This window comes from Harpegnathos saltator, unplaced genomic scaffold (genome assembly GCF_003227715.2).
Source record: "Harpegnathos saltator strain DR-91 unplaced genomic scaffold, Hsal_v8.6 scaffold432, whole genome shotgun sequence".
Taxonomy (NCBI): domain Eukaryota; kingdom Metazoa; phylum Arthropoda; class Insecta; order Hymenoptera; family Formicidae; genus Harpegnathos; species Harpegnathos saltator.
The window spans coordinates 173,718-317,896 of record NW_020230242.1 but is presented as its reverse complement, the minus strand read 5'-3'; the positions used below and the strand labels follow the sequence as shown (position 1 = coordinate 317,896).

At 38.8% G+C, this 144,179-nt stretch overlaps 7 protein-coding genes across 17 annotated transcripts; 5 read left to right on the top strand and 2 right to left on the bottom strand.

Moving 5' to 3' along the window:
- The first annotated feature begins 3,734 nt into the window (after positions 1-3,734).
- LOC105187112 (uncharacterized) lies at positions 3,735-4,091 on the top strand. The gene has a single exon (XM_011147715.1). It carries the CDS (start codon positions 3,735-3,737, stop codon positions 4,089-4,091), a length of 357 nt encoding a protein of 118 aa, XP_011146017.1.
- Positions 4,092-5,744: 1,653 nt separating this feature from the next.
- On the top strand, positions 5,745-6,200 carry LOC105187113 (uncharacterized). Its single transcript, XM_011147716.1, has one exon. The coding sequence runs from the start codon at positions 5,745-5,747 to the stop codon at positions 6,198-6,200; it is 456 nt and encodes a 151-aa protein (XP_011146018.1).
- Positions 6,201-6,204: 4 nt separating this feature from the next.
- On the top strand, positions 6,205-6,855 carry LOC105187114 (uncharacterized). Its single transcript, XM_011147717.2, has one exon. It carries the CDS (start codon positions 6,205-6,207, stop codon positions 6,853-6,855), a length of 651 nt encoding a protein of 216 aa, XP_011146019.2.
- Positions 6,856-13,056: 6,201 nt separating this feature from the next.
- LOC112589214 (uncharacterized) lies at positions 13,057-13,590 on the bottom strand. Its single transcript, XM_025301575.1, has one exon. It carries the CDS (start codon positions 13,588-13,590, stop codon positions 13,057-13,059), a length of 534 nt encoding a protein of 177 aa, XP_025157360.1.
- A 14,880-nt stretch (positions 13,591-28,470) lies between these two features.
- Positions 28,471-136,308, top strand: LOC105187110 (uncharacterized). 7 transcript variants are annotated; one of them, XM_025301577.1, is made up of 12 exons: positions 28,471-28,624; positions 29,319-29,360; positions 35,349-36,782; positions 36,956-37,129; positions 51,951-52,085; positions 52,175-52,299; positions 52,612-53,335; positions 53,399-53,470; positions 82,629-83,192; positions 83,359-83,490; positions 135,621-135,743; positions 135,963-136,308. In XM_025301577.1, the coding sequence occupies exons 1-11, from the start codon at positions 28,558-28,560 to the stop codon at positions 135,701-135,703; spliced, it is 3,552 nt and encodes a 1,183-aa protein (XP_025157362.1). In that variant the 5' UTR covers positions 28,471-28,557; the 3' UTR covers positions 135,704-135,743; positions 135,963-136,308. The 7 variants fall into 7 exon arrangements, 6 of the variants coding, with proteins under 6 accessions (XP_025157362.1, XP_025157361.1, XP_025157363.1 ...); XM_025301576.1 differs by having other exon boundaries at positions 52,175-53,335; XR_002162914.2 differs by lacking the exons at positions 82,629-83,192; positions 83,359-83,490; positions 135,621-135,743; positions 135,963-136,308 and adding exons at positions 53,534-53,818; positions 54,393-54,555 and having other exon boundaries at positions 52,175-53,335.
- On the top strand, positions 103,702-104,572 carry LOC112589215 (uncharacterized). Its single transcript, XM_025301582.1, has 2 exons — positions 103,702-103,851; positions 103,921-104,572. The coding sequence occupies exon 2, from the start codon at positions 103,922-103,924 to the stop codon at positions 104,345-104,347; it is 426 nt and encodes a 141-aa protein (XP_025157367.1). The 5' UTR covers positions 103,702-103,851; position 103,921; the 3' UTR covers positions 104,348-104,572.
- A 101-nt stretch (positions 136,309-136,409) lies between the features above and the next one.
- LOC105188902 (zinc finger protein OZF) lies at positions 136,410-141,344 on the bottom strand. Of its 5 annotated transcripts, XM_025301580.1 has the most exons (5): positions 141,019-141,344; positions 140,664-140,741; positions 140,435-140,578; positions 138,583-139,915; positions 136,410-136,753 (listed from the first exon to the last, which is right to left on the bottom strand). In XM_025301580.1, exons 2-5 carry the CDS (start codon positions 140,724-140,726, stop codon positions 136,725-136,727), a joined length of 1,569 nt encoding a protein of 522 aa, XP_025157365.1. In that variant the 5' UTR covers positions 140,727-140,741; positions 141,019-141,344; the 3' UTR covers positions 136,410-136,724. The 5 variants fall into 5 exon arrangements, with proteins under 5 accessions (XP_025157365.1, XP_011148904.1, XP_011148905.1 ...); XM_011150602.3 differs by lacking the exon at positions 136,410-136,753 and having other exon boundaries at positions 138,234-139,915; positions 141,019-141,343; XM_011150603.3 differs by lacking the exons at positions 136,410-136,753; positions 140,664-140,741 and having other exon boundaries at positions 138,234-139,915; positions 141,019-141,342.
- Positions 141,345-144,179: the final 2,835 nt, after the last annotated feature.

Here is a 144,179-nt window from a genome sequence, read left to right as displayed (position 1 = left end):
CACACCCCATCAAAGAAAAGAAGAGAAGAGAGGGAACTGGTCAGAGAATAAAAGAAGACATCCTGTTAGCGACTGAGGTCAGATTGGAAAAAAGTGACCTGCCAGGGCATATGAAAGAGGAATCCATGGAAAGGAAAGAGTCCGTGGAAGAGAGGGTGACTTCCATTGTGTTCAAAGCGATAGAACAATGGGCTTCGTCTAAGAATACGGGAGGCCAAGGAGAAAGGGAAGCAACAAAAAAGAGCAAACCACTTGCTCAGAAGGACAAAAACAAAGGGAAAAAGAAGAAAGGGGGAAAGGCAAAGGCAGGTAACCAACCTGTGGCAGAGAAACAGGAGCCACAGAGCCAGCCTCGTGCCTCACTCCCCACGAAGGAGGATAACTCACCTCAACCAGACAGACCGCAGGTCAGACTTGAACCTCAGGAGACCTGGTCGAGGGTGGTTGGACGAAAAGAGAGGAGAAGAGAAAAGGAAGAGGAAAGGAAAAAACAACCCCCGAAAAGTCCCGTCAGGGCAAAAGGCAACGAAAAGGACGTGGAAAAGAGGACGAGAAGAAGAATCTCCAATACTGCGGCGATCTCCATCATCGCAGAAGAAGGAAGGTATAGAGAATTATTAGCGGAGGCCAAGAGGAGAATCAATATTAATAACCAGGGGATCTCCAAGATTAAAACAAGACAGGGTGCAACAGGAGCTCTGATCCTGGAGATCCCTGGGGAAGACAGAAGGGTGCAAGCGGACCTTTTGGCCGAAAAGCTAAGGGAAGTTTTAGCAGATAGGGCTAAAATAAATCGCCCCCAGGAAATGGGGGAAATTAGAATCGGAGGATTAGAAATTTCCATCACGGAAAGAGAGGTGGCGGAATGCGTGGCTGAACACGGAGGCTGCGAACTAAATGAGGTACAGACAGGGAAAATAAGAGCTGCGCCTATTGGATCAAGATTCATACGGTTAAGGTGTCCCCTAACAGCAGCGAAGAAAATCGCTGAGAAGGGGACACTGGCCGTAGGTTGGACACAGGCTAGGGCAGAATTGCTGGACGTTAGACCCCTACAATGCTACAGATGTCTTGAAAGGGGTCACGTCTAGCAAAACTGCAAGAGTGGAATCGATAGAAGCCGCAATTGCTATAGATGCGATGAAACTGGACATCGGGCCAGTGAATGCTTCGCAAGGGCTAAATGCCAAATTTGTATGGAGGCCGGACAGCCGGCTGGGCATAGGATGGGTGGGCCAGCTTACCATCCATCCAAAAGGAAGAAGATGGGGAGAGGGAGGGAGAATGGGGAGGCACTCGCACCGATGCCACCAGCGTCTTCCGCTTCCTCTCCCCTGGAGAAAAGGGAAAAAGAAGGAAGGGCAGAGGTATCCTCACCCCCTCCCCCTCTGGGAACGGAAACTCCCGCTTCTGACACCCTGAAGGAGGGGAATGAAGAGATGGAGATTGAGAGGAGGGGGGAGAAGCGTCCCCGGGCAAGAGAAGAGAATGGGAGTGAGGGAGAGCAGTAACCGGCGGATAAATTAGTGATTCAATCCGAATAATGAACACCCGGCTACTCCAATACAACCTGCACCGCACTCGACAAGCTCTGTCGCTTTTTGAACATACTATAACCGAGCGCGGTGCGGGTTTAGGAATCATTGCGGAGCCATATCGAATTCCTGAAAACCACAATAGGTGGTTCGGGGATGAGATAGGCTCCGTGGCCATCACATGGAAGACAGGTGGAAACTCGCCTCCTGCTGCCAAAGTAGGCAGCGGGAGAAATTTTGTTGTGGCCAGGTGGGGGGCCATTACCGTGGTCAGGGTATACCCCCCCTTAAGTAAGAGCCTAGATTTGATAAGCTTCAAGTCCAGGCTCCGGGATATAGGGAGGGCCGTGACACGGTACCTCCCTGGGCCTGTCATCGTCGCCGGGGACTTCAATGCGAAATCGGAGATATGGGGTTCCCGGCAGGGTGACAGGCGGGGAGAGGAATTGGAAGATTGGGCCGCAGGACTAGGTCTGCACCTGCTAAACGAGGGAAGGAAGTCTACTTTCGTGGGGTCGCAGGGGGAGTCAATAATTGACCTTACCTGGGCAACCCCTGCGGTCCTAAGGCGAGTGCGGACATGGCGGGTAGCGGAAGAATTGGAAACTCTATCCGATCACCTCATTATTGAGATGGAGCTGTCCGTCACCCCTAATGGCCTGCGGCACAGATAAAGAAAAGTGCCCCGACCAGGGCGTTGGGCCCTGAATCAAATAGACAGGGAGGCGTTGGAAACCTCCCTGGAAGTAACCACCTGGCCACAACAGGCGGAGGGACAGGACCTGAACTCTGCGGTACAGGAAATCATAGGTATAATCGCAGAGGCGTGCGAGAAATCCATGCCCAAAGTCCGGCCCTGCCCAAGAAGGTCCGCTTGGTGGACCGACGACATCGCAGACCTCAGGCGAAAGTCGATTCACCTCAGGCTGACCTTTAGAAGGATTAGAAATAATCCGGATTCGAACCCCGAGGCCGTTCTGGCCGCCCGCAGAGATTTCTGCAGAGCGGCGACGGTGCTGAGAGACACCATTGGGATGGCCAGAGGTAAAGGGTTGGACACCCTCCTCCTATCACTAGATGCGGACCCATGGGTGCGCCCTTATAAAATGGTAATGCAAAACCTGAAATCATGGGCGCGCCCGTTGACGGAAACGCTTGACCCCTGGTTTCTCGGGCGGGTCATGGGGACCCTTTTCCCGGTTAGGGAGGGAAACCCCATTGACCCGTACAGAGCCCCCACTTTTGAACAACAGAGGGGGGTACCGGGGGTCACAGAGGAGGAGGTGGCCGGGGCCATCAAGAAGGTCAAGAGCCGTAAAGCGCTCGGACCTGATGGTATCCCCGGCCGAGTTCTCACCCTGGCCTCGGGGTTCATCACGGGAAGCCTTGCGAAGATCTTTTCGCAAGCCTTCAGGGAAGGCAAGTTCCCCCCAGTCTGGGGGAGGGCCAATGTGGTCCTCCTCCGAAAAGAGGGCAAACCGGAGGACTCCCCCTCTGCATACAGGCCCATATGCCTCCTTGACGAGACGGGCAAAGTGTTTGAGCGAGTGATCGCGGCCCGTCTCGTGGAGCATATGTCCCGGGAAGGACCAGATCTCGATAACGGCCAATACGGCTTCCGAGAGGGAAGATCAACGGTGGACGCCATTGAACACCTAAGATCCCTCTCGGAGGCCATAGTGCAGGAGGGCAGGGTGGCCGTGGCGGTGTCGTTAAATATCGCCAACGCTGCCCTGGGGTAGGGTGGTGGAGGCCATGAGGGAATATTTTGGCTTCCCACCCTACCTCACGGTCGTTATCGAGGATTACTTCCGGGGTCGGCGTCTAAGCTGGATGGATGCCGATGGCAACGTATGCGAGAGGGGAATGAGAGGGGAATGAGTTGCGGGGTTCCACAGGGGTCGATCTTAGGCCCCTTACTGTGGAACCTCGGATACAACTCAGTCCTCCGAACCGCCCTCCCCCCCGGCTGCAATATAATTTGCTATGCAGATGACACACTCATCTTGGCCGGGGGGAAAGACTGGGGGGAGGCCGTGAGAACGGCCAACTTTGCGTGCGTTGTACGCTCTATCCGTGGTCTGGGTCTGGAGGTGGCAGAAAGGAAGACGGAAGCTATCTTCCTGTATAAAAAGAGGATGAAGCCCACCCCAGGCCCAGATCCGTGTGAGAAGAGTCAGGGTCCCGATAGAGGCCCAGATGAGGTATCTGAGCCTCATCTTGGACGGCACCTGGTGCTTCAAGGAACATGTGAACCGTCTGGTCCCCCGGCTGAGAGTAATCTCAGCCAACTTGAGCAGATTAATGCCCCATGTCGGGGGACCGGACTGGAAGGCCCGTCGCCTCCACGCTGGGGTATTAAACTCGGTGTCTCTATACGGAGCACCGATTTGGGCAGAGGCTCTGGCCGCCAGCCACCCGTTACAAGCGCTTCTGCGTAGAGTGCACAGGTCACTGGCGGTCAGGGTCGCCCGGTGTTACCGTACGGTATCCCACGTGGCGGTGACGGCCCTGGCGGGCATGCCCCCAGGGCATGCCTCGAGCTCCTGGTCCTAATGTACAGGAACATGTACTATAGGGAGCGGGAGCTCATAAGGGAAGGGGGGAAGATGTAGCACTCACCGGGGCGCTACGAAGGATAAAGCACCAGGCTTGACAGCTCCTCCTCCAGATATGGCAGGAGTTTCTGGCTAACGCCAGATATGGGAAGAGGACTGTCGAGGCCGTCCAGCCTCATGCCGTGTGCCCGGCCTACAAGAATGGGGACTCTGACTTTCAGAATGGCATAGATACTCACTGGACATGGGTGTTTTGAGTACCTGTGCAGAATTGGAAAAGAGCGTACAACACATTGCTACCACTGTGAGAACGATCACGACTCCGCACAACATACCCTGCAAGACTGCCCGGCCTGGGCGGCAGAGCGCGGAGCCGTGGTCAGGGAAGTGAGACACGACCTCTCGTTCCCTACAGTTCTGTGGAACATAGTGGGGAACGAGAGGAAATGGAATGCATTAGCCTTCTTCTGTGAGGCGGTTGTCTCATAGAAGGAGGATGCGAAGGAAACCCGCCGACAGGCGGAGGGACGCGGAATGCAGCAGAGGAGGAGGGAGCGTCATAAACGCTGGAGGGCGCGGAGGAGTAGGAGCAGGGAGGGAGATATTGACTCCTCCGAGGAAGAGAATTTAAGGAGGATAGTGAACCCACCATCCCCATCACCTCAACCTGCTCCTCCCCCTCCAAGGGTGCTAACACCACCAAGGGGAAGAGTTCCAGGGGCGCCCCGAGTAGCCTATCAAAGGCAACATGGGGCGCCGGAGCAAGGAGGCCATCCAGGAGAGGAGCGGGGGCGCCTACAAAGGGCCCAACACCACCACCAACTGCCCCACTCATGGCAGCAGGAGGCACGCGGAGGGGAGGGAGAGCTATGTGTCCGCCTTCCCGCCAGCTTCCACCTACCCCTCGTGATGGGGTAGGATGACAATAAGGGGGGAGAGAGTGGGATGGTGGTGTTGATACCACCATCAAAGCACCTCTCTTCCCCCCTTAGGCCCATCACATACATGGACGCGCAGGGAGGGATCACTAAACACCTCCCTATCTCTCCCTTATAGGAAAAATGGGAGTGTCCGGCGGCTAGGGGACTATGTTGTTCCTCGTAACCGCCGGGCAAGAGGGTGGGGCACTGGGCCGGAACTCCCAGTATCCCAACCAGCCCTCCACACGCAGGGTGATTAGTCGAGGTGGTGGCCCGGCTAGTCACACAATAACACTTTGGCGGCGTCCTGCCTGGCTGGGAACGGTGGTTGAGCGAGCCGTTGGCTGGCTCCCCCTTCCCGGCCTCAGAGGCAGGGGTGAGGAGTGAAGGGGAGCGGCGGTTGAGGAGAAGCCCTGGCTTTGCCTCCCCCTCCCTCCACCCCTCGAGGGAACGACAATGAACGTCATCTGGATTCGGGGCCCCGATTGCAGTTACGTAGGCACCGGGGCCTCGACCCAAATCCCTTCGCAGAGCCATCCGAGGAGGTTTTAGCCAGTAGGAGTCCGGCATAACCCCGACCCTTCCCCGAAGGTCGGGGTATCCATGATGGATTTTCTCCTCGTCAAAAAAAAAGAAAGGTAGCGTTCAGTATGTACGGTTTCGCCAGGTTTTAGCAGCTCTTAATAGATCACATCCTTCTGATCCCACCAAACACAGAGCATTGTCTTCCGATGGCGGAGAGGAAAGCGGAGGCCATTTTCCTCCATGGTAAGAGAGCCAAGCCACCACAAGCCCAGATCAGAGTAGGAACGCTCAGGGTTCCGATAGAGGCCCAGATGAAATATCTGGGCCTCATCCTGGACAGCACTTGGTGCTTCAAGGAACATATAGGTCGCCTGGTCCCCCGACTCAAGTCAATCTCGGCGAGATTGGGCAGACTTATGCCCAACATCGGGGGACCGGGGCAGAAGGCCCGTCGCCTCCATGTGGGAGTGTTAAACTCGGTCGCGCTTTATGGAGCGCCAGTATGGGCCGAGGCCCTGGCCGTCAACCGACAAATGCGCGCACAGTTGCGCAAAGCGCATAGAGTGGCGGTCAGGGTCATCAGAGGGTATAAAACTATATCCCACGTGGCGGCGACAGCTCTGGCGAGCATGCCCCCTGGAGCTCCAGGCATTAATGTATAAGAGAATGTTTGGGAAGAGGGAGCTCCAAGGGAGGGTAAGGGAAGACGAGGCGCTCGCCAGAGCTATAAGGGATATGAAGCACCAAACTCGGCAGGTCCTCCTCCATAGATGGCAAAGGATGCTGACGCACGCCAGGTACGGGAGGAGGGTCGTCGAGGTTCTCCAGCCCTACCTACACAAGTGGGTGGGCAAGGATTTCGGGACTCTGACGTTCAGGCTGACACAGGTGTTCACCGGGTACAGATGCTTCGGTGAGTACCTGTGTCGAATAGGGAAAGAGCCCACGGCGAGATGTCACCACTGTGACTACGACCACGACTCCGCGCAACACACAGTCCAAGACTGCCTGGCATGGGCAGTGGAGCGCGGAGTCATGGTCGGGGAACTGGGCCAGGACCTCTCACTCCCAATGGTGGTGAGGGCCATGTTGGAGGGTGAGAGGAAATGGCGATTACTCGCCTCCTTTTGTGAGACAGTAATGCTCCAAAAGGAGGCAGCGGAGGAAATCCGCCGGCAGGCGGAAGGAAGAGGGAAGAGCCAGAGGAGAAGGCAACGCCACAGGGAGTGGCGAGGAAGTAGGAGCAGAAGCAGGGATGGGATGGACTCGTCAGAGGAGGAGGCTATGCTGAGGGCTATGCTGAGGCAGCAACCTTAGCCGCCTCCCCCTCCCCAACCTGCTCCTCTCCCTGCATGAGACAGGGGAAGGGCCCCCAAGAAGCGCGATGCCCCTCACAGGGCGAACGTTGTGGGGGCAAAGAGGTGACGACTCGTGGGAGGGGGGGCGGTGGTGATCGGAGGGTCTCCCCGTCCACTGGCGTGTTATCGGTGGCTGGAGGGGCGAGGAGGGGAGCGGGGCATCCGTCCCTAACCCCCAGTCCTCCGACCCCGGCTCCCAGTTTGGGGGCCGGATAACAGTAAGGGGGGAAGAGAGTGTCGGTGGCGTCGTCACCGGTTAAACACCTCTTCCCCTCTCAGCAGGGCCCTCCACAATGGTGGGCCTGCAGGAAGAGTTCTATAAGACCTCTCCCATTTCTCCTTTGGAGGTGGGAGTGCCCGGCGGCTAGGGGATCATTTCCCCCTGTAACCGTCGGGCAGGAGAGTGAGGCATCGAGCGGGGATTCCCGAAGTCCCAGCTATCCCTCCACACGTAGGGCGGCCGGCTGAGGAGGTGGATCAGCCGGTCGCACAACATGCATTGGCGGTGCCTCGTCTGGTCAGGAACGGTGGTTGAAGCGAACTTCGGCTGGCTTCCCCCTTCTTGACTGAAGAGACGAGGCGTGAGGGGTGGGAGAGGGGAGCGGTGGTCGAAGTGAGCCCTCGGGCTGGCTTCCCCCCTCCCCTACTCCACCCCTCAGGGACAGAAGGTGTTACATCTGGACTCAGGGCCTCGATAAGCAGTTACGCGGCTCCGGGGCCCCGATGCCAGTCCCTTCGCAGCGCCACCCGAGGAGGTTTTAGTCGGTAAGAGTCCGGCATAACCGTGGCCCTTCCCCGAGGGTCAGGGTATCCATGATGGATTTCCTCCTCGTAAAAAAAAAAAAAAGAGCATTGTCTTCCGTCCATAGCGATTTGGCCTTACAGTCGATGTCGATGGTTCGCCTGGAGTTACCCATGATCTTTTACGCTTAGGATTCTTAAAATATATCCACTTTCCATCGCCAGTCACAAATCGATGGAGAAATGACTTTCTTTTGTACCTGGCGAGCAGCATTTCGCAAATGGTTTTTCGGTTTTCCTGCTGTCTTTCATTCAGTTCATGTGGAACCCATTTTCCCATCTTCTGGATCTTTCCTATGGCTTTCAAATGTATGAAGACGGCTTCTCGTGTCACATTTAATTGATCCGCGAGTTGTTGTTGCGTTTAAGCGCCATCCTCAACAACGCTTGCAATTCGCTGTCTTCAAACTTTTTCGGTGGTCTTCCACATTCTTCGTTTCTCACGTCAAAATCGCCATGTTTGAATTTTTTAAACCACTCAAAGCACTGTGATTTATCAAGAACATGCTCGCCGTAAGCTTCGACAAGCATTCGATACGATTCTGCAGCAGTTTTCTTCAAATGGTAACAGAAAATCAATACTGTCCGCAAATCGTAGCTTCCAGGCACAAAATTCGACACGTTCAACGCTATTACAAACTATGCTGTTGTATGAAACTTGTATTGCTGTGAGTTGAAAATCTTTGTCAGATGTCAACAAATAGAAATGGCGCCAATGACGCGGTTTGACGGTAACTATATTGACAGCTATGGGTAAATTCCGGTTTCATATTTACAGACCTGATATATACGTACATACAGGGTTCTCAAAAAGTCTTCGAACGATAAAATATCTCGAAAACAATCAGTTTTTGGAAAAAATGTTTCAGGCAAAAGTTGTAAGATTTAAAATGATCTATTTACTGATTTTATCAATTTGACATTGGCTAGCGTCAACAAGATCAGAGCAAAATCATCTTGAACTTTTTAAATGGAATGCCCTACTTTTCTGGCATATTCTTATAACGTATTTCAAGAGCTTTCCAAAACACTACAACAAAGTATTTTCTTGTTAAGTACATCCTGAGTTATGAAGCTTCAAAGTTACAGTACCGTCGGCATTAGCATTACCCAAGGTGTACCGCGTGGAGGTTGCACGATCGGATTTACACCTCTTGTGTGTGCGTGTGTGCGCGTGTGTGTGTGTGTGTGTGTGCGTGTGCGTATGTGTACGTGTGTATGTGCGTGTGTGTGTGTGTACGTCTGCGTATTATATAACAGAAACAAGGACCCCACGGTTCGTCACTCCCGTAGATATTTTATCGTTCGAAGACTTTTTGAGAACCCTGTATATGTTTGAATAATATTAATAAAAAATATATTCGTCTTATTAAGAAATAATATGTTATCCCTGAAATATTTTATTTATGCATTTATACTCCAATGCAATGTATAACGTTTAAAGGAGCAAGTAATCGATTAAATGACGTCTCAATGATGTTTCTAACGTTTATAAGACGTAATAAAGACGTCATTTAATATCATCTTGCTATTTGGGATGAGATACATAGCAATACAATATTACTATAATAATTTAATGTTATATATGGAGCATTCTCTATCAAATCTGACACTCCTTTTGTCTAAAAATTGAAGCAACAAAAGAAACTGTACCAGGGCTCATTTTGAAGCTATGGATGTATACTTTCATTCAAACCGTGGCCTTTTCAGAAAACCAATATGACGGTTTTAATGTGGCGGCTTGAAGTCGCAAAATTAATAGGAAATTTATTATTACCTCATTATATCTTTCATATCGAGTAAAATTCATGAAGTAAAATGGTTTCTGAGAATTTTCGAGGATGCTCTTTCCAAATCAATGATTGGATTTTTCATTTAACCTCTTATAAGGGTTAAAAATAAGGATTGGGTGCTAATTTTCCAAGTTTTCGTGCGCTCAATGCCATTCATTGGTGAGAAAAAAATATCTCAGAGCGATCTGAGTATATTCTTACATAAACCGATCATGCATCAGCATTTCATCCCCTTGAAGGGTTAGAAATAAGGATTGAGGTGAATTTTCAAGGATTTCGTACACGTAATGCCATTTGTTGGTAGTGTTACGTCCTAGAAGAGGAGCGCAACCTTTTCGTTCGCGAGTAAGGCGAGCCTCGTTCGTAACCGCGTGTCAGTGAACGGGTCAGGGACCAGACGGGTCCCTTTACTCGGGCACCGACGTACGACGAGCGGTCCGTTTTTCGGTCAGGGACGCGAATCCCTTTACCGGGGATAGGACCATGAGTTGACTGTTGGAAGGGTGGGGTGATTTTGAAATTAATTGATGGAAATAAATTAATATCAAATTTATTAAAATAAGAGTCACAACAGAAAGTTATGCGGCGCGATTTATTACAATTTACTTGAATGATGTTGTGTGTATGTGTGTGTGTGTATGTGGGATAGAAGAAGAAGGAAAGGAAAAGGGGAAGAATATGAATAGAAAGTTAGTCGGGTGAGAGGGAACGAGAGCGGTCAGGAGAATTTAAGGGGGTGGATAATTCGGAAAAAGAGACGGGAGAATACGATATTGAAGGGGTAGAAGGAATAGAAGCGCGTGTAGGAGAAGAAGGAAGACTAAAGGGTAAGCGTCGGAGTAGGAAAGGGGGTAGGAGTGTCGGGTCTGGGTAATAATCAATTTCAAATGAGATATTTATAATAGATCGGAGATATTGTAGTTGGTGTTCAAATTCATAAGAATCTCTAATCCCGTACACTGTCTCGAAAAAATCAAGGACTCGTTGAATGGATACCACGGAATGATAATAATGGCCCACTAAAAATATATTTCAATAAACGGGTGGAATCAATAAATAAGGGTATATAAAAAAACAGAACTTACTGCTGACTCCTGTTATCCGGGAGGTAAGCAAAAAATAAAATTGTCGTTTGGTAGCTCCTGCTCGGTAGGTTAGGTTGTGCTCGTCCATTCCCTTCCGGTTGTTCAATTATAACACAAACACTAATACCTTTTGCTGATTTCTTTGAATGTTTGCACAAACTCGGATATATGAATCGTAGAAATATTATCTGAATATCTGACTTGAAATCTAAATTCTGAATGCTCAAAACAGAATATCCGAGTGAGAGTGTGACTGCCTTTTTCAGAGTAGAAGTAGTGTCGCGGAGGCGGATTACCGCGGTTTTTATAGTGATAATCGGAGGCAGAAGCTATCAGGGTGGATAGAGAGATGGCCTTTGAGGAAGGGGTGAATTGGTCTTAGTGGGAAAAAGTCTCAGCCATTAGCGAAGTTAAAAGACATCGTGGGAGGAGACAGTTAGTTTTTGGAGATATGAATATGGAAGGGCTAAAGGGTGGAGCGTGGATGTCTCATATTTTAGGTGGATATGATATGATTGGCTGAATGAATTAGGCGTGACAAGCGTGGAGGTGGTGGATTCTTGAGATAGAGAAATGTATACAAGTGGCCGGCTGGAAAAATCAAAATGCCGTAAATCAAAGGCTGAGATCAGATTTTACGACTATCAATGAAGTAGGCTTTGTTGGTTGACTGATAGGGCACATATGGTTTTGGATTGGGAAGATGTAAGTTTCAAGTTTTAGAGCAGGAATGCTCTGAGTTACTTTGTTTCACTGAAAGTTTGTTAGCGCGGAGTTTCAAATTTTTATAGCTGGGACGACGGACACACTTGGCGAACACTATCCAGATATAAACTTTAGATTTTTACAACAGGGCACTGTTTCCTGTTATGGAATTTTCCCGAATCGCCTTTCATTTGGCGCGACGGCTGTTCGCCAGATGGGTCTGTTCCCTAATTTATATTTATATATGTATATATTCCTATTATAGTTATATTAGGAGAATATAAATCCACGAGAGGAAAAGACAATTTTGTTAGTTAAATCTGCAGGACGTAACAGTAGGGAGAAAATATTTCAAAGCTATTAAAATGTATTCTTCGAGAAACCGATGTTCCTTCAGCAAGTTGCTTTCTAAGAGGGTTAAAAATAAGAGTTAAAAATAAGAGTTGGCGAGGATTTGTACAGATTTTTGTGCTCTTAATGTGATCTTCCTCGACGTGGTGCCACCTTGGCGTGGTGAGGAGGCACAGGCGATCCGTAGATCCATCGGGGTAGTACTTCCTGTCCAACCGGAGGGAGGGCTGGATGGGAAGGATCGCTTGCTAAGAGCACCTCGGGTTCAGGGAAAGGTGGGTTTCCGGTGGAGGGGATCGGGGTGGATAGGGGGGTGGGCATCAGGGGTCAGGTTGTTTTGGCATCCGGGTATGGGGGATCCAGGTGACCCCGGCGTACCTGAGCCTATTACACCATAAGCCCTAGGTTATGTCTCTGGGGCCCGGGGCTCTTGCCTTAACCAGCAACCGGGCCTCTATAAAATACCATGTGATCTTACGGTGGGAGTCCACCGCTTGTGGGCTTGTGGGGTGAATGGCAAGTGCGTGACTTGTCGCGAGAGGACTCTAACCCGTCGGCACCTGGCGAACCCATGGGGACATATTAGCCGAATCCCGGGTAATACGGAGACTCTGCCCGGGATCGTCGCCCACTTCCCGCCGTACTCGCGGGACCAACCATGAAGAAATTTAAAACCACACAGTCATTAAGTGAGGGTGTCTACAGATACCCTTTTTTTTTCTTTGATAACGCAGGAGAAACCCATCATGGGTACCCCCCGCCCCCTGGGAGGGGCAGAGGGTTATGTGAGACTCTTACTCACTAAAACCCCTGCGGGATGTCTACCAGTCGGACCGAGATGGGGGGAGTCAGGGGAACTGCGCCAAAATTCCCCGACACCCCGGCCCCAGGGCTCGTTGTCGAGCCCCACGCCCAAGTGCCGCGCCCCTTTCTTCCAGAAGAAAGAGGTACAGGGCGCGGCGCCCCAGTCAGTTAAGCCGACCGGGTTGGCCTTCCGGTAACTATTACGGGAGGGGAGGCACCCCCCCACTCCCCGCCCTCCCCGTTAGAGTTTCCACTCCAAGGGGGCGGGGGAGCGCTCGTGGGGATCTCATCCCTCTCCCGGCCTCCCTCCCCCGCGCGTCCGAATTCGGCCCCGAGGCGGCCGAGGGGGCGGCGGTCTCCGGATAACCGGTCGTCGCCGCCTCACCTCGGCCGGCGCCACCTCGGGGCCGCTGTCACCTCCCGGGGAGCGCCGCCTTCCATCCCGCCACCTCCCGCGGTTGGGGTCTGGCCTGCGCTCCCACTCGGCGGCCTCCTTCTGGGACATAACATCCCTACAGAAGGAGGCCGCCGCCCCCATACTTCCTCGCTCCCGCACATGGCCCGAACCATGCGCAGGAGCAAGATGTCCTCCGCGTTACACCCCATCGCCCGGGCCAGGACTCAGCGCTCCTGACTCCACGCCTCACATTCCACGAGGGTGTGCCGCGCCGAGTCCTCCGGCTCGGAGCAATGATGGCACTCGGTGGTGTTCTCCTTCCCGATTTGGTGCAGGTACCTCCCGAAGCATCCATGCCCGGTCAGCACCTGCACCATGTGGAAGGAGAGTCCGCGTCTCCTCCTGTCTACCATTTCCGGTAGACAGGGGCGGACAGCCTCGGCCGTTTGGCGACCGAATCCTCGCGGGTCGACCAGCTCGGCCGACCACTTGTCGAGGATCCGGTCACCGGCCTGGGTCTTAAGAGCCCTCAAGTCCCTGGCCGATGGCCCTTCCCCCCTTTCGCGGAGCTTCTTTATATGCCAGTATAGGAGATACCTCTCCTCGGCTAGGAGCTCCACTGGGGGGAGCCGGCCACGGAGGCCGCCACTATGTGGGAGACATACGTCGCGTACGCCCGGATGGCCCTCAGCACCGGCCGCGTGGCCTGACGGAGCAGGTTCTGGTTGCGGACGGTGGCCAGGAGTCGGGGCGCCCATATAGGCGCCCCGTATAGGGCGACCGAGAGTACGAACCCCACATAAAGTCGGCGTGCCCGCCATCCAGGCCCCCCTTGGGTCCGCATGAGGCCGGCCAGTGCCGTGCCCACTTTGCGGACCCGCGAAGCTAGGCGCCTGAAATGGGGCCCACAATCCCACCGGCTGTCCAGCGTCAAGCCCAGGTATTTCATCGTGGACTCGACGTGGACGCGGACACCAGGACCCGGGCTCTTCGCGGACTCCCCTGACCCCGGCCATGAAAGAGCATAGCCTGGGTCTTCTGGGGGGCCACTTTGAGCCCGAGGTCACTGATGGTCCCCACCACCGAGTGCAGAGCGGCTTCCACCCGGAGATGAGCCACACCCCAATCCTCCCCCTCGGCTAGCACCAGCGTGTCATCTGCATAACAGACCACGTGGCAGCCGGGGGGGGGAGGGGAGTTCGCAGCACCCGTCGAACGCGATGTTCCACAAGAGGGGGCCCAACACGGACCCCTGCGAAACACCGCGAAACTCCATTTGCCGCCGGCCTTCGACCCCCTTCCCGTGTAGGCGAGGTCTCTGTCTCTGAAATAGGCCGCTAGGATGCGCCGGAGATAGGCGAGAACACCGTGGTATTCCAGCGCCCGTCCTATCTCCGGCCAGGGCAGGGTGTTGAAGGCGTTGGTGATATCGAGCGATACCGCCAGCAACACTCAGCCCCCCTCCTCCACGACGGTACAGGTCAGGACCCAGACATGCTGGAGAGCGTCCAGCGTCGACCGTCCGGGCCTGAACCCGTACTGGTTGTCGTGGAGGTCCGGCCCTTCCAGGGACAGGTGTCGGACGAGGCGGTCCGCAATAATGCGTTCCAGCATTTTGCCCGCCTCGTCCAGCAGGCAAATCGGCCTGTAGGCCGGCGGCCCACCAGGTACTTTACTCTCCTTGGGGAGGAGGACCAACTTGGCCCTCCTCCTTTCTTGGGGGAAGACTCCCTCTTTGAGGCACCTTTCTAATGCCTCCCGCATGGCGGCGGATAGGTTTCCGTTGCCAAAGGCGAGAACCCAGGCGCGGCCAGGAATCCCGTTGGGGCCGGGGGCTTCGCCCTTGGCCTCGAGCCTCTTCCTGGCCCTGGTGAACTCCTCCGGCGAGACCCCCAGGTCCTCGTTCCAGTCCCCGTCCTGAAGATCAGGAACGGGGATCCTGGGGGGGGGCCTCCGCCCTCGGAAAGAGGGTGTCGAGGAGCCACATGAGGTCCCGGGGATTTATGGATTCCGTTGGTGGGGGCGCCCACGGACGTATCTTGCCGACCGTCCGCTTGTACGGGCACCCCCACCGGTCCTCGTCCAGAGAGTCCACCAGATGCTCCCAGGCTCTCTCCTTGGCCTCGACAATGGCGGCCTTGAGGGCTTTCCTCGCACGGATATAGTCCTCGCGTGCCCCCGCGGCGTCCCCGCCGCTGCGCCGAGCCCGGGTAAACTCCCGTCTGGCCTGGACGCAGGAGTCGTGGAGTTCCGCGAGCTCCCGCGTCCACCAGTACGCAGCCCGACGCCGGCGGGGATGGGACCGGGGCATCGCAGCGTCGCAAGCCGACGCCACGATGCCCACTGCGTCCTTGGCCCCCTCCAGGGGGGCAGGGGTCCCGTATACCTGGCTCCTGGTTTATATGCTAGATTGTCGCGAGGATGGCCGCCTGAAATCTATCCGCGTCAAGTTGACCGAGGGCCCATCTCTTGGGGAGGGGAAGGTCCCCCTCCCCTGGGCGGCGGTCCAGCCTCCGGTAGGGGGTGAGGAGTCGGAGGGTCCAGGCTACATATCTGTGATCAGACAGTGACTCCCTCTCCTTCTCCACCACCCATCCCCGGAATAACCGCGCGGCAAGGGGGAGGCCCACGTCAGGTCAATGACCGACTCGCCTCCTCCATCTGGCCGCACGTATGTGCTGATGGACCCCGTGTTAATCAACACGAGGTCCAGCCTCGCCGCCCAATCAGCCACAGCCTCGCCCCGAGAGTCCCTTTGCCAGGTACCGCAACCCTATTCCTCCGAGTGGGCGTTGAAGTCCCCGGCGACAATTGTGGGTCGGGGGTGGCGCTGCCGTACCACCTCCCCGACCCTGTCCAGGACCCTCGTTATGCGGGTGGATTCACCTAGGCCTTCTTTATTGTAGCGACGGTGCAAGTACACCCCACTACCGTGATGGGTCCAGAGTCAACAGTCACAAACGAGCACCCCTTCCTCCTGATTTTACAGGGGGGTGCGCACGCTGCGGGTCTGTCCACCACGGCCACAAAGCCGCACTCGCTGTCCAGCCAGTTATGATTACCGACTGGAACTTGGTGCGGCTCTGTGGCTAATCCTAGGCCGGTGCCCATCTCCGCAAGTCTATGCATCCACAGATCTTGGGCACGGGCGCCGTTGCCTAGGTTGGCCTGAAAGACCCGGAGGAGCGTGAAAGCTAAGCATTCACGCCTCCTCCGGGCGCTCCTCTTCCGTTCCCCCTAATGAAGCCTCGGGCGGCGAGTGCGTCGCCCCTGTCTCCTCTGGAAGAACTGTGGCCGTGGTGGTGGCTTCCACTTCGGGTGCCTCCATGGTGGCTTTCCGCTCTTTCTCTTCGGGTGTAACTCCAGAGATCCCTAATTGGGGGGTCCCTACCTTGGCTTCCCCCTCCTCTCGGGAATACGAGAGGGGGATGCCAACAAGGGAAGCCGGGGATGGCGCGTCCTCCGACTCCCCTACTACGGTCGTTGGGGGTGAGATCTCGCCGACCTCCACCTTCCTCACCTTTTCCATCCTTTCCGGGGGCGTAATCACCTTGTCTTCCCTCTCCGTCGCCAGCTCTACCGGTAACGCCGCAAGGGGGGCCGCTTCCAGGCCGGCCTGGTCTCCTCCATTTCCTTAGCTCCAGCGGTCCGAGAGGGGTCGGTCGGGCCCCCCTGTCGTTCGTTGGAGTAGGGGGAACGTTCGCCGCCCCCTCCTTCGTGTTGGGTCCGGGCTGCCTCTTCCCATAGGCTTCCCTCTTCCTCTTTTGCCTGCCAGTTAACGGCCTGCATGCCGGACCGCCGGCCTTGTGGCCGGCTGGTTTCCCTACTTCCGCGCACACGGGGCAGTGTGCCGTGGTCGCCCTGCATTGTTTGGCGCGGTGGCCGGGGGTACAGCAGCGATAGCAGTTATCGCTGCGGTCGACGGCGCTTTTGCACTGCTCGCACACATGGCCCTGTTCCATGCATCTGAAACAGAGCGCCGCGCGAGCAGGCAGCGCCGTCACCCCGGCTGGGGTATCCCACCAGGACCCGCCCCGCGGCGGCGACCTTTGAGGCCGCCGCCAACGGGCACCGCACCATGACCGTGGCTGTTCCTCGCTGGGTGAACTGCATCTTACCCCCGGACACGTCCGTGGATGGGCAGCCCCCAGCAAGGGCCACAGCGGCCGTCACATCCTGGGCCTCGATCGTCGTGTCTAGGCCGGTGAGCCGCAATGCTGCGGTCTTCACCGGCCTTTGGACGCTATAGCCGGGGCCCTTCTCCGCCGCCAGCTTGCCGAGTTCCTCGGCGAGCCGGTCGGTGGAGGGCCCAGCGTTGAGGCCAGGCACCTCAATGAGTAAGGTCCCAGTACAGGCCGTCCTGATTTTGAGGGCACCCGGTATGCCGACGTCTTCCGGTTTGATCCGGCGCCTGGCCTCAACCATGAATTCTTTATATGAATCCTTTGGGCAAGTGATAGTGTCGGCCGCGGATCTGGGTGTCATCGGCACCACTGCCTCCTTCCTCGGGATCTTGGCAGGCTGAGGAAGAGGGGGTTTGGGAGTTTCCCCCTTTTCTCCTCACTCCTCTGTTTTCTTTTCTCCTTTGGTCCCCTTACCAAGGTCCATCCCTCGTCCTTGGTTGGAGCTGCTGCGGATGTGGTCCGAGGTTGGCTAGCAGGTTGGACGGCGGTCTCTGCCTTCTGATGTTCGCTTTTTCCCCGGTCCTCCTTCTCCGTAACCTTCAGCGCTTGGGCGTACGTCTTCCTAGCGCGTGCAGGGGGGGAGCTAGCCCTGGTTGCACCGGTTCCTGCTCCCTCCCTTCTTCCTTCCTACCGGTAGCTTCCATTCTCCTTCTCCTTCTCCTCTCTCTCTCCATCTTTCTTTTCCTCCTCCTCTGGGCTGACGTCCCTCTGACCTTCGGCCCCCGGCCCTCAACCCCCCTCCCCCCCACGCCCGGATTGGCTCTCGCCTCTCCGGCCGAGGGGGAAGTGGGATTCGGAGTGGAGGCCCGCGCCGTCGGTCCCAGAGACGTCTTCCCAGGTCCCATTTCCATTACTACCGCTCTCTCCGTCGTCAGTCTCCTGATCGATGCGGTCACAGCCCGGTAACCTTCCCCCTTCGGGTCCAGGCCTGCCCTCGCATCCACCAGCTGTTCCAGCTCCTGCGACATTTTCTCATATGTCTTCCTGACCCCCGGGTCCATGTTACGTAGCGCCAGGGACTCGTCCAGGTCTCTTTGTACCCCCATGAGTGAGGGTCCCTTGACAGCTACCGGAGCAGTGGCCTCCTCCCGCCTGTGAAGATCCAGGTTGTCGTCATAGACGGCAGCCTTCGTAATCTCCATACTTGCCTCCACGGAGGAATTGGAGGAGGACTCCAGAATTGGTGCTCTGGTCACCCTCCTCTTTTTCTTCTCCCTCGTCTTCCGCTTCGTTGCCTCCCTAACATCCACGTCCGACGCAGAGGAGCTGCCACTTGCAGCCTCCGCGTACGTCTTCCGTCGTTGTTGTTGACTGGGCTGAGAATGGTCCGGTGCGACGACTATAGATACGATATTGCGAAAAAATATTTAAAGCTTGTACCGAAAGCATTATCAGAAACTAGATGGGAATGTCGAGTTGAAAGTGTAAAAGTTATACAGTTCCAAATTAAAGAACTTATAAAAACATTTGAAGAAATTTTTAGCGAGTCTAAAGACGCAAAAGCGAAGCATATTCTTTGTTACAAGAAATTAAATCTTATCAGTTTATATTATCAACTGTGATATGGTACAAATTATTTGTAGAAATAAACAAAGTGAGTAAATTTATGCAGCAAAGAAACATGCAAATGGATGTTGCAATATCGTTTCTAGATACTTTACTCAACTTTTTGTCAACTTTTCGAACTACCGATTATGACGAAAATATGCGAATTGCCAACGATATCGCAGCAGAAAATGATATAGAACCTTATTTTCCTAAAAAAAGGGTTGCTGTTACAAAGCGTAAATTTAACTATGAATGCGCTGATGAAGTAATAACTAACGAGGAAGAAAAATTTCGTATTGAATATTTTCTTTTAATCGTTGATTAGGCTATACAATCATTTAATGAACGATTTAAATTATATCAAAATTTTAAAAACAAATTTGGATTTTTATATAGTTTTCGTGACATAAAAAATTTATCGGATCTAGAGCTGATAAAGAGTTGCAATAAATTAGAACTTATATTACAAGATAAAAATGATTTTGATATAAGTGGGTTAGAACTATTTGAAGAATTAAAATCGTTTATCCATATAATTCCTGAAAACGAACAAAATTGCCTGCTTGATGTATTAAAATATTTAGTTAAAACTGAACTCAATTTAGCTTACCCTATACATATATAGCTCTTCGTATATTGCTAACTCTACCAATAACGATTGCTTCTTCAGAAAGGAGTTTCTCGAAATTAAAAATAATTAAAAATTATCTTCGTTCATCCATGTCGCAAGAAAGATTATCAGGTATAACATTGATGTCGATAGAAAGTGATATATCTCATGAGATTGATTTTAATAATACGATTGATTCATTTGCTGCAATAAAGGCAAGAAAAGTATCTTTTTAAGTTTATTCATTTAAATGCTAAAGAGAATACCGTTTAAATACCAAAGATAAAGTTTCTGTTTCTATTCATATTTTATATCGTATAGTATATTAATATTTTATAAAAATAAAGTCTACGTTTTTAATTTTCATAAAAAATATATATATATACAAAATAATATGTACATATATATATATAATAAATTTAATGATATGAAGTATCGCTGTTTAATTTGCATTCAGCCCCGCTTTTTAATTAGCACGCGGCCCCGCTTAAACTAGAGCCGACTCTGCCTGGCCCCGACGGCATTCCTGTCCGCGCCTGGGCTCTCGTCCTCGGCGAGGGCAACCTGCCCGCGGCCACGCGGAAGGTCATGAACATGTGCCTCAAGGAGGGAGTATTCCCTCCAGAGTGGAGGAGGGCCAAACTGCTCTTCCTCCCAAAGGAGAGCAAAGCACCCGGAAGTGCGTCGGCCTATAGGCCGATATGCCTGCTGGACGAGGCGGGCAAAATGCTTGAACGCATCATTGCCGACCACCTCGTCCAGCATTTATTCTCAGAGGGGCCGAACCTCCACGACAACCAGTACGGGTTCAGACCCGGACGTTCGACGCTGGATGCGATCCATCATGTCCGGGACCTGACCCGTACGGTCATTGAGGAGGGAGGTGGGGTGTTTTTAGCGGAATCATTAGATATCACGAACGCCTTTAACACCCTGCCCTGGCCGGAGATTGGACGGGCCCTTGAACACCACGGAGTGCCAGTCTATCTCCGGTGCATTCTATCGGCCTACTTCGGGGGCAAGGACCTTGCCTACTCGGAGAGAGGCGGAATTCAAGGCTGGCGCACTATGGAGCGCGGTGTCCCCCAAAGGTCGGTCCTCGGCCCCCTGCTGTGGGATATCGCATTCGACAGGGTGTTTCGCTCTCCCCTCCCCCCGGGCTGCCACATCATCTGCTATGCGGATGACACGTTAGTGATGGCCGGGGGAGGACTAGGGGGAAGCCCGCCTCTGTGCAGAGGCAGCACTAGCATCGGTGGTGGACACCATCGGGGACCTGGGACTGAAGGTGGCGCTCCAAAAAACGGAAGCCGTCTATTTTTACGACGGCAGCCATGGATGGAGCCACCGGAGTCCCGGGTCCTGGTGGGTGGAGTCCACGTCCGCGTCGGGCCCACAATGAAATATTTGGACCTGACGTTGGACGGCCGTTAGGATTTCGGGCCACACTTTAGGCAGCTGGACTCCCGGGTCCACAAAGTGCGACTGGCTCTCGCTAGACTGATGCGGACCCGGGGAGATCCTGGATGACGGGCTCGCCACTTGTACATCGGTGTGGTGCTTTCGATAGCCCTATACGGGGTGCCCATATGGGCGCCCCAATTCATGGCCACCGGCCGCAGCAAACTCTCATGCGCCAAGTGCTGCGGTCAGTGGTCGTGAGGGCGATTAGAGGGTACCGCACTGTGTCGTACATGGCGGCGACCACCCTGGCCGGTGGCTTCTCGCAGAGGAGCGATGCACGCTCTATTGGAGGGTGCGGGAGCCCCGCGGGGTAGGGGGCTAACGGCCAGGAGTCTAGTTGCCCTGAGGTCCCAGGCCAGAGCTCGTGCGGTGGTCGGCCATGTTAGCCGACCCCTGTGGACCCGGGCTCCGAACGGCCGAGGCTGTCCGCCCCTGTCTGTCGGAATTGGCAGACCGGGAGGGGGGACGTGGACTCAGTTTCCATCTGGTGCAGGTGCTGACCGGACACGGATGTTTCGGTCGGTACCTGCATCGGATCAGGAAGGAGCCTACCACCTGGTGCTCGAGGTGCATCACACGTTGGCCACATGCGAGGCATGGAGTCAGCAGCGCCGTGTCCTGGCCCGGGTGGTGAGGTGACGAGCGGGGGAACTCTCGCTCCCGCGCATGGTCAGGGCCATGTGCGGGAACGAGGAAACATGGGGGGCGGCGGCCTCCTTCTGCAAGGACGTAATGTCCAAGAAGGAGGCTGCCGAATGGGAGCGCCGCCCCGGAACCCGTCGCAAGGAGTGACGGGGAAGGAGGCGGCGATTCCCGGGCACAGGGAGCGGGCCCCAGGTGGCGTCAGCCGAGGAATGCCCCCCGATTCGTCGGGGGCTCCCTTGGCCGCCTTGAGCCCGCCTCGCCCGCGCGGAGGGCGTAAGGCCTGCCCCCCCCCCCGAGCGACGGTGGTAATAGATAGGAGAGGTGGAAGCCCGTTTGGGAACGGGCCCCACTCCCCCGCCCCCTTGCGGTGAAGAAGGTGCTTGGAGAGAGGATGGGTGTCTCCTCTCTCCAGTAATAACACTAGAAGGCCAACCCGGCCAACCCGGCCGGGCGACCAGCCGGGGCGCCGCGCCCCAACCTCCCTTTGTGGGAGGGGGCGCGGCACTTGGGCGTGGGGCTCTATAAAGCCCCGGGGCCGGGGTGTCGGGGAGGGAATGCAGGCGTAGTTCTCCTGACTACTCACATTTCCGACTCGATTGGTAGACACCCTGGTAGGGTTTTAGTCTGTAGGAGTTCGATATAACCCTCCCCCCAAGGAACGGGGGTATCTATGATGGATATTCCCACCGTTAACAAAGAACAATGCTTTTAATGCGATTCGTTGGAATGAACAGAACGTTTCTGGGCTTTATGAAAACATTTCGAAAGGAGCCGATGCTTCTCCAGCATTTTACCCTCTGAGAAGAAGGAAATTAGGGATTGGGGATGACTACTGGTTGGTTTTATGCACTCGATGCCAATCGTTGGAGAAAACAAAATATTAGGTGTACAAATGAATAATCTAATTTTTTCAGCTACATTCAAGGTTTATTTTAAAATAAAGTAAATTGAATTGTTCAATCAAAGTATTCGCCGTTAATTTCTATAACTTTAAGCCATCTCTCAGGTAGCTGATGAATTCCATCTCGGAAAAATGTTACGTCTTTGGACACGATAAAGTCGTCAAGCTATTTTCGGATCTCATCCACTGATTGGAAGTACATATTGGACAAGGCGTGTTGCATCGACCGGAACAAGTGAAATCGGATGGAATGTCTAGTGAATACGCCGGGTGTTGCAAGACGTCCCAGCCAATACTCATTATGGTGTCTTTTATACTGGAAGCAATGTGTGGCCTGGCGTTGTCATGCAACAATTTCACTGGACGTTCTCCTTTGCCAGTATACGGGCGTTTTCGTTCCAATTCTTGACTCAAGCAGATTAATTGACATTGGTAGCAGTCCGCAGTAACTGTTTCACCCGGTTCCAACAACTCATAATAAAGCACGCCCTTGATATCCCACCAAATGCAGAGAACCTTCTTTCCGAAGCTTTCCGAAGATTGGGTTTTGCGACCGATTTTGACGATTCGCCGCGATTTACCCATGACTTTCTGCGTTTCGGATTGTCATAGAGTATCCATTTCTCATCGCTCGTTTTTCCAAAAGAACGATTTTCTACAAGAAAGACTTTCGACGCTGCTTATTGAGAAGATAAAGACACGCTGCCACTCGTTGATTTTTGTTGGTTTCAGTGAGTTGGTTCATGCGGAACCCATTTTCCTTCTTTCTGGATCTTTCCCATCTCATGTAGGCGTTTGGAAATCGTTTGCTGTGTCACTCCCAACTTTTCTGCAAGCTCTTTTTGTGTTTGTGCCAAATTCTCAGCGAGCAGTTGTTCCAAATCATCATTATCGCACTTCGGAGGGCTTCCAGAGCGTTGTTTGTCGATTAGACTGAAATTATCTCTTTTAAACCGCTTAAACCAAAATGCGCACACATCGTACGATACTATACCTTCGCCGAGAAAGGAACAAATCGATTCGCACGCTCTTGCAGCATTGTTTCCTTGTTGGAATTCGTAAAGAATACAGTGTCGGATATGCACCTTATCTGTTGCCATTATCGACTGTACTGAACTGAATACTTTTGAAGGTTATGTTGGGCTTCTCGCCAAACTATATGTTCTTTTTAATAGCTATACGTCAACATCGCATAATCACAAAAGAGCGGGAAAATCTATACAATTTAAAATTGATTTCATCACTGCTTAAAATAATTTGGATTATTCATTTGTACACCTAATATTACTGGACCTTGGTCGGGCAATTTCCCTTGAAGCTGATGTTCCTTCAGATTGTACCCTTCTAAAAAATGTGAACTCAGAGATTAGGATAGTTTGTTTCGGTTTTCGTGAATCGTAAACTTTAACTGAAGGGACGTTATGCTTGAAATAATAAAATTTGAGACTTGGAGCGTAAGAATAGAGAATAGACCTATTGAAAATCCATTTTCAATATAAGAATGGGATTTACACTTTCTTTCTCTTCAAGAGAGGGTACAGTTTTTTTTGTTGCTGCAATTTTTGGACAAAGGGAATGTTAGATTTGACAGAGAATACCCCATATACAGGTTGCGTGAAAGTTCGCGGAGCGGCATCTATAAGTAAACGGTAGAATTATAAATTGTAGTCGGTTATATAGAATTACTCTTCACATAAACCTAGATTAGGTTTCATTTCCATCTGTCAATTCTTTCTGTGTTTACAAACCAATTGAAGTTGATGTGTCAGTATATTTGTTTGCAATGGAAAATTTGAAACAGCGTGCAGTGATTGAGTTCTTTGTTAAAAAAGGTTTAAAGACAATGGAAATTCATTCCGAGATGGTAAATGTGTTAGAGGAATCTGCTCCTTCAAAAACAATGGTTTATAAATGGGCACTTGAGTTTCAACGTGGTTGTACAAGCATTGAAGATGATCCACGCAGTGGACGTCCAAAAAGCGCATCAACACCAGAAATCATTGAGCAAATACATGTTATTGTGTCTGAAGATCCAAGTGTGACTACGCATGAAATTACTCATACCATAGGCATTTCAAATGAACGGATACGGCATATTTTACATAAAAAATTACAAATGAAAAAGGTGTTTGGAAAAGTGGTGCCGCATACGTTAACAATTCAACAAAATCTCAATTGAAAGCAAATTTCTCAGCGTTATTTGGATCGTTTTAAGAAGAATAAAACCGATTTTGTGCGTCGTTTTATAACTATGGATGAGACTTGGATCTATCACCATGATCCTAAATTGAAACAGGAACGTTTACAGTAGACTGAAGCTGGATGTTCAGCTCGAAAGCAAACAAAGCATGAAAGATCGGAAAAGAAGGTTTTGGCATCAGTTATATATACAGGGTTCTCAAAAAGTCTTCGAACGATAAAATATCTCGAAAACAATCAGTTTTTAGAAAAAATGTTTCAGGCAAAAGTTGTAAGGTTTAAAATGATCTCTTTACTGATCTTATCAGTTTAACCTTGGCTAGCGTCAACAAGGCCAGGGCAAAGTCACCTTGAACTTTTCAAATGGAATGCCCAACTTTTTTTGGCAATTCTTATAACGTATTTCAAGAACTTTCCAAAACACTACAACAAAATATATTTTTGTTAAGTACATCCCGAGTTATGAAGCTTCAAAGTTACAGTACCGTCGGCATTAGCATTACCCAAGGTGTACCGCGTGTAGGTTGCACGATCGAATTTATACCTCTTGTATGTGTGTGTGTGTATGTGTGCGCGTGCGCGCGTGTGTGTGTGTGTGTGTGCGTGCGTGCGTGCGTACGTGATCTACACACATATTTTCATTCCGAAAATTTTCATTAAATAATCGCGTTACTGTTTTATACCCTCTTTGTTGATCTCCCCATCCTCGCATCATTAACAGTGTTATTCGATCTCTTTCAGAAAACTCCGCCATTCTTAATTAGAGCAAAGAAGAATTAATGAGGTAAGTGATAGGAAATTGATCTAAATAATTAAGTAGAGAAAAATACTAATTATTAAGTGTTGGTCCAACTTTCGATTTGTTTATTTCAACCAGCACTAGCAAAAAGCTTGTTGAGCAACTGAAAATCTAATAGATCAATTAATAATATTTACGAAAAAATTCTGGGCTATTGGAAACAAAATGAAGATGTTTGGGACAATCAATTGAAGCGCAATGGCTTCTTTTGTTACAGAAACAATTTTAGGGCTGTTCGTTTTCGTCTACGAGGTGACTACTGCTCGTTAAGAAGAAGACAGCACTGCATCAAAGATTCAAATCAGTGATCCGCATTGTTTGCTCAAAAGCTTGTATTACTATTGGTGCATGCGAGAGTGAGACAATAAAGATCGGCCCTGCCAACGCTTTCGGGCAGATTCTCACTAACGCTTTCGGACATCACGAATTCGAGCAGCTTCTCGCGATCACCTTCAGGCAGTTTTTCGCCATAGCCTACTAGCATAACCGCTTAAAGCCGTACAACTTTGCTATTGGACATTTTTCCAAAATGCATTCTAACTGAAGATATTAGGGGGGTCCGATACTTTTCGATGACCCTATATATATATATATATATAATAACATAGTATTTAGTTTTATATATATATATATATATATAATAACATAACATTTTTTATAGTTTCCTCATAAAAATTTCTAAAGAAGCCATTCATTTCCAACTTTATAACCTGGCGTATTTCTTTAACACGGATGTAGCATGCAGTAATGAGAAAATTCATTCCTTTGTCTTGATAACATCTTAGTAGATACCTATCAATTAGTTAGTATACTTGTAGGCGTATATTTTTGCACTCTGTGTTTTTCCTATTGGCGATGGTCTTTTACATTCAGGATATTGGTATTTAGAGGACAAGAAAGACAATACGTAAGTACATTCTAAAAATATGCATACGATCATGGGCATTATCACACAATGAATCGTGGTTTCACCTTGTTCTCTAATACATATGCATGATTATATGGTTCTACGACATTCATATCACTAAAGTTCATACAATGGACACACATAATGCTAAAAGAATTTCGACATATTTTAATGTAAATGATTTGCCGAAAAACCGATCATATTCAAGTTGTTAAAACACTACAGTTTGTGCTGTTTTGATCGCGAAATCAGAAACTTAATATATTTCGACAAGTAAAAGAATATTCACATAAAATGTAATATACTCATGGATTTGTAATGATCGATAACAATTTTTCAGATCTTTCGATTTGATAATAACTAGATTCCTTATTGGTGTTGATGCTACATTGATGTTACAACAAATTCACGTGATATTTCATTGATATGGTGTTAATATGTAGTCAATATTCCGATTTGTTATTTAGAAAATATCATATAGGTATCTATCGATTATTAATAATCTAATCGGTATGCAATTGGTATTATATTCAAATTAAATATATAAATATCTGGATTCAATTTGAGCATGATATAAACTAAATAACGACTACATCGCCAATATCTACATAATATATTCTAGATATCATAATAAAATTTTATAAATATTATATTGACTATTGATTGTAAACAAATTTCTATAATTATATAATTCTATAATTTTTACCGAGGCATTAAAGATAAAAATAACTTAATAAATCGATCGTAATTGACATTCGTAAAATAAAAATGAAGCTGTATTTAATAAAATTAATTTAATAATCATTATCTAGTCAGAAGAATGCTATTGGTGTGTGTTAACAAATTTGGAAACAAATTGGGAATTAATTTAAAAAATTTAATATGCACATATTTAAAAAATATCATCTGTACAAAATTTACAACTACAATTTAAACATAAATGAATATGTATGTATGTTTGATATTATATATTGTGTGATATTATTGGGTGTACAAATTAGTTCGATCCGTTTTCAAAAGATGGCTCCGGCTGTTATGAATGGTTCATAGTGACTACCGATTTTGGCGGTTTCAGAGAGGTTAGACATCTGCCAATAATATTCAGTTTATATCACTTTGAGTTTCATATAGAAACCTTGCCTTTTACAGTGTTGAAAATGTCGAATTTTGTGTTAACCAAGCAGCATTTCCGGGAGGTTTTAATTTTCTGCTTTAATTGGAAGAAAAGTGCAGCTGAAGTCCATCAAATGCTTGTTGAAGTTTATGGTGACGCTGCTCCAACTGATAAATCATGTAGGGAATGGTTTCGACGTTTCAAGGATGGAGATTTCAGCGTTGAAGACAAGCCTCGCTCTGGACAGCCAAAAAAATTCGAGGACAAAGAATTAGAGGCATTATTCGAAGAAGATCAGAGTCAAACGCAAGAGGAGCTTGCAGAATCATTAGGAGTGACTCAACAAGCCGTTTCCGTATGATTGAGACATGGGAATTATTCAAAAACAAGGAAATTGGGTGCCTTATGAACTGAAACCGAGAGGTTGAAAGGTGTTCTTCATGACAACGCTCGGCCTCATGTTGCAAAAATCGTAAAAAAGTATTTGGAAACGCTCAAATGGGATGTTTTACCGCACCCGCCCTATTCTCCGAACATTGTTCCTTCTGATTACTAGTTGCTCCGAAGGATGCAGTACGATTTGGCAGGTCACCGGTTCACTTCTTTCGCAGATATCGAAAATTGGCTCCAAACTTGGATCGCCTCAAAAAACGAGTCATTTTTTCGAGATGGAATTCGAAAATTGCCTGAGAAATGGGAGAAAGTAGTAGCCAGCGATGGAAAATACTTTAATTGATCTGTTCATTCAATTGTTTTGAAATAAACACATCTTTTAACACAAAAACCGAACTAATTTGTACTCCCAATATAATTGATAACAATTATGGCATTATGATTTTCACACATAAATCATCATTTTCGATAATACATGAAAGAAAATTGAAAGGAACGATATCGAGTTCTAGGTTCTTAAAAATGTGCAAAGAATATAAATTTATCAGCGTTCGCTCACGACATATCATTCAGGATGCTTAAACGTGACGAGTATTTATGTCTTTCGTGAGGAAACTCCTAAGAAACGATGACGTATTATCTTGTCTGTAGCGAACTGTTTCATAAACCAGTTATGCTGTCTCTATTATATCACACTGCAGTGCGTTTATGTGCTACTAGCAATAGCTCGAAACAATGATTACTCATTGCCATTCGACAATGTATACCTAGCTTACAGCCGAGAATTCTACCTTCACAGATTGCTCGCGGCATGTTTGGAATCCTTTCACTGCTGGGGGTATCCTTATATATATAAGTTTCCAATCAGGATCTTCTTTGCAACGGATTGTTAATTCGCAGTGTATCAGGGACAACCGGTGAAGCAACATCTACGTATAAATATCTGTCAAGAATAATCGAAATGTTGAGTGACATCATGAAGTGCTTCTTAGCGATTCTTTTCTCGTGCGCGTTCTATACCAATTCAGGTAGTTTCACATTATAAATCTAATTTTAGTCTTATGCAAATAATTACGTTCGCAAGAAACCAAATGAATCGCACATTCTGAAAAAACTAATATATAGTTTTATATGTAAACATATACATGTAACATATATGGCATGCAATACATGTATGTAACATATATTTTTATATATAAATATGTATTAAGACATGAAGGAATTGTTTCCTCGGATGCATATTTGTTATACAGTAAAATATCTTATAATTTTATTGAAAGAATTATGTACGAGAAACGAAAATCTAAATTATATATTGAGAATGAAATATATTTATATATATGAATACATACGTGTGCATGCGCACGCGCGCGCGTGTATGTGTGTGTGTGTGGAAGAGAATGAGACTTACATCTACTCTTAAAAAATCCAGATTTTCAAGATATATATTATTCTTGAAATGTTAAAAATATTTTTATTAACAATTTTATCTGCCTATCTCCATGTTCGTGTATAAGTAAATATAAATACATGAAAATATGACTTCCAAAAGCACTAAACGTGCTTTTGGAAGTCACTCGTAATTCGAGCTATATATAGAAATAAGTATTTTGTTGAAAAGAAGCACTTTGTAGAAAATTAGTTTAATTTGTGTTTAATTTATATTTTGTACATATATTTAACATTTGTAATAATTTATCTTTACATCTTTTTAATTCGTAGATGCACATGCAATCAACAATGCAGGCAACAATGGAGCTTTTAGTATGTATAATAATTATTTTATGTGCATGTTAACGAAATTATCTTTAAATGTTTATGGTAGAGTCCTTCTCTACATGTGTCATGATTATACGAAGTGTTTTAGACTGCTCGGTCACTTGATTTTTTCGTAAACGTGACATTTTAAAGAAAAAATGTTTCAGACAAAAGTTTGAAGTGACGCATCAGATAGTGGTATTAGTATGACTTTGAATAGCATTTTCAAGGTCACGTGGAGATCACCTTTAATTTTTTAAACAGAACTCCCCATTTTTCATTGCATTTTTGTAGCTTATCTCAAAAGCTTTGCAAAACACTATAATAAAGTATTTTTCCATTAGATACTTTTCGAGTTATAAGGTCTGAAAGTTAGAGTACTGCCGGCATTAACATTACCCAAGGTGTACCGCGTGGAGGTTCTATGGTCGGATTTACACCTCTGTTGTGTGCGTGCGTGCGTGCGTGTGTGTGTATGTGTATGTCACAGCAGAGATAAGGACCACACGGTTCGTCACTCTCGTAATATTTATCGACTTCAAACCCTCTCTGCTGTGTATGTGTGTATATAGTTGATGTGTGTATGTAGTTGATTCGTAGAATATGCGACTCTATTCGTTCTCTACATGCTGATGAAATTCTTCGTGCAACAAATAATTTTGAGATAAAAGTACTTGTTTGCATTAAAGCAAACAGTGAACATTTTGAACATAAGGCCTAATCACATCAGCTACACACACATACACGCACACAACAGGAAAGGCTTGGAGTCGATAAATACTACGGGAGTGACGAACCGTACAGTCCTTATCTCGGCTGTGACACACACACACATGCATGCACGCACATACACACGCACACATACAACAGAGGTATAAGTCCGCCGGGTAATCTCCACGCGGTACACCTTGCATAATATTAATGCTGGCGGTATTCTAACTTTCAGGCCTCATAATTCGAAACTTAATGGAAAAATAATTTATGTGTTTTGCAAAGTTCTCGAGATAAACTACAAGAATATGCAATGAAAAATGGGAGGTTCCGTTTAAAAAATTAGAGGTGACCACTACGTGACCTTGAAAATGCTATTCAAGGTCATACTAATACCACTATCTGATGCGTCACTTAAAACCCTACAACTTTTGTCTGAAACATTTTTCTCTAAAATGTCGCGTTTACGAAAAAATCAAATGACCCTGTGGTCTGAAACGCCCCGTATATAAAGTAATCTACCTGCGAAGAAGCACAATTCTTTTACTCACATGTTGTAAAATATGTTGTAAGAAATATCTTTGCTAGAAATAAGTTATTATAAATTTATGATTTTTGTAGAAAAATCAAAATTTAAAATTTTAGGAAAATTCCAAATTTTTATCAACCAATACCAGTGTTCTTCAACCATTTTTATCTCATAGCATACTTGAATCTATAGTCAAATTTCCGTGACACACTAAATAATGATGATCAAAAAAAGAATATAAAAAAGAATATACTTTTTTCGATTTATTTATTAACATAAACAAAATGCACCATTACGTCCAAAAAATAAAACAAAATAATTTTTTATTAGGAGTAAAAATAAGTTTCCGCCGTTTTCTATCAAAAATTAGGAATTTATTGTGAAAAAACGGTACATTACGTTTTATTCAAAGTATTGTCCATCACTAGTCATTACTTTTTCCCATCTTTCTGGCAGCATTCGGATACCACGTCGGAAGAACTCTTCATCTTTTGAGGTTATCCACGAATCGACCCAATTTTTAGTATCTTCATATGATGTAAAGCGCTGCTTAGACAGGCCATGTGCCATCGACCGGAACAAGTGATAATCGGAAGGGGCAATGTCTGGTGAATACGGCAGGTGGGGTAGGACTTCCCAATTAAGTGTTTCCAAATAGGTTTTGACCGGTTTTGCAACATGTGGCCGAGCATTGTCATGTAGGAGAATAATTTTGTCGTGTCTGGAGTAGTAATGGGCGCGTTTTTCCTTGAGTGCTCGCCTCAAACTCATTATTTGTGTTCGGTAGAGAGCTCCAGTAATGGTTTCGCTCGGTTTGAGCAACTCATAATACGACACCAAGCTGATCCCACCAAATACACAGCATGAGTTTTTTTCCATGAATATCGATTCGATTTGGCTGTCGATGTTGAAGCATGGCCAGGTGGTCCCCATGATTTTCTCTTCTTTGGGTTGTCGTAGTGGATCCATTTTTTATCACTAGTGACTATATGATGCAAAAAACCCTTTCTTTTATGCCTGGCAAGCAGCATTTCACACGTGCAAAATCGGCGTTCAACGTCTCTCGGCTTCAGTTCATATGGAACACAATTTCCTTGTTTTTTAATCATCCCCAACGATTTTAAACGATGTGAAATTGCTTGTTAAGTCACTTCTAATGTAAGTGCAAGTTCTTCTTGCGTTTGTCATGAATCTTCCTCCAATAATGCTTCCAATTCCGTGTCTTCGTACACTTTCGGCCTTCCACTACGTTCTTTGTCTTCCACGTTAAACTCACCGTTTTTAAACTTTTGAAACCACTCACGACAACTTCTCTCACTTAAAGCAGTCTCACCATATGCTTCTACAAACAATCGATGCGCCTCAGCTGCAGATTTCTTCAAATTAAAGAAGTAAATCAAGAGTTCCCGCAAATGACGCTTATTCGGCACAAAACTTGACATTTTCGCACGAAAAAAATTATGTGATGCTGATACGGAGTCACTAATACTTCAACGTTATGTTGTTACCAGATGTCCAAACTTACGATATTACGTTTTACATCTGACAATTTCAATATAACCTTTTGGTGGGGTCATCTTTTGTCAAACGGCGGAAACTTATTATTTGTACTCCTAATATAATTTGTAATAAAGGCTACACCTCATCCATTTTAGAAATAAGCCGGTATTTATTTATTATAACATTTTTAACATTATAACATTATTATTTATTATAACAATGATATATTCGTATAATCAATTTAAATAGGTTTTAATTTTGATGTATATACTTACTGTGCTTCAAACTGCTTCCGAAAATAATTTAACTAATGACCTTTGAAAATTTTCGCGGTACACTTTAAATCCTCTCACGACATACTAGTGTGCTGGGACACATCTTAAATTCTTTCACGACACACCAGTGTACCTTGGCACACCGGTTGAAAAATGCTGGCCTATACCATTGAGAAATCTTATTCAAATTTATTTGTTTTTTTATTATAATAGAAGTCAAAAAATATGTATAATACTGCATTAAGGAATATATATTTTTAAAGTATACACTGTAAAAAATGATGTGTTAAATTTAACATACCACTGTGATAAAAAAATAAGGTGAATTTGTTTATAAAATGAAAAATCTTTATTTATTCTTCCAAATCAATTTCATCGCCTTCAAAGTACTCCTCGTCCGACACAATGCACTTATGCCAACGTTTTTTCCAATCCTCGAAACAGTCAGAGAAGTCTTTCTCCGGGATGGCCTTCAATACTTTCTTTGATTCGGCTTTTATCTCCTCAATCGAGTCGAAACGGTGTCCCCGGAGCGGTCTTTTGAGTTTGTTGAACAGCCAGAAGTCGCACGGTGCTAAATCAGGCGAATACGGTGGTTGTGGAACGATATGGGTCGAATTTTTGGCGAAATGTTCTCGAAGAACCAATGCAGTGTGGGACGGTGCATTATCGTGGTGCAAAAACCAAGAATTGTCTGCCCATAATTCTTCGCCTCTTGAGGCGAATAGCTTCACGCAAACGACGCATAATACTCAAATAATATTCCTTGTTAACAGTTTGGCCTGGCGGAAGAAATTCATAATGTACAACACCGCGATAATCGAAGAAAACTGTCAACATGACCTTGATTTTTTAACGACTTTGGCGCGGTTTTTTCGGTCTTGGTTCACCTTTTGCACGATATTCGCTCAATTGGTCGGTTGTTTCCGGGTCGTATGCATAGATCTAAGTCTCATCTCCCGTAATGATGCGTTTCATGACGTCCTGGTAGTCAGAAATCATTGTTTCACAGATGTCGACGCGATGCTTTTTTTCCAAAAAATTGAGTGTTTTTGGAACCAATCGAGATTTGACGCGTTTGAGGCACAATACATCTTTTAAAATGGTTTGGGTTGATCCAAATGAAATGCCCGTAGCATCAGCAAGGTCTCTAATTGTCAATCGACGATTTTCGAACAGTAAATCTTTGATTTCTTTGACGTGGCTTTCATCGGTAAATGTTAATGGTCGTCCGGAGCGTTGTTAGTCTTGAACTCGTTCTCGGCCTTCTTTGAAGTCTTTGTACCACTTGTAAACATTTTTTCGCGACGTAGCCTTATCACCAAAGGTCTTCTGCAACATTCTCAACGTTTCCGCGGCAGAATATTCATTCCGCAAACAAAATTTAATGCAAGTTCTTTGCACAACAAAATCAGACATAGTAAAGATCGAAAAACTCACTTTTGTATGTTTACAAAAACACGTATAGCTCTGCAGCAATTGAATATATTGACATGAAACTCTGCATAGATGTCAAAGACGGTGCTACCAACCCACCAAAAAATAATTTCATGATTTTATACCCGCGAAGTTTAAATAAAAAATTCACCTTATTTTTTTATCACAGTAGTATTTCATGTGTCTCAAATCATCCACTCTCATCTTTGTGTTAATTTAACATACAGCAAATATATTAAAAAATAACACATAATATGTAAAAAATTAACACAAAAATTTAACATTTGAATGCCGTCAAGAATCACAGTTTGTATTAAATTGACATACAATGAATATTACTTCAACATTTTCGAAAAGTAATGATATATGATTTAATAAAATGAAAATGTTAGATTAACATAATCTATGTATTAACAATTCAATCTTCACATAGAAATCACATCAGAAATGTTAACATTATACATTTAACACAAGATAACTGTTATAATGAGGAAAGTAACACATTTTAGATGTTGACTTCAACATATAAAATATGCCATAGCAAGAATTCATGCATTTACATATAAATTGTATTATTTTAATACTTGGAAATGTCATTTTAACACTAGAAAATAGATAATCTTAATTTAACACAAGAAAGTCTAGGTAACATAACAGCGATATGTTAAATTAACACACGACTGTGTAAAAAATTTAACACAAAACTTTCTACACACAAATAATTTTAACAAAAGTACGATATGTTTTTAACTGTGTATGTTTCAAGTTTCTTCTTATGTTTATACAAGGTATCAAACATAAGCCGTATCAACATTCATATGCTTATAGAATTAACCTAGGTAATAGAACCATTACCATTATGCAAATAACCACATAAAATTTTAAATTATTAACGAAAGAAAATCAATGAAGCCATATACATGATGTAGTAGAATGAACTCTGTTAGAGTAATTGCGTAAAAAATAACTGACCGCACCTATCAGTTGTCTTAGCAGCGATCAATATCGAATAACAGTGAAAGGTAGAAAAAAGATGCGGGCGGCGCAATAGACAATTGTTTATTGTAAAAATCCGATTTTAAATATTGCTTAGAGATAATCGTGCAATGAACTACTTTCCATATGAATTGATAGAATTCTTCCTATCGCGTGCGTTAATTTGTTAAGTTTTTTTCGTTAATAACTCAAAATTTTACATAATCGTTCTCATAATAGTGGCGGTTTTATTACTCAGTCATGTGTTTTATATGCACATAAGCATTATAATATAATTTCTGTGAGACATTTTGTATATTCCACAAAAAATATTAGACATATCTCTTTATGTAATAGCATAAATATTATCGTGTATGTAACGTCTTTCTGAATTTTTATTATAAATTCCATAATTAATAAATGAATTTTTATTTATTTTCTACAACCTAATTACATTTTATTTATTGTTACATATATAAAAATAAATCTTAATAATATAATGTAACTTGCAATAACACTACATTAAGATATAAGACTAATCAAAAGGTATATCTTTATGTTCTTTAGATAGTGCATCAGCTAGTACATATACTGGAGCCATCGCATCAGCTAATGCTGGTACATCCATGTTAAGTGGTGCCAATCCGTTTATAGGTACATTTGCAGGAACAGGAAATTTTCCTAGAACCCATGAGGGACATAAGGAAATTCATAGTTATGACAATACTAATTTTCCTTACGATAGCAACGCTAATCGTGACATAAAATCTGTTGGTCATCACCGTGGAACAAAAAATGGAGCTCATGATTATAATAAAAACAGTGATAGCTGTTCTAGATGTAAATGGGAGAATAACGACTATTGGGAACAAGATGAACCAGAAAAAGAAGGAGATGAGAACGATGGAGATGAATGTGATGACGGTGATGATGGTCAATATAGGCCTGATAAAACGTATTATCATGGAAGTGGATCTAGAAAACATACATCTGGATCACACCCACCAGGAGTACATAAAACAGGACCCACAGGCGTATACGGCGATAATGTTAAAGAAGAAGTTAAAGAAAACAAACCTGATAGTCCTTTCGGAACTATCAATTTTCCGACAAACACCGGATATGTAGGGTTAACTAATGGTCATAGATCGATATCGAAACCTGGATCTAATTGGAACATACCATTTACTAGTACGTCAAAGCCAGGATACAGCGGCTTAAATACAGGTACTTTCACGACAACGCCAAGTAATGAACCAACAACAAATTGGAACAGAAGAACAACATTGGCTGGTTTTGGCTCTACGCCGAAGCCTACTTGGAATAACGTGCATGGCGATACGTTTTCTGGAAGTTTTGGAACGACATCAAATCCAACATGGAACATTAAATTCAGCAGTGCTCCAACGACAGAATTCCCCTTACAGAAATCAAATTGGAATGCTGGTTATGATAATACATTTGCTGAAAGCTACGGAACCACGTTAAAATCTGGGATAAGCAGTAATGTTGGAACAGATGCCATAGTTGATGAATCATCTATTTCACAGCAACCTGGAGCAGCTTGGAATGATAAATATAATAATAAGCCTATAGAAAACTATAGAACGACACTAAAACCTGAACAAGGATGGAATACCGGATTTGCTAGTACTCCAATAGCGGGATTTCTTTTTTCGCAAAAACCTGTACAAAATTGGGGTACTGATCATGGTAATACACCCATTGGAAGTTTCGGAACAGTACCGAAATCTGGATCTAGTTGGAATACTGGATCTAGTGGTCCAACGGCAGAATTCCCTTCCTCGCAGAAACCCGTAGTACTTTGGAACATTAGACATGACAATATGCCTGTTCGGAGCTTCGAAACAGCAATGAAATCTGAACAAGATCGGAACACTGGATTTGACAGCACTCTTGGATCAAGCTGGAATCCGAATCAGAAAACTACGTTTGTTGGTACATCTGGTTGTACCCGACCTGATTCAAATTATAGTCAAGGCTCGTATGACATTTTTACAGAGAAATGGAATGATATATTTGATTATCTCTCTCTTTTTTTAATTGTATCATTATTTATATTATTACTTATATAATCATTTATGCAATCATTATAGAAAAATAATATAATTCATATGAAAACTTTGAATTAATTTATATTAATATCGTATTAGGAAAGCAAGGTCCTATAAAAGTAAATACAACACTATTCAATAGTGGTTTAACGAAAAATGATGGATTTCCGAGCGACACTTCTCAAAGGACGTCACACAGAGGAAGCGATACGTTGCATTCAAGTAGTTCAAGTGAAAATCAAATCGGGCCTTACAGACAATATGGAGTAACAGGTGCGTATATAAATTAAAAAGCAACCAATAAACATAGAATATATAGTTGCTATATATAAAGCAACCAGTAAACATAGAAATAATTGCTATACACAGAAATAACACATGATACGAAGGTAGTCCCAGAAGTACCTGACCTGACGTATAGATAGCGGTTATTTGAAAATATACCGACTTATATACCGACCTTATAAAGCTTAAGTTTGAAGTTTGACGACGCTACGTTGTTTAGTAGTTTGGCAGCCATCAATAGTGAACGCTCTCAGTGAATTTGTAAACATAGAAAAAATTAGTTATTGTTATGTGATACAATACTTTCATTTGAAAGGCCTCAGTCCAACCAATATCAAAGCGGAGCTAGATTCTACTCTGGGGGAGTCTGCTCCTTCGTTTACAACAGTAAAATATTGGGTGGCAGAGTTTAAACGAGGCCGTACGAGCTACCAAGACGAACATCGCAGTGGTCGTTCTGGCGTGGTCACCAAATGAGGTGACCACGCCAGAAATGGTGAAGAAAATCCACAAAATGGTATTGGATCGACTGAAAGTGCGCGAGTTAGCAGACATGGTAGGCATTTCAAAAAGTACTATACATTGCATATTGACTGAAAATTTGGATATGAGAAAGCTGTGCGCAAGATGAGTGCCGCGATTGGAACAAAAACAGCGTCGTGAGGATGTTTCAATCGAGTGTTTGGCGAAGTTCGCAGCAATAAAGCCGAGTTTTTGCGTCGATTTATAACCATGGATGAAACATGGGTCCATCATTTCATACCTGAGACAAAGGAACAGTCAAAACAATAGACCAAGGTGGCTTGATGGTTATTTTGAGGAGTTCGACGTTTTCCCACTATAAACAGGATATCGAAGCTATTGAACATCGCTGGGAAAAGTGTATTGAGCTAAAAGGAGACTATGTAGAGAAATAAAGATATTTTTTCACAAATTTTTTGTGTTTTCTTTGTTAGGTCAAGTACTTCTGGGACTACCCTCGTATGTCGTTATATAGCAATTATGTTGTTAGCGACTGTTATATTTTATTTATATTAAGATAACATATTCAATATTATATACATGATATAATTGTTTTTTGATATAATAAAATAGGTTTTCAAACCGTTTTATTATTCTGTTATTAGTAAGTTATGATAGAGTAATAACAATATAACTTAAATATAACATCATATAGCGAGTATAATATTTTGTATTATTCATATGATATAGTTGACGAATTCATTAGATAACTTCCATTTTTTGTACGCAAAATATGATTCATGTATTAATGTATAATATGTAAGTACATGTAAGACTGGTGATCACAGTATAGCAGAATTTATATCGTAGAGTTCACTATTATGATGAAATGGCATATTTTTTAATTATTAGTAATTATTATCATCAATAATAATCCTCCCCACTGAAATATTATACAGTGTGTCCTCTAAGCCCAGCAACGGTTAAATATTTCAGAAATAAATTACTGTTGCTAAAAGGCAGTCGCTTCTCAACTATTTTCGATGAAGTCTTGTCTAAAGAGCGCATCCCACACGCGCTAATCTTCTTTTTATGAATAACTTAAAATTTCATATGGTTGTTTGTAAAATGACAGGGGTCTTCGTGTGCTTAGAATAACATGTTAACCCGAGCATAAGGATCCCTGTTATTTTGTAAATAAAATCACATGAAATTTCGAATTATTCATAAATGAAGATTAGCAAAAGAAAATTAGCATTAGCGCGTTTTGTACACACAATAGACGCGAACTTACCAAAAATGATTGTATCCAGCGTATTGAGAAACAATTGCTCACGTGTCGTTCGTATCATTATTTTACCCTTAGCTGCTAGCGGATAGCTACTGTCACTAAAAGACAGTCACTTCTCAATCATTTTCTGTAAGTTTATGTCTTCAAAGCGCGTCCTATAGTGTTATACGCACTGATTCACTAATCATTTTTTATATTGCAAAAAATTCGAAATTTCACGTGGTTATATACAAAATATCAGGGGTCTTGCTCAGATTGACGTACTCTACCTTCGGTTAATACTTCTTGTGTCAAGTACCTATAGCATTTGTATAGTATACTTCAATTCATATACAGAATGTTTGGTAACTTATGTGGCCATAAGCAATGGAGGCATAAAACTGATTGAATAAAGAGAAAAGTCAAATTTACAATTTTACAAAAATCCAAGTTACGACGGATAAATCAGCGTGCACTATAATAGTAATAAGAGGTGTGCTCAGCCGCTCGAGCTTATAGCATCCCATTTCGTCTAATAATAGCTGCCAGCATGCAGCGAGGAGAAAAAGCGGTCTTTCTTGTTAATGAGATCAACGCGTTGTTTCCATCTATTCTTTTTGTTCGTAAAAAGTCAATTTCGGCTAATAGTTATTGTTGTGTTTAAATGAGGTTGAACACAGAGTTATGCTTTGTATACATACAGGGTATTAGAAAACTTTGGAAACGGTCAAATATCTCGAAAACGAAACGTTTCTGATAAAAATGTTTTCAACTGAAGTTGTAGGGTTTTATATAAAAGTTCTATTGAATGATCATATCCGTTTGACCTTGAGTAGAGAGGTCAAGGCGAGGTCAAAGTCAACATGATTTTTTTAAATAGAACACCCCACTTTTTATTACACAGTGTTAAAGATGACAGCGAGATGTTTTCAAAACATTACTTGATGATCTATTTTTGTTGAGAATTGTCTGAGCTTTAGAATTTACAGTGCCACCAGTATTAGTATTATCCAGTATGTACCGCGTGGAGGTTGCATGGTCGGACTTTACACCCCTGTTTGAGTGTGCGTGTGTGCACGTGTGCGCGCGCGCGTGTGTATGAAGACGGATTTTTACTGAATTAAATGTTCAAATTGTCTTCCGTCTGCTGCTTGACAATGACCTAATCATAGATGAAATTCATTTAAAACGTTTTGTCTCATTTCTGATGAAATAAGATTTACTTGGTGCAGTATGCGTCTGCCCTAAGGTCTGCCCCAAGTTAGCAGGTTTCGTTGCGTACACATTATAATAAATTATTTGTAAATTGTCATTAGACTTACAAATCATTTGTAGGAGCTTATCTTTATTCTTCGATAAGGAAGGTAGCACAGACGTGATCTCCACATGTAGTATCCCCAAAAAATATGTCGACGGGTTTTTAGTTATCGGACTCGTCTTTATCGAAGAAAATTTATTAGATGCTAGATACTAGATGCAAATCATTTGTCATACAAGTAACAAATTACTTGTTCGTATATTAAGTCAAAGTAATTTCTTTTGCAAAGTAAGAAATTACCTTCGGTAGTCGCCAAAATGGTATTGACTGAAAGAGATAGAATTACAATATTGATGATGCGAGGATATGGTCACTGCGTTAGGTCTTTCGAACAAGTAGCGATTTTGTTTAACGATACTTATGCAGATCGTGAACCAATTTCAAAGTCTACAGTTCACAAAACTGTCAGATGATTCGAAGAAACGGGATCTGTTAAGGACCGCCCACGAAGTGGTAGACCAAAATCAGCGACACATTTCGATAAAAGTTTGGATGTGATGCAATCATTTGTAGAAAATCCTAATTCTTCGATAAGGAAGGTAGTACAGACTGAAGTTAGTACATTTTCTATTCATAAAATTATAATGAAAGAAAAATGACATCCTTTCAAAATAAAATTTACTCAGGAGCTAGCGGAATGTGATTTCGATAGAAGAAATAAGTTTTGCAATGAAATGATGCGTCGATTCGATAATGATAACACTTTTCTTGATAATATCATATTTTCCGATGAAGCTTCTTTCGAATTAAATGGAACGGTAAATCGTCAGAATTGCCGTTATTGGAGTGATGAGAACTCTCACTGCATGCATGATCTCCACACACAGTGTGGAGATCACCCTAGAAACTAAACGTGTGGGCGGTTTGTTACGAACGTGGTATTATCGGGCCCTTCTTTATTGAAGAAAATTTAAATGCGAACATTTATCTAGATTTATTGCGAAATCAAATAGTTCCTGCTATTTGTTTGACGGAAATATACAAAATATTTGGTTTCAACAAGAAACATAGTGTGCACCGCCACACTATGCAGTAGTAGTGCGTCAATTTTTAACTGATACTTTCCCAAACCGATGGATAAGAAGACGTGGAGAAATAGAGTGGCCCTCTAGATCATCAGATCTTTCTTCATTGGATTACTTTTTATGGGGGTGTGTTAAAAACATTGTGTACGCAACGAAACCTGCTAACTTAGCAGATCTTAGGAAACGCATATTACACCAAGTAAATCTTATCTCATCAGAAATGAGACGAAACGTTTTAAATGAATTTCTACGATTAGGTCATTGTCAGACAATTTGAACATTTAATTCAATAAAAACCTGTCTATATACATACACACGCGTGCGCGCGCGCGCCCACACACACACACACACACACACATGCACACAACACACACACACACGCACACACACAACACACACACAACACACACACACAACACACACACACACGCACACAACACACACACACACAGCAAAGAGGGTTTGGAGTCATTAAATACTGCGGAAGTGACGAACCGCGGGGTCCTTCTGCTGACACACACACGCACAAACAGGGGTGTAAAGTCCGACCATATAACCTCCACGCGGTACATCCTGGATAATACTAATGCTGGCGGCACTGTAAATTCTAAAGCTCATAACTCAGGCAATTCTCAACAAAAATAGATCATCAAGTAATGTTTTGAAAACATCTCGCTGTCATCTTTAACACTGTGTAATAAAAAGTGGGGTGTTCTATTTAAAAAAATCATGTTGACTTTGACCTCGCCTTGACCTCTCTACTCAAGGTCAAACGGATATGATCATTCAATAGAACTTTTATATAAAACCCTACAACTTCAATTGAAAACATTTTTCTCAGAAACGTTTCGTTTTCGAGATATTTGACCGTTTCCAGAGTTTTCTAACACCCTGTATATTTGAGTAAGCGTACAACAATATATAATCTCTTGAAGTCATAAATAAAACACAAACAAAACGTAGTACTTTCCGTTATAGCAATTAAAGTTAACAAACAAAGAAAGAAAAGAAACTTAGAGCAGATACGTGGCAGTACGTGAGACAAGACAATGCTTAAAGAGAACTAAAACGCAAGAGAATGGCAACTTAAAACCGCTAACGGTGCCTAGTTGTCACCATTTAGAGTTATCCATTGTCCGATAAGAAAGATACTAGATTATATACACAAAGAAATTATTGCTCAAGCCTATCGTTATATACAACAGTTATTTTGTGCGTTTTGGAATCTATCCGTTGGATAATTCCGTTTATATTATTCATATCCTATAAAAGGAGCCTTTTTATTTTGATATTCCATCTCTTCCCTTTTTGGTAAAAAAAACTTAATTTTTCTTAATTTGTTTAAAACAATTTGTTTAAAAAAATTTTTTTCAACCAATTTGAAACACCAATAATTATTGCTAGAACCCATGCCAGAAACCCAATAATTACTTTTTTTATATCTCTACTGGTCTAAGGATGGGTCTTAGTAGGTTAATGTATAGAATAATTGGCAATAAAATTATAAGCATTTTCTTTCAAATAATTTAACGAGGAATTCGATTTGCATTTTTATACAAGATTTTATACTAGTTGTTAAAAAATATACATAGCAAATCTTTTAATATGATGCTACTCCATCATACTTCAACAAAAAAGTTATTAAACCAAAAAAATAAAGTTATTAAAGTTTTTGTAAACAATTGCAATATTATGATTTAAAAAAAGAGAATTTTTTAATTTGTTAATTAAAAAATTGATGGACATGTCGCTCTTGTTGGATGATACAATTTCAAGAGTCTATACAAATATTGTTTATATACATATAAATGTTTAAAAGTATTTTTAAACAGAACATTAAAGAATCTTATTAAATGAACAACATAAATGTTAGATTGGTTGTAGTAGAATAGCAACATGGCCACCAAGATCATCAGATATTATCCCATGTGATTTATAATGTCACTTTAAATGAATAATTTATCGTAATTTAGTTTAAAAAATCTAAATCGCACATTCCTTTCATATTAATAAACAATATTGTAATTCCAGATAGCCAAATTTACACGAGCAAATTCCGAGCAAAGTTTGCTATCAGTTTTTGATGGCAGATAGTAACAAATTTGATGCAGGATCTGTTATCAAATTCTATTATCAAATTGCCGCTAAATATGCAACAAAGCTTGTTATAAGTTACCCGGCAGCAGGCCGTGACGCCAAACATAAGCTGAATATAGACACAAATAGCTATAGTTTTGGTATAAATTTTTGATCGAATTTGCTACAAATTTGCGTTCAGTTTGCTTACTAGAATATGTCTTCAATTTCCTAAAATTTGTTAAGATTTGTTAACTTCTTATTAGGAAAATATTATTGCGACTCCTTTAAAACATTTTATATTCAGATTTAAGACATCTTCCAAACATTTATTTTAAGATTCGTCCCAAAGATGTTCTGTTTAATAATACTTTTAAACATTTTTATGTATATAAACAATACTTTTGTATAGACTCTTGAAATTGTATCATCCAACAAGAGCGACATGTCCATCAATTTTTTAATTAACAAAGTAAATAATTTCCCTTTTTTTTAATCATAATATTGCAATTGTTTGCAAATACGAACAGAAAGAGCGTTGTAACGTTCAACTGAGTGATATTATTTATCATGATCATATGTACCCAATGAAATTTCAAATTAAATTATTTCGAAAATGAAATTTCGTGCGAAAAAATTCATTTTACATTTTCTATTTATTTTTGCCTGAGAAATTACTTCATTTTATATTATGATTTCTTAAATATCTTATAGCGGAAAAAGGGGGAACGCTGATATTATACCGATTCCTAAATTGTCTATCTTTATATTTCATAAAATTCAAAGATTCTGTCATTTGCATATTTTGCAAGATTCATCTATCACTATAAAATTAATCCATTAAGTCCTGAACGGACACTTTTTAGTGGCTTTTTTCAGGAGTTTTCTTTTCTACGAAACCGATCCTGCAAAAATTCAAGAACAATCATTTCTAACATAAAATTTTCTGAACTTTCATAATCTGTCAACAGAATTTTTAAAAAATGCAATCCGAAAAAGTTATATTTATTTATTTATTTAAAAAGAAAACGGACTTCTTTTACTCAAATATTTCTTCTATTGATATTTCCGCATCGAAATCGGACGAGGATATCTCTGGGGAGTAAAAATCTTGCGTCCATGGACCCCAAACTTTAAAATGTATGAATGAAGGAAGAGAAGGAAGGAGAGTCCATGAAAGAAGGAAGGCGTACTAGGTGGCGACGAGACGCCGTGCGTTCGGGGCCTGCATCTTATTTTCGTTCCGAAGAGAGGAAAATATCGAGAGCGCGGTAGTCGCTCGACCGGGAATCGAACCCGGGTCTTTCGCTTGCCGGGCAACTGCTTTAAACTACTGAGCTACCTGACGCTCCACGCTCACGACATTCTCCTCTCCCCTAGATAACGTTAAGAGATGTCGTTCGAAAGCAGAAAAATTTTGAGAATTTTTGTCCGCTATGTTGGGACGCTATCTTGGATTCGGGAAATCTGATAACAGATTTGTAATCAGCGATCCAAAAAACTTCAATAGACCAATTTTCATGGGAAATTCATCGAAAGAAATTGTTGCACTCGGAAGAATCGAAAATAGCATAAAATTTTCGGCTTTTAGCCACCATATAGAATGTCGCCATCTTGTATTTTAAAATACTCACCTATACATTTTGAAGTTTAGGATCCATGGACGCAAGATTTTTACTCCCCAGAGATATCCTCGTCCGATTTCGATGCGGAAATATCAATAGAAGAAATATTTAAGTGAAAAAAGTCCGTTTTCTTTTTAAATAAATAAATATAACATTTTCGGATTGCATTTTTGAAAAATTCTGTTGACAGATTATGAAAGTTCAGATAATTTTATGTCAGAAATAATTGTTCTGGAATTTTTGCAGAACTGGTTTCGTAGAAAAGAAAACTCCTGAAAAAAGCCACGAAAAGCGTTCGTCCAGAACTTAATAGGTTAATACAGGGAAATAAATGTTTATGCACAAAAGTGTCTTTAAATTATTAAAAATTATTAAAAAAAATAAATAAAGATCTTTTTTAATTTAAAAATAAGTTTTACTGATTTTTACATAAAGCACTTTTACATAAGGCATTTACATAAGGCATTAGAAAGTTTTAAAAGGTATATTATCTTAGCTGCTCGTCATTTTTATACTACAATAAAATTTATATATCTGTATATAAAGCATAGTTTGGACATAACTTTATTCTGCGTATACTTTATTGCCATAATGTGAAAAACAATCCTTGTGGAAAAAATACTGAAATATCGAGTGTTAACATTCAATTATTCAAATTTACTCTCAAATGTAGATATATGCACTCAAATATCAATAATATATGTCCACATTTAAGAGTAAATGAAATTCGAACAATTGAATATGAACACTTAATATTTAAGCCCTTTTTCTCTAAAGAAAGATTAGTTTCTTAAATAGTATCATCTATTGATTACCTATATTGTACGAGTACAATTTAGAAATTTCCAAAGACAACTACATCCATGATTATTGTTCTCAAAGTCTGTGAAAAGCAGTATATGTTTTTCTTCCACCCATATTTTCTTACCTATATTTACTTTTCGCTTTAATTGGAAAACAAATTTTTGTTTAATAATTGTTTATTTCTTAATTAAGTTTTTAAAAACAAAAATGTTTTATTTGTATAATTTTAATTTCGAGGATATAATAGACAAATTCTGCAATTTTTTGTTACATAGTCAAAGAAAAGTTTCATGAATATAAAATTAACTTTTATATAAAATAAATCTCATATAAAAATAAATACAGTGGCGTGCAAAAGTTTCGAGCCATAGTGTCTTTTTAAGGTACATGACAATATATTGATTTGCTTTAAAAATTAATTATATAAAATAGTTGACATAACATTCTTACAAATAATAGTACAGTTACAAAATTTTGAAATTCCATAGTTTCTGTTTATTTAGTCATATAATATTTACATGTGTTCAAAAGTATTGAGCTGTATTCTTGTTGTGACTTTATGAGCCCGGTTTACGTTTTTTATGAAACTCCTTCGTAAATATTTGCTTTAACTAAGGTTCAGTCTATTGTCTACCGCAATGCCGAAACATACAAGCCTTCAGTTACGCGAAGTCATGATTAATCTTTCTCAACAAGGAAAGATTTCTCGCGAAATTGCTAATTGCTTATTAATTAATAAAAGTACTGTAAATAGAATTATTGCTAAATATAAGTTGACGAACTTTCTAGCTGATAAACCACGAAACGGTAGACTCGCAAAATTATAAGGTGCATCGATAAAATGATTAAAAGAAAGTCAATAGCAGATGTTAGAAAAACTGTCATGGATATTTCTCGAGAACTACGAGAAGAAAATCTTGCTGATGTTATCTATCTCTCACTCTCCTTCTCTTTCTCTCTCACACTCTCTTTTCTCACACACACTCTCTTTCTCACTCTCTCCCTCTCCCTCTCTTCCACTCTGTCCTTCTCTCTCTTCCTTTCTCTCACTCTCTCTCTCTCTCTCTCTCTCTCTCTCTCTCTCTCTCTCTCTCTCTCTCTCTCTCTCTCTCACACACACACACACACACACACACACACACACACACACACTCTCACTCCCTCACTCTCTCTCTCTCTCTCTCTCTCTCTCTCTCTCTCTCTCTCTCTCTCTCTCTCTCTCTCTCTCTCTCTCTCTCTCTCTCTCTCTCTCTCTCTCTCTCTCTCTCTCTCTCTCTCTCCTCTCTCTCTCTCTCCTCTCTCTCTCTCTCTCTCTCTCTCTCTCTCTCTCTCCCCCTCACATTCTCCTCTCTCATACTCATACTCATATTCATACTCTCTACTCATACGAAGTACAATATTTCGACGTCTAAAGGAAGTAGGACTTTTAGGACGCTGGTGTAAAAAAAAACTATTAATTAGTACAAAAAATAAGAAAGCTCGATTAGATTTTGCAAGGAAATTTGAACATTGGACTGAAGTTGATTGGCGAAAAGTACTTTTCTCTGACGAGTCAAAGTTTCAGTTTTTCGGAAGTAACGGTAGAAGGTACTACATGGGCTGAAAAGTCTTTGGCTTAACAATGAAAACACGATTTTTTTAATGAAAAATGTGTTTTATTCCTCGACATAATCTCCATTTAGAGTAATGCACTTAGTGTAACGGTCCGCTAACATTTCGATGCCGGTCTTATAGTGCTCGGTGTCAAGTCCCTTCAAATAGGCATTTGTTTCCAACTTGACCTCCTCATTCGAGTAAAATCTTTTACCAGCGAGCCACTGCTTCAGTCGGAGAAAAAGGAAATAGTCGCTGGGGGCTAGGTCTGGAGAATACGGGGGATGCGGGACCAAATCATAGCGCAATTTCTTTAATTTATCGGTCGTATCGCGAGCCGAGTGAGCTGGAGCATTGTCTTGGTGAAACAAAATTTTTTTCTTTGCCAAATGTGGCCGTTTGACCTTGACCTCGTCGTCCAATCGATCCAGTAATGTACAGTAATATTCTTTATTGATAGTTTTACCATGTTCAAGATAATCAATGAATATTATGTTATGCGCATCCCAAAAAATACTGGCCAAAACCTTACCGGCTGATTGTTGTGTCTTCGGGCGCTTCGGACGGCTTTCACCAGGCAATAACCACTCCGCTGACTACCGATTGGACTCCGGTGTGTAGTGATGGATCCATGTTTCATCCATTGTGACAAATCGACGCAAAAACTCCTTCTTATTGCGGTTAAACAGGGCCATTTTGCTTTGAAAGTCGAACACGTTCCGCTTTTTGCTCAATTGTCAAAAAACGCGGCACCCAACGCGCGCAAAGCTTTTTCATGTGTAAATATTCATGAATGATATGACCAACGCGTTCCTTTGAGATGCCTATGATGTTAGCTAGCTCTCTCAATTTCATTTTGCGGTCATTCAACACGATTTCACTGATTTTCTGGATGTTTTCTGGAGTAACTGCCTCATTTGGCCTTCCTGAACGTGGTGCATCATTTGTGCTCGTACGGTTACGATGAAACTCAGCAAACCAATATTTGATGGTTGAATTCGGTGGGGCAGATGTGCCGTAACATTTATCAAACCATGCCTTTGCTTCAACAGTGTTTTTTCCCATCAGGAAGCAATGTTTAATCAAAACACGAAATTCACTTTTTTCCATAGTAAAAATAAATTCAGAGGTAACGTCACTCAAAGCTATAAGCTTTGTACACGAGTCAACGAAATATCATGAAATTTTTACAGCATCTAAGTTAAGGTTGGTACTCTATAGGAAATATAAGGATTTTTAGTTTGTGGCGCCATCTATATGTCAGGCCAAAGACTTTTCAGCCCATGTAGTATATACGACTAACAGGCAGATATAACTCAAGATACCAAATTTCTACTGTAAAACATGGTGGAAGTAACGTGATGGTTTGGAGATCATTTTCTTATAATGGAGTTGGTCCATTGATGATCATGGATACTATGGACGCTATAATGTATCGAGATATATTGATACAGCATATGCTGCCATATGCAATTCGAAACATGCCACGTGGTTGGATTTTCCAACAAGATAACGATCCTAAACGTTCATCAAAACTAATAAAAGAATTTTTCATCATGAAAAAAATGCGAGTTCTTGACTGGCCCTCGCAATCGCCGGATTGAATCCTATTGAGCATTTGTGGTAAGAACTCAAACTACGTACAGGAAATAAGAAATCCTCCAATAAAGCTGAATTATGGCAAGATTTGCAAACTCAATGGCAAAATTTACCTTAAGATCGCATTTCTAATTTAATAGCATCAATGCCTCGCCGTTGTGCTGCAGTGATTGCTTCTAAAGGCATGGCAACAAAGTATTAAGTTTAAAAAAACGTTGACAACATTTTCTGTTATTTTTCAATAATATATTTTTCTTATGCATAAGAAAACCTTATGCACAATACTTTTGCACTGTTTGTAATAAAACATTGTATAAAAATAAAGTTTAGAATTATTAAGAGTTTGTAAAGTTTATATAATTGTAGGACAAATAAATACATTTTGTTTATACGTATATATGTGTAAAGTTTTTAGCGCTTATTATGAAATGAATATATAATAGTAATTGTGTGGCTCAAAAGTTTTGCACGCCACTCATTCAATATTTTTTATATATTATATAAAATAGTATATTTTTTAATAATTATTTTAATAAATAATTTTAATGTCTATTTTAATTAAAAAATATTTTTTTATTTTTCATACAAGCCGTGACTTTAATTAATTTTTTAGTTAAGGTTTTAAAAATAAAAATTTTATTTTTATAATTTTGATGTTTAATTTTTTAATTAAAATTTGTTTTTAGTCTTTTATATAAACTATAATTTCAATTAAATATATATATAATATAAAAATATATATATAATTATATATTTAATTAAATTGCTTATGTTTAATTTTATTATTTATTTACAGCTTTTAAGTTAATCACATTGGTACGATAAAGAAAATATAATTTAGGAATAATTTAGGAAACTCCGTGATTTAGATAACTAGTTTCCAAAATTTACCTTACAGAGGTTTTAATAAAGACATGTCGGCAGATGTACAAAAGATCGCAAAAAATTATAGAATGTCGTGAACAGATCAAGAATAACTTCCAATTAGTCTTTATCACATTTTTATTAAATATTTGCAAATAATTTTAAAAAATTAAAAATTGGTACAATGTAAGCAATCTTCCTTTATTTATCTATGTATATTGAAGCAGTTAAAATTAAACTTGTGATAGCATATAGAGCTTTATGCAGGATGTTTGGGAACTCACATATAGCCATAGATAATAAAAGTATACAGCTGATTAAGTTAAATATAAAAATCTCATACAGTTTTGCAATATTTGTAATAATTATCGAGTTGTTGATTATGGAAATCTGACGAGTGAGCACGTGTTGAGATGAATGATTGGAGACGCATTGTAACCACTCGGGCAAGAGAACGGCTCTGTCGATCTAACAATTATTGCTGACATACAGAAGGCAAACAGGACAATACGCTATTATTCATGTCTTATCTCGCTACTGCTATGTCTCGCGCATTAGTAATAGTTGCTAGATAATTATTACGAATATCGCAAAACGGTATGGGATTTTATATTTATTTTAGTCAGTCCTACTATTGGCTGTAGCTATATAAATTAAACCAAACATTCGATATACATGGTGTCTGACGCAAAATATATCAACTCGCGCGGTAAAGCACGTCAACCTGAATATAAGGATCACTGTCATTTTGTAAACAACCATATGAAATTTCGAGTTATTCATAAAAGAAGATTAGCAATTACTGATTTTGAATGTACTGACGTTCGACAATGTGAGACGCATTCTGTAGGAACGAGCTTATAAAAAATGGTTGAGAAATTATTGTCTCTTAACGACAATCTAGCTACGAGCTCGTATTAGCAGCTAAAACTGGAGCAACGATGCGAATAATACACGGACAATTGTTTTTTGATATGCAGGCTATATATACAGGGTGTTTGAGAGCTTATCATGCAGACGAAAGTTGAAGATAGATTGAGTATAGCCGAGAAGAAAAGTCATGTACCATAATGTCAAATTGGCAATAGTTATCGAGTTATTAATTAAAACATGTGAGTCAACGAGCGCGTAGAGAGCGACCGCAGTAAGCACGTAGACATTTGATACAGGCAAAGTCAGCGAGTGACGATAGGCGAGCGCGCGCGGCGAGGGGCAACGTAAGCGACAAGAGGCGAGCGTGCGTGACGAGGAGCGAGCGAGCGCAAGCGACAAGAGGCGAGCGAGCGCGAATGACGAGGAGCGAACGAGCTTTTTCTTTATAGCTTTTTCCTTATAGCTCTCTACGCGCTCGTTGGCTCACATGTTTTAATTAATAACTCGGTAACTATTGCCAATTTGACATTATGGTACATGACTTTTCTTCTCGGCTACACCCAATTTATCTCCAACTTTCGTCTGCATGATAAGCTTTCAAACACCCTGTATATATAGCCATTTTCGGTTCGCATCTATAGAACGCATCCCACAGCGTCACGTACATTGATTCATTAATCTTCTTTTATGAATAACTCGAAATTTCATGTGGTTGTTTACACAATGACAGAGGTCCTCGTATTCAAATTAACATGCTCTATCTTCACATGCAGATTGATACGACTTGTGTCAGACACTCTATGTAAATAAAGATGACTTGATAATTAGTTCATAGACATAAAGAGAAAGGTTTTAATAGCATAGATATGCAAACTAAGTCCTTGGCAATATATACATTGCACATGCACGCGCACCGACACACTAATAGCGAATTCGGGACGCTTGCATTAGAGCACATTGAGTGCGACTAAGGCCTGTCCACAGTCCGTCCTTATATGTAAAAATCGTCTTAAATATATCTTCAAATATTTTTAGCTAATCAAATTATCTATATAGCATCTGTACAGACAATTTGACTAGTAAAAGGTATTTGAAGATATATTTAAGACGATTTTTAAATATAATAACAGACTATAAACAGGCTTTGATAGCACTCGGTACGCACTAGTGCAAGCGTCCCGAATTCGCTACTAATAACCAGCAAGTACCCTAATGTGATAACACCATGTGATAACAGACTTTACGATTAATTAAGTCAAATATATTCCAACACTGATAGTGATACTTATTTATGGTCTAGGAAATGCACCTGATTATAGTCAACCTGAAAATAAACTTCATATTATGTCATCTTCGAGCGTAGCAAGTACCTTTGGGCTTAATAAAAATCCACAAGGAGGATTTGGTTCATTCGGAATTGTTTCTGGAACTCATGGTAATAAACTTACAATTAGTCCTAGAAAATTATCAGAATATCTAACTAAAAGTATATATAATATTTATGAAATATTTATGAACATCTAGAGGGCCCTAATCCAAATGATGGGACTAGAACTATCGCTACCAATTCTTGGTCAAATACTGGTCACACTGAAAGCAAAAGTAATACCTGGCCCTTTTTGCATACAACACCTCACACTGGATTTCATGTAATAAATACTATGTTTGGAACAACTAGAACTCCATTTGACTATGTAAACACGTCAGGTTCATCCGATGGTCTTTACAGACCGAAAGGACCAAAACCAATCGGTTTCGATGTTGCAAGTAGTAATATAACTACAAATGCTAATACAAATGCGTTTGATACATCTTTTGGAAGATATAATATTCCTGGTATAACACAGACATTTATCCATAGTACACCATCGGTTAATACGAAAAGTTCAAGTTATTCCGCGGTTAAAAGCTCTACTGAAATCACTAGACCTACTTATGGACTTGGTTCTCATAATACACAGTCTAATAGCGGAACTGGAATATGGTCTAATAAACAACCTGGAGACGAAAGGGGAACATGGCTTGGAAAACAACCTGAAAACGGTGTTGAAATTAAGTCTGACACACAACTTAGTAATGGAAGCGCACTATGGCCTGGTAAACAACCATTTACATTTGAGGGGTATTCTAGAAGCGGAGTCGAAACTTGGCCTTACAGACAATCTGAAGATGGAAGTGCAATTATGCCTAGCAGATATCCTGAAAGTAATAGTGGAACTTGGTCTGGAATAAAACCCGGAAGTGGAATTACATTGGGTGATCATTCCGCGATCGGAACCTCACCAGGAAGGCATCCTACAGACGTAAATAGTAATTGGTTTACTCAAAAACCTAGGATTGGAACTTGGCAAGATGGACAAATTGAACACGAAAGTAGATCTCGATGCATGAGTGGAAATTGTGCACCTACTGGTGCATTTAGCGGAAGTAGCAATTGTGGAAGAATTTATGATTGCAGCAACGGTTGCAAAGGAAATAACAATGTCTCGATGAAACATGGATCATGTAATGAAGTAATAAATGGTCCCAGCGGTGTTAATAAAACATATTATCCTGCTGGAATAAACAATCATGTTCCAAATATTGCAAATATATACGGACCAAGTTCATCTTCTACTATCAGTAACGGGATTCCTACTGAAGTTAATACTGGATGCAAAAGTGAAGACAATTCGTGTAATCAAGGTAACGAAATATACGTTCATAATAATTAATTTCTGTTAATACTAAAAAACAATTAAATTTTAGGCAACACAGGTGTAACACCAAGAGGTCTTATTCAATGGAATTCCGCAAATCCATTTTTATATGGATCTGTAGGTACGTTAATTATACATAGGTATATATTTTATATGGATCTGTAGGTACGTTAATTATACATAGGGTGTCCCAAAATTATAATACATCAACTCCATAGAGGTGTAAAACAGTGATGCCAGAAACGCAATCCGGTAGCCCAACATAGCGCGTGAGGGGTAGCGCACACAACGAGCGACTTCGTGTCCATGAGTTTTCGGTGCTTCGGCCGGCGTCGGACTTTGGACGAGAGCAGACGACGTCTGTTGTCTCTGTCTTCGCCGAGCGATACATATAGCTAATTCCGCCGGCCGCGGGAATCCCGCGCTATAGACTTCTTTTGTTATTTCGCCGCTCGTAGACCTCCTTCACGTAATTAGAAACATTATAAAATAATTCTTATGTCGTTCAGAGTATGCATTATTAAAGTTGTAGACATTATAGGAATATTGTATGAATAGTAGATAAATTAATTTTGCCTGAAAGCGCCGAATTTTCGTGTATTTGAAAGATATTTGCTATATTTCTGAGTACTACATTCAAAGATGTGAAAAATGCCGGGCATTATTAATGTTATATAATTATACAATGCGTCACACACGATAATAATAATGCCTAGCACTCTGCAGAATATCCGTAAACGTACTCAGAAATACACCAAAAGCGTTTTGGAATAACGAATATTTTCAGATTTCGGCCAGCATCTGTTACTTTTCTATTGAAACACACAGTGCTCGGGAATATTAATTTGTTTAACAACCGCGATACAAGAACGGTTGTGCCCCTTAGCATAGTCTAGTGATTATATTGCTTGATTATATGGCTACATTTCTATATCCTGTTTTTCATACTGTCTCTTATTACATAAATCAAACGTAAAATGCAATTTAAAGTAAATGCAATATAATTGCAATATAAATGCAATATAAATATTTATTCGTTACAGAAACGATATAAAGGAAATAAAGTATGAAGGATAGAAGGAACAGAAATAAGAAATAAAGAAATCCACTCTTGGTCAACATATGTCATTTTCGTAAAAACAATTTTGGTAGCTATTGAAACACTTACGTATTGTTTATTCAAACAGAATTAAATAAAAAATGAAATGAAATGATATTTGCTATGTAAAAAATATTTCTTCTATTAATATATGTATTATTTTGCGTGTAACAACTACATGTAGTAAAAATTAATAAAAAATGTAGTTTCGCAATAATTCTACACATATATTAATAGTCTATGTACATAATGTTGCTCAACGGAAACCACGAGAAGGTAGTCTTTTCCGTCAGAAGGAAATGTAAAACATTAGTTTCTCTTAATATTGCATTAATTGTTATATGCATATAATCTTCTTATAATATAACATGTAGAAATAAAATATGTTATAATATAAAAAATATGTTGCGATATAAGAAGGAATACAATATTAGAAAAAAAAATGTTTTGCATTTCCGAAAGTTGGGATGAAGAATAGGAGAGAATAGAGAAAGGATAGGAAGACAGAAATAGAGAAAGGATAAGAAGACAGACTAGATAGAAATATAGAAAAAAAGGATAGAAAAAGAGTAAAAGGAACTACAAAAATAAAACATAGATAGAAGCGATAGACAGAAAAATCCCAGGCAACACGGACTTTGAAGAGATATACTAAAGAAAGCCTAAGATGTCCAGAGGACGTTCAACGTCCTGAGGACATCTTTAGAGCATTTCCAAGATGTCTCTTGGAAGTTATGTTGTCTCGGATATAAAGAATAGAACATAGAAAGACACGCAATGCATAGAGAGTTATATTAAGGTCACTTTACACGATGTATACTTTAAGACAGAATTCGGAAAATATTGGATTTAGAAAACAATAACATACTTGGAATAATTATACGATTGGCACGATACGATTGGAATAATTATGATAAAAATAATAAAAATATACACATTTAATAATAATACACATAAATAATAAATATATAAATATATATAATAAATATGTACACATTTAAAAATCATGTATTGTTAGCTACAATATACAATATATTACATGAGTAGATATATAACCCAAATTTATCGCGAACAATATACAGGGTGCACGATTTATCTGAAGACATTGAAATATCTCGAGAGCTATGCATTGGATAAAAAAAAGTGGTAAATGAAAGTTGTTAGTCTTGAAGGGGGACATCCAATGATACCAAACTCGACCTCCCACCGCACCTCCTGGGGGTGGGGGTTGGGGGCAACTTTGAAATCTTAAATGGAAACCCCCATTTTTTATTGCAGATGCGGATTCTACGCCACAAAATACGTAAATTTTGTCCGAAACTTTTTTTTTGATTCGTGATAGATGGCGCTGTAATCGCAAAAAATTATATTTTCCGCAATTCTCCAGAAATGATCATTGGATTGAGAAATAAAAAATACCTGTTCAATATTTTTAAAGAACATAATAAAAGTTATTCCCCCCCCATCCTCTCGGGGTAGAGTGGGTGGTAACGTTCAAATCTCAAATGGGAACCCGAATCGAAGAGGGAACTGCTCGACGCGCCACTGTGGGTGTATGGCGAACTACGGCTTATTATAAAAGGCTTATTATCCCGCAGATATACTTCTATCCTGTGTACAGTCATTTGAAAAAAGGATCGATAAATGTATTGAAGTTGAAGGTAAAAATTTCGAACACTTGCTCTAATTAATTGAACAGTGAGAGGCAAGGAGACTCACATTAAAAAAGCACCCTGATCTGTGAGAGGCAAGGGGACTCACATTAAAAAAGCACCCCGATCTGTGAGAGGCAAGGGGACTCATATTAAAAAAGCACCCGAAGGGAATATAAAACTACTATGTCCTCGTCGTTGTTCCTGTGTAACGCTAAAAGTAGTTTCTCGGAAAAATTCAACGCTATCTATCACAAATGAAAAAAATTGTTTCAATAAAAATTTCACGTACAATCTAATTCTACAATGATAAATATGGGTCCCCATTTGAGATTTGAACGTTATCATCCACCCTACCCCGAGAGGATGGGGGGGGAATAACTTTTATTATGTTCTTTAAAAATATTGAACAGGTATTTTTTATTTCTCAATCCAATGATCATTTCTGGAGAATTGCGGAAAATATAATTTTTTGCGATTACAGCGCCATCTATCACGAATCAAAAAAAAAGTTTCGGACAAAATTTACGTATTTTGTGGCGTAGAATCCGCCAATAAAAAATGGGGGTTTCCATTTAAGATTTCAAAGTTGCCCCCAACCCCCACCCCCAGGAGGTGCGGTGGGAGGTCGAGTTTGGTATCATTGGATGTCCCCCTTCAAGACTAACAACTTTCATTTACCACTTTTTTTATCCAATGCATAGCTCTCGAGATATTTCAATGTCTTCAGATAAATCGTGCACCCTGTATATTGTTCGCGATAAATTTGGGTTATATATCTACTCATGTAATATATTGTATATTGTAGCTAACAATACATGATTTTTAAATGTGTACATATTTATTATATATATTTATATATTTATTATTTATGTGTATTATTATTAAATGTGTATATTTTTATTATTTTTATCATAATTATTCCAATCGTATCGTGCCAATCGTATAATTATTCCAAGTATGTTATTGTTTTCTAAATCCAATATTTTCCGAATTCTGTCTTAAAGTATACATCGTGTAAAGTGACCTTAATATAACTCTCTATGCATTGCGTGTCTTTCTATGTTCTATTCTTTATATCCGAGACAACATAACTTCCAAGAGACATCTTGGAAATGCTCTAAAGATGTCCTCAGGACGTTGAACGTCCTCTGGACATCTTAGGCTTTCTTTAGTATATCTCTTCAAAGTCCGTGTTGCCTGGGATTTTTCTGTCTATCGCTTCTATCTATGTTTTATTTTTGTAGTTCCTTTTACTCTTTTTCTATCCTTTTTTTCTATATTTCTATCTAGTCTGTCTTCTTATCCTTTCTCTATTTCTGTCTTCCTATCCTTTCTCTATTCTCTCCTATTCTTCATCCCAACTTTCGGAAATGCAAAACATTTTTTTTTCTAATATTGTATTCCTTCTTATATCGCAACATATTTTTTATATTATAACATATTTTATTTCTACATGTTATATTATAAGAAGATTATATGCATATAACAATTAATGCAATATTAAGAGAAACTAATGTTTTACATTTCCTTCTGACGGAAAAGACTACCTTCTCGTGGTTTCCGTTGAGCAACATTATGTACATAGACTATTAATATATGTGTAGAATTATTGCGAAACTACATTTTTTATTAATTTTTACTACATGTAGTTGTTACACGCAAAATAATACATATATTAATAGAAGAAATATTTTTTACATAGCAAATATCATTTCATTTCATTTTTTATTTAATTCTGTTTGAATAAACAATACGTAAGTGTTTCAATAGCTACCAAAATTGTTTTTACGAAAATGACATATGTTGACCAAGAGTGGATTTCTTTATTTCTTATTTCTGTTCCTTCTATCCTTCATACTTTATTTCCTTTATATCGTTTCTGTAACGAATAAATATTTATATTGCATTTATATTGCAATTATATTGCATTTACTTTAAATTGCATTTTACGTTTGATTTATGTAATAAGAGACAGTATGAAAAACAGGATATAGAAATGTAGCCATATAATCAAGCAATATAATCACTAGACTATGCTAAGGGGCACAACCGTTCTTGTATCGCGGTTGTTAAACAAATTAATATTCCCGAGCACTGTGTGTTTCAATAGAAAAGTAACAGATGCTGGCCGAAATCTGAAAATATTCGTTATTCCAAAACGCTTTTGGTGTATTTCTGAGTACGTTTACGGATATTCTGCAGAGTGCTGCTCTCGTCCAAAGCCCGACGCCGGCCGAAGCACCGAAAACTCACGGATACGAAGTCGCTCGTTGTGTGCGCTACCCCTCACGCGCTATGCTGTGCTACCGGATTGCATTTCTGACATCACTGGTGTAGAGTTAAACGAGAGGAATGAAAAATCTTCTTCTATTTAGCGACATCTAGCATAGTTTTTAGTAATAATCTCATAAAGTTTGATGTTTGTCACACCTATCGTGGCCTATAGACACTCCGCGAGCTGTGTGCGTCGATGCTGAGCGGTAACGCGTCTCGCGTTGACCGTCGCAATTGTGTCTTGGCGTTTTGACGCCGCACGACGGTCAGCGCTAGCCGCGTTGCCGCTCAGCTTCGACGCACACAGCCTCGTCGCGGAGCGTCTATAGACTGCGATGGGCGTAACAAATACCAAACTTTATGCGCTTTATTATTAAAAAATTTATGCAAGATATCGCTAAATAAAAAAGGACTTTTTCGTCCCTCTCACTTAGCTCTACGTCCCTATGGAGTTGGTGTGTTATAATTTTGGGACACCCTGTATATTGGCTAAGAAATATTGATATCACTTCTTTTTATATTTATTTATTTCATGCTAAAATATACATACATACACACTACATGCACAGTGTTTATAATCTTACATAAGAAAAAATATTAGAAAATTTTGCGGTAATAAATATCTTTTCGAGAGGTAAAAAAATATAAAATATCATACAAATATAAATAATGTTAGATATGTATATATTAAACTTTGAATTCTGAATCTTGAACCTATCGCTGGGCACAATAACCATCATATACAGGGTGTTCCATTTTAATCCGGCCGGCTGAATAAAATTCGAGGATGATATTTTCCAGAAAAAAATATCAGACAAATGTTGTTCAGTTCTAAGGGGGACATTCGATGCCATCAACAATTTTGACCTCGGGTGATGGGTTCAAGGTCATTCAAGGTCAACTTTTTTTTCTTAAATGGGAACCCCTATTTTTCACATCGGCAATCGATTCTACGTAAAAAAAAATGAAACTTTTGTCTGAAGCATTTTTTTTATAACGCAAACTAATTTCACTTATTCAGCCTCCAAAATTGAAATTTTCAAACTTTCTGAATTTTTTACTCGAGAATGGTGGGGTTTGAGGGGAAATTGCAGAAGACAAAAAGTTCTTGGAATGCTGCAAGAAATTCACTCGAATTTTCGCATAGTTGATCGTGCACTTTTTTCCGCCAATGTTTGGAAAAAATCTTTTATCTCATCATGTCCAGTACCCTCGGCATTAGCATCACCCGATGTGTACCACGTGGAGGTCGCCGATGGGATATTGCACATCATTGGCCCTGAAAAGGGCTGATTGATTGATTATTGAACTCGATCTATGACATCAAGTGCTCAATCTGGTGCCCATTCTAGGCACCAGATTGAGCACTTGACAAATTTGCTTGTTTACTAAATGTCAGTTTAACTAAATTAACAAAAATAATTTTTTTTCATTTATGTGCTCTAGTACTTTGTAGGGAAACATTTGTTTTTCAAAACAGCTCGACATCTTCTGTCCATAGAGCCTATTAAATGTCTACACTCTTCTTTAGAAATTGAGTACCAAGCTTTTCTGATTTCCTCCCACAATTTGTCAAGATTTGTAGCTTTCGAACGATCGATTCTTTTGTCAATTGTATCCCATAAGTTTTCTATTGGATCTAAGTCTGGACGCTGCGGTGGCCATTCCAAATGGGAATTTTTTCCTCCTCAATAAATTTTTTTATAACCTTAGCGGTATGTTTTGGATCGTTATCGTGCGTAAATTTCCATATCAAGGTATCTCACTTCTGACATACGGTAACATAATATCTTTCAGAATGCATTTGTACATTTCTACATTCATAATGCCGTTGATTCGAAATAATGGGCCAACGCCATACCAAGAGAAACATCCCTAGACAATAACATTGCCGCCACCGTGTTTTACAGTTTTCAAAGTGTACCTGGGATCGTTTTCTTGATTCGGTGGCCGTCGCACATATACTTTTTCATCCGAAGAGAACCTATTAAACTTTGATTCGTCGGACAACACATTACGCCACCATTCATCGTATTTTCCTCTATGGCTTTTAGCGAAAGTTAATCTTTTTATAATATTTCGTTTAGATACATGTGGCTTTTTCTTAGCAATGCGACCATTAGGTTTTGCATTACACAGTCTTCTTTTTATAGTCGATGTCGATAGTTTAATATCATATTGACTGGATATCATCTCTTTCAAGCGTGGCTTACTCAAGAAAGGTTCCTTTTTAACTATTAATGCAATTTTTCAGTCCAAGTGCGCAGAAGTTTTTCTAGGTCTTCCTCGGTTCTCAGGTGTTGGCTTTGTTTGTTTCGCTTTCTTAATTCTGAACGCGTTTCCGAGAAATATTTAATTGTTTTGCAATCTTATTCATCGTTGAACCATTTTTTCACATTTGAAATATTTGTTTGCGTTCATCACTACTTGTATGCTTTGTTCTTCCCATCTAAAAGTATGGATGATAAAAAGATCATTAGTAAACAAAAATAGATTGTGATATATTTATAAACAGTAGTAAAAATATCTGATGACATTAGAAAAATGTATTAGGTGTATGAATTAATTCGGTCCGTTTTTTCTTCCAAAAAAAAGCTTTAACGACTCGTTCTTCGAAGTGATCCATTTATTGAGCCATTTCTCTATTTCTTCATAATTGTTGAAGTGCTGGTCCGAGAGCCCGTGTGCCATCGATCTGAACAAGTGATAATCGGATGGAGCAATGTCTGATGAATACGGCAGGTGAGGTAAAACGTCCCAACCAAATGCTTCCAAGGTGACCTTCACAATCTTTCCAACATGTGGCCAAGTATTATCGTGCTGGAAGATCACTTTGTCGTGTCTCTTTGCATATTCTGGCCGCTTATTCTTCAATGTGTTGTGTAAACGGATCAATTGTTGTTAGTAAAGTTCGGCAGTGATGGTTTGGCTCTGTTTTAATAGTTCATGATACACTATACCCTTCTGGTCCCACCATATACAGAGCATTACTTTGTTGTGAATATTCTTCTATACTTTCTGTGAATATTCCACTTTGGTATCGATGTGGATGGTTTTCCTGGATCGCTAATGGGTTTCCTTTGTTTGGGATTATCGAAATATATTCACTTTTCGTCTCCAATCACAATACGATGCAAAAAACCTTTTCTTTGTTGTCTGGCAAGTAAAATTTCAGAGATGGCTTTTCGCCTCTCGATGTCTCTTTCTTTCAGTTCGTATGGTACCCATCTTCCTTCTTCGTAAATCTTTCCCATGGCTGTCAAACGCACAGAAATTGTTGATCGATTAACATTCAACAATTGCGCGAGCTCATGTTGCGATTGACACGGATTTTCATCGTTTAGCGCCTGCAATTCCTCGTCCTCGAACTTCTTCGGCTGACCTGAACAAGGTTTGTCATCGACACTGAAATCATCACTTTTGAAACGTCGAAACCATTTTCTGCATGATTTATCGGTGGGAGCACTTTCACCATAAGCTTGTACGGGCACTCGATGAGCTTCAGCAGCTGTTTTCTTCAAATGAAAACAGAAAATGAGAACTTCTCAGAAATGATGCTTTTTTGGCTCGAATTTCGACATTTTCGAATCAGATAAACATGTTATACAATAAAGATGTTATTGTTACAAACCTAAACGTTTATCAACTGAATATTATTGTCAGATATCAAAACTAAAAGATAAAGCCTTTTGCAGACATTAAAAGTTAGAAAATTACATAGTACAGCAATTGACCGCCAGATGGACCGAATTAATTCACACACCTAGTACTTTAAGTAAATGCGAAATAAGATGGTTCTATTATTTTAACCCAATTAATACTGACCTTTAACTTATTTGCAACTCTTTCACATTTCACAACACTATTCTACGACAGCAAACTAGCATCAATTTTCTCTACACTCGTCTGATGGCAACTAATTGCTGCGCTTCGAGTGTAATTAAGGTTAACTAATAACAGTGTGGTTCGTTTTGTCTTCGCTAGAGGTAGCTCTATTTTTTTGAGCGCCACTGTAATTGTAGGTTAGGTCATTCTAACCAAAAAAGTCCTTTACCATTTTATAAATAAGTACGCAAATAAGTACACAAAGGAGAATGTTAAAAAATGTCGATTTTAGCACCCAAGGGAAAAGTGAATGGATTTTGAAAAATCATTATTTGAGTCCCCAGATGACAGGAAATAACAATCATTTATCCGGCCAATAGTGGGAACATTGTAGGAATGGCCTGAATATAGTAAAAAATGTCACTAGCCGAAACCTGCAATTACTGCTTATTCTAGGCAAATCACACCTCCATATGATTCCTTATACGAGGGCGGTCCGATAACTACTTAGCCTCACCGCCCGATGGCGCCACTATCGCAAGAGAAATTTACTATCGTGTAGTACATTCTCGTAAACGGCTACTGTCGAAATTTCAGCCGAATCGGACTCGTAGTTTTGTTTTGACCGCGTGTGGAAGCGGGCGTGTCCGCGGATTTCAGAAAAATGGAAAAAGAGTAATATCGGTCGGTGATTCGATTCTTGTTTTTGGAAGGAAAATCGCGCAGCGAAATCAAAGAGCGCTTGGATGCTGTATACGGTGACTCTTCTCCTTCGATGGCGACTGTCAAAAATTGGTTTAACGAGTTTCAACGTGGTCACACATCGATTTTTGATGAGCCACGCCCAGGTGCCCCGACAACGGCTACCACGGAGGATAACATGACAAAAATCCACGATCTCGTATTGGCAGACCGCCGATTGAAGGTGCGCGAGATAGCTGAGACAGTAGGTATCTCAAAAGACCACGTGGGTCATATCCTGCATAAAATTTTGGGCATGAGAAAGCTGTCGGCGCGATGGGTGCCGCGTTTGCTCACTCCGGACAACAAGCGCAACCGTGAGACCACTTCAGAGCAGTGTTTGACGCTATTTAAGCGCAATCCGAAGGAGTTTCTGCGTCGTTTCGTGACCGTCGACGAAACATGGATCCACTGGTACACACCAGAGACCAAGGAACAGTCGAAACAGTGGACTTCACCCGGCGAACGTGCTCCGAAGAAGGCGAAGACTGTCCTATCGGCCGGAAAGGTGATGGCCACCGTTTTCTGGGATTCACAAGGTGTGATCTACATCGACTACCTGGAGAAGGGCAGAACGGTCACAGGGCTGTACTATGCCGAATTATTGGGCCGATTCGACGCCGAATTGCAGAAAAAACGGCCCCATTTGGCGAAGAAAAAAGTGCTCTTCCACCATGACAACGCACCGGCTCACACCTCCGCCCTCGCCAAGTCAAATTGGTCGAATTGGGCTACGAACTGCTGCCCCATCCACCGTATTCTCCAGATTTGGCCCTTCGTTGGCCTGTGCGACTTCGTTTTGTTTCCAAACTTGAAAAAGTCACTCGCCGGGCAGAAATTTGAGTCGAATGAGGAGGTCATCGCCGCCACGGAGGCCTACTTTGCAGACCTCGAGAAAACGTATTTTTCAGACGGGTTAAAGAAGTTGGAGCATCGCTGGGTCAAGTGTATCGAGCTAAAAGGAGACTATGTTGAGAAATAAATCGCCACTTTTCCAAAATTTTCGTTTTTCTTTTGTAGGCTAAGTACTTATCGGACCACCCTCGTATAGTGTTACTATACGGAAGAGCAAACGGCCCGCCATACGCCGACGACCGGAGACGCAGCATCAGCCGTAGCGCACTCTCGTTGAGCGTGCTTCTATACGACTACTTACGTCATATGCATCAATGACTTTATTTTTATTATTTAAAGTTGATTTTTCTATACACCGTTATAGGAATGACCTATAAGGAACCATACAAAGGTATCACTCGCCTCATATCAGTAAATTGAATAATCAGAATAATCAGTAATTGCAAGTTTTCGGTTAGCAGCATTTTTACTTTTCAGGCCATTCTTGCTGTTCTCACCACTGGTCAGATAAATGATTGTTATTTCCTATCATCTGAGAACCCAAATAATGATTTTTCAAGATCGATTCACTTTTCCCTTGGGAGCCAAAATCGATACTTTATTAACCTCCTCTTTTTCAATTAAAAGATCAATTATCAACTAAAAGATCAATTAAATGATTAGATGTGATCTCTAGATGTGATCATTTTCAAACATTAATAACTTAATAATTATTGCGCTTTTTGCAAAATATGGGAGAATATACGACTTTTCTATTCAGTTTAATCTAATTAACCTACACCATTTTTTGTTTCTAAAAGATCCCAGATACTCCATGTATGTATGTATGTATATACAGAGCGTATAAAAAGTGCCGGGACGGCGAAATATCTCGAAAACTAAGCATTTTAGAAAAAGTGTTTCGGACAAAAGTTGTTAAAATTAATTGCTAGAAAAAGATATAATAAAAAATTGAGGTTTCCATTTAAGAAAAGTAATGACCAGTGAATATCTCGAAAATGGCGCCATCTGTGAACAAAATGATATAGTTGTTTTCCCCTTAAAACTATATAACTTGTGTCTGAAACATTTTTTTCAAAATACTTAATTTTCGAGATATTTCGCTGTCCCGATACTTTTGATATTTTTTATATATCCTGTAATATAATAATAACAATAATAATATGATAATATAATAATAATAATATAATAACAATAACGAAAACAATAATAATAATACTAATTATTTCATACGCAATAGTAGTCATATATGTATACCCATATTTTGTCTTTAGGAATATACAGGGTGGCTTAAGTAAAGTATTACAAGTCCATAACTTTAAAAATATTCATCAAATCAAAAAATTGTTCATAAGGAAGTTTTAAGTATTCGAGAGGCCTCTCTAACTATATAAACGTAAAGTCGCCCCTGCTTCTCCTTTAACCACTTAACTGTCAGTGACATACAGGCAAATGAAACTCGTGACACTTTTGCTTTATGACACATACTAGGTGCGCAACTAAGTTTCCGGGTTCTTTTTGATCAATGAAAAATGGAAAATTTCAAGAGAAATACATAAAATGGTTTATTCAAAGTATCGTCCCTCGCTTGCTACACATTTTTGCCATCTCTCTGGCAATACATGAATACCGCGACGATAAAACGATGCGTCTTTAGACCTAACCATTCATCCAACCAATCTTGCACTTCTTCGAATTGGCCAAGTGTTGCCCAGCCAAGCCATGCGCCATCGACCGGAACAAGTGATAATCGGAAGGGACCAGGTCTGGCAAATACGGCGGGTGCGGTAGCAGATCCTATTTCAGCGTTTTGATGGTATCCTGGACGATGGAAGTGCGATGGCACGGAGCGTTGTCGTGCTGCAATATCACTCGTTCGCGTTTCGTGTCCCATTCTGGCCGTTTTTCGAGCAATGCATGGTTCAAATTGATCAGTTGTTGTCGGTAGCGATGCCCATTGACAGTTTCGCCCGGTTTCAGCAGCTCTTAATACACGATTCCTTTCTGGTCCCACCAAACGCAGAGCATTGTCTTCTTTCCGAAGCGATTTGGCCGTGCCGTCGATGTTGATGCTTCGCCAGGTGAAAGCCACGATTTTTTGCGTTTGGGATTCTCGAAATATATCCACTTCTCATCGCCAGTAACAATTTGATGCAGAAAACTCTTTCTTTCATGCCGCAAAAACAAAATTTCGGAAGTGGCTCTTCGATTTTCCATCTATCACTCAGTCAACTCATGCGATACCCATTTTCCTTCCTTTTGAATTTTTCCCATGGCATGTAAACGTTTGGAAATACCTTGACGAGTCATGTTTAATGCCTCCGTAAGTTGATCTTGTGTTTGCGTATCATCTTCATCCAATAACGCTTGCAAATCGCTTGCAAAAGTCCTCAATTGTTCTTGGTCTTCCGGAGCGCTCCTTGTCCTCAGTGTCGAAATCGCCACTTCTGAAGTGTTTAAACCAATCTTCACAGGTAGTTTTCGATGGTGCATGTTTGCCGTAGGCCTCCTCAAGCAATCGACGTGCTTCAGCTGCACTTTTTTCAAGTTAAAGCAGAAAAGCAAAGCTTCCCGCAAATGCTGTTTATTTGGCACATAACTCGACATCTTCATTGTTAGAAAAAATATTTTTGCGTTGCGATATGTACTGGTATTACGACTGGTTATTGTTAAAAGATGTCCAAGCTATAAAAAAAACATAACTTCAGACATGTATGTCGACTTCATGTGTCGTTAACCAACTATGTGTGAAACCTGGAAACTTAGTTGCGCACCTAGTATATGAGCATCTTGAAAAAAACATATTTATACTATTGCGATTTGATTGTACTTTGGTATTTATATGTTTTTGGGGTTGCTGAATCCGAATCTGATGTCAGATTTCCAATATTCAAAATGGCGGACCCAATATGGCAGTCGAAAATTTGAAATCTTAAAATAAAACATATTTATACTATTACGATTTGATAGTGCTTTGGTATTTATATGTTTTTGGGGTCGTTGAATGCGAATCTGAAATCAGATTTTATAAATTCAAAATGGCGGTTCCAATATGGTGGACCAAAACAAATAAAGTTTTTATTTTAATGATAACCGATATTTTTGGGTTTTTGAGATCGCCGAATCCGAATCTGATGTCAAATTTTTAAAATTCAAAATGGCGGATTCAATATGACAATTGAAAATTCGAAAAATACTTGGATATCTATAAAAATTGGTATCTTGTGGTTTATTGAAGTCGCTGAAGATAAATCTAATATGATATTCTAAAATTTCAAAATGGCGCATTCAGTATAGTAAAACAAAATTCTAAAAAATAGTTGAAATACATAAAAAATAAGAGTTTGTTCAACTGCTCTTAAATCCCGCTCTCTGCCGTATCCACAATCACGAAAGGAGGACGTGGAGGTTTTCCACTCAGTTTTTCTCATATTTTTTGTATTTTTAATATTTTTTTTTCTATTTTTAGTGTTTTTTATTTTTCTGTATGTTTAATTTTTTTAAGCTTTCTGTATTTTTAATCTTTTGTATTTTTAATGTTTTTTTGTACATTAACTTTCTTTGTACTTTATGTATGTTAATTTTCTTCATTTAAAAATTGTTTACCCTATTTTTGCTTCGAGATTTCTTTTCTTAGTTTTATGTTTTATGTGCCATAATGGATGCGCCATTTTGAATTTTCGGAATATCGTTTTAGATTTATATTCAGTGACTTCAATAAACCACAAGATACCAATTTTTATAGAAATCCTAGGATTTTTCGAATTTTCATCGGCCATTTTCGATTCGCCGTTTTGAATTTTAAAAATCTGATAATATTCAAATTCAGTGATTTGACAAACCCCGAATATCGGGTATCATTAAAATAAAATAAGTTTTTGCGTTTTAGTCCGCCATATTGGATCCGCCATTTTGAATTTTGGAAATCTGAAATCAGATTTGAGTTCGGCAACTTCAAAAACCCCCGAGTATCGGGTATCATTCAAATAAAATAACTTTTTGTTTTGGCCCGCCATATTGGATTTGCCATTTTAAATTTCAGAAATCTAATTTCATATTCAAATTCAACAACCCCAAAAACCGTTATAATGAAATTTGGGTGTAGTTTCGAAAAAAAATATCCAACATACTTCTGGCATTAAAAGTTATTTTTCACCTGACTGTTAAGCGGTTAAGGAGGGATGGAGGTAGCTTTATAATTCTAACTGAAACTCCCTATAAAATGTTGCATATTTGGATTCTACGGGAAAAACAAGTAAATTTTATCTGAAACATTTGTTTGGAAAATGTTTCTATCGAAAGTTATAAGCATTCAAACCTTTAGCGATTTCATTCATGATTGAATTCCATTGACACAAAGTTGCGTTCGCAATATAACAAAAACAAAAAAGACCTCAAAGTACATACTTGATTCTAACCAAAGAAACATAAATAAATACATTTATCAGGAAACGAGTTTGTGATCTGTATTTACGTTTCCCGATAAATGTGTTTATTTATGTTTCTTTTAGTTAATATCAAGTCAATGTACTTTAAGGTCTTTTTTGTTTTTGTTGTATCGCGAACGCAACTTTGTGTCAATGGAGTTCAATCATGAATGAAAGCGCTAAAGGTTTAAATGCTTATAATTTTTAATAGAAGCATTTTCCAAACAAATGTTTCAGATAAAATTTACTTGTTTTTCCCATAGAATCCAAATATACAACATTTTATAGGGAGTTCCATTTAAAATTATAAAGCTACTCCCGTCCCTCCTTAACCGCTTAACAGTCGGGCGAAAAATAACTTTTAGTGCCAAAAGTGTGTTGGATTTTTTTCTCAAAACTACACCCAAATTTTATTATAACGGTTTTTGAGGTTGCAGAATCCGAATATGAAATCAGATTTCCGAAATTCAAAATGGCTGATCCAATATGGCGGACCAAAACAAAAAGTTATTTTATTTGAATGATACCCGATACTCGGGGGTTTTTGAAGTTGCCGAACCCAAATTTGATTTCAGATTTCCAAAATTCAAAATGGCGGATCCAATATGGCGGACTAAAACGCAAAAGCTTATTTTATTTTAATGATACCTCATATTCGGAGTTTGTCAAATCACTGAATCCAAAACTTATCAAATTTTTAAAATTCAAAATGGCGAATCGAAAATGGCCGACGAAAATTCGAAAAACCTAGGATTTCTATAAAAATTGGTATCTTATGGTTTATTGAAGTCACTGAATATAAATCTAAAACCATAGTTCGAAAATTCAAATGGCGCATCCATTATGGCACATAAAACATAAAACTAAAAAAAGAAATCTCGAAGCAAAAATAGGGTAAAAAATTTTTAAATGAAGAAAATTGAAATACATAAAATACAAAGAAATATACAAAAAACATTAAAAATACGAAAAATTAAAAGTATAGGAAACTTAAAGAATTAAAAATACAGAAAAATAAAAAACATTAAAAATACAAAAGAAAAAAGAATATTAAATATACAAAAAATATGAGAAAAACTGAGTCGAAAACCGCCATATTCTCGTTTCGTGACTCTGGGTGCGGCAGAGAGCGGGATTTAGGAGCAGTTGAAAGAAACTCTTATTTTTTATGTATTTCAACTATTTTTTAGAATTTCATTTTGCTATAGTGAATGTGTCATTTTGGAATTTTAGAATATCATATTAGATTTATCTTCAGCGACTTCAATAAACCACAAGATACCAATTTTTATAGATATCCAAGTATTTTTCGAATTTTCAATCGTCATATTGAATCCGCCATTTTGAATTTTAAAAATTTGACATCAGATTCGGATTCGGCGATCTCAAAAACCCCAAAATATCGGTTATCATTAAAAAAATAACTTTATGCGTTTTGTTTCACCATATTGGAACCGCCATTTTGAATTTCTAAAATCTGATTGCAGATTCGGATTCAGCGACCCCAAAAACATATAAATACTAAAGCACAATCAAATCGTAATAGTATAAATATGTTTTATTTTAAGATTTCAAATTTTCGACCGCCATATTAGGTCCGCCATTTTGAGTGTTGGAAATCTGACATTAGATTCGGATTCAGCGTCCCCAAAAACATATAAATACCAAAGTACAATCAAATCGCAATAGTATAAATATGTTTTTTTCAAGATGCTCATATATGTGTCATAAAGCAAAAGTGGCACGAGTTTCATTTGCCAATATATGTGTCACTGACAGCTAAATGGTTAAAGGAGGAGCGGGGGCGACTTTATGTTTATGTAGTTAGAGAGGCCTCTCGAATACATGAAACTTCCTTTTGAACAATTTTTTGATTTGATAAATATTTTTAAAGTTATGGACTTGTAACACTTTACGTAAACCACCTGTATATGCTCTCTAAAAATGAAATCTTATATGGAAAAAGTTTCCATATCTATTTTTATAGTGTGTGATATAACTACGATAGAATATAAGGTGGCGAATGATTTGTAAAAGTGGTCATGTTTATTAATATGTTATAAAAATAGTTGCATACGGAAAAATATTCAGCAACAAACATGCAGTAACACTATCAGACATTATTATCCTTCAACAGTTTATTCACATATATAAGACATTGTTTAACAAAGTATATATTATGGAATATAAAGTGTTTGATAATATTGCAGTATACAATTTCGATAAATATTATTATTACATTTATTTATTTATTATTATATTATTTATTTATATATATATTATATATAAATAAATAATATATATGTGTACAATGTATATGTGAATAAATAATATAATAATAAAAAAATAAAAAATAATAACGTTCATTGAAATTATATTCTATTATTATATATTTTGTATTCCATAATATATACTTTGTTAAATAATGTTTGCGAAGATATTAAACAATGTCGGTTTACATACGAATATTAAATTGTGGGGAGATAATAATCTAATAGTATTACTGCATGTTTGTTGCTGAATTCTTTTCCGGACGCAACTATTTTTATAACATTTTTTATGTGTGATATGATTATAAAAAATTATAACTATTTTTATAATATATTAATAAACATGACCACTCTTGCAAATCTGTCGCCACCTTATATTCCGTCGTAGTTACGTCACACACTATAAAAATAGATACAGAAACTTTTTCTATATAAAATTTCATTTTTAGAGAGCATATATATTCCTTTTCATAAATATGACTATTGTGATTATTTGTTGCGTATAAAATAATTAGTATTATTATTATTGTTATCATTATATATTGAAATATTTTATGATTACATATTCTGCATATTAACATTAACCTTCGGAGAACACACAGGGTCAATTTGACCCTTACCTCGAGTTTGATCGTAAATATCTTGAAAGCATTTTGAAGATTGGTGGGCCTGAGGCCCTCTAGCTGTTTGGGGTAGTTTGGGGTAATAACTATATGTTAAGATGCTCTCTTTGTACAGCGCAACACGCAGTACGCGTTGAGCATTATTCGAAGTCGGTGCAGGGTCATTCTGACCCTGTTGTGTACTAAGCGTCGGTTTACTCCAGATAAACATTTTTAATTTCCATCTTCGTCACCTAACAAAAGAAATACCTTTTTTGAAAAGTACACTAAAGGACTATTTTTTTTAATACAAGTATATCTTGGAAATATGAAGATAAATTTTCAGCCAAAAATATTGCGAATTGAAAAAGATATATTTTGTTACTAAATTTTGAATTTTGCAGAAAACAATTTTTCGTTGTTAATTTTTTTAAATATATAAATGATTCGAAAGTCACTTTTTTTCTACATCAATTGATTCTAAAATGTTTGAAGTGCATCTGAGAATTTTTTCAAGCTGATCGGCTGCGTGTATGTGAAATGGTAGACAATCAAAACGTACGCAGGATCAAATTGACCCAAAGTGTTCTTCTTGATCGAAAAAAAAGGTGTGTACTTCGAGAGTTAATCGTCTCTTACTGTGAGGAAATTCGAAGAGAACATGTTGCGTATACAATGCATTGAGTCAAGAAATAGGCAGATACGTACAACGTTACGGATATATAGAGGTGTTCCTATTTATTTTTCGAAAAGTTCAGACAGTAGCAATAATATATCAGGTGTAGTAAAAAAAAATCCATTATTTTTGCATGAAATTGAAGGCTTTAATTACCATAGTTAGAATGATCCGATTTAGGTCAAATATGCGCCGTTTTGTTCAATAACTTGTTGCCATTTTGAAGGTAATTTCATTATGCCTCTCTCATAGAAGCCCTCGTCCCTATTGGCAAAAAATTGAGACAGTCGATTTTCACAAGCCTCTCTTGAAGCGAATTTTTCACCAGCAAAATTGTTCGCCATGGACAGGAACAGATGGTAATCACTTGGTGCCAGGTCCGGACTATAAAGTGGATGCATAAGAACCTCCCAACCAAGCTCCCGGAGCTTCTGGCGAGTCATTATCGATGTGTGTGGTCTGGCGTTGTCCTGATGGAACACAATTCCTCTCCTATTGGCCAAAGCTGGCCGCTTCTGGGCGATTGCTTCCTTCAGACGGTCCAATTGTTGACAGTACAGTTCCGAGTTAAGAGTTTTGCCGTAGGGGAGCAGCTCATAGTAGATAATTCCCTGCCAATCCCACCAAACACACAGCAAAACCTTCCTGGCCGTCAATCCTGGCTTGGCCACCGTTTCCGCCGGCTCACCGCGATTCGACCACGACCGTTTTCGCTTGACGTTGTCGTAAGTGATCCACTTTTCATCACCAGTGACCAACCGCTTCAGAAATGGGTCGATTTTGTTGCGATTCAGCAGCGATTCGCAGATGGAAATTCGGTCCATGAGGTTTTTTTGCGTTAACTCGTGTGGCACTCATACATCGAGCTTCTTTTTGTATCCAGCCTTATTCAAATGGTTCCAAACTGATATCAGGTGTAGTAAAAAGAAATCCATTATTTTTCCAATAGATTGCTTTAGTTATCTGTATCTCGCGTTGTATAAGTCCGATCGGGTTCCACTAGATGGCGTTAGAAAGATGAGATTTCGTACTAAAAATACTTTTGTGACAGTTTTGTGATTAGTTGACTCAGATTTGTTTGAGCGCGCGTCAAAGATGGACACTAGCAAAGAGAAAATACGCTATATTTTACAGTTTTTCTTCGATAAAGGCGAAAACGCAAGCCAGGCGGCTGAAAATGTGAATAGTGTTTATGGTCCTGATACTGTAACAGCCAATCACGCGCAATTTTGGTTTCGTCGATTCCGTTCCGGTGATTTCGATGTCAAAGATGCACCACGCACTGGAAGGCCAATTGTCGAAAATATCGATAAAATCATGGACATTGTCGAGTCCGACCGTCATGTAAGCACTGTTTCGATTGCCCAAGAGTTAAAGATTGCACAAAAAACCGTTTGGAACCATTTGAATAAGGCTGGATACAAAAAGAAGCTCGATGTATGGGTGCCACACGAGTTAACGCAAAAAAACCTCATGGACCGAATTTCCATCTGCGAATCGCTGCTGAATCGCAACAAAATCGACCCATTTCTGAAGCGGTTGGTCACTGGTGATGAAAAGTGGATCACTTACGACAACGTCAAGCGAAAACGGTCGTGGTCGAATCGCGGTGAGCCGGCGGAAACGGTGGCTAAGCCAGGATTGACGGCCAGGAAGGTTTTGCTGTGTGTTTGGTGGGATTGGTAGGGAATTATCTACTATGAGCTGCTCCCCTACGGCAAAACTCTTAACTCGGAACTGTACTGTCAACAATTGGACCGTCTGAAGGAAGCAATCGCCCAGAAGCGGCCAGCTTTGGCCAATAGGAGAGGAATTGTGTTCCATCAGGACAACGCCAGACCACACACATCGATAATGACTCGCCAGAAGCTCCGGGAGCTTGGTTGGGAGGTTCTTATGCATCCACTTTATAGTCCGGACCTGGCACCAAGTGATTACCATCTGTTCCTGTCCATGGCGAACAATTTTGCTGGTGAAAAATTCGCTTCAAGAGAGGCTTGTGAAAATCGACTGTCTCAATTTTTTGCCAATAGGGACGAGGGCTTCTATGAGAGAGGCATAATGAAATTACCTTCAAAATGGCAACAAGTTATCGGACAAAACGGCGCATATTTGACCTAAATCGGATCATTCTAATTATGGTAATTAAAGCCTTCAATTTCATACAAAAATAATGGATTTCTTTTTACTACACCTAATATATGGTTGGATTCGATATAAAATACCCTTTCATTTCGTAGAAACAAAATTTTTTTATTATAAAAAAATTAATAAGTGGTTGGAACATGTTACAAATTTTAACGTTAAAAAATGAAAATACCGTTATGAAGTACTTTTCAAGCCATTAAATTTTTATTGGAAAAATTATTTTCTTTCTCTTACTTTTGATGGTACATGCCGAAAGGAAGATATTGTTTTTTTTTAAAAGACTATCTCATCCCTTAAAATGCCGATTGGAGGCCTGTATAAAAAAATCGTATCCCTTATTTTGGTCTAGATTACAAGATATTTCAAGCTCATCAAAATCGGAGGAAGACACTTCCATGTGTTTCCTTCCCAGATAGACAGACATGTGGGCAATAGTATGTACGCATTCAATGTATATTTTATGATATCATTGAAGCGGTATAACATGTTTATAATACACTTGATGTAAGAAATACGTTCTTGAAATCTTACCTCAAATTTTTATTGATCTGTTATTTCAGGGCTATATAACAAGCCTTCAGCTTTTTCATACATCTCATTTTGGTCGATTAATTGCTGTTTTCGAGCCAATCGAGTATCTTTAGTGTTGCTTAGGCTCCGACGTCCTTGTTGTTTCGTGCGGCCGGTGTCGATACTATCAGCGAACGTTTTGCACGTCGGCCCAATTTTGACATCAAATTTGATATCAGAGTTTCCATAATCTTCAAAACTGCATAGTAGCGTTCATTGAAAATGCTTGCAGTAAAAGAAGCTGCGATTTCAACTATTTAACTATTTTTATAGTTATTCTTCTGAACAGGTATAAGATTACTTACCCAAACTTTTCAGAAATATCTGCTGTTTATTGTTATTAAATCCGCTAAGTAAAGGATATCGGCACAAAAGACTTTAGTGCGGCCGCACTGGGCGTTCCGTTGCGCGCAGTGCTGCGCGCCCATATAGGTTGCGTGAAAAGTTCGCGGAGCGAAACTGAAATAAAGAATACCAAATTCTAAAAATAATTTTATTCTTCAATATAGTCTCCAACTTCAATACACTTGGCCCAATGGCTCTCCAATTATTTTATCCCATCGCGGAAGTGTATTTCTGGAAGGTCTGCGAAATATGCCTCTATGGCTGCTATAGCTTCTCCATTCGATAAAAAATGCTTTCCACGGAGAAATTGTTTCAGGTTACGGAACAGATAGAAGTCGCTGGGTGCCAAATCTAGCGAATACGGTGGATGATCAAGCAATTTGTACTTCAATTCATTGAATTTACACATTGACAAAACACTTGTGTGAGCAGGTGCGTTGTCTTGGTAAAAAATAATTTATTTGTGCTGCAAACCAGGTCTTTTCTCACGAATTTTTACGTCCAATTGATCCAAAAAGTTATAATAATATTCAGAGTTAATTGTTTTACCTTTTTACCAGATAGTCAATTAACAAAATCCCTTTAGCATCCCAAAAAATTGATGCCAAAACCTTTTTTGCTGATCTTTCATGCTTTGTTTACTTTGGAGCTGAACGTCCAGCTTCAGTCCACTGTAAACGTTCTTATTTCAATTTAAGATTATGGTGATAGGTCCAAGTCTCATCCATAGTTATAAAACGACGCACAAATCGGTTTTATTCTTCTTAAAACGATCCAAATGACGCTGAGAAATTTGCTTTCGAGCGAGTTTTTGTTGAATTGTTAACGTATGCGGCATCACTTTTCCAAACACCTTTTTTATTTGTAATTCTTTATGCAAAATATGCCGTACCCGTTCATTTGAAATGCCTATGGTATGAGCAATTTCACACGTAGTCATACTTGGATCTTCAGAAACAATAACATGTATTTGCTCAATGATTTCTGGTGTTGATGCGCTTTTTGGACGTCCACTGCGCGGATCATCTTCAATGCTTGTACAACCACGTTGAAATTCAAGTGCTTATTTACAAACCATTGTTTTTGAAGGAGCAGATTCCCCTAACACATTTACCATCTCGGAATGAATTTCCATTGCCTTTAAACCTTTTTTAACAAAGAACTCAATCACTGCACGCTGTTTCAAATTTTCCATTGCAAACAAATATACTGACACGTCAACTTCAATTGGCTTGTAAACACAGAAAGAATTGACAGATGGAAATGAAACCTAACTTAGGTTCATGTGAAGAGTGATTCTATATAACCGACTACAATTTATAATTGTACCGTTTACTTATAGATGCCGCTCCGCGAATTTTTCACGCAACCTGTATTGTACATTACTCACAAGGGACATGTCACAACTGCCCGGAACCGATTTGATTCTCCTTCAAATATGTTGTTAAATACACAAATCTAAAAGACACGTATTTTTTTATATGTACGAATATTGAGTTTTAAAGGTGAAACACCCCTTTAAAGAAAAACGATATTTTTCTTTAGAATCGAATATCTGCTAAACTATAAGCGATAGAAAAAAAAACATGTAATAAAAATTTAATCGCTTGAAGAATGCTTTGAAGTTATATGAACAAAAATTTTTTATTTTTTTTTTGAGAACTCCCACTACTTAATTTTCTTTTGCAAAATAAAAAAAATTCTTTTTACCTAATTTAAAGCTTATTTTTTTCCAAATTCAACCATATATAATAAAGTTATGTTACGAGATATCATTCTCGAAAATTAATTATAAACGCTTCCATATATGTATACGCTTATCTGTACTATGTGTGTAAGTCATTATCGCCGAAACAATAAGATATATGAAAAATGTTTATGTAAAATTTTTATTTATGTTTTCTATGTATTTATAACTGCATATTGTGTATATTTAGAATTGTAAAAAAAATTTTTAATAATTTTAAAAAATTTAAATTAATAAGAATTTTTTAAATATATCCCCAGCTCTCTTATTATTTCTTTAACATTTAATTTCTTTTATAAAAATTAAAAACAATTTTATTCTAAAATTACCTACTTATTGGGTGAGTGCAAAAGTTCGTGCGGAGTTTGTGAGTAAAAGTCACACAGTGATTAGGCAAACAAAAATCTTTATTCAATCAATGATATATTCTCCATCGTTTTCTATAATCTTTTCCCAACGTTCTGGCAGCATATGGATGCCTCGATCATAAAAACTGCGCGGTTTAGATTCGAAGAACGAAGAGACGCCGTTTTTTAAGGCCTCCAAAGAGTCAAAGTTTTTTCCATTTAAATAATTTTGCAATGACCGGAACAATATAATAAAATTATTTTACAATTGAATCTTGAAAATATACATGTCGCAATAGTTGGCATAAACAATTTATATCTTACGTTAAAAAATTAAGATAAGATTATGTGTACGTGTTCCAGATATGTTAACAGTATAAATTTTTTCATGTAGCAATCTAATACTCACAGTCAGCACACACTGTCTTTTCGTTATATAATCAAATCCGTTATTCATCTTTACACATTATATTTTTGAATAACGTTTTATAATTTTTTCTCTTACAATTATTTTTGTTCTTACATCTTACATTTTGTTTATTTGTTATTTACACAATGAATTTATTTACATTTTATATTATTTACTCATTATACACATTACAATATTGATATTCGACAAAAAAATGTTTTAAGCATAATGATTTCTTGCACCAAGAACATCTTACTACAGCTATATTATTGCAACCTTCAATATCACATTTTGTTGATGTTTCGTCAAAACTAAATTTTACTGGATTTTCAAATTCTTCTGGTCTTTCATTCGTATAACCACTTTTAAACCACGAATATTTAAATAAGTTTTGATATCGTGGGGATGATAATTGATTATGTATCAAAGATTGCAATTTTATTATATTATTTCGTTCATGTAAATTTATATTACTTTCCGACAATAAAACCGTATCTGAAAATCTTTTAGCAAAATTTTTCCAAATTCTGAATCCATAAACATCTAATGGTTGTATTTTCCCTGTAGTTCCTTTCGGTATTATCATAGTAGTAATATGTGTTCCTGGAGGGGTTAAATCCGAAATAGTATTGGGGCAATGTCCAGTTCATGAATCGATAAGAAGAACGCTATTAGGACCAATGTTTGCAAAATAAGTTTCTTCTAACCATATTTTAAAATGATCTGTAAAAAATATAAATGATATAATAATTTTTATAACTCTTATTAAATTATAAAATGAAATAAGTTTATTAAAGAAAATAGAAAAGAAAATACCTGATGTCATTTTACCAGATTTCGATGCTTTTACAATGACATTTTCTGGTTTAAATAAATTTTCTTCTACTCTTGGTCCAAATTTACCACTAGCTTCTTTTAATACAATAAATAAAGGTGACAACAAATTGCCATTACAGGATATTATTGGTTGTATCATATATGAATGGGTTGTTGATGATATAGATTGCACGACACGTTCTACTTTCTTTTCTCCCTGGTTAGACAATGATCTTCCAGAATGAATTTCCAATTGGAAACCACTTTGATCTGAATTGTAAATATTTTCAAATCCAAATTGTTCAATAAGAGGTTTTACTGTTTCCAGAAAATCATCAGCTGATTTTTGCAAATCAATAGAATCTTCTAATGTTCTTCTAGTGATAAACTTCGTAACTTTTCTTGAAATAATTCGGTGAGACTTCTTGAATCTTGCTATCCAACTGTGAGATGCTTTAAATGTAGGATTTAAATTTCCTATTTCTTCTTGAGCTTGTAAAGCCCATCTTTTTAGATCAATATCATGAACCATGAATCCTGATTCAATAGCTATAGTAAATTTATCGTGTGTAAATTTAGAGATGTAAGATAATTTTTTATACGACTTCCACCTGAATTTATTTGTTCTTCCTATCGCCTTAACTGACGTTCAGATGAAACTCTTCTAAATTTACTTTGCACTACTTTTAAAGGACGATTCCTTTTTTTGTCATTACTATTTTTATCAATATCTCGATGTCGCCAAAACTCAACAGCTCGTCTTTTATAAAAACTGTCAAAATTTGTATCATCATTTGAACAATGAGGATGAGAATTTAAATTATCTTCATTCCATGCTTCTTCGTCATCTTCAATTATTTCAGAACTATGTAATTTATAAGGTTCTTCATAATCGAGATATATTTCTTTTGTTACTTCCAACCTATTATAATGAAAAACACCATCCAGCAATAATTTTTGTATGTTTTCCTTTAATTCCTTTTCTGCTTCAGTTACTGGCGTTTCTATTAGATATATTGAATTTATTGACATCAATAAAAGTCTAACAACGTTAAACGGATTGATAATCATTTCCAAAGATGTTAAATTTTGCTTTCTATTGCAATATAAAAACAGTTTACACAGATATGATTACAATGAAAAGACTACACTGACTGTGAGAATTATGCTACTACATGAAACAATATATATTATCAACTTATCTAGAACACATACACATAATCTTATCTTTTAAAGTAAGATAAAAATTGTTTACGCCAAATATTGCGATATGTATTTCTTCGCAAAGATTTAATTGTAAAATAATTTAATTAGAACTTATCTGGAACACGTACACATAATCTTATCTTAATTTTTTAACGTAAGATATAAATTGTTTATGCCAACTATTGCGACATGTATATTTTCCAAATTCAATTATAAAATAATTTTATTATAAGTAGGTAATTTTAGAATAAAATTGTTTTTAATTTTTATAGAAGAAATTAAATGTTAAAGAAATAATAAGAGAGCTGGGAATATATTAAAAAAATTCTTATTAATTTAAATTTTTTAAAATTAGTTAAAACTCTTTTTACAATTCTAAATATACACAATATGCAGTTATAAATACATAGAAAACATAAATAAAAATTTTACATAAACATTTTTCATATATCTTATTGTTTCGGCGATAATGACTTACACACATAGTACGGATAAGCGTATACATATATGGAAGCGTTTATAATTAATTTTCGAGAATGATATCTCGTAACATAACTTTATCATATATGGTTGAATTTGGAAAAAAATAAACTTTAAATTAAGTAAATTGAATTTTTTTTATTTTGCAAAAAAAAATTAAGTAGTGGGGATTCTCAAAAAAAATAAAAATAAAAAAATTTTGTCCATATAACTTTAAAGTATTCTTCAAGCGATTAAATTTTCATTACATGTTTTTTTTTTCTATCGCTTATAGTTTAGCAAATATTCGATTCTAAAGAAAAATACCGTTTTTCTTTGAAGGGGTGTTTCACCCTTTAAAACTCAATATTCGCATATAAAAAAATATGTGTCTTTTAGATTTGTGTATTTAACAACATATTTGAAGAAGAATCAAATCGGTTCCGGACAGTTGTGACATGTCCCTTGTCAGTAAGCATCTGCCTTCATTATTCCACCATGATTAGCTGTGACCACCTGTGACCTTGAGAGAAATTGAATTTTATGAAGAACATATTTATATTTAAAACCTGCCGAATATCTTGAAAACTAAGCAGACTAAAATGTTTTAAACAAAAGTTTTATAGCTTCGAGGGGGAAAGATGACGTTATTAGTTTAATTGATATGCAAAATCCGACCGTGCAACCTCTTCGTTGTGCATATTGGTTGATATAAATGCTGGCAGTAGAAGACAACTTAACCCATTGAAACATTTTTTATTTTATTAATAAATAGAGTGGTCGAGAAAAAATTGTCTAGCACATGAATTCCATGTAGTTTTTCCCGTAGAATCGAATGGCGCTATCAGTTTTCTTATATCTCCTATTTTTCAACGAATTGTTTAAACAATTGGAGAATTAATTTCTTGTTTATGAGTAATCGACTTTTGACCAAATATTTTCATCCCAATATTCAGCTTTCCGCTAATTGCTATATTTTGCTTGCAAAGTACGATGTCCGCACGTCCGTATGTTTCGTTCCACTGTGCGGCGACTGCCGGAACCACAGTAACGGAATAGAGGCCCTGAACGTAACTATTGTAGTATGTTGATCGTGGTGTGCATTTTCTAATAAATAATCGGCGGCAGCGACATATGAGGTGTCGTAGAAACCGAAAAAGGACCGAAAACCAAAAACATTTTTATCAGTCTGGTATCGGTTTCGGCCTATCTGATACTATAAAATTTCAATACGGTTACGGTTACAGTTTGAACATAAAAATCGGTTCCAAAACGGTTATCGGTTCCGATACCGGTCCGGATTCTGCCTGTAATAGGCAAACTGTTACTTTTATAATTGATAAACTGAGAAGCTAAGCTAAGGATTTGCAAAAGAAAAAGTCGTCTTAATTCATTTAAAAACATGTCTTTTCAAGAACAGCAAGTTGTTTCGGGTAACTTTATATATTAAAAACGGATACTGAAAATAGTCCATACGTGTGTTTATATCTTTTCTCCGTCTTTCACTGTCATCCGAGAGATTGTTGCTAAGTAATAATCGTGAGGTTAATAATTTTCCGTGCGACCGCTGATAGAATTCATTCCATTGCATCGAACATGCTAGTTCACTAATCTTCTTTCGTTAATATTGGGAGTACAAATTAGTTCGGTCCGTTTTTTTGTGTTAAAAGATGTATTTATTTCAAAACAAAATGAATGAACAGATCAATTAAAGTATTTTCCATCGCTGGCTACTACTTTCTCCCATTTCTCAGGCAATTTTCGAATTCCATCTCGAAAAAATGACTCGTCTTTTGAGGCGATCCAAGTTTGGAGCCAATTTTCGATATCTGCGAAAGAAGTGAACCGGTGACCTACCAAATCGTGCTACATCCTTCGGAACAACCAGTAATCAGAAGGAGCAATGTCCGGAGATTACGGCGGGTACGGTAAAACATCCCATTTGAGCGTTTCCAAATATATTTTTACGACTTTTGTGACATGAGGCCGAACGTTGTCATAAAGAACGCCTTTGAACGTCTCTCGGTTTCAGTTCATAAGGCACCTAATTTCCTTGTTTTTGAATAATTCCCATGTCTCTCAATCGTACGGAAACGGCTTATTGAGTCACTCCCAATGATTCTGCAAGCTCTTCTTGCATTGACTCTGATCTTCTTCGAGTAATGCCTCTAATTCTTTGTCCTCGAATTTTTTTGGCTGTCCAGAGGCTTGTCTTCGACGCTGAAATCTCCATCCTTGAAATGTTGAAACCATTCTCTACATGATTTATCAGTTGGAGCAGCGTCACCATAAATTTCAACAAGCATTTGATGGGCTTCAGCTGCACTTTTCTTCCAATTAAAGCAGAAAATTGAAACCTCCCGCAAATGCTGCTTGGTTAACACAAATTGCGACATTTTCAACACTGTAAAAGGCAAGGTTTTTGTATGAAACTCAAAGCGATATAAACTGAATATTATTGGCAGGTGTTTAACCTCTCTGAAACCGCCAAAATCGGCAGTCACTATGAACCATTCATAACAGCCGAAGCCATCTTTTGAAAACGGACCGAACTAATTTGTACACCCAATAATTTAATATTTTATATGGCTGTTTACAAAATAATAGTGGTCCTATTGGTTACAAGGTTGCTTGTTAGTTTGATTGGCATGCGATAATTGATGTTTATGCACATGAGCGTTAGTACGACTTGCATAAGATATTTTATATAATATAAAAATACATGTGAACATATATGTACATATTATACATATTAATTATATGTATAATTTTATTCATTTTATTCAATATATTTTTATTTATTTCTAGATAGGATTCCAAGTGATGTTTCACGACCTTGGAGTGAAATTACACCTAAACCAATTGGCGAAGGAAATCCGTTCCTGGACTCCAGTTGGAGTAGTTCTAAGCCTGACGGCAATAATGCAAACAATGATAAAAATATAATTCCTCCTGAACAAGAAAATACAAAACCATTTAATAAAGAAAATCCTTTTCTAAATAATAACAAAAAAATAGATGATATCGAAGTTAATACCGATGAACATAAAGTAATTTCGCTCGGTGGAAGAAAGCCCGATGGAAATAATCCTTTCGTTGCATCTTTCGGAAGTGTAAGCAGCGGCTTGAGTAGACCATTATATAATAAACATCCTGTCGAATCTCCTGGATCAAAAATACTAGGAAATAATAGTTACGGAGATGTAAAGAGTGGTGTTCATTTTGGACAAAGTTTTGCGCAAGGCGAGGACGGTGTACCTTATTCTACAATCTTGGCAAGTAATTCCCAGAATGCTAGTCCGTTACAATGTAAATATGGTCTTTTTGGTTGTGGATTACCCGGCAGTGGAAGCTATGCAACTACAAAAGATGGTAAGCAATCAGGAGGGGTACATAGAGGAACCGGTGAAAATATTGAATTTAGTATTGAACGTTCAAATAGTATATATTAATAATGGTCCTGGTGAGCTCAGAAGTTTTTAAACTGATATCGGTTCTGTATTCGGTAATTATAAAAACAACTATGGTATTGGTGCAGGTCATTCCGAGTCAAGAGGAAATAATATCGCAGGATCTATTAGCGATACCCACGCTTATGCTGGATCTTTCAGCAGTGCCCAAGCTTCCAGTTCTAGTTTTGCTAAATCTTTATCCTTCTCCGGTGCAGCAGGTTCGTATCTTTCCAAAGTATCTTCAAAATAGATTGTATGTATCAACTCTCCTAATAGTCAAATGATATTAGAATATCAGCAAATCCAATTATAAATATTGAACACTATTTACTGCGTTTCGATTTCTATTTACTGCGTTCCGATTAAGTTCCTTTTTTCCCAAAATAATCTATTGACATAGTATAATTGCAGAAACGCGGCAGAAATCATATACGAAATCAAGATGTGACAATAGAAACATATTAAGAATGAAATACGGCTTACCATATACCGTGAGAAAAGAATATAGGAGTTAAAATCCAACCGAAGTAGCTAAGACATTTGAAATAGGATTGGCTAATAGTATCGTGATTAAATATTGAGTATAATTAAATATTGAGCATTTACACTCAATTATTCGAATTTATTCTCAAATGTGGATATATACACCAGTGTATATATCCATATTTGAGAGTAAATTCGAACAACTGAGTGTAAACTCTCAATATTTGAGTTTTTCTTTCCGTAAGGGACTTTATGTTCACATTAAGAATTTCAAACAGTAGCTTCAAACACGACTTATTTCTTTTACAAATTAAGAAAAAACTTGAAAATATTGAATCGATCGAATCGATTAACTTGGCAGCGTAATATATTTCAAGAAAAGAAGGAAAAAATTAATTAATTAGGAAATAATTAATTAGCAAATGTTCCAAGACCCAACAAGGAAACAGGTCTCTTTCTAATTTGGATGGACTTGAAATATTAGGTTGGGGAAAAAGAAATCCATTATTTTTTCATTTATTTCAAGGCTTTATTTAACATAGTTAAGATTGTTCGATTTTGGTCAAATAAGCACCGTTTTGTTCTACAATTTGTCGCCATTTTAAAGGTAATTTCATGATCCCTCTTTCATAGAAGCCCTGATCCTTATTTGCAAAAAACTCGACTAAGCGATTTTCAGTCTTCTCTTAAGGTCAATTTCTTACCATCAAGGAAGTTTTGCAATGACAAAAACAGATGGTAATCGCTTGGTGCCAGGTCCGGACTATAAGGTGGATGCATCAAAACTTCCTAACCAAGCTCCCGGAGTTTCTGACGAGTCACTATAGACGTATGTGGCCTGGCATTGTCCTGATGAAAAACAATTCCTCTCCTATTGACCAATTCTGGCCGCTTCTGGTCGATCGCTAGCTTCAAACGGTCCAATTGTTGACAATAGAGGTCCGAATTTAGTGTTTGGTCATATGAAAGCAGCTCATGGTGGATGATTCCTTTATAGTCCCACCAAACACTCAGCAAAACCTTCCTGGCCGTTAATCCTGGTTTGGCCACCGTTTGAGCCGTTTCGCTGCGCTTTGACCACAATCGTTTTCGCACAATATTGTCATATGTATTCCATTTCTCATCCCCAGTCACCATCCGTTTCAGAAATGGCTCGATTTCGTTCCGTTTGATCAAGGCTTTGCAGATTGAAATTCGGTCCATCATGTTTTTTTGCCTCAATTCGTGTGGCACCAAAACATCGAGCTTTTTTTTGAATCCAGCTTTATGTAAATGGTTTAAAACTGTTTTGTGGTCGATCTTCAGCTCCTAGGCGATACTACAACTGCTAACATGCCGGTCTACTTCGATTATTTCCATAATTTTATTAACATTTTCGACGACGGGCCTACCTGTGCGAGATGCATCTTTAACATCAAAATTACCGGAACGGAATTGATGAAACTAAAATTGCGCGTGATTAGCTGTGACAGTATCGGGACCATAAACACCATTCACAATTTCAGCCGCCTGGCTTGTATTTTCGCCTTTATCGAAGCAAAATTGTAAAATATACCGAATTTTCTTTTTGTTGACGTACATCTTTTACGTGCTATAACTCACAACTTAATCGACTAATCACAAAACCGTTAAAGAATTCTTTTTAGTACGGAATGTCACTTTGCAACGAGTATAAATATTAACCTATGCGATTAATACATCATGTGATATATACCACTAAAGCCATCTTTTTTTTTTTTTTTTGGTAATCCAGAGGGAAATCCCTACCGGATACCTTCGGGCCCTGTGGGGAGCCCGAGAGTTATGTGGGGGTTGCATCCATTAAAACCCCCTGGGGGTACCTTCCTGCCCTCTGGCGTGATTTCTGCGGTTTACTCCAGCGGCTATGCGAACTGACTTTCACATTCCCTGCACGACCGCCACGCCGGGCCTCACGGCCCTCGCCCTATGTCTCCCACGCACGACGAAGCCCAAGAGGGAGTGGAGAGGGGAGCGGTGAGCGAACTTACGATCTCCAAACCCGGACACTTCGGACCCAGCGGATCAAAGTCGTGTCCGGGCTGGAGAACGCTGCTCCGTGCTCTAACCTCTGCTCCACTCCCTCCCCCCAGCCCGGGGAGGGGGAGTTATTGATGTTATTACAACTCAACCCAGTCCCCGGACTAGGGTTCGGACTCCATCGGGGCGCGCGTGGGGGACTAAGGCTTGGCGTCGTCTCCCTTTCGAAAAAAGAGGGCCGCCTAGCCCTTGCCGACCGTGCTATAGGCCGGCGGGGGGGGGGGGACCACCCCCCTCTCCCAACCCCACCTCCGGTGTTCGAAGTGGGATGAGACAGGTCTGGGCCACCTGTCCACACCTGGGCCTGCCTCTGCTTATCCACCACTCGTTTCCTTCCCTAATGGGAGGTACGAGCTCGTGGATATCCTCACGCAGGTTTATTCCCACGTGAGGGGTCCAATTTTCCCCGGTCGCACAGCTTCGCCGATCCTTCTCCTCACCGCGGCAGAGGGGGAAGCCCCCTCTCAACGAGAGGGAACTAACACCCCCCCTCCACCGATCCGGAAAATCTGGCGACCCTCTGGCTGTTTTCAGCCCCGCCGACACCAACTCGGCGGTTCCTTCTCAGGCGGGTGTGTTACCACACCCGCCGACGTTGCCCTTGGGCAACCTTACCCTCCCCCCCCCCACTAAAGCCATCTAGCGGAAAAATAATGGATTTCTTTTTCCCCAACCTAATATATTGTAATACAAACCAAAATAAGAGATATTTTTTTATACGTGTCCAACTTTTATACGGACTTTTTAAGGAGTGATGCATCCCTTTGGAAAAAATCAGTATTTTTCTTTCGGAACATCCCTTACGTCAAAAAATCTCAAATATTGGATATCTATATTCAATTATTTGAATTTATTCTCAATTGACATATAATATTTGAGAGTAAATTCGAACAATTGAGTGTAGGTATTTAATATTTGAATGTTTTTTCCGTAAGAGACCATCAAAAGTATAATAAAAAAAATTTTCCAATAAAAATTTAATGGTTTAAAGAATATTTTATAACAGCATTTTTATTTTTTTCAATACTCAGTATTTTAAATATTCAGAATTTTTTTCAATATTCAGAATTTTAAATATACTCCACCACTTACTATTTTTTATAATCCAAAAATTTTGTTTTTAACAAATGAAAGTATATTTTATACCAAATCCATTCATATATACTATTATAGTATTAATGTTACTCTCTGATATATGGACATTTCGAAAAATAGTTAGGAACATCTCTATCCATAACTATCCATAACGCAGCCGCTAAAGTTTTGATGTTTCAAAACTCGATTTTCAGAAATTTGAGCAGTTCAATCCCATTTCTCTATTTACTATCCTTACAAGGGGTTGGAATTTAAAAATACCATCGAATACATTCTAGTGTTCTGAAAAAATACTAAGGTAATGTACTTTTGATCTTGAAACATTTTTTTTCTTGTAGTTTATTCGTTTATTAAAGTGCTACGGACACTTTTTCCGAAATTTATCCTCTTTACACCCTTTTTAAGGGAATTTCCGGGAGATGTGGATGAAAAATAACAGCGGGAATCGAAAAAGCGCACATTTTTACTCCTAACGAGCAAGTTTCCCTAGCAAAATTTTATTTTGGCTAGGTAGGGTACTCAAATGTCCGTTTAAATCTGCTCGAGCGTTAATGGGTTAATTTGAAAAAAAGTGCAGCTGAAGCTCATCAATTGCTTGCGAAAATTTATGGTGAATCTGCTCCATCGAAAACAGTATGTAGATATTGGTTTCAACGATTCAAAAGTGGTGGTTGTTCACGATAAATAACGGCCAGGTCAATCGAAAAAGTTCGGAAATGAACAACAGCAAACTTTATTGGAAGAAAACCCTGCTCAAACATTCAAAGAATTGGCTCAATAGCTTGAAGTCAATAAATCAACCATTTCACGACATTTACAAGCCACGAGAAAGATCCAGAAAGAAAGAAGATGGCTGCCACATGAATTGACCGAAAATGTCATTGCTAATCATTTAAATATTTCTATTTCTTTGCTCGTAAGTCATAAAAAGAAGAGTTTCTTGTGGCATATTGTGATCGGCGATAAAAAGTGAATCTATTTCGACAACACAAGAAATCATGAATTGATCTTGGCCAACCATCAACGTTGACACAAAAGCGAAACGTTCACGATCACAAAGCAATGCTCTCTATTTAGTGGGATATGGAGGATACGTTGAAACCAAACAAAACAGTCACCGTCGAACGTTATTGATAACAATTAGAGTGTTTGAATAATAATTTGATGCAAAAACGACCATCAATTGCATCAAATCGCTGAAAATAATTATTCTCTATGACAACGCTCGGCCCCATGTTGCTATAGCCGTAAAACAAACATTGACGGAGGGAAGTTCTTTCGCACCCAGCATATTCTCCGAACCTGAATGTATTCACACATTTTGTTATTGAAATAAGTACTAAAAAAATATTGGGTGAGTGCAAAAGTTCGTGCGGAGTTTGTGAGTAAAAGTCACACAGTGATTAGGCAAACAAAAATCTTTATTCAATCAATGATATATTCTCCATCGTTTTCTATAATCTTTTCCCAACGTTCTGGCAGCATACGGATGCCTCGATCATAAAAACTGCGCGGTTTAGATTCGAAGAACGAAGAGATGCCCTTTTTTAAGGCCTCCAAAGAGTCAAAGTTTTTTCCATTTAAATAATTTTGCAATGACCGAAACAAGTGATAGTCAGATGGTGCGATATCAGTAGAATACGGTGGATGCGTTAAGACATCCCATTTCAGGCTCTTCAGTTTGCGCAGCGTCTTTTTCGAAACGTGTGGTCTGGCGTTGTCGTGATGAAAGACGACTCCCTTGCAATTTGACAAAATCGGACGTTTCTCTTTTATTTCTCGATTCAGATTGGTTAATTGGCGACAGTACTTGTCCGAATCAATCGTTTCGCCAGCGGGGAGAAGCTCGAAATAGATTATGCCCTTGCAATTCCACCAAACAGAGAGCATCACCTTCATCGGGTGCAAACTGGCCTTTGGCATTGCGTCACCATGCTCACCTGATTGTTTCCATGTCTGTTTGCGCTGAACATTGTTGTAGAGGACCCATTTCTCATCGCCCGTCACTAGTCGATCCAAAAACGATTCGTTATTGAGCCGCCCGAGTAAAGAAACGGCTGCAGAAATTCGCTTGATTTTGTTCTTCTCGGTCAGCAAATGGGGCACCCATATATCGAGCTTCAAATCGAATCCCATCTTTTTTAAACGCCGAAAAGCGGTTGATCGGTCAACGTTTAATGCTGTAGCAACTTCTTCTGTTGAAATTCGCGGATTATTGAGCACTAAAGTACGCAAAACATCGTCATCAATGTCAGAAGGTCGACCAGAGCGTGGCTCGTCTTCAAGGTTAAATTCTCCGCGCCAAAATTTAGCAAATTTTTCCACAGTTCGTTTAGCTGGTGCTTCATCCTAATAAACATCCTGAATGTTTTTTACGGCTGCGGCAACGTTTATTCCCTTCCGAAACTCGTAAAGCATAACATGCCGCAAATGCACCTTATCGATACTCATTTTTAAAGTGATATTTCTCGAAGCAGTTTGTATGAAAACAAATGATTTTTTTTTTAATAACAACTGAAGACGTCACCTTTCCAACGTTATATAATATGTAGATGGAAGTATTAAGGACAACACTTTACGACGCTTATAACTCCATCTATTGAAACTCCGCACGAACTTTTGCACTCACCCAATACAAAAAACAGCGGCTTCCAATGCAAGCTCCTAATATTACTGTTATTGTAAATATTGTATCATTGTTATTATTATTTCTGTTATTATATATTGAAATGTTTTATGATTATATATTTTGCGTATCAATACTAATAGTCTTTTACAATGAGGAAGTTCAAAGAGAATATACGTATACAGAGTGTCCCATAATTATAGGACACGAACTCCATAGCGGCATAGAGCTAAGCGGGAGGAACAAAAAAGTCCTTCTTCATTTAGCGATATCTCACATAGTTTTTTAGTAATAACCCCGTAAAGTTTGGCGTTTGTCATGCCCATCGCGACCTATAGACGCTCCGCGGCGAACTGTGTGCGTCGGGGCTGAGCAGTAAGGCGGCGCGCGTTGACCGCCGCGCCGGCGATGGCGTTTTGACGCTTTGACGCCGTCGGCACGCGGCCAGGCGATGATGAACGCGCCGCGTGTACGCTGCAAATCTAACCGTGTTTTCTCCTTGCCAAAAATGTGTGGCGCACACTTTTGGGTTGCAGGCGTTAATTAAACGTTTATTAAACACGACGACAAATGCGAATTAAACGCAATTGCGCGTGTTAAAATTACTTTTTCGCGTAGAAACACTATCATTTCTACACTACCTATGAGGTAGATAGCTTGGTGCGTTTTTTTTACGTGGTTTCCTCAGTAGGCCTAATCCACGGTTACCGATTAATGTAGTAACTGTTCGAAGTGCCTTCCTCCAACTTGTAAGCAGAGTTCAGCTCTTCGTGTTATCTGTTGCGTCGCACGGTGCGCCATATCCGGCGTGATGGTAGCGAAGGCCGCAATAATTGCTGCACGTACCTCCTCTTCTGTACCCTCGCACCGTTGCTCGACTAAGGATTTGACGTACCCCCATACAAAATAATCGAGAACGTTCAAATCCGACGACTGTGCCGGCCAAGTGATTGGGCCACCGCGACCCATCCACCTGTCCGGAAAACGCATATTTAATATTTCTCGCACTGCACGCGAAGAGTGCGTGGGAGCCCCGTCGTGCTGGAATATCATAGTTTCGCGTGCGCGGAGAGGAACTCGAGGAGATGAGGTAGCTCGTTCTCAAGGAATTCCGCGTACCTCTGCCCATCAAGACGTTATGGTAAAAAAAATGCGCCGATCTGAAAATAATTACCACATTTAAATAATTATACGCGTAATAAAACATGTTCTGCATGTTGTAAATTACAAGAATACGTACCACTCTGTCCGCAATTACTCCTGCCCACACGTTCACCGACCACCACGTATTGAAAAGCGCATTGCCGAACGGCGTGAGGATTCTCGGATTGCCACAGCAATGTCTTGCGAGAATTAAACATGCCGTTCGGTGTGAAAGTCGCCTTTTGTAGGCGATAGAGAAAAACAGTTGAAGATCGTTTCACAGATGTTCAACTGTTTTTCTCTATCGCCTACAAAAAACATTCTTAACGGCAGTAGCTTCTGTGAAGTGTTCCGCGCATCACAGCCTTAAAACAATGGATTTCACGGCGTAAGAATATTTTGATATGTTGATGTGCTACGCGAGGGCGGATTATAGCGATTATGTCGCGGCGCGTCTTAACGCACAGCGATATCCTAATCGCGCGCGGCATCCTTCGCGAAATACTATTAGATTTTGCGTAAGACGAGCAAAGGAAACGGGGAGTCTACTGCCGGTCCATAAACTTCGCGCTGGTGCACCCGTCCTGCATTCGATCCGCGACGAGGAGAGAGTATTGCGCGAGATCGAGAACGATCCCGGATGTAGTGTGCGCGAATTATCGAGACGCCTACATTTATCCAAATCTTTGGTGCATCGGATCTTGCGTCAAAATAATTTGCGGCCCTACCGTTACCGACGCGTGCAACAATTACTTCCACGTGATGAAGCACCGCGAGCGCACTTTTGTGCAGGTATGTTTATTATTTTTATAAAGGACTAAATTAAAAAATGTTAATATATCTACGTGAAACACGTGCAGGTCTCCTCGCACAGTGTCGGCGAAATCAATCATTTCCCGACCGTTTTCTGTGGACGGATGAGGCGACTTTCACACCGAACGGCATGTTTAATTCTCACAAGACATTGCTGTGGCAATCCGAGAATCCTCACGCCGTTCGGCAATGCGCTTTTCAATACCGGTGGTCGGTGAACGTATGGGCAGGAATAATTGCGGACAGAGTGGTACGTATTCTTGTAATTTACAACATGCAGAACATGTTTTATTACGCGTATAATTATTTAAATGTGGTAATTATTTTCAGATCGGCGCATTTTTTTTACCACCACGTCTTGATGGGCAGAGGTACGCGGAATTCCTTGAGAACGAGCTACCTCATCTCCTCGAGGACGTTCCTCTCCGCGTACGCGAAACTATGATATTCCAGCACGACGGGGCTCCCACGCACTCTTCGCGTGCAGTGCGAGAAATATTAAATATGCGTTTTCCGGACAGGTGGATGGGTCGTGGTAGCCCAATCACTTGGCCGGCACGGTCGCCGGATTTGAACGTTCTCGATTATTTTGTATGGGGGTACGTCAAATCCTTAGTCGAGCAATGGCGCGATGGTACAGAAGAGGAGGTACGTGCAGCAATTATTGCGGCCTTCGCTACCACGTCGGATATGGCGCACCGTGCGACGCAAGAGACAACACGAAGAGCTGAACTCTGTTTACAAGTTGGAGGAAGGCACTTCGAACAGTTACTACACTAATCAGTAACCGTGGATTAGGCCTACTGAGGAAACCACGTAAAAAAAAACGCACCAAGTTATCTACCTCATAGGTGGTGTAGAAATGATAGTGTTTCTACGCGAAAAAGTAATAACATTAATATACATGGATGGATTCAGCATAAAATATCCTTTCATTTCATAGAAATAAAATATTTGGATTACAAAAAAATTAGTAAGTAGTGGGGCGGGGGCATGTTTAAAATTCTAACATTACAAAAAATAAAAAAGTACTTTTCAGATTATTAAATTTTTATTTAGAAAATTCTTTTTCTATCTCTTATACTTTTGATGGTACGTACATGTTCCGAAAGAAAAATACAGATTTTTTTCCAAAGGGATGTTTCACCTCTTAAAGAGTCCGATTGGAAACGTGTAAGATTGGACACGTTATAGTTAAAAAACACGAGATACGTGTTTCTTATTTTAATCTGGAGTTACAATATATTTCTAGCCCATCCAAATTAGAGGACATTTATCTATGTTTCCTTGTAAGTAGTATTAAATCCATACCGTCTGATTACTACCATATCTATTAGGTTGTTCGGAAAGTTCGTTTAAAATTTCGCGCGCTCCACATTTCTATGTAATCAGTAAGAACGAGGGCACTCTAAAAGAATTTTATGTTTGTCAACAAACATCCCCGGATCTATGAGCCCGCTAAGGAAACTTCGCAGATCTTCCTAAGTGCAACTATTTCGTCAGAAATCAGTTTGAAAAATGGAGAACCAAAAAGTCCATTTTCGTCATGTGATGCTACGAGGGTAGTTTGATAAGTCAGTGACTTTTTTAATAAAAGATATTTTTTTCGGCAAATAAGCGTTTTATTTCTCAACGTAGTCTCCTTTTAGCTCGATACATTTAGTCCACCGTTTTTCCAATTTTTTTATTCCTTCCAAATAATAGGTTTTCTCAAGGCCCTCAAAATAGGCGTTTGTTTCAGTGATGACCTCTTCATTCGACCCAAATCTCTTACCGTCCAGCCATTTCTTCAGGTTTGGAAACAGGAAATAGTCGCAGGGGGCTAAATCTGGTGAATATGCTGCATGGAGTAGCAGTTCGTAGCCCAATTTATGGATTTTTGCCATGGTGACTACACACGTGTGCACCCGTGCATTGTCTTGATGGAACAGCATTTTTTTCTTCGCCAAATGCGGTCGTTTTTGCTTCAAATCAATATCGAATCTGTCCAAAAGCTCTGAATAATATTCGCCGGTGATCGTTTTACCCTTTTCAAGGTAATCGATGTGAATGATACCGCGTGCATCCCAAAAAACTGTGGCCATGACCTTGTTAGCCGACAGACCCACCTTGGCCTTCTTTGGTGCACGTTCACCCGAAGAAACCCACTGTCTTGATTGTTCCTTGGTCTCTGGTGTGGTGTGATGGATCCATGTTTCGTCTACGGTAACGAAACGGCGCAAAAACTCGTTCGGATTGCGGTTGAACATCGCCAAACACTCCTTTGAAATGGTCACACGGTTGCGCTTATCGAGTGGATCGAGTGTGAGCAATCGCGGCACCCATCGCGCGGATAGCTTTTTCATGTCCAAATATTCATGTAAAATGTGATGTACCCGCTCAGTTGAGATGCCTACAGCCTCAGCCACTTCACGCACTTTCATTCTCCGATCGTCCAATATCATTCCATGGATTTTATCGACGATTTCTGGCGTGACGACCTCTTTTGGGCGACCTGAACGTTCGGCGTCACTTGTGCTGGTACGACCACAACGGAACTCAGTAAACCACTTCTTAACCATTGAAATTGATGGTGCAGAGTCCCCATAGTATTTATCAAGCTTTGCCTTGGTTTCGGTGATGGTTTTTTTACGCAAAAAATAATGCTTAATCAGCACACGAAATTCACTTTTTTCCATTTTCGTTAAAATTCACGAGGTTGTCTGCTTTCAATGGCTGTCAAACACTAACTAAATGGCACAGCTTGCCCAAACTTGTACAGTAGTCTATTAATAGATGGCAGTTGACGGGAGCAGTGCTTCATTTAAAGTTACTGCGCGGAAAATTCAAAAAGTCACTGACTTATCAAACTGCCCTCGTATATTGCTTTAAACGTGGCTTCACGGCTTCGCAGACTCTGAATGAGATGTTCTCAGTATATAGAGATGCCTGCATCACTCACCAGACAGTTCGAAAAGGGTATCGAAGATTCGAAGCTGGCGATTTCAACATGGAAGATCAAGCTCGCTCAGGCCGGCCTCAGGAGGTTGATGAAACGCTTCTTATGGATCTCGTGCACGAAAATCCTCGAGTGACAGTTAGAGAACTCGCCGACATTCTGCACAAGTCTGTTTCCACCGTGCATGACCATCTGAAGAAGCTAGGATTCTCAAGTCGACTGGATGTGTGGGTGCCACACTCAATGAATGAACGGCAGTTGCTGGAACGTGTGAACGTCTGCGATATGCTGCTTCAACCAAAAAGAACCGTTCTTGAAGAGGATCATAACAGGCGATGAAAGTTGGATCCTATACAATTAGCCGCAAGAGGTCGTGGGGAACCAGCGACGCGTCTACGCAAACAGTGGCCAAGCCGGAGCTTCACGCGAAAAAGGTTCTTCTGAGTATCTGGTGGGATTTTAAGGGCGTGGTATATTATGAGCTTCTTCAACCAAACGAAACCATCAACGCGGCGAAGTACAGCCTTCAACTGGACGAACTGAAGACTGCCATCGCACAGAAGCGCCCTAAATTGGCCAACAGGCGTGGAATTGTTTTCCATCATGATAACGCCAGACCTCACGTCGCAATGTCTATCCGTAGGAAGCTGTTAGACTTCGAATGGGACGTTCTTCCTCATCCTCCATATTCTCCCGACCTTGCCCCATCTGACTACTATCTATTTCTTTCTTTAAAAAATTTTCTTCGGGACAAGAAATTCGAGTCTTTGAAAGTCCTCAAAAGTCATCTTGATAAATTCTTCGCCAATAAGAAACCTTTATTTTGGAGCAAAGGCATCATGCAGCTTCCTGAAAGATGGGACAAGGACAAAAATTTGAAACGAACTTTCCGAACAACCTAATACTTTCCTATACCATATGAAGCTCTTGTGACAACGTATTTAATCGGAAATCTACTTATATGCTCTAAACATCGCAGAAAGGTCGATTTTTATAAAAAAAACTATTGGTCTTACAAGATCTTACAACACCCGCGAAGTGTGTGTCTTCGATTTCGACGAAACTTGGTACATTTGTAGAATAACCAAAAATGAGGGACCCATATCAGCAATGGCTCAGGTTTAAGGGATGAAACTTTAAGGAATGAAACTGTCCCTCAAAGTTTCATTTCCTTTATGCTATCTTGATAATTATTGCAGATACGAATAAACTTTTTAAACAAAAATTGTATGATTTTTTATGAAAAATAAACTAAGCTTAATTAAGATAAAAATTAAATAATAATTAAGATAAAAATATTTTTAACAATTAACAAAATAATCATATCAGGATTAATTATTAATTTATCAGGCTTAATTATAAATTCATTATATGTAGGAAAAAGTTAGCATTTTTCATTCTAAATTCATCCATATACAGGGTGCCTCAGAACTTTGGGACATGAGCTCCGTAGGGATATAAAGCTAAGTGAGAAGAACAAAAAAGTCCTCTACCATAATGTGAAAATCGTATAGTTTTTTAGTAATAACCGCGTAAAGTTTGACGTTTTCCACGCTTATCGTGGCCTATAGACGCTCCGCGGCAAGCTGTGTGCGTAGGGACTGAGCGATAACACTTCTCGCATTGACTGTCGCGATGGTGTCTTGGCGCTTTGACGCCGCGCGACGGTCAGCGCGAGCCTCGTTATCGCTCAGCCCCTACGCACACAGCTTGCCGCGGAGCGTCTATAGGCCGTGCTGGGCGTGGAAAACGCCTAACTTAACGCTGTTATAATTAAAAAACTATTACGATTTTCAAATTATGGTAAAGGACTTTTTTGTTCCTCTCACTTAGCTCTATGTCCTTACGAAGCCCGTGTGTCAAAGTTCTGAGACACCCTGTATACACTGTGTACTAAAAGTCTGGAAACGGTCGAATATTTCATAAACTATTCATTTTAAAAAGAAATCTTTCAGACAGAAGTTATTTGGTTCGAGGGGAACATAAGATGCTGTCATTGGATTGACCTTGAGTGAACATTCTAAGGTCATACGGAGTTCAACTTTGTTTTTTCAAATGGAACTCCCTATTTTTCATTATATATTCTTATAGCTCATCACGAGAACTTTCCAAAACACTATAAATAAGTTATGTTTTATTGAATATTTTCCGAGTTATGGGACTTGAAAGTTACAATACCGCCGACATTATCCAAGGTGTACCGCGTGGAGGTTGCACAATCGGATTAACACCTCTTGTGTATGTGTATGTATGTATATGTGTGTGTGTGTGTGTATGTCATAGCAGAGATAAGCAGCTACTTGTTCAAAGGATCTGACATAGTCACCATATCCTCACCTCATTCGCAGTAATTTTTTCTGAAAAGAATCGACAGAAGATTCAATGAATGTACCATGACCGTAGACTAAGGGAAGATTCAAATATCGAAATTATTATACTTTTCATAGTTTTTTTCCGATAAAAGTCTTGCTACATTAATCGTTCTGATTTGACCTGTAGTCGAACGTTTTCCTATCCTAGATACATTCAGCTCTTCGTATTACGACACACTGTCAAGCAACTGAGTGAAATTTCAGTGGCATCCAGAATGGTATTGTCTGAAAGAGAAAGAATTACTTTACTGATGATGCTAGGATATGGTGACTGCGTTAGATCCTATGAACAAATAGCTGCTTTATTTAACAATACTTATGTAGATCGTGAACCGATTTCGAAGTCTACAGTCCAGAAAACTGTCGTTTGATGAAACGAATCGACGAAACGGACGATTTGATGAAACAGGATCCGTCAAGGACCGGCAACGCACTGGCAAACCAAAATTAGCGACAAACTTGGATAAGAGTTTCGAAGTGATGCAAACATTCGTCAAAAACCCTCATTCTACTTTGAGGAAGGCAGCACAGGCGCATGAGATTAGTACAATGTCCATTCATCGTATTTTAGTGAAAGAGAAATGGCATCCATTCAAAATTAAAATCACTCGAGAGCTATCGGAAGATGATTTTGATCGAAGAAATGAATTCTGCGACGAAATGATGTGTCGATACAATGATAATAATAACTTTTTCGATTTCACAATTTTTTCCGACGAAGCTTCTTTTGAATTGAATGGAGCGGTAAATCGGCATAATTGCCGATATTGGAATGATGAAAACTCTCACTGGATATATGAGATCCGCACGCAGTATATCCAAAAATTTAACGTTTGAGCGGGTTTTTGCGAACGTGGTATTATCGGACTATTCTTCATTAATGGGAATTTGAACGCGGCAATCTATCAGGAGCTATTGAAAAATAAAGTCATACCCGTTCTTGAAAATATGTTTGATGGGAACATAGAATATTTGGTTCCAACAAGATGATGCAGACCCACACTATGCAGTAGCAGTACAGCAATTTTTGGATAATACTTTTCCAAATCAATGGATAGGAAGACGTGGTCAAATAGAATGGCCTGCTAGATCACCAGATTTTTCTCCTGCCGATTATTTTTTTTGGGGATATTTTAAAAACAATGTTTACGAAACAAAACCTGCCAACCTTGCGGACCTTAGGGAATGTATAATATACCAAGTCGATCTTATCTCGGCAGAGATGAGACGAAATGTTTTAAATAATTTTTATCTACGGCTAAGCCATTGTCAAGCAACAGATGGAAGTCACTTTGAACACTTACTCAACTATACCACACATCCACACACACACACACACACACACACACACACACACACACACACATACACACACACACACACACACACACACACACACACACACACACACACACACACACACACACACACACACGCACGCACGCACACACACACACACGCGCACACACACACACACACACACACACGCACACGCACACGCACACGCGCACGCACACGCACACGCACACGCACACACACACACACACACACACACACGCGCACGCGCGCACGCGCGCACACACATATGCTCATACAGAGCAGAGAGGGTTTGGAGTCATTAAATACTACGGAAGTGACGAACTGTGGAGTCCTTATCTTTGCTGTGACACACATATGCATACACAAGAGGTGTAAATCCGATCGTGCAACCTCCACGTGGTACACCTTGGATAATGCCGGCGTTATTGTAACTTTCAAGCCCCATAACTCGGAAAATACACAATAAAACATAACTTGTTTTGGAAAGTCCTCGAGATGAGTTACAAGAATATGCAATGGAAAATAGGGGATTCCATTTGAAAAAGCAAAGTTGAACTCCGTATGACCTTGGAACATTCAACATCAATCCAATGACACCATCTTATGTTCCCCCTCGAACCAAATAACTTTTGTCTAAAACATTTCTTTCTAAAATACATAGTGTATGAAATATTCGACCGTTTCCAGACTTTTGGTCTGTATATACCTGTATACACCCTGTATATATTGGGTCTGGGAAAAAATTCGTGGCGTTTTTCCCGATAGATGGCGTCAATTGCAAATAACTCAGGAAACACAGATCGCAGCGACACCATTAAACGCTCGTTGGAAAGGTGACACTTCGAGCGTTACTTTGAGTGTATAAACATCGAAATTGGTGCAGTGGTTGGAAAGTTGTTTGCGTTTGAAAATGGAGAAAAGTAATGAAAAATTGCGCTACATTTTGCAATATTATTACGACAAAGGAAAGAACGCTGCGCAGGCCTGCGAAAAAATTTGTGCTATATACGGTGAAGGTACTTTATCAAAATCTGCTGCGCGGAAATGGTTCGCTCGCTTTCGTTCTAGTAATTTTGATGTGAAAGATGAGTCACGCTCTGGTCGTCCAATCATTGAAAAAGCTGATGAAATTCTTGAAAAAGTCCAGCAAGATAAGCATATCAGCAGTGTCGATATTGGTATGGAGCTAGGCATTGACCACAAAACTGTTTTGAACCATTTACACAAAGCTGGCTACAAAAAGAAGCTCGATGTATGGGTTCCTCATGAGTTGAGCGCGAAAAACGTGATAGACCGAATTAACATCTGCGATGCGCTGCTGAAACGCAATGAAATCGAGCCATTTCTGAAACGTGTCATAACCGGTGATGAAAAATGGATCACGTACGACAATCGGAAGCGTCAAAGATCGTGGACAAGGGATGGTGAGCCGTCACAAGCGTTCGCGAAGCTAGGATTAACGCCGAAAAAGGTGATGCTATATGTGTGGTGGGACTGGAAGGGAATCGTCCACCATAAGCTACTTCCAGTTGGTCAGACGATTGATTCTCAACTCTACTGTGGACAACTAGAGAAATTACGCCAGGCAATTGAAAGAAAACGGCCCGAATTGAATAATAGGAAAGGTGTTGTCTTCCATCATGACAACGCCCGACCTCACACTTCTTTGATGACCCGTCAAAAATTGCGAGAGCTTGGTTGGGAAGTTTTGATGCATCCACCGTATAGTCCAGACATAGCACCTTCTGACTATCACTTGTTCCGACCTCTGCAGAACTCTCTCAATGGAATTAAGCTGGTTTCAAAAGAAGCCTGTGAAAACCACTTGATTCAGTTTTTCAACCAGAAACCACAGAAGTTCTTCACCGATGGCATTATGGCTCTACCCGAAAAATGGCGAAACATTGTCGATAATAATGGAGCATATTTGGTTTAAATAAATTAATTTTCACACTATAAGAAAATCAGTTGAATTTTACTAAAAAAACGCCACGAACTTTTTCCCAGACCCAATATATTGTTTTATGTTTAAATTATAAGAACATTACCATGTCTGCGCAAAAAAAATTCATAAAATATGTCTGTTCCGCCGCGCTGAATCAGAAAATCCTCAGGACAATATTATATTCAAAATTATGTACATTAATAAATATGCAGTCTAATAGAAAGGTAATTTACTACGACGTTGAAGTTTGGAGCGTTCTTTCTAAGCGAAAATTGAATAGCCTTTATATAAAAAAGAACCACTTAATATAAATGTGAATACATATAAAAGATAAAGGACCCTGCACAAACCTTATGGAAATTGGGTTCCGGTGAATTTGTCTGAAAATTTGGGAAATGGTAGCTTCCGTCACGCTGATAAAAAGTTATCATTGCACCAAATTGATTTATAGCGTCGTTTAGGCGCTAGTGTTGTTTGAAAGTCAGGAATTGTGCGGTATTCTATAGATAGCATGGGTAGCATATCAGCTGCATATACATATATACATATATACATGTGTGTGTGTGTATATGTATGTGTGTATGTGTGTATGCGTGTATGCATGTGTGTATGTGTCATATATATGTATATATGTGTTCATGTATGTGTGTATGTACGGATAGGTGCTGCATGTGCACTCCATATATACCTTCATTATACATTGGTATTCGCTATATACACAATATTAGTGGCAAGACATTTAATTTTAAAAATGAATATTTTGAATGAATAGTTAAAATGAATACAAATAAAACCGTCCCTTTTCAGGGCCACAATAAAACCGGCTATTTTCAAAGCCACAATAAAACCGGCCCTTTTTAAGGCCACAAGATGTACAAATTCCGATTGGGCATCCTCCACGTGGTGTACATTGGGTAATGCTAATGCCGACGGTGAAATTTCTTAAAAAATATATTATAATTATTGTTCTATTTCTATGAAAACATATACATGCATACATACATACGTATACACAAACATACACACATACACACATACGTATACACACACACATATATATATGTATATATGTATATGCAGCTGATATGCTACCCATGCTACCCATAGAATACCGCACAATTCCTGACTTTCAAACAACACTAGCGCCTAAACAACGCTGTAAATCAATTTGATGCAATGATAATTTTTTATCAGCGTGACGGAAGTTACTATTTCTCAAAGTTTCAGACAAATTCACCGGGACTCAATTTCCATAAGGTTTGTGCCTTTGTGTTAAATATGATATGACATTATAAGAAAGTCTTGTTCTCCCCGAAAATTACGTACATATAATCATTCATACAGATAATAATTTCCATAGGACGTCCCAACACTTTGTGCCAAAAACTGACAGTGCATTTTCACTCTCTGGTATGTGGGAAAATAGAAAAAAAATAATTTAATAGCAATCGTGTCCCGGAACACTTTCGTTCTCCCCGAAAATTGTGTGCATACCACTACACTTAGACAGGTTATAATTATTTCCGGTAGACTCAACGCTTTGTGCCAAAAAATGACAATATATTTTTACACTTTGGTATTAGAATTACGTGCGTTGTAGGTTCTCTCGAAATATTAAAATATTAAGATATTATTATGATACAAACCCACAAGAAAATTGGTTTATGAATAACATAACTGAAGAAGTATATGAAAAGTATATGAAAATGTTAATATCATATTTATATCAATCTCACTAGAGACTAATTTTCAATATTGATTAAAAAAGTATTATATCGAGCTTTTATAAGCATAAAAACTATAAAAAAAATCATTATTTACAAATTTCTGAACGCTTGTTCCAAAACAACTTTAAAAAGATTATACTAAATAGATTTTAAAAAGAACAAAATATGTGACAATTGTTCATTCCAAAAGATTGGCGATGATATTAATTCCAGAGTATATATTTTTTTTGTTTTGTATCATATACATTGTATCATATACAGTATTGAAAGCACGATTTCTGAACTTCGAGAGAACCTACAACGCACGTAATTGTAATACCAGAGTGTAAAAATATATTAGCACAAAGCGTTGAGCCTGCCGCAAGCAATTACAATTTGTCTGACAAGGGAACGGTCGGGGGCGTCCCTCACCGACTTGAATGGGCATTGAATATGTTGTAGAGGATCAAAAAATATTAGACACGTATTTTTTTATATGTGCTTATCTCGAAGTTTAGGGGTTGAAATCACTCCTTGAAGAAAACGGATTTTTTCGTTTTTACCAAATATCTTCTAAAATATGAGAGGTATAAAAACATAGTAAATGTAAGAGTTTTACAGTATTTGATGCTCTTTGCATCTGTCAATTCAAATTTTTCAAAATATCAAATTTACCCTCCTCGCTTCCCCCTCCATTCATTATTTTCGCAAATTTCAAAAATTTTGTAAGGACAAAAATTAAAGAGCATTGAATTCCGAATCCAACCATATATAATAATGTTACTTTCCGAGATACGGACTTTTCGAAAAATAGATAGAAATGTCCGTGTATACCCGTAACACGCTATGCACAGCGCCTACCTTACTCGATAATATACGCAACACGTCCTCTTCGAATTTCTTTCGAATAATAGGCGATTAATACCAATACGGAGAATATGTAATCATAAAAAATTTCAATATATAATAACGTTATTAATAACAATCATAAATTTATACACAACAATATTTCTAAGCTTTGTCTTTATAAAAAGATATACGTATACGCTCTATGAAAGTTAGATTTTATGTATGATAAGTTTGTGTGTCTATTTTTGTGGTGGGTGACGTAAGTACTACGACGGAAGTGATACATGAATTGCAAAATCAATCATGTTTATTAACGCGGCGTTTCCATCGAATCTATGACACGTGAAAAACGCCGCATTCATGAAATCATATGTGATTGCATAATTATATCTAATATGATATTGATAACGTAATTATTTTTACGCACACGCACCACATATATACATACACATCTACAATCATGAAAGTGTTGTGCCGTCGTATTATTGTCATATCTTCTTTCCATCCTGTTTACTTTCGATTTTGTCATAGTTCTAATAATAGATGAACATCAAGTGTCGTAGACGTTACAGTTATGTGAGCTATTTAAAGTGCTGGAAAGCAGCCACTTTGTGCAACGCAAATCATGAGTAAGCGTAATATGTAGAGATACACTTCATATATAAGCAGTAATACAAGCTAGTGTCGCAGTAAGTATCCATTGTTTCACGACGTATCATTTGTGAGCGCAAGTTTATAAGTACATATTGCTTTCTCTCTATGTGTGTGTTTAAAACTTCTTTTAATATATTATTTTTTAAATATATAAGTATGTATTACTAACTGATATTATTATTTTATATTTATTATTATTATTTATTATTATTACTAACTGATATTATTATTTTATATTTATTATTTCATATCTTGTCACTCTCTATTTTATATTATTGGAATGACAATAGTTCGTCGAGTTATCAGTAATGTGATAATATACGGAAAAATGGAGCGAAATTGAGCAAGAGTTAAATTATAAATTATATATAATAATGATTAATAATCAAAGAAAATTTTTACTAATTTGAAGAAAAAATATGTGTAGTTATTTCAATTTCAGAATATCTACATACGTAAATGTAGAGCTATCTTTCCGTTTTCACGACATTAATTTATTCTGGATTCACTACATTTGACAGATAGAAGAAGCGGCATCAGGATTAACATAAGAAAATCACTGCATTAATTATAAAGTGTATTTTATTTTATATATTATTTTATATATCATGGTTCGAGAAAAATATTTCATTTTAATATTTTTCAGAATGATGCAATTTAATCTCTTGAATGTTATAATGTTACTCTATACAACTTTCATTACTCTTAACTTTCCACAAAGTCCGATAACTCCAAAAGAAGTAGAAGTGAAGGAGAATATTGAATATTTGTTAAAAGAAATAGAAAATGAAGAGGAATTTGAAATAGAAGAGGAAGAAACTTTAGATTTTTACAATACATATGAAGTTCCAGAAGCGGAAAATATTGATTTATTAGAGGAAAATGAAAGAAAAGAATATCTCCCGGAAGAAGTTATTTGTAGCTCCGTTGAAGCAGGAATATTAAATGATTATAAAAGACAAGCTGTGGAATACTGGAAGAGCGGCAAAACAGGACTAAGATCGCTTGAAGGAGTTAAAAGAAGATACAGAAAAGTAACATCGATGCGACAATTACGACGATGGGAGGACTAAATCAGTGCAGGTGGCAGAAGAGATGAAAAATTAAAAAGAATTTCTGAATATACAATAAACCGTTTTAATGAAGCGCTTGAAAATAGAATAATTATTCATGACATTGACATTGCTCGATGGGCTTCTCGAGCACAAGAAGAGGAAAATGTGGTAGGATTCAAAATTTCTAAAACGTGGGTAAAAAGATTCAAAACTTCATATGATATCGTCTCTCGAAAAATAACAAAATTTATAACAAAAAAATCATTGTTATCGAAAACAGATTTAGAAGATAAGTGTGATACATTTATTGAAAATGTAAAATATTATATTGAACGATACGGCGTAGACAATGTTTATAATTCGGACCAGAGTGGATTCCAACTTGAATTTCACTCTGGTCGTACTTTATCCCAAAAAGGTCTAAAAAATATAGAAGCTGTAACTAACTGTACAATCTACATCAGCAACCACACACAGTTATACTATACAGCCGACTATTTCTGCAGATGGTAGACTATTATCGCCTCTTTTTATTAATTTAAAGGAAGTAACAGGAACATTCAGTCCTAGAGTAAAAGAAACTATGTTCAAAGCACCTAATATTTTTGTTACGGCTTCTAAATCAGGCAAATTAAAATCGAGTCATATAAAAACTTGGTTGAGAGAAATATTTTTTCCGAATATCGGGCCACAATCCGTATTATTATTAAATTCATGGAGTGGACATTGTCCCAATGTAATTCAGGAAACCAGATCGGATTTTGTATCAGATATTGTTTTCCTAACCATTCCGGCCGGTATAACGGGAAAAATACAGCCATTAGATGTATACGGCTTCCGATGATGGAAAAATTTTATTAGGCATTTTTCTGATACTGTTATGTTATTAAATCTTGCAATTGATCTTCATGCTGGAAATAATATATTGAAATTGCAATCATTAACGCATCATCAATTCTCGTCGCCCAGATTTCAAAATTTATTTAAATATGGCTGGTTTAAAATTGGATATATACAGACTAGACCAACAGAGTTTCAAACACCGGTTGAATTTTGCTTCCAAAGTGATTTAAACATAAAATGCGATATTTGTGGCCAAACTGCTATAATTACTTGTCCTTGGTGTAAAAAATCATTGTGTATGACACATTTTTTCCATAATCATCACCTTTGCAACGAATACGTACCATAAAAATAATACAAATTCATTATTCGCGCGCGTGTTCATACGCAACTTGTGTACTGTTTCTTTATCATATATATTGTTAAATATATTGGGTCTGGGAAAAAGTTCGTGATATTTTTTTAGTAAAATTCAACTGATTTTCTTATAGTGTAAAAATTAATTTATTTAAACCAAATATGCTCCATTATTATCGACAATGTTTCGCCATTTTTCGGGTAGAGCCATAATGCCATCGGTGAAGAACTTCTGTGGTTTCTGGTTGAAAAACTGAATCAAGTGGTTTTCACAGGCTTCTTTTGAAACCAGCTTAATTCCATTGAGAGAGTTCTGCAGAGGTCGGAACAAGTGATAGTCAGAAGGTGCTATGTCTGGACTATACGGTGGATGCATCAAAACTTCCCAACCAAGCTCTCGCAATTTTTGACGGGTCATCAAAGAAGTGTGAGGTCGGGCGTTGTCATGATGGAAGACAACACCTTTCCTATTATTCAATTCGGGCCGTTTTCTTTCAATTGCCTGGCGTAATTTCTCTAGTTGTCCACAGTAGAGTTGAGAATCAATCGTCTGACCAACTGGAAGTAGCTTATGGTGGACGATTCCCTTCCAGTCCCACCACACATACAGCATCACCTTTTTCGGCGTTAATCCTAGCTTCGCGAACGCTTGTGACGGCTCACCATCCCTTGTCCACGATCTTTGACGCTTCCGATTGTCGTACGTGATCCATTTTTCATCACCGGTTATGACACGTTTCAGAAATGGCTCGATTTCATTGCGTTTCAGCAGCGCATCGCAGATGTTAATTCGGTCTATCACGTTTTTCGCGCTCAACTCATGAGGAACCCATACATCGAGCTTCTTTTTGTAGCCAGCTTTGTGTAAATGGTTCAAAACAGTTTTGTGGTCAATGCCTAGCTCCATACCAATATCGACACTGCTGATATGCTTATCTTGCTGGACTTTTTCAAGAATTTCATCAGCTTTTTCAGTGATTGGACGACCAGAGCGTGACTCATCTTTCACATCAAAATTACTAGAACGAAAGCGAGCGAACCATTTCCGCGCAGCAGATTTTGATAAAGTACCTTCACCATACACAGCACAAATTTTTTCGCAGGCCTGCGCAACGTTTTTTCCTTTGTCGTAATAATATTGCAAAATATAGCGCAATTTTTCATTACTTTTCTCCATTTTCAAACGCAAACAACTTTCCAACCACTGCACCAATTTCGATGTTTATACATCGAGTACACTCAAAGTAACGCTCGAAGTGTCACCTTTCCAACGAGCGTTTAGTGATGTCACTGCGATCTGTGTTTCCTGAGTTATTTGCATTTGACGCCATCTATCGGGAAGAACTCCACGAACTTTTTCCCAGACCCAATATATTATTGCCAGTATTATTCTTCCACAATTTAGTATATTATTCCTCTCTATCCTGTTCTTCTATATTATTATTCTGTAATTAGTATTAAGCTCTTCGTTATATATTGTTTAGCAATTGTTAATGCTGTGTTATATTTTCATATCGCATGCTTGCTCTTTCTTGCAAAGGTAATAGAATCTGTGTTTCCTTATTTCATGCGTTACGACTTTATTTTAATTCGTCTTGATCGTGTGTCGACTTGCCATTACAATAAACATATTTATTTCAAGAAATATACAAATATACATTGGAAATTTCTGTACAAATAGCGACGCTGCACACGCATTTGCTACTGTTGCCACATATGCACATTTATCTGTACTCACTGTTTATTTTTTGTATAATACATGGTATATTGCAATTAATTTGTTTTCATCTTGCAGTAGGATAAATTATGCACAGATAGTTATTAAGCATAGCGCAAATGAAAAGAAAGAACGCCATGTAACAGTACCTACTCGCACAGTGTAGTGCCTACCATGATATCATCGTACTGTTTTTCTAAAAATTGAATCGAGGAATACTATTATTATATATGGATGGATTCGGAATTCAATGCTTTTTAATTTTTGTTCTTACAAAATTTTTGAAATTTGCGAAAATAATGAGTGGTGAGGGGGAGCGGGGAGTGAATTTGATATTTTGAAATAAATTTGATATTTTGAAAAATTTGAATTGACAGGTGCAAAGAGCATTAAATACTGTAAAACTCTTACATTTACTATGTTTTCATATCTCTTATATTTTAGAAAATATTTGATAAAAACGAAAAAATCAATTTTCTTCAAGAGGTGATTTCAACCCCTAAACTTCGAGATAAGCACATATAAAAAAATACGTGTCTAATATTTTTTGATTCTCTACAACATATCCAATGCCCATTCAAATCAGTGAGGGACGCCCCCAACCGTTCCCTTGTAAGTATGGTACGTAGTATGCGCACAATATTTTGGGAGAACGAAAATGTTCCGGGACACGATTGCTATTAAACTATTTTTTTTCTATTTTCCCACATACCAGAGAGTGAAAATGCACTGTCAGTTTTTGGCACAAAGCGCTATGACTGCCGGAAGCAATTATAATCTGTCTGAGTGTGGTGGTATGTGCACAATTTTCGGGGAGAACGAAAGTGTTCCGGGACACGATTGCTATTAAACTATTGTTTTTCTATTTTACCACATACTGGAGAGTGAAAATGCACTGTCAGTTTGTGGCACAAAGCACTGTGACTGCCGGAAGCAATTATAATCTGTCTGACAAGGAGAGTGATACAACTGTTCTGCATCGATTTGAATGGGTTTCGGATATGTTGTACAGCATCAAAAACTAAGGGACAAGTATTTTTTTATATCGGCTTCGGAGGATGAAACCACTCCTTGAAGAAAATAGACGTTATCGTTTTTAGCAAATATTTTCTATTATAAATTATGAGTCATATGAGAAAAAGTTTCAGACAAAAGTTTTGCAATATTTTATGCTCTTTGCAACCATGTGTTCAATTTTTTAAAATTTCAAATGTTGAACTACTCTCCCCCCCCCTCTCGTTACTCTGATAAAATTTTTAAGTTTTTGTAAGGACAAAAATTGTAAAGCATTAAACACCAAATCCATCCATATATAATATTAGAAGATGGTATTTAATATTTTGGACAAAATGCAATGAGAAAGCTTCATGGTATACGAGGGCGGTCCGATAAGTACTTAGCCTCACCGCCCGATGGCGCCACTATCGCAAGAGAAATTTACTATCGTGTAGTACATTCTCGTAAACGGCTACTGTCGAAATTTCAGCCGAATCGGACTCGTAGTTTTGTTTTGACCGCGTGTGGAAGCGGGCGTGTCCGCGGATTTCAGAAAAATGGAAAAAGAGTAATATCGGTCGATGATTCGATTCTTGTTTTTGGAAGGGAAATCGCGCAGCGAAATCAAAGAGCGCTTGGATGCTGTGTACGGTGACTCTTCTCCTTCGATGGCGACCGTCAAAAATTGGTTTAACGAGTTTCAACGTGGTCGCACATCGATTTTTGATGAGCCACGCCCAGGTGCCCCGACAACGGCTACCACGGAGGATAACATGACAAAAATCCACGATCTCGTATTGGCAGACCGCCGATTGAAGGTGCGCGAGATAGCTGAGACAGTAGGCATCTCAAAAGACCGCGTGGGTCATATCCTGCATGAAATTTTGGGCATGAGAAAGCTGTCGGCGCGATGGGTGCCGCGTTTGCTCACTCCAGACAACAAGCACAACCGTGAGACCACTTCAGAGCAGTGTTTGACGCTGTTTATGCGCAATCCGAAGGAGTTTCTGCGTCGTTTCGTGACCGTCGACGAAACATGGATCCACTGGTACACACCAGAGACCAAGGAACAGTCGAAACAGTGGACTTCACCCGGCGAACGTGCTCCGAAGAAGGCGAAGACTGTCCTATCGGCCGGAAAGGTGATGGCCACCGTTTTCTGGGATTCACAAGGTGTGATCTACATCGACTACCTGGAGAAGGGCAGAACAGTCACAGGGCTGTACTATGCCGAATTATTGGGACGATTCGACGCCGAATTGCAGAAAAAACGGCCCCATTTGGCGAAGAAAAAAGTGCTCTTCCACCATGACAACGCACCGGCTCACACCTCCGCCCTCGCTAAGTCAAATTGGTCGAATTGGGCTACGAACTGCTGCCCCATCCACCGTATTCTCCAGATTTGGCCCTTCGTTGGCCTGTGCGACTTCGTTTTGTTTCCAAACTTGAAAAAGTCACTCGCCGGGCAGAAATTTGAGTCGAATGAGGAGGTCATCGCCGCCACGGAGGCCTACTTTGCAGACCTCGAGAAAACGTATTTTTCAGACGGGTTAAAGAAGTTGGAGCATCGCTGGGTCAAGTGTATCGAGCTAAAAGGAGACTATGTTGAGAAATAAATCGCCACTTTTCCAAAATTTTCGTTTTTCTTTTGTAGGCTAAGTACTTATCGGACCACCCTCGTATGTACTGCGCTGCCCGAGTAGATAGATACTGTAGGTAGGTATGCCGTGATATTTCTCTACAATTGCACTATGCTTCACGACTGCTTGTGCATATTTTCTTACGCTACAATTAATCGTAATGATATGATATACAATATATTACACGAAATAAAAATGCTTGATGAAAACGTGAACAATTTACATACAGTCTGTAAAGTAAGAGCGTGTACGGGTTAATGTGTAGAAAAATTTATTTTTAATGATTTTTAAATACATGGATTTGTGGTACTCCGTGAGAAGAAAAATTCTATACCATTAATAATGAGTCTAGTCACCACCGGCATTGATAATTGCCTGGCATCTCCGAGGCATACTTTCCACTAAGTTGACTGCGTATTCGTTCGGTAAAAACCTCCAAATGAGACGAATTTGTCGTGTCAGCTGCTTTAAAGTGCACAATCTTTTTCCTCGAAGCTTGTGCATGAGATATGCCCACACATTTTCAATGGGATTTGCATCTGGCGACTGCGATGGCCAATCAAGTGTGACGATGCCAGACTGCTCTTTCCACTCGGTGCAAAGCTTGCTCCGGTGTTTTGGATCCTTGTCTTCCTGTAAGATCCAGTCCTCGTTTTTTTTATGAAGCATCGTTCAGCAGTCGGCAACAAACACTTCTCATAAATTTTAAGCATTTTCGGAGCATTTAAATTGTATGTAAACAGATGTAATGCTCCAAAACCCTGTTTCGAAAAACAGCCCCAAAGATGAACTTTTACAGGGTATTTAACAGTCCGTTGTATTAATCTATTGGTCAAGGTTGACCAGGAATGTGGGATGGCAGTATACCCCCAAACAGAAGCTTCGTCCGTAAAGATCACGTTGCTCCAATCTCGGTCCAAATTCTCCTTTGCCCAAGCGAGTCTTTTCGTCACATGTTTTTCGCCTAACAGTGGTTTCTTCATTGTGCTTCGATATTTGAGGTTATGCGCAAGGAGATGGGTTCGAATAGTTGTATGTGATACTTCTATACCCTTCTGTTTTAATTTTGCTGCTCCTTGTCGCAATGTTAAGGTCGGGTTCCGCTTAAACAAATTCACAATTTTTCTCCATATTCGGCATCACTTTGCCCATCACTGCCCTCGAGCCACGTTCTGGCAAGTCATCGACATTTTTGATCTTCTTATATTGTTGAACCCACTTAGCGACGAACGATTTTGACTTTCCCATGTATTTAGCAGCCACTGCATATGAGAGTTTTGGTCCTTTGGGGTGAGGACAAAGGAATACAGCCTCGTAGTGCGATGCGTATGTGGCACTCATGGCGGTTAACGTGTTTCTCAGGTTAGAGTTCGACGCCAACTGAATCTTTTGTGACAAAGCATTCACGACAAAGATTTCATCTATCGGCTCACATAAAACTAGGACGATATTTGAAGCCAACTGCCATTTATGCCGTACACGCTCTTACTTTACAGACTGTATATAACAGTAGCAAATGTGTGTACAGCATTTGTACAAAAGCTCCTAATGCATATTTTATTTATTTAATGTGTAAAATTTATGTTCACTACAATCTGAAAGGTATGTTGATGATGGATAATTAAAATGATTAAAAAAGTATTTCGTGCAATGCACGTGAAATAATGAAACACATTATCATCGGCCTAATCAGAAAACCTAACTTCAATTTTTGACAAAATTGAGATACTCATTTTGTTCGATTTATCTCGTCGACTTTAATCGAATAAAATGAGTCTCAATTTGGTCAAAAATTGGAATTAAGAGGTTTTCTAATTAGGCCGACGTTATGTTACCTCTGCAAGCGTATAGTGTGACAATACAATATATTTTATTAATTGCTGAATGAGACATAACGAAGGGCTTAAATGTATGCAGTAATAATTTATAGGATAGAGAGGAATAATACAATAAATTATAGAAGCGTAACACGTTATTATATATATATTTCACAATACTAATAAAAAAATCAATACAGTGTTTGCATATAAACGAAAAATAAATGTTACATTTATGGCACATATTCGTTGCAAAGGTGGTGATCATGGAAAAAATGTGTGATACAAAGTGATTTTTTGCACCAAGAACAAATAATTATGGCAGTTTCACGACAAATATCGCATTTTATTTTAGAATCACTTTGGAAACAAAATTCAACCAGTGTTTCGAATTCGCATGACCTATTCTGTAAATATCCATTTTTAAACCACGCATATTTAAACAAATTGTGAAACCTAGATGACGAGAATTGATAGTATGTTAATGACTGCAGTTTTAAAATATTGTTTCTAATATGAAGATCAATTGCAAGGTCTAGTAGCATTACAATATCAGAAAAATGTTTAATACAATTTTTCCATAATCGAAAGCCATATACATCTAATGGCTGTATTTTTCCCGTTATACCCGCCGGAATGGTTAGGAAAACAATATCTGATACAAAATCCGATCTGGTTTCCTGAATTACATTGGAACAATGTACACTCCATGAATCTAATAATAATACGGGTTGTGGCCCGATATTCGGATAAAATATTTCTCTCAACCAGGTTTTCATATAATCTGATGTCAATTTACCGGATTTGGAAGCCATTACAAAAATATTAGGAACATTGAATAAATTTTCCTGTACTCGTGGATCGAATGTTCTTATTGGTTCTTTTAATATAATTAACAGAGGCGACAATAATCTACCATCAGCGGAAATAGTCGGCTGTATGGTATAACTATGCGTGGTTGCTGATACAGATTGTACTACGGATTCTATTTTCTTTGTACCTTTTTGTGCTAAGGTACGACCGGTGTGAAGTTCTAATTAGAACCCACTCTGATCTGAATTGTAGATATTTTCCACCCCGTATCAATTAATATAATATTTGACATTTGTAATAAATGTATTGCATTTATTTTCTAACTCTGATTTGGATAACAAGGATTTTTTTGTGACAAATTTGGTTATTTTCCTAGACACAATATTATGTTTCTTTTTTAATCTTTGTACCCACCTACGTGATGTTATGAATCCAGGCACATTTTCCTCTTCTTGTGCTCCATTAGCCCATCGAGCAATGTTAATATCATGAATAATGACTCCTTTTTCAAGTGCTTCAGCGAAACAGTTTAGTGTATATTCAGAAATTGCTTTTAATTTTTCATTTCTGCTATCACCTGCATCGATATAGTCCTCCCATCGTCGTAATTGTCGAATTGATGTAACTTTTTTGTACCTTCGTCTAACTCTTTCAATCGTTCTTGGTCTTATTTTACCGCTCTTCCAGAATTCCACAGTTTTCCTTTTATAGTCACTTGATATTTCTGCTTCAACATAAGTACAAATAACTTCTTCTGGAAGATAATCCTCATCTTCATCATGCTCCAACAAATCAACTCTTTCCGCCTGTGGGATCTCTTTGTATCATAAAAATCAAGTGCTTCCTCCTCTTCTATTAGAAAGTCCATTTTATTTTCCATGTCTGTGAGCATATTTACAATCTTCTCCTTCACTTCCATTTCTTCCGAAGTTGCCGGAGTTTGTAGAAGGTTACGAGCAGTGAATGTTGCGTATAGCAATAGTATAACATTCCATGGGTTAAATGGAATCATTCTACAAAATATTAAAATTTAACTATTGCTTAATGCTGCTTCCGTATATTATAATATTAATAACTACGCAAAGTGTATAATAATTTAAATAATATAAATATGAAGAGTGACAAGCGTAAAACAATAATACAATACAATACAAGCGTAAAACAATAATACAATACAATAAATACTTACATAATTTCACAAAATTATAGTGTATAACACAGTTCTTTACACTATGAACTCATGAAATAAACTGCCCGTTTTCAAATATTACTAACATTTTTATAGTCTGCATAGTGCGCAATACGATCAGATGAGCCAATTGTAGTGCACATGACGATCACATGAGTCTGTCTCATGCTAAACAAAAACAAAATTTATTTATACAGTGCCTACCAAAAGTTCGGAGCCACCTAAATAATTTTTGAACGGTTTGAAATATAGGATTGAAATTTATAAGGATTCAATGGGATCACAAAGTATATTATTTAACCACAAAAACACCCACCTCCACACCCCCGGGGGCCGGGGGGAGGGGGGAGCCAAAAAATCTCAAATGGCATGTTGGGTTGAGTGAGGGCTCGTTCGAAAGGACTTTCCGAGACGAAAACAACGCGAGGTCATCCAGGTCTCTACGATTTTTTTCGCAGGGTTATGATCATTTGAACATTGAGATTTTGCGAGGGCCCACAGCGACAACAGAAGAAAGGTCAAGCTTCACACGGGCACGCGCGTTCCTGTGTGTGCGTGCGTGGGTGTATTGGGAGTATGCAAAAGTTTCCGCCGTTCACATCTAGATGTCTCCAGTTATGTATTTCGCAAACATTGTTATCTATATTCTTCATATTCTTTGTTTGTTGACATCTGTCAACAACAATCAGAGAAAAAAGGTTTTGTTTTGCGAAAGTTACATATCTTTTTACACCGTTAAACATGTCGAAATACGAGCCAACAAAACGACATTTGCGGGAAGTTTTACTTTTCCACTTTAATGTGAAGAAAACTGCCGCAGAAACTCATCGAATACTTGTGGACGCTTATGGTGAATCTGCTCCATCGGAACGAACATGCAGAGAATGGTTTCAAAGGTTTAAATGTGGTGATTTCAACGTTGAAGACCATGAGCGATCCGGAAGGCCAAAAGAATTTGAAGATGCCGAACTGCAACATTTATTGGATGTTGATTCGCGTAAAACCCAAGAAGAGCTCGCAGAAGCATTGAACGTTGACCAATCAGTCATTTCCAGACGCTTCAAAGCTATGGGGAAGATTCGAAAGGAAGATGTGTGGGTTCCATATCAATTGAAAGAAAGAGACATTGAGAGGCGATTAGTCACGTGCGAAATGTTGCTTGCTAGACAAAGATCAAAGTCGTTTTTACATCGAATCATTACTGGTGATGAGAAATGGGTGTACTACGACAATCCTAAGCGAAGGAAATCATGGGTTAGTCGTAGGGAAGCATCAACATCAGTGCCGAAAAGGAACATCCATGGATCGAAGATTATGCTCTGTATTTGGTGGGATCAGAAAGTCGTTTTGTATTATGAGCTTCTCAAACCAGGCGAAACTATTACTGGTGATCGTTATCGACAACAACTCATCAAATTGAACAGAGCAGTGCAGTTGAAACGACCACAATACGCCGACAGACATGGTAAAGTGATATTCCAACACGACAATGCGAGACCACACGTTCACAAATCAGTTAAGGAAACATTGGAATCATTCAAATGGGAACTTCTACCCCACCCGCCGTATTCACCAGACATTGCTCCTTCTGACTATTACCTTTTTCGATCAATGACCAGCGGCTTGGCAGATCAATCACTTCTTTCGAAAATTGCAAAAAATGGATCGACGATTGGATCGCTTCTAAAAGTGAACAATTCTTTTTCGAAGGAATCCATGCTTTGCCTGATAGGTGGACAAAGGTTGAAGCTGCCGAAGGACAATATTTTAATTGATGATATATTTCATTTTGTTCTATAAATAAATGAGTTTGTCAAGCGAAAAAACGGCAGGAACTTTTGCATACTCCTAATATATGTGTGTGTGTGTGCGTGTTCGGCCAACTAAGGCAAGACCACTAGCGTGTCCGGCCAACTAAGACAAGTCCGAAATAGGAACACTGGCGTATGTGAAGGAATAAAAACACTAATTATTTAATCAAATGTTCAAATTGATGTCCTTCGATAACTTGGCAGTGTCTTAAATGAACGTAAAACGTTTCAATTACGTTAGTTAAAAAATCGGGTGTGATTGAATTTGAAACGTTCACTATTTTTTCCCGCAGCTCTTCTAAATTTTCGGACCTAGTCTCATAGACCTTTGTTTTCAAATACCCCCAGTAAAAGAAGTCTAATGGGGTCAGATCTGGTGATCTCGATGGCCATTCTATTGTGCCTCTTCTACCAATCCATCGATCAGTGAAAACATCGTTTAGAATATTTTGAGCTTGCAGAGAAAAATGAGCTGGAGCCCCATCCTGCTGAAACCAAACATTGTGGAAAGCTTCTCCAGCAATATCTTGAATAGCCGGCATCTCTTGGTTTCTTAGCAAATTGCAATAATTTTGAGCATTTATGTTTCCTTCAATAAAAAACGGTCCTATAATACAATTACGCATTATTCCGGCCCAAACGTTAAGCTTCTGAGGATACTGCGTGTGACTGTCTCTCATCCAATGCGGATTTACATCTGCCCAATACCTCATATTCTGTCGATTTACAGAACCATTTGATTCAAATGTTGCTTCGTCAGAAAAACAGATCCAGTTGAAAAACTGACGATTTTCAGCAAGTCGTGTCATCATTGTGTTACAAAAGTCCACTCTTCAGTCATAATCGTCTTCGGATAGCTCCTGGACTAGATGTATTTTATAAGGATGATAGTGATGCTTCTTCAAAATTCGATGGATTGATGTTCAGCTAATATCATTTTCTTGAGCTGTTCTCAAGACCGATGTATGGGGATGATCATATACAGTCAGTAGAACATCAAAAGCTTTCTCGTCATTAGTAGCACTTTTGGGTCTTTCAGATCTAGGCGCATCTTTAATTACACCGGTTCTCGGAAATGATCAACAGTTCTTTCAACAGTTGACTTTGAAATTGGTTCACGATCAGGATATGTGGCATTGAATAAATCCGCTATTTCTCGGTAGGACCTTATTCTATCGCCATACCCTCTCATCATCAATACAGTGATCCTTTCTGTATCAGTTAAATGCATTTTCAAAAATGCACTAAAATGAAAAATACCGAAGCAAAAAAGATATTAGACAAGCGCTCTCGATGGACTAAAATGTATTAAAAGTCGTTTGGTTTGAACTCAAGTATCAATATGCCCGTATGCCGGCGACCAATGTATGATATGAAATGCTGTAGTTGATGTTTCTTCAGAGAGTTCTCACTTGTAAACTCATTACTTCACGCGGTCGCTGAATTTGAGAGCAAGATATCGTAAATTAAATATTGAAAAAGTGATCAAGTTTTGCTCAAATATCTCAAAAAATATTAGGCAAATAAAAAAATGTTTTAGACAAAAATTGTTTAAATTAATTGATAGAAAAAGACAGTGTAGTAAAAAATTAGGGTTCTCAAACGCAAGTTGACCTTGGTATCTCCGAAGCGCCTCCACTTGGACAAAAATTATTATCGCTATATAATAGCCCCTTTCGTACCATGCAATTTTGGTTACACAAATCTTCCTCTGGGTCTTATAGATTCGAAGATATTTAAGGTTAATAGTTATTGCCCCACCCTGTATATAAACTATATATATAGAATGGGAGAACGAAATCTTCACAGACAAACTTTGGTGAATACGTACCAGAATATTTTAAAGGGTTTGTCCAGACGACGTTGTTCTGCATCATTTATTCCCAGTTTAGTCTTCTAGTGCAACCTCACGCGAAGCAGCGCTCATATTTTAACAGAATGCATCCTATATCCGAAAATATCTCCGGAATATTATGTGCGATTTTTCAGTACAACTGTACAAGTCCCGAAAACAATACTTCTCAGTGATGCAAAATTACATTGATCTTTGAAAACCACGCTTCATAATGTATTATAAATGTCACCATTCGTACTTAAATTCACCATTCGCATTTGGTTTTCATACTTATTATATTTAGTTTGAATTGGAAGGGTTTAGATAGACGATCAAAAAAATGCATAGTTAACAATTGCCATGGCGGAAGTATTATACAGTAATACATACACGTGTCAGTCCCTCATCCCAATTAAAATTAAATATAACAAATAAATGAAACGTGAGTGGTGATACTTGTAATATATACGCAATGCGTGGTTTTGAGTGAAAAGATTAATGTAATTTTGCATCACTGAGAAATATTGTTTCCGGGACTCGTACAGTTGTACTGAAAAATCGCACAGAATATTCCGAAGATATTTTCGGGTATAGGATACATTCTGTTAAAACGTAAACGCTGCTTCGCGTGAGGTTGCACTAGAAGACTGAACTGGGAATAAATGACGCAGAACAACGTCGTCTGGACAAATTCTTTAAAATATCCTGATACGTATTCACCAAAGTTTGTCTGTGAAGATTTCGTTCTCCCATTCTATGTACAGTTTTGGGTTTTGTTATTATTTACACATCTCATTTATGCGAGTTAACACAATAAACCACAAGTATCATTTACATACCATCTACGACGATAGTCCCAGAAGTATCTGATTTGACGTATAGATAGCGGTTGTTGTCTGAAAAGAATGAATATGGTAGAAAGTACCAACCTTATAAAGCTTAAGTTTGAAGTTTGACGACGCTACGTTGTTTAGTATTTGTTTGGCAGCCATCAATAATGAACGCTCTCAGTGAATTTGTAAACATGGAAAAAATTGGTCATCGTTATGTGATACAATACTTTCATTTGAAAGACCCCAATCCAACCAATATCAAAGCAGAGCTAGATTCTACTCTGGGGCAGTCTGCTCCCTCGTTTATAACAGTAAAATATTGGGTGACAGAGTTTAAACGAGGCCGTACGAGCTGCCAAAATGAACATCGCAGTGGTCGATCAAATGAGGTGACCACGCCAGAAATGGTGAAGAAAATCCACAAAATTGGTATTGGTATATAAATTGGATGACCGTCGACTGAAAGTGCGCGAGTTAGCAAACATGGTAGGCATTTCAAAAAGTGCTGTACATCGCATATTGACTGAAAATTTGGACATGAGAAAGCTGTGCGCAAGATGGGTGCCGCGATTGGAACAAAAACAGCGTCGTGAGGATGTTTCAATCGAATGTTTGGCGAAGTTTCGCAGCAATAAAGCCGAGTTTTTGCGTCATAACCATAGATGAAACATGGGTCCATCACTTCACATCTGAGACGAAAGAACAGTCAAAACAATGGACTGAAAGGGGAGAATCAACACCAAAGAAGGCGAAGACAGTTCCATCTGCAGGCAAGGTCATGGTGTCAGTTTTTTGGGATGCGCGTGGAATAATTTTCATTGATTATCTTCAGAAAGGAAAAATAATCAACGGCGAGTATTATGCGAACTTATTGCAACGTTTGAGTGATGAAATCAAGAAAAAACGGCCGCATTTGGCGAAAAAGAAAGTTTTGTTTCATCAAGACGATGCATCAGTTCACACATCCATTATCGTGATGGCCAAAATCAATGAGTTAAAGTTCGAATTGCTTCCTCACGCACCCTATGCGCCAGATTTAGCCACCTTGGATTATTTTCTGTTTTCAAACTTGAAAAAATGGTTCGGTGGTAAAAGATTTGCCAACAATGAAGAGGTGGAGTCTGCAGTTGATGGCTATTTTGAGAAGCTCGACGATTCCCACTATAAACAGGGTATCGAAGCTATAGAACATCGTTGGGAAAAGTGTATTAAGCTAAAAGGAGACTATGTAGAGAAATAAAGATATTTTTTCCCAAATTTTTTGTTTTCTTTATTAGGTCGGGTACTTCTGGGACTACTCGTATGTTAGAATGTTACATAACACCATGTGTTATATACGTAGTATTTACATGATTGAATGTAACATTCTAAAATAGATGATATGTCACTAATACTTGGTATTGGCAGAGAAAGGCAGATTTACGTGTTAAATCTCGCTTTCCACTGTGTGAAAGACTTTTCATAAAAACATTGTGCAAATGCATTCATTATTGCAACTGTAAATACAGTAGCTGTAATATCTTTTGTGTATTTTAATATCGCATTTTCTTCTTTGTTTGTATGTTTTGTCTGCATGATGCTTGCATGACATTACTATTCCCTTTATGTTTACTTCTTCTTTTCCTTACATCCTATCATTCCTTAGAAAATATAAACCAATGTCAAATAATTCCATTTCATAAGTGACTTATTCGACATTTGTTTATCATTTCCTCCTGATGGAAGAAACCACCACTTTCTCGCGGTTTCCATCAAGCAGTAATGTGGATTTACACATTCTTTTTTACTAAAACCATTTATATATACGACACAGTACATTTCTTTAAACACTGATTAGTTACTTAATTATTAATAATTACTTTATTAATAGTTTCTCATTCTTCATGCATGCACAGTACTATTATACTACTACATGCATGCACAATACCACTGTACTACTACATGCATAATGCATTTGCTTCATACTTTGGAATCATCGCATGAATCAGCAAGAAGAATGTTTACTTTTTTTCCAACTTGATTTTATCCATGTTGCTGGTAAAGAGTGAGTTTTCTAAACTGTACGCTATAACTGTACACTGTTTTCATCCATTTACGGTGATTTTTCACAAACAATTCGTTAAACTTCGTATTATTTTAATACAAACATAGTATTATTATATTTTTATTGAGTGGCGCACTGAACACTGAACTCAGAGTGCTGCCAATGGTCCACTTATTTCTCTTAAACAGGTTCATTGGATTAACAATTACACTGTTCGACACTGCATCGAAAATACATGGGAAAATCGTTTTGCAAACAAGTGAATACATTCGAAGATATTATAATAGGCAAATAAATTACCTTTTTACTAGACTGCATATTTATTAATGCACTGTACATTATTTTAAATATAATATTGTTCTGAGGGTTTCCTCATTCAGTGCGGCGAAGACATATTTTATGAATTTTTTCGCGCAGCAGAAGATTTTGCGGATGTAATTGTTTTTGGGGATTGTTTAATACTGTTTGAAGAGTATTTGTTAATTCAGAGAATATTGTAATGAAAACAAGAAGGTTTCATTTCATTTCTTGACTTTGTTACAATACTTTTCCATATTTTATTCTACATCTTTGTACAATTTAAAATTATTCTTCAAATATTATTAAACAATTCCCAACAACAATCAAATCTATGACTCTGTCCACCTCAGCAAAACAATTAATGAAATATATTTCATTTTCTCGGCGAGGAATACTATTAATATTATTATTATAAACAATAATATTGTTAATAATAAAATAATATTCATAATTCGGCGCGCCGAATAGGAAAAACTTCTCAGTATCGTCATAGTCGCGCCCGCGACTCAGATTACAGCCGAGAAAGAATCAGCCTTAAGCCCGTGTCACACTACGATGATTGAAGATCAAGGATTGCGGATTGAAGATTGAAATTTGACCAATCGGAATAAAGTGAATCAAAACCGAAGTTCGTTGATGTGTCGAAATCTAATCTTCAATCCGCAATCCTTGATCTTCAATCCGTAGTGTGACACGGGCTTAACTCGCGTCGTTGAGCGAGAAAGAGGGAAAGATATTCTCGCTCGTGTCGCCGAGCGAACACGAGAGCGAGAAAGAGGGAATGATATTCTTTTTCTCGCTCGGTGCGCCGACGGTTGCCGAGCGCGTGGCCCACACAGTAGACCGAGCCGACTGTGCGTGCGTGGTAGGGGAAATTCGCTGGCAATCCCGTCAACGATTTCCCATCACTGCGGGAGGGGCGGAGCTCCTCTCCCGCTTATATGTACTGCTTCCTATATTTCTATGTACACACTATGTTTGGATTAACTGTATGGAAGAATGTCGTACATTGGTTCATCATTCTTTGCAAGTACGTTTTATAGGTCTAATGCCAACAGCTTATTTTGTTCCGATAAGAAATATTAACAAAAAAACTTATCGTACGATATAATGATAGGAAACTATAATATCTATATACAGTGTCCGAAAATTATATCATATTCATTAAACTTTCTGGGACTACCCTCGTACTTCGCGGATGTTCCTCGTTAGAGCGCAGATCGGTACGCCTCGGTAAATTTTCCTACTTAACTTATTTCTTTCTTACCTAGAAATATATTGTACTGCCAAGCGATTAATCAATCCGATAACATTAATACTAACGTTTTCATGTTTTTCTTTTAATAAAAAAAAAGGAACGTCTAAAGTTTACGTTTAGGATTTTTAATATGGACATAAAAGTCTGTCTATTGCAATAAACCATATTCCAAAATGCGTTTTCACTTCTGGTCCTCTCATTGTCAGTTCAATAGCAACATTTTGTTTCTTATACGAAGTATCCGGCAATTAACAACATAATGCTCATGCGCAAGAAGAACAAGCTTTGTGATATCAATATGTGCATTCAGTATTATAATCGTTTTAAATGCTCAATGAGCAGTTACTTCTGAATGTTCAATGAGCGATTTTCATGTACTGGATATACAGGGTTCTCAAAAAATCTTCGAACGATAAAATATCTTGAAAACAATCAGTTTTTGGAAAAAATGTTTCAGGCAAAAGTTGTAAGGTTTAAAATGATCTATTTGCTGATCTTATCAGTTTGACCTTGGCTAGCGTCAACAAGGTCAGGGCAAAGTTTTTTTTGTAACGCAGGGGAAATCCATCATGGATACCCCCGACCCTTTGGGGAGTCGGGGGTTATGTCGAACTCTTACCGACTAAAACCCCTGCGGGATGCCAAGCTGTCGGACCGGTTTGTGGGGAGTCAGGGGCACTGCTCCCGCATTTCCTCCCTAACACCCCGGCCCCAGGGCTCCTTTCCAAGAGTCCCACGCCATCTGTTACCGCGCCCTGTTCCGCAAGGGGAATCCAGGGCGCGGTCCCGATCGGTCTAAGACCGACCGGTTGGCCTTCTGGTTCACCTATGGGGTGAGAGGGCATCCGCCCTCACCCCTTACCCCCTTTCCCGTTAGGCGGGGAGGGAGGGTTTCTGAGGGAGTGGGCCGGTCCCAAACCGGGACACCACTCCCCCCTATCCCTACATGTCCGTGACAGGGGGATCCATCTTCTTCTAGGAAGAAGAAGAGCCGGATCCCCCCTGTCGACGGAGGCGGGCCCGAGGAGGTCGAGGAGGGCTTGGACCCCTGCTATCCAGGGGTCCTTCCTCTTCCTCGGCCTGTGCCACCTCACGCCTGCTACCTATATCCCCCTGGGTCGCCGACCGCCCCGTCGCCTTCTGCGACGGGGTTCGTTCGGTCACGAAACGGTCGACCGCCACTAACGTGTCGTCTGCATAGCAGACGACGTGGCAGCCGGGGAGGAGCGGGGTACGCAACACCCGGTCGAACGCGATGTTCCATAGCGGGGGCCGAGCACCGATCCTTGCAGAACACCGCGTTCCATTGCGCGCCGGCCTTGGACCCCGCCCTCCTTCGGGAAGGCGAGGTCTCTGTCCTCGAAGTAGGCTACCAATATCCGCCGGAGATAGACGGGCACCCCGTGGCGTTCGAGGGCCCGTCCGATCTCCGGCCAGAGCAGGGTATTAAAGGCATTTTTAATGTCTAACGACACCGCCAACAACACCCCGCCCTCTCTCCACGACCGTCCCGGTCAGGTCCCGGAGGTATTGCACTGCATCCAGTGTCGACCTCCCGGGGTTGAATCCGTATTGACGGTCGTGGAGATCCGGCCCCTCCGAGGACAAAGGTCAGGCCAAAGTCACCTTGAACTTTTCAAATGGAACGCCCTACTTTTTTTGGCATATTCTTATAACGTATTTCAAGAGCTTCCCAAAACGCTACAACAAAGTATTTTTTTGTTAAGTACATCCCGAGTTATGAAGCTTCCAAGTTACAGTACCGTCGGCATTAGCATTACCTAAGGTGTACCGCGTGGAAGTTGCACGATTGGATTTACACCTCTATGTGTGTGTGTGTGTGTGTGCGTGTGTGTTTGCGCGTGTGTGCATGCGAGTCTGTGTTCGTGCAAGCGTGTGTGCGTGTGCGTGTGTGTGTGTGTGTGCGTGTGCGTGTGCGTGTGCGTGTGCGTGTGCGTGTGCGTGCGTGCGTGCGTGCGTGCGTGCGTGCGTGCGTGCGTGCGTGCGTGCGTGCGTGCGTGCGTGCGTGCGTGCGTGCGTGCGTGCGTGCGTGCGTGCGTGCGTGCGTGCGTGCGTGCGTGCATGCGTGCGTGTGTGTGTGTGTGTGTGCGTCTGCGTGTTATGTAACAGAAATAAGGACCCCATGGTTCGTCACTCCCGTAGTATTTCATAACTCCAAACCCTTTCTGTTGTGTAAAGTGACTTTATCTCATCTTTTAAGATGTGCAACATTTTCCAATTAATTAAATGTTCAAATTGTTTTCCTTCTACCATTTGACAATGAGGTTTGGAGTCAATCGCTCAAATTCAGCCGGATCTATGCGGCAGAATCATTAAAAATTGGACCACTCGGATCCATGCCACCGTGAGAAGCCGCGGTGGACATTTGAACGATGTTATATTCCACACATAATGGCATACATGGGCCTTTCAAATAAAAACAGGATTTCGTTAATACCTCATACACAGCTTGTTTTATTCCATTGTAACATCGACCCGCCCTTATTGAAAAACCCTTTATATACCGATTGTTAAGATTTCACGAATCTTTTAAAAGAAATGAAGATTATTTAATACTTCGTATTATTACACAGAAATATTATTTTTGTAAGGATTTTCAACTACTGATAAAATGTTTAAGGAAGGAGGAGGTTGTCACGATATGTAATGTAATTTATATAAACGATACACTAAGCTCAATTGAGTTAGGTTGGGTTCAATTGGGACAACTCAGGATAACAGATGAGATGTTTTGCTATTAGCAGAGCTCGCACTTCGCTGCTGCTTTCCCCACTTCAGGCTTCGAACTAGGTTTCGATGGGATCCGCCCCTTAACACGTACGCATATATATACACACACGCAGTACATATAACAAAGTTGTAAATCCGATCGTGCAACCTCTACGCGGTTCCACCTTGGGTAATGCTAATACCGGCGGTACTGCAACATTCAAGCCTCATAATTCGGAAAGTATTTCATGAAAAATTTATATTTATTATGTTTAAAAATTATATATTTATTTATTTATTATTTCATGAAAACTTAAATATAGTGTTTTGGAAAGCTCTCGAGATAAGCTATAAGAGTATGTAATAAAAATGGGGATTTCCAATTAACCCCTTGACATACAAATAAAACGGAATTTGATGCGTTTGAAAAATATTATTTAATTTGGCTCAACTGAACAGTTATGTGTAAGCTTAGAAACAGAACATTTTATTTTGAAATTTGTATTGTTACATAACATTTAATCAGGTTAATATATAATGTTAATCGACAATAATTAAGTAACATTATAAAATAATAAATTAGTAGTTCTTCTGCAAAGTATGAAACATTTCTAAACATTTTGGAATATGTAAAGGAACTAGACATTTTTTACACCGCCAAGTTGTTTCGCTTCTTATATTATTTTTTACGCACATATGGCATCTCTTTGCAGAATGTTTCTTTTTATTAGTCAAAGGTATATGTTCAGGAAAATGTGCTCAATGTTTTACCTGTAGCCGAGTTGGGCACTCATTTTGCGACGGTCTGCCACGTGTTGGATAATTAGGAAGAGACAAATTATATAGCATATCTTCTGCAATATTCAATCCGGTATCGTTGAAAAAGGGGGAGAACCTTGAGCATTCGGAACAAAACAGAATCGACGCACGATTCTCGGCGTCCGCCGGAGACAGTTCTTGACGTCTTGGAGACGTCAAAGTCTGCAATGGCACATGAAATGAATGACGTCTCCCAGATATCATTATATTAGGTGTACAAATGAATAATCCAAATTATTTTAAGCAGTTATGAAATCAATTTTAAATTGAATAGATTTTCCCGCTCTTTTGTGATTATGCAATGTTGACATATAGCTATTAAAAAGAACAAATAGTTTGGCAAAAGGCCCAACATAACCTTCAAAAGTCAGTTCAGTACAGTCGAAAATGGCAACAGATACGGTGCATATCCGACACTGCATTCTTTACGAATTCCAACAAGGATAAAATGCTGCAAGAGCGTGCGAATCGATTTATTCCTTTCTCGGCGAAGGTGTTGTATTGTACGATGTGTGCGCATTTTGGTTTAAGCGATTTAAAAGCGGTAATTTCAGTCTAATCGACAAACAACGCCCTGGAGGCCCTCCGAAGTGCGATAATGATGATTTGGAACAACTGCTCGCTGAGAATTCGGCACAAATACAAAAAGAGCTTGCAGAAAAGTTAGGAGTAACGCAGCAAACGATTTTCAAACGTCTACATGAGATGGGAAAGATCCAGAAAGAAGGAAAATGGGTTCCGCATGAACTCACTGAAACCAACAAAAATCAACGAGTGGCAGCGTGTCTTTCTCTTCTCAATAAGCAGCGTCGAAGTCTTTCTTGTGGAAAATCGTTACGATGAGAAATGGATACTCTATGACAATCCGAAACGCAGAAAGTCATGGGTAAATCCCGGCGAATCATCAAAATTGGTCGCAAAACTCAATCGCTTCGGAAAGAAGGTTCTTCTCTGCATTTGGTGGGATATCAAGGGCGTGCTTTATTATGAGTTGTTGGAACCGGGTGAACAGTTACTGCGGACTGCTACCAACGTCAATTAATTTGCTTGAGTCAAGAATTGGAACGAAAACGCCCGTATACTGGCAAAGGAGAATGTCCAGTGAAATTGTTGCATGACAACGCCAGGCCACACATTGCTTCCAATACAAAAGACACCATAATGAGTATTGGCTGGGACGTCTTGCAGCACCTGGCATATTCACTAGACATTGCTCCATCCGATTATCACTTGTTCCGGTCGATGCAACACGCCTTGTCCGATATGCACTTCCAATCAGTGGATGAGATCCGAAAATGGCTTGACGACTTTATCGTGTCCAAAGACGTAACATTTTTCCGAGATGGAATTCATCAGCTGCCTGAAAGATGGCTTAAAGTTATAGAAAGCAACGGCGAATACTTTTATTGAACAATTTAATTTACTTTCTTTTAAAATAAACCTTGAATGTAGCTGAAAAAATTGGATTATTCATTTGTACACCTAATATGTCAAGGGGTTAAAAAGTTCAAAGTGATTTTTATATGACCTTGATAACACTGTTCAAGGTCATAATAATATTACTATGTAATGCGTTACTTAAAACTCTACAACTTTTGTTTCAAACATTTTCCTACAGAACCGCTACTTTTAGAGATAATTAGCCGTTTCCAAACTTTTAAACCACCCTGTATATTCATTATTATTACTTGCATATTATTATAATTTTTTATTATTTGCGTTATTTTTCTAAAGATATACTAAACGCAAACTAGAGATTTAAGTCAGTAACTAAGAGAGTAAGACTCTAAGAGATGTAAAATTACACTCACAAAAATAATAACTTATTGTGAGCAGTTTAGGGAGTGTTTGCATTTAGCACACAAATTTAGAGTACTTAGTGAGTAGTTTTACTACTGAATGCACTCAATTCTTTACATATATCCATACAACACAAACAGTCGCAGCAATTGTTTGTTGCAACGTTGCAACATTGCAGGTTGTCTCAAATCACCTGAACAATCTTTCATGGAAACATAAAACGAGTCGAAACGAATACAAAAGTTCCATATCGTTTTGCGAAATTCACAATAATTTTCGAGAAATTAATGTTAAAAGATCAAAAGGAAGTCAAGCGATAGAGGAGGAGCATTCGAGCCGCTCGAACCGTAGCACAGCCTAGTTTACCTAGTAACTATCTCGGTCACGCGACGAGAGGGAAAAGACAACGTGCCGCTGTTCGTCCTTAAATCGGCACTCTTAGGGTACATTCACACTTGGGCAGAAAAGCAGAAAGCACGAAAGCAGCAGCCAATCACAAATGATGCTGACAATCTGTCTCTCTCTTGCGAGAGTTTTTCTTTTCTTTGTCACTCTCCTGGCTTCTGCTTTCTGCTTTTTTCCAAGTGTGAATGCGCCCTTACGTCTCACTACACCGCGCTTAGACTCGCGTCGAATTTAAACTTGGGAATGGCGTATAGGGACACCTATTTCCCCCCGGAGCCAGTATAGAAAAAGGAGAAGAAGAAGTGATAAAAACCAATAGGAGAATCTAATTATTTTCTATCGCGATTTATTTTCTATCGTTTTATTGTATTGGAAGAAATCCGAAAGAAATATCGTTTCCAATCGTTCTCTATTGTTTCCTGTTAGGAGAGTATTTCAATCGTTGGAATGTGATAAAATTGCTATTGAAACTTATCGTACCCTATCATTTTATTTATCATTTTGTTTTGAGTCTATCGTGAATCAGCCACTGAAATCTATTGTAATTAATGATATATAAATGCGATAGGGGAAATTCAAAGTTCTTTATCGTATAATTACAAAAGAAAATTCATTGTTCTTAATCATGTACCAACAATATTTGACATAAAATTGATCCCTAGATATAATTACAATAGAAGGCGCATCATAATTTATCATAAAGTCGTTACACCAAGAATGAATGTTTCTCTACATATTATTACAAAGATCGTAACACGTTATAACTAAGTATTTCGCGCATCATAATTCTTTAATAAAATACGATAGGAGAATATAAAGAATAAATCGTAAATGTACAATAGGCTTTTGTTAATATTTCTTGCAAATTCTTTCCAACCTAATGAAACGATAAATTGCGATAGAAAATAATTAGATTTTCCTATCGGTTTTTATTACTTTCTATTTTCCATTATTTTTTATCACAGGCACTTACCATGTTTCAGTTTAAACTATCTTTGCTGTCCTATAAAATGATTTCGTAATTGTAATCGCGACTGTGTATTGGCCATCGACGCGAGTTTAGGCGCGGTGCGGTGAGACCTAAAAGCGCCGATTTAAGGACGAACGACGGCGTGTTGTCTTTCCCCTTTCTTGCCGCGTGATCGAGATACTAGATAAACTAAGCTGTGCTGCGACTCGAACGCTTTTCCTCCGCCGCTTGGCTTCCTTTTGACATTAATTTCTCGAAAATTATTCGAATTTCGCAAAACGATATGGGATTTTTGTGTTCGCTTCGACTCGCTCTACGTTCCCACGAGAGATTGTACAGGGTTTAGATGGTCTGAAACATCCTATATACAGGGTATCCTATAGTACGAGAAATTCGTGAAAATATTAAGAATTCGTGGAGAATTAAGACAACGGATTAAGACAAACATAAAAGTCCTGTACTGTTTTACGACATTCGCAATAGGTATTAAGTTATTAATGACAAAAATTTGACGAGTGAGCGCACGCTGAGATAGATTGGAGAAGTGCAGCCGCTCGGGTTACAACACGATCCAATCGATCTAACACTGTTGGCAGCGTGCGGCGAGACATAGGAACGGCAAGAATAGTGGCATGTTATTATTTCCCTCGCCGCGCACCAGCAGCAGTTGTTAAATCAACTAGGCCATGCTCTTGCTTGAGTAGTTGCAACAGTTCTCCAATTATCTATCTCGGCGCACGCTCACTCATCAGGTATCTGTCAATAATTCGATAATTATTGGGAGTACAAATTAGTTCGGTCCGTTTTTTGTGTTAAAAGATGTATTTATTTAATTTATTTAAAACAAAATGAATGAACAGATCAATTAAAGTATTTTCCATCGCTGGCTACTACTTTCTCCCATTTCTCAGGCAATTTTCGAATTCCATCTCGAAAAAATGACTCGTCTTTTGAGGCAATCCAAGTTTGGAGCCAATTTTCGATATCTGCGAAAGAAGTGAACCGATGACCTGCCAAATCGTGCAGCATCCTTCGGAACAACCAGTAATCAGAAGGAGCAATGTTCGAAGAATACGACGAGTGCGGTAAAACATCCCATTTGAGCATTTCCAAATATTTTTTTACGACTTTTGCGACATGAGGCCGAGCGTTGTCATGAAGAACGCCTTTGAACGTCTCTCGGTTTCAGTTCATAAGGCACCCGATTTCCTTGTTTTTGAATAATTCCCATGTCTCAATCGTACGGAAACGGCTTGTTGAGTCACTTCCAATGATTCTGCAAGCTCCTCTTGCGTTTGACTCTGATCTTCTTCGAATAATGCCTCTAATTCTTTGTCCTCGAATTTTTTTGGCTGTCCAGAGCGAGGCTTGTCTTCGACGCTGAAATCTCCATCCTTGAAACGTCGAAACCATTCCCTACATGATTTATCAGTTGGAGCAGCGTCACCATAAACTTCAACAAGCATTCGATGGGCTTCAGCTGCACTTTTCTTCCAATTAAAGCAGAAAATTAAAACCTCCCGCAAATGCTGCTTGGTTAACACAAAATTCGACATTTTCAACACTGTAAAAAACAAGGTTTTTGTATGAAACTCAAAGCGATATAAACTGAATATTATTGGCAGATATCTAACTTCTCTGAAACCGCCAAAGTCGACAGTCACTATGAACTATTCGTAACAGCCAGACCCATCTTTTGAAAACGGACCGAACTATTTGTACACCCAATATTATGAATATCGCAAAGCGGTATAGGATTTTTATGTTTGTTTTATATTTTAATGTTTTAATTTGCTTTATATCTCCACCAATTTTTCGTACTGTATATAAGGTGCCCCAAAACAACCATACCAGAATTCATGGGAATATAAAACAGAGTAAAGCGAACAAAAAAAAGTCCCATATCATCTTGCGATAATCGCAATAATTCTTGAGTTGTTAATTATAGGAGACGGACAAAAGAACGTGCGTCGAGATGAATAATCGAAAAAATATTATAGTCACTTGAGTTATAGTGTAACTCAGTTGATCCAGCAACTATTACCAGCGCGCGGCGAGAAGCAGAGAAATAAGACTAGCCCAGCCCAATAGCGACACATTGTCCTTCTCGCTGCGCGCTAGCAACAGTTGCTAGATCAACTGGGCCGCATTACTAGCTTAAACGACTGTAATGCTCCTCCAATTCCATCCCGGCATACGCTCATTTATCAGATTTCTATAATTAATAACTTGATAATTATTATGAATATCACAAAACGGCATAAAATTTCTTTGTTAGTTTAATTCATTCTATGCTTCCATAAGCTCCTGGCACAATTATTCTGGAACACGCTGTATATATCTTATATATACAGAGTGTCCTTTTTTAAATGAGCCAGCCAAAAATCTCGAAAAATATGAAAGATACTAAGAAACGTTTCAGATAAAAGTTGTATGGTTTCAAAGGGGATATAAAACAACTACATCATTCATTGACCATTACTTTTCTTAAACAGAAACCCCAATATTTTGTTACATCATCTTTTTCTATCAATTAATTTTAACAACTATTGCTTGAAACACTTTTTTATTTATTTAATATTTTTGAGATATTTAAGGAGAACTTGGTAGTTTTTTTAACATTTAACTTATGATACCTCGTTATTTGCCGAAAAAAAATAGTACTTTTTTATTCTATTTATTCTCAAGAATATATTGTTACAATAGTGCCCTGACTTTTGTTAATTTATTAACTTTTAGAAATTAAAAAATCATTAAATTAAGAAAAGTCAGGGCGCTATTGTAACAATATATTCTTAAGACTAAATAGAATAAAAAAGTCTAGTACTATTTTTTTTTGACAAATAGCTAGCGAGGTATCGTAAGTTAAATATTTAAAAAATTACCAAGTTCTCTTTTAATATCTCAAAAAATTTTAGGTAAATGTTCTAGACAAAAAAAATGTTCAAGACAAAAGTTGTTTAAATTAATTGGTAGAAAAAGAAGATGTAATAAAAAACTGGGCTTTCTATTTTAAAAAATTAGATTAATCTTCAATTGACCTTAAATACATATTTCAAGATAAAACCAAGGACGCCTTTGTACGACCCCCTTTAAACCATACAATTTTTATTTAAAACATTTTTTCTCCAACGCTTCATTTTTTAGATGTTTTGCATCATCAACTTAACACATTGTTGCCCGGTCATGAGTTAACTCGTGTCGGCATGCTCAAACGTTGCTGACCGGCCACGAGTAAACTCGTGATCGAAGAGCTTTTGTTTCGCATCAGCGTCGTTGGGTCAATGCGTTCTCGGAGAACATAGAGTAGAGTCGTTGTTCAGCATACCGTAAGCTCCTTTAGCTAATATTTTCTTTAACTAATATTTAGCTAATAAAACCTGTCAAGTTGTGTCTCCTTTGCTATAAAAAAGAAATTTCAACCATGACGGAAAACGCAGCGAAACAAGATATATTTGCAAAACCTGTTGTGTACCATTGTACGTAGGTGATTGTTACACTGTTTATCATACCAAAACGAAATATTAAAAGTTAAATATTAAACAAAATTTGTTTATAATTAATAGTTATAAAAAAGTTTCTTTATATTGATTCACTTCCACATCCAATTACAAAATAATCGCCGGTGACATGAGATAAATTCTGAGTAAAATTGCCGGTCAACAATGTGCTAAATGGTCCACACTATATAGAGAGAACGATTTAGTTGAATCTAGCAAATGCTTATTTGGAATAGTCGAAATAAATTTTTTGATTGATCGAACAAAATTTTGTTTGACGCAACAAAAACATTTCGTTGGAACTAAGCTGCAACAAAATATTTTTGTTGCGTCAAACAAAACTTCGTTCGATCAATCAAAAAATTTATTTGGACTATTCCAAATAAGCATTTGTTAAATTCAACTAAATCGTTCTCTCTGTGTATACAGGGTGTTTGATAGCTGATCATGCAGACGAAAGATGGAGATAGATTTGGTGTAGCCGAGAAGAAAAGTCATGTACCATAATGTCAAATTGGCAATAGTTACCGAGTTATTAATTAAAACATGTGAGCCAACGAGCGCGTAGAGAGCGGAGGGCGGCCGCAGTAAGCACGTAGACATTTGATACAGGCGGAGTCAGCGAGTGACGGTAGGCGAGCGCGCGCGGCGAGGGGCAACGTAAGCGACAAGAGGCGATCGTGCGCGACGAGGAGCGAGCGAGAGCTTTTTCTTTATAGCTTTTTCCTCATAGCTCGCTCGCTCCTCGTCGTTCGCGCTCGCTCGCCTCTTGTCACTTGCGCTCGCTCGCTCCTCGTCGCGCGCGTTCGCTTCTTGTTGTTTACGTCGCCCCTCGCCGCGCGCGCTCGCCTACCGTCACTCGCTCACTCCGCCTGTATCAAATGTCTACGTGCTTACTGCGGCCGCCCTCCGCTCTCTACGCGCTCGTTGGCTCACATGTTTTAATTAATAACTCGATAACTATTAGCAATTTGACATTATGGTACATGACTTTTCTTCTCGGCTACACCCAATCTATCTCCAACTTTCGTCTGCATGATCAGCTATCAAACACCCTGTATATGCACTTTCATCTAATATGTTTATTTCGTGTAATAAGTTGGATATTGTATTATTAAAATTAATTTTCTTGCATATTGTATGAGGAAATATGCATAAGAGACAGTTATTGAATACAGCGCAACTGAAAAGAAATACAATACCTATCTACAGTGCAGCGCCTATAGCACGATATCATGTCGTTTTTCTAAAAATTAATCATGACCATGTTGTATTATTATATATGGATGGATTCGGCATCAAATGCTCTTTAATTATTGTCATCATGAAATTTTTTAATTTTGCAAAATTAAAAAAATAGTGGGAGAAGTTGAAAATTTTCCCACTTTTGAAAAATCTGAATATATCGTTGCAAACAGTATAAAGTACAACTGTACAACTTTTATAGGAAACATTTTTCCATATACCTCATACTTTAGAAGATATTCGCAAAAAAATGAAAATATTAGTTCTTTGGAGGGGTTGTTTCACCCTCTAAATTTTGAAAAACGCCGATAAAAAAAATATGCATGTAATATTTTTTATTGCTCTACAACATATCCAAAGTCCATCAAAATCGGTAAGGGACATTTCCAATTCTTTCATTGTTAATATATTCCATATTTTTCGAGAGTTTTGGCTGGATCATTAAAAATGGGACACTGTATATAATATAATAAAAAAATATAAATAATAAATAAAAAATTATATATATATATACAATATTGCAACGTTGCAGCAATGTTGCTGCAATTGTCTGTGTTATACAGGGTGTCCCATTTTAAAAGACCCACTCAAATATCTCAGAAACACTGCGTTAAATCGAAAAATGCTTAAGACAAAAGTTGTTTAGCTTAAAGGGGGACATAGGTCAGTGATAGCATTTTATTTATAGATGGCGCCATTTTCGAGATATTTATTGATTATCAATTTTCTTAAATGGAAATCCCTGTTTTTATTATATCATCTTTTTCTACCAATTAATTTAAATAACTTTTGTCTGAAACATTTTTTTATTTGCTTAATATATTTTGAGATATTTAAGGAAAACTTGGTAACTTTTCCAACATTTACCTTACGATATCTCACTATTCGTCGAAAGTTTTTACTTTATTTACTATCAAGAATATATCACTATAATAGTGCCCTAACTTTTATTAACTTACTGACCTTTGGAAATTTTAAAATTATTAAATTAATAAAAGTTAGGGCACTATTACAGTAGTATATTCTTGATAGTAAATAAAATAAAAAAGTCTAATACTATTTTTTCTTTCGACGAATAGTTAGCGAGATATCGTAAGGTAAATGTTAGAAAAGTTACCAAGTTTTCCTTAAATATCTCGAAATATATTAAGCAAATAAAAAAATTTTTCAGACAAAAGTTGTTCAAATTAATTGGTAGAAAAAGATGATATAATAAAAAATTTGGATTTCCACTTAAGAAAATTGATAATTAGTAAATATTTCGAAAATGGAGCTATCTATAAACAAAATGCTATCGCTGTCCTATATCCCCCTTCAAGCTAAACAACTTTTGTCTTAAGTATTTTTCGATTTAACGCAGTGTTTCTGAGATATTTGAGTGGGTCCTTTAAAATGGGACACCCTATATATGTAGTAGATTGTTCGAAATTCGATTATTATTATTATCATCTCTTGACGATAGACTATAGGTCATTTCTGCTATCATTTTGCTATTATCATCTGAGATGGTAATGCATGTTCAATTTGTGTTTCGTTTCTGTTATAACAGTATGTTTTTTGACAAGTCTAATTTCTAAAGACATTTTGCTTAAATGACGTAACGTTATTCTATTTATTACGTTATATTATTCTATTTTTTATTTTAAGTCTACTTTTTGTCGACATATGTCAATATACAATTCTTAAATTTTACTCTTCCTATGCCAACATATTCTGTTCGCGTTTTACATTTTTGTCATTATATTATGACGCTGATTTAGTTAGGTTTTTGTCTGACTTCTATACATACTTTGATAAGGTAGATCGTTTTTTTTTAATGTCAACACTGTGACAACATAATACGCAGCATATAGTATGTAAAGCTCTTAGCGGACGCGGCTATTTTAAATCTTAATTAAAAGTAAGCGTCAGCTCTAAGTATCTGCTTCGTTCTTTGCTTACAAAATTACTAACATAATTAATTTCTCGTATCTGTAATACTTGACGATGATAACAATGATAATTTCTTTAATATATCTACCTACTATAAAACAATTGGAAAGTGGCATAAATTGCAATTCAACTCGCGATATTTATATTTTATAATAGTATATACAAGATATTCGCAACAAAAAAGATTTAATTTTTTTTTAAATGAAAGTTTATAATTTCTTTTAATATATTATCAAAAATCATATCAATTAAATTTTATTTTGTAATTATTTAAAAGTAATTATTTTTCTTAAAGATATATGAAGTATTAAGTATATGTTAAATACATGTACATAAATAAAATTAATATCGTTTTAAATGTGTTTAAATTGATTATACATGTAATATGTACATATGTAAATATGTATAATAAACAAATTATATAATTTTATTTTTTAGGAGATGGCAATCATTTTAATCAAGCCGATAGCGAAAGTTGGTCTTCCGATGGAATACAAAATCAAGACGAACTCAATCACTGAGCTTCCAATGGTGCCTCTGCCTTTGCCAGTAATGCCGAAAGTAAGTTTCTTCTAGAAATATTCCTTTAGGCACATGTAACTATTTAAATTTGTTAAAAAATAGTAGTTATAAAAAATAATTATAACTTTATATGTAATTTGTTTAAATATAATTTAATTCTTTTTACATTTTTCGACAACTTGACTGTAAGATATTATAATATTTTCACTAATAAAATATTTACGCGTATATGAGAATTATTATGTTGTTGTGTTACAGGTTGGTCAAGAAATCATCCTGTTGATGTAAAAGGTTAATTCAAGTATTGATGAATATTTCAATCAGAAGATGAATATTAAGCAGAACATAATACATGCAGACGATGACATAATTGCAAAATATAATATACATTTAGTTAGCGCTACCAATCACTACCTAGTACTTGAAACACATAATTTGTTTATATGCTTTATATATAAAAATTTCATATTTATTACACATATCTCATTTATTTAATACGATTGCAATACTACTATGGACAGATAGAATTTTTCCATTGTATGTACACTGTCCATTAGTACGCTTACTCTGATTGATTAATAGAAAGTAAACAAGCTTCCTAGAATTATATGTGTGGTTATTTACGTTGCAAACATTAATTATCCGTTATATAATCAATAATTCGCCACATCAAATTGTAGCGTTTGATAGTTCTCAGCATAACTTTTTATAGGATCCGTTAAAAAATACAATCGACATTATAATACTTTCGACTTTGTAATAAAATTGACTTAATCAGAACATATCTTAACCAATTAATTTATACAAATATATAAATGGAGAATTTAACTCCATCTCGCATACATAGATGATAACATTCATTCCTAACATTCTGAAAGAATGGATGATTCGCATATCGCCCATCCGTTACATGTAAACAAGCGAGTTATTAACCAGATATTTTTACAGTGCAAATGTAATTATAGCTCGCTGAGAATTATATAAAAGAATATCTTAGACGCATAGGGTCAGTTGTCTTCGTTAAGGCTTTCCATTGCGAGTCCATTGTGCTATAAGGATGATAAAAATTACTATTTCGTTTTTATTTCGTTAATATTGGTATTAATTTAAATATATAATACGCAAGTGGGTAAGCCATGATACTGTTAATAACAAGTTAGTAACAATTGATGTAGTTTTAATTTTGTTAAGGCTACATCAGACTGAACAATTAACCTCAGAGAAATTTTGCAGCCAATAGTATTGCATGCCAACATAAAATAATTTAGAATATCATATCGAGACTACTGTTAAAATTATCAATTAACAGTTACTATGATATTCATTCAATGTTAGTTTATCGTATCACATATTGAGATAAATCAGTTTAGTCAATAAAACATCACTTTTTTATACACGCAAGTCGCAACAATTATTTGTGTATATGTACTTATTCCTATTTTTCACACTTTTGAAATCATGATTCAAAATACTCTAAGATATCGCTGATTCTGAATAACACTTATTGCTATTGTCTACCAAATAACATTAAGTCATTAATTAGAGATGATCATCTAGATCTCATAAGGCTTTCGGGATTCAAATGTATCCTAACGTTTACATTAAGTTTTATCTTATTTGTTGTTTCATGCTATGTGTCATGCTATATTCAATATGACAGTTTAGAAACTTATAACAAATTTTATACATGTATTTATGAATAATTTAGATCTGGAAATAGAGCTCATTGAGATTATGCGAAAAGATATAGGCAGAGGTCAGTATAATAATCAAGGAAGGAAAAATTGAAACAATTGTAGACGTTGTGGCAATATTGTACATTATAGGATCAGGTGAAAACATTTGAAAACATGATCTGCAAGCAATAGTTTGAGTCTGGTGTATTAAATTTTCTTTCTCTGGCTATATGCATCATAAATAACATATCTTAAAAAACATATTTTAAAGAATAATGAATTATTAAATTAATCTTATTTTGATTCATATCGTTGATACATATTTTATTATCCGTTTACTGAATTTGCAATATTAACTGAAAAACCTATAATATTTTTAACTGAAATATTATAAGTTATATAAATAGCCAGTAATTTGATTCACGACGTATTAACATCACGACTCTATATTTAGTAATTTTAACTGACCTTACAATTTTTTTAATTTGATATATAGTACTGTTTACATAAAATTATAGAATCTTGTCATACTATATTTCAGGTATGATTGGTTACATCTAGCTCACAATTATCAAAATTACCTAGTTGACCAATATTTTTTCGTTTACATGGATTAAATAAACATTATGCAATGGCATATATCCAATATTTTTTATGTATCTTCATCATTTTCAATTTAACGGAGTAACATAAATTACTTTCTGTTTCTTTTGCCAATAACGTATTGTATAAGTATTAATTTTTATAAATGTATAGATCTAACAGTATCAGTTTCAAGATGGAATGTACGAAATATAAGCGTTTTAATGGTTTCACTTGTCCTTTAGGTAGGAGCGTAAAGTGACTGGCAGTATTACTTAGAAATTAATTTATTATCTCCATACACAAGAAAAAATACGACTTTCAGACCTATTGGCATATAAAACAAATATAGGTGTATAATTATTGGAAATATGCTATATAACTACAAACGTACGGTGCTCAATGTAAAGAAACAGAAAGCTGTAATAGACTAGATCCGTGTAGTTAGGATATGTGGCTCGTGGACAAGTGATTATTTAATGCTGTCTTATGGGCGAATTTTTTCATACAGATAAGACATTCGTGAGTTTTTTCATTAACGTGCATCGATAAGTGTTTTTTCAACGCTGCTTTGTCTTTGAATATTTTTTGACAAGAACTGCACTCAAAAGGTCTCTCACCAGCATGAACCAGAATATGGCTGGTCAAAGTAGTCTTCTGTGTGAAAGCTTTGTGACACACATAGCATTCGTACGGTCTGTCACCAGTGTGGCTCAACATGTGTTTCCTCAACGACGACTTCTCTTTGAATGTTTTGTGGCAAATGTGACAGGCGTGTCGCTTATCGCCAGTATGTATAAGCATATGTGAGTTCAATCTAGTCTTTTCCCTGAATGCCATGTCGCATAAATCGCAGGCGAACGGTTTCTCACCAGTATGTATTAGAGTGTGTCTATTCAGATCAGATTTCCTGGTAAAAATCTTATCGCAGACTTTGCAATCATACTGGCCGCCGGTATGCAGCAACATGTGGCTGTTTAAATCTGATTTCCGTGCGCATGCCTTGTGACAAATATGACATTCGTGTGGTTTTTCCCCTGTATGAACCAGCATATGGGAATTTAATTTGGCTTTTTCACGAAAAGTCATCAAGCATTCTTTACATTCGTATGGTCTCTCGCCGGTGTGCACCATAGTATGCCTAATTAATTCTGATTTTCTTTTGTATGTTTTCTCACAAATGTTGCATGCGTGTGGTTTCTCACCACTATGGGCCAGCATATGATTGTTGAGTGCTGTTTTTTGAGCAAATGCTCTGTGACACAATGTACATTTGAATTGTTTGTTTCCCATATGAAGCGGCATATGCATATTTAATTTTGCCTTTTCTCTAAATGCCGCAATTTCACATTTATAGGATCTATCTCCAACATGGCTGGACATGTGCCGATTTAAAGTAATTTTCTCCTTAAACGATGCATGGCATACATCACATTCAAAAGGTCTTTCTTCCATATGCATCATCTGATCGTTCATACCTGCTCGTTTCATAAAAGCTTGCTGCAACGCATCGCAATCGTATGGCTTATCCAACACATGTAGTTGCATATGACTTCGTAAGCACCATTTATAAGCGAATCGTTTCTGACAGATGTTGCATTCTAACGGGCTCATTCCAACGTGAGTCAACATGTGGGCATGCAAACTGGAGTTATCAGAAAAATTCTGCTGACAAACTTCACACTGACTTCCACTACAATGCATCCTTAAATGTGTTACCATGGAATCATTATTCAGAAACCACTTCTTACAAATTGAGCATTGTATTTTATAAAATTTCGCTTGTTGCCCGTTTTGACAAAATCCGTGCTTCTCAGGGTCTTGTGCTTGTAGAAAATTTGTGTTAGCCAAACATCGTTGCATTACACTATCTTCCTTATCGCATAAATTAGCATTTATTTGCGCTGTCCAATTATGATGACTGGTAGATTCTCCTTCCAATTCTAATTTCACCTGCAATGGTTTATAAAACTCTATGAAAAAAAAGTATGATAAATATATATGTTATAAACATTGATTCTTGTCTAATTGTATATTAAATAAAAATATATATTTTCTCTGAAGAATAGAAAAAACAAATGTATCAATTATATATATTAAAAAATGATATAGTTATAATTGTTATAAATTAGAAAAAAAGAAGATGAAAGTTCTCTCTATGGATATAAAATCAAATTAAAGGAGCAGCAGGTCAATAAGAACCTACCAGCAAATATTTGTGTGCAAACTTGTAAAACTTAATACTTGATATCAGAGACAAAATTATAAACCAAATATTAAACTTAAAATCATATTACTGATATAATTCTTATTATTAATGGTCACCTAACATAATACAAAGTAGGATTAAAATGTTTGGTTTTTAATTTGGTTTTTGATGTCAAATAATAAATATTATAAATTTGCATACAAATATCCACCTGTAGGCTCTTAATGGCCTGTTGTTCCTTTACCTTAATATTATAGATTTACCATTTCATTAGAGAAATCCACTTCATTGTTTTCGATAGGCAGAAATACCTTCTCGAAAGTACCTGAGCAAATATCCTCCATGTAGTCGGGATCAAATCTGTCACCTGGTTCCTCTTTAAGCACGACGCTCACAATGTTCTCATCCTTAAAGTAATTCTTACGTTAGACTCTGGACAGGACCAGCAGTATACCAAATACCGTGCTGCTGTGTTTCATACAAAAAGTTTACCATAACCTGACTGTCTATGGCTAATGCATCCATCGGTTCATCTTTCACCTTAAAACCTTCCATTTGCTACACTTCACTCTGAAAGTGAAATCAATTTATTCGCTTATATACGTTTCATGATGTGCGATATCAACAGTATCCAAAAAACAAATCGAAGTAAAAAGACAAGGAAAAAGCTTTGTACACGATGGGTGCAGCCAGAAATTACATAAAAACGCTCTCATAACCTCAAACGCGGTAGCAGGTCCGGAACGCGATTAAGAGTACCGCGGCCTAACGCCGTTTCGCATAATTACGAACCTGTTATCGCGCAGAGAACACCGATTAAACGAAATGATCGTTCATTGATACTCACAACGTAGGTTACATGGCCCTTCCATGTAGTACAAAAATATAGGTTGCGACCGACGTTGACGTTCCTTTAATCCGTTGGCGCTTCGTGAAAAAGCGGACTCTGTTGAGTCTACGAGAATAAGTCGTTTTTACAAGTCGTAATGCTGGAAATCACTATCGTAAATGTACGATACGACGCATCGGCCAAAATCGACAAGATGCACTGTACTTCGCGGTGGCGTAGATATTTAGATACAGTGGATAATGTGTTGCACAAACGTCCGCGCGCGCACACGTTACACACAGTCTCGTATATGTGCACCCATATCACGCGACGCGCACGCACACAAGTGCGTGTCACTTCGTCAAGTTAGGCGCTGCGCGCAGTACCACACACAAATCGAATAAATGCTTTCGTGTAGGACAGTTATTTTGATATTTCTTGTAAATTTATATACCTATCTTTCAGTTTATTTACATACGGCGAATAATGTGGACTATGAATTTCATTGATAATTGACATTTTTATTAAATAAGAATGTTGTTTTTCGTATGAAACGCTCGATATTGCAATTATCTATTGTCTAGAAAGTGAAGCTAGAGAAAAAAAATGTAATTGCAGGCACCACAAAAATCGGAACTTTTTTGCAACTTATGATTTTCTGTGACAAATAAAAGAATAAAATATGAATTCAATTGAACTTATTCCGGCTAAATTTGAATTTTTTTAATTATTATGTATTCACGCGGTGTATATAACTTACACATGCATAAGTGAACCATTTATGCAGAAATTTTTGCATTTTTTCTATTTTTTCTTTAACAATTTATTATATTTGTTTATTAATAAGTATTATATTGTAACTTTTCTATAAAAATAAATACAAATTCGGGAAAAGATCATATAATTATATATAATTATAGGATGTCCCATTTTAATAGTGCACCTCGGTTATCATTGCAGAAAGTGCTCGGATGGAAAAATGTTTTAGACAAAAGTTGTATGGTTTCGTGGGGGACATAAGATGGTGTCATTAGTGTGACCTTGAATAGTTGCTTGAAGGTCAGGTGAAGCTCACCTTCAATTTCTTAAATAGAACTACCTACTTTTTATGACATATTCTTCTAGCTTACATCAAGAGCTTTCCAAAAACCTATAATAAAATACCTTTTTGTTAAATACTTTTTAACTTAAGGCAAGATCGAGGCATGGTCCGGCCGGTCAAGACAAAATCGGTAAACGATCCAAAAATCCAGAAAACACTGGAGAAAATTTTACGTTACAAACGTATCGTTCTTCGGACTTCTATTCCGCTCACGCTACAGACAGTTGTCAATATCGTCGCTCAGTTTCTGATCTAAACAAACAGTGGGAGTTTATTCATTGTAAGGAAAGCATATTATTATCTACTAACTTTTCTTGTTAGGATAGAAATTTTTTGTACTTTTGCGAAGTTTTTTGTTTCCTTATTATAATTATTTTGCTTTTTTTTATTATAATTATGGTCGAATATCCACCAAATGAAATTATGAACATGATTCGTACATTGGGTGAGGATAGAAATAATTACTCGGCAGCAGAAAGGCTTTATACTGAAAAATTCCCAGACGGATGCCATCCTGATGGGAGGGTAATAAAGAAACTTTGCGACAAAGCTAAACAGGACATTCTTAAACGAATACATCGAAAATCGGGCCCTAACGAGATCACATCTCCAGGTAGAACATAGAAGTCATAACAATATCATAATGATGTCAATATGACTTTATTTGTCACTTAAACGTCACTGACAATAAATGACACAAAAATAATATAAAAATGGCAAATGTATATATATGCTGCATTATAAATATAAACACTTTAAAATAATCACTTTAGTTTCTGAAATATTTATATCGCTTGACTATATCGTTACAGTTGTGTTAACAATAATAAACAAGAATAAACAAATATAAGTAATATGTAAGAAAGATGATGACATTGTGACCAAACATTGGAATTTCGTTTATCGTAATATTCTAGTAACATTCATATCCAAATAACCCAGATAACACACAATATTCTATAAATATTCAATGTTGCATCCAATATATTGTTACGAGAATCTTCTCAACGAAATCATGTATAAATGTTAATAGAATATTTTTATTTTGTAGAATAGTCTATAAACCTACTTAAAATATTATAAAAATCGTCGGTAGAAATATTATATTAATATTCCTTAAATGTTCACTGAATGTAACAAAACTAGTCAGAGCAACGAATTCAAACGAGCACGCCACTCTTGGTCTGTCTTTCTCAGCTGCACTGTTACACCGATGCGTGTAGCAGTGCAGCTGAAAAGAACAGACCAATAGAAAGCATAGTACAAGGAACGGTATAATAAACAACACTTGACGGCCCGCTGTGACTAAAGTTAGTCTGATATTATACCTTTATTTATACCTTGTGCATTTTCTTGGTTTTCCTACAATAAAAATATACTTTTATTTTTTGTAGAATAATAAAAGCGTGATTTGTGTATTATATTGTGTGAAAAATAACCAAGGCGCTACCACACACACACACACACACACTGCACAATCATTTTTAGAGGTTAAACAATATTACTTTTAAGATTATTATTAATATGAAACGTAGATTCTCTAAAGCAACACTATATAGAAAAATAAAGAGAGGAACCACAACATGTTTAGATTTATCACAAAATTATTCAAGTGATTCTGATAATGTATCAATATGTAATACTAATAACAATATTTCAGAACCCAATACAACAGTCATGTAAAATATAGAATTACAATGTGATAATAGTAAAATAGACTGTTCTAATACTTCAGATTCCTTGGATAATTTTGATGATATTACAGAATGCAATACTTCAATAGATCTGAGACCAAATGTAGTAAAAGATAATGAAAATAATTTTATCAATAAATTACGATTATGAGCAATATCGCATAACATTTCACATTCAGCTTTATGAGATTTGCTACAATTATTAAAATCAGAAACTAATATTTGTGTGCCTCAGGATCCCAGAACTTTGCTCCATACTCCTCGACACATATTCAGCAAACCTGTAGGTTCAGGCATTTATTCACACATTGGAGTTCAATCTGCAATTGAAAAGCTTATCAATTTGTTAGAGGAACAACCACAAAAATTAAATTTATTAGTTA

Excerpts from the sequence above, each read along its gene's own strand:
- LOC112589214 (XM_025301575.1), bottom strand. The coding sequence starts at position 13,590 with ATGGGCGCCCCGACTCCTGGCCACCGTCCGCAACCAGAACCTGCTCCG.
- LOC105187114 (XM_011147717.2), top strand. The coding sequence starts at position 6,205 with ATGTTTGGGAAGAGGGAGCTCCAAGGGAGGGTAAGGGAAGACGAGGCG.
- LOC105187110 (XM_025301576.1), top strand. The coding sequence starts at position 28,558 with ATGTTGAGTGACATCATGAAGTGCTTCTTAGCGATTCTTTTCTCGTGC. Across the intron at positions 53,336-53,398 it reads AGACAATTCGTGTAATCAAG|GCAACACAGGTGTAACACCA; the intron begins GTAACGAAATAT and ends ATTAAATTTTAG. Across the intron at positions 53,471-82,628 it reads ATTTTTATATGGATCTGTAG|ATAGGATTCCAAGTGATGTT; the intron begins GTACGTTAATTA and ends ATTTATTTCTAG.
- LOC105188902 (XM_011150602.3), bottom strand. The coding sequence starts at position 140,726 with ATGGAAGGTTTTAAGGTGAAAGATGAACCGATGGATGCATTAGCCATA. Across the intron at positions 140,579-140,663 it reads CCATAGACAGTCAGGTTATG|GATGAGAACATTGTGAGCGT; the intron begins GTAAACTTTTTG and ends AATTACTTTAAG. Across the intron at positions 139,916-140,434 it reads TGGATTTCTCTAATGAAATG|GTGAAATTAGAATTGGAAGG; the intron begins GTAAATCTATAA and ends AAACCATTGCAG.
- LOC105187112 (XM_011147715.1), top strand. The coding sequence starts at position 3,735 with ATGAGGTATCTGAGCCTCATCTTGGACGGCACCTGGTGCTTCAAGGAA.
- LOC105187113 (XM_011147716.1), top strand. The coding sequence starts at position 5,745 with ATGGCGGAGAGGAAAGCGGAGGCCATTTTCCTCCATGGTAAGAGAGCC.
- LOC112589215 (XM_025301582.1), top strand. The coding sequence starts at position 103,922 with ATGATGCAATTTAATCTCTTGAATGTTATAATGTTACTCTATACAACT.